Source organism: Plutella xylostella, chromosome 14 (genome assembly GCF_932276165.1).
Source record: "Plutella xylostella chromosome 14, ilPluXylo3.1, whole genome shotgun sequence".
Taxonomy (NCBI): domain Eukaryota; kingdom Metazoa; phylum Arthropoda; class Insecta; order Lepidoptera; family Plutellidae; genus Plutella; species Plutella xylostella.
The window spans coordinates 7310556-7429035 of NC_063994.1; the positions used below are offsets into that span (position 1 = coordinate 7310556).

Sequence of the window (118480 nt, forward strand, 5' to 3'; positions counted from 1 at the left end):
GTTTATGTATTTGTTAAAATATGTACCTACCTTGCCCTGACAAAATGGTTCTGATACGAGACGTTAAACGCAAGCTAGCATTTATTTTCATAGGTATCATTCAAGATAAAATATCGATAATGATATCGATTAATTTGAGTCAATCCCTAGCGTACATGTAAAATAAATTGATGAAAAATATATCCACTAATCTATAAAATCTAATCTAATCTAATAAATATATAAACTATCCCTCTCTAACAGAGAACAATTTGTTCTTTGACAGAGACTGACAAAACAGTTCAATAGTTAATCCGTCCAGTAACTTTTTTATGAATAAGGGGGTAAGTCTATGATTTGAATATTCAAAGAGTTCTGCGATTAAAACTTAGGTATTAACCTACTTTGCGAATCATAACGGATTGTCTGTCGGCTTGTGTCGGTACTGAATAATTCAGACGAACGACCGACGGCTCTTTCGTGAGTGATTATTATTCTTTGATTCTAATGGTTTTAGTTTAGAATTGAAGAGTTACTTTTCATTACAGGGATTGAATGCGCTCTTTGGTTAACAATATACGAACACGATAGGATTGTACCAATGAGTAAAGTCACAAATCTTCTAACCGAACTAATTCAGAATAAGAGCTCACTTGGACAGTGAGTCTTATTTTTCTCGAGACGTTTATTTGAACTGACACTCCATCTTATTCATATTGTTAATCTTAACTGTAATAGCTTTTATAATGCAGTCTGATTCCATTTGGATTATTCCATTTGCCACGTTCGTCAGTGGCCGGTTTAAGAGTGAAATATTTTACCTCAGTATTCCTCTCTCAACGCTACAAAGCCGCTTTCAAAACCAAAGTTCTGTGAGTACAAATAATAGATAGGTTTCACCCGAACGGAGCTTCGTAATCCCCTTATTTTCACAACTTTATTCAGAATTCACGCTTTCAGTGTCGAGTTACTGGATTAAACTGAAGTATCAGTTTTGTAAAACTTCAAGCTGAAGCAAGTGAGTTGCACCATGTGATCATATAACCATGGTACTTACAGGTATTCATCGATGACTGATAACTATGGGAGTGGACAAATGTACAGTTTGGTAGTTGGTCGAATACTATTAAAAATGTTTACGTTTTCTCGCTTACGTTACAAAGCTCTAGCGGAAAATATCATGAAATTACATTGTGATGTATGCAGATGACAGAAGAAAACTTAGGGTGCTTACATAAAGAACCAGGTTCTCTGTATCTACCCGTACCGCCCAAGTAGCAAAAATATGTGCAATAAAGGTAACGGCCACGTTCCTGTTTTGCTAATATGTGCTGTAAAGGTCCCGTAATTAGTCGAATAATGGTCACGGCAGCGCTGTCTCGACGCGAAAAGGGCACAAATTATACAGCAATTCAGAGCTATGAAAGTCGAGTGATTGTAACCAAGAAGCTTATATAGTAGGTTAAAAGTCGAGTAAAAGTAAACTGTACCCAATTTAGGGTTGTCATAGCAATTTTGTTGCAGCTTCTACACTAAGGGTGCAGTAACAGCGATGTGGTGCTCATTAATCGACTAATAAGTAGAATAATAGCTGTCGAGTTGCTACAACTCTTCATTTTTGTGGGATAAATGCAACAAAATTACTTTTTCCCCACTATTTAGCTGAATTTTAGTCACACTGTTGCAGAAAAATATATGGAAGAAAATCTGTGGATTATTGTGACTGATCTATCGTAATGACTGATTACAAAAGCATAAAGGTAAGTAAGTCTCCATTAATAACTAAATGAGTTATTACTAGTGCAATTTCTATTATTGCATTTTACACATTCGTATACGAAAAATCTTAGGCGCATTTAACTTTATCGATAAAGTAATAGGAATTCTTTAACATATGTTTAAGGGCTACGTTAAATCTTTCTTAAAAAATAGTAAATATGGTCAAAATTAATTAAATAAATTATAAAAATTAAATAATAGCCATGTTTGTTCGTATATCGCTATTACAGCACTATTAATCGATTTTTGATGCAATAATAGTTACAATGTTGCACTTATAGCAAAACAAGCAGCCATCATTAAATAAATTTAGGGTTCCTCAATGCAAAATCCTTAGCTTGACTAACCCGAGTTGGGGTGAATGTCATTTGATGTATTTTATTAAATGTAATTAATTAACGATTGGTTCATATTTGCTTCATTTCATACTTAATGATAAATTAGCAACTATATAATTATAAAAAAAAACTTCATTTTCTTCACACGATGAAAAATTTATTACATTGATTTTCAGAATAGAATATAGCAAACATTTAAAAGTGATTGATTGATTGCAAAGCAAGCAAGTATACAACTTGAATAAAGCAGAAAAGATACTAATCACGCTTTTTTTCCAGAATGGTTTTCAAGATTGTGCAGACAATTGAGAAGGGAGGATATGTTTTATGGACCGAGACACCGGGCCCACGATTTCTTCAGTTGTTTTCTGTGGAACAACGGAACCACTTGACGTTTCGGCCATCGCACTTGACGAATTTTGAGACAAATACTTTGTTTGAACCTTAGTTTGAATTTTTCCGTATCTTTGTTTTAATTTTCTTTTTTAATTTCCATGACTTGTAATCCATTTTATCACGTAATAAAAAAATGAATGTGCAATGTAATTATTTATTTGCTTGTCACATTAAAATACTATAAACTGTATAAACGTAACCAAAATGCTGTTACTGAATTATTTATCGAATTAATGTGCCATAAGAGCATTTCAAATAGTATGTGAGCTATTACAGTTATTTGAAAGCTTTTATTCGAAATGTCGATTAATGAAGCTATAAGAGTTACAATGATGCAGTATAGTAAAATAAAATCTTTTATTCAGCAAATTAGATCCAAATAATACAATGATGAGTAATAGTTCTATAATAGCAACCTGAACAATCAATAAGCGAATTAATAACTCTTAAAGCTCTCTTTCAGCACTAATGTGTGCGTTAAATAAAATAAAGCAGCTTTTATAGAAATGTCGAATAAACGGGCTATATAGGTCGAATATAGGTCGAGTAGATGTGTATTCGACATTGTTACAGCGCAAATTAGATAAAAATGCTTATTAATAGCTGTACCACTTTTATGGCACAATCTAGTAAAATTTCAGCCATTAATCAATACTTATTCGATTTTAAGTGCTATAAATGGGCCCTTATTCGACCATTTTGCTTGTTGGGCGGTAACTTGATTAGGTATGCGAACTTAAAGATTTAAAACCGGGAAATGTTCTAGCGCACTCGTAGAAAGATAGAGAGCAGGTTACCGGTACGGGCAGATACAGGGAACCCAGACTCTATGTAAGCACCCTTAGCGTTACCGTAATAGAATAATGATGAAATAGCGTAACCGAATAGCTGATATATCTACACAAATACATAGATAGATACATACTAAATATAAATATCAACACCCAAGACCCGAGAACAAATATCTGTGTTTAAACAAATATCTGCCCCAGTCGGGAATCGAACCCGGGACCTTCGGCTCAGTAGTCAGGGTCACTAACCACTACGCCATTCGGTCGTCGTGTATAATATAGGTAAGTACAGTACGAGCTTTTTTTCCAAAAGAGGACTGCGAAATGGATATCATGCTGAGTATTAATTACCTATGTTTTTGACCAGTGAACCACTTAAATTTTCTCCAAATAAGTTTATAGTTGTATAGCTACGACCTCACTAAGACCCTCCACCAACAATCCACTTCAAAGTATCAATACCACCGCAACTAATTTACTTCACTATAGGCGAAACCCTAAATAAACAGGGGCTATTCCACTAAATTTATTTAAATCTGGGCTGTGTTGGCAGAGTTCACTCCCGTATTTTTAGTAATAATATGAATTAAATTTTAATTTATTTCAGGCATCAGTGGCATATATTATAAACTAAACCCTAAGAAAAAATACACAAAAGTTCTAGTTATAGCAAATGAAGAAGCGAATCTAAATAGTTACAGCAGAATGTTTCCCAGAGCCTATAGTCAACAACAACTAATCTTAGTAACCATCCAAGTTGGGATGAGTGCGAAAACGATTTCTTAACTATCGATCCCCTGCGACACTGAACTAAGTTATTTATGTTCTAAGTTTGTTACTTATTTATGTTTGTTACTTCGGATGTTAAGAGCCTTTACAAACTTTTATAGACTCTTAGTTTGTTTTTAGGTAAGACTTGAGATTAGGACAAGGTATTTTGGATCAATTGGCTGTGATTTTTACGCTGGACAAAAGCAAGGGCGTAATGATACATCAGAATTCGTTTCAGATACGAAACATGGATTAAGATAAAAATATTCAAGCCAGCGTTAATTTCAGTTTTAGCCAGACACAATTTTCATTTAATTTCGAGTTTAACCGACAAGTTAATTGAAAGCCTGACCTCATTTAAGATGAAACGGTTTAAGTGTTGCACCAGAGTAAATATTTAGTGAAGGGTGCCGTGTAAACACGCTTAGCGTTAAACAAACTTTGACGCAGCTTCATTTACGTACTTTTAACGGACCACGAAAATTAGCCGGACCTTCATTTGTGTCTCTGACTTTCAGGCTTTATAAAAAGTTTCACACGTAGCTATTCTCGCAAATGTAAAAAAAAACACAGTGCGTTTTATTCATCCCGTGGGATTTTTTACAGTTTTATATATCTTGATGATATGAAAACATATGCAAACCAATGTATTGGGGTCACACAGTCTTGCCTGATAATACAATGTTTTTAAATAATAATAAATAAATAATAAATAAAAATTCGTTTATTTGAAAACCAACAAAGACACATTTTTTATCTGCACACACCTGCAACACCTATAAAAAACCAAGCCTAGAATATATATATAATCTGTGAGAATAAGCCTTTATAAGATCAGAAGAATACGCATCTGTTAAAATATATTTTACAAAATTGAATAAACCCCACACTTCTATTTCTGTAAGATTTCAGTTATTTATATTCCTTTGAACCAGCAAGGCATAAAAAGGGCCTTTTAAATAAAATTCAATAATATTAAAATACAAAAGGAGCGAAAAGAAATAGGTCGGGCTTGTTCAAATGTCGGTTGCGGCCGGATTATTCGGCAACAGAAGTGGATCCAAATGGCAATAAAGTAACTCGCTTGACTAGCGAGCGGCGCATTTCCGGTAATAGCGTTTCCACTCTCAAATTTGCCTTTCAAGTGGTCATTACGCCGGCGACCGCCGTGGCGAGCGGACGCCTGGTGCTTGTAAACCCGCAGTTGTGTAGATTAATTGGTGCCGCATAGTGCCAGATAAAGTGCTGGTCAATTCACTTACCACCTTGTTTAGGATACATGCTCTCTACTTTGTAATACAGGTTGTTGCAAAAAGGGTATGCTAAGCCGAAAGAGGGTGACTCAAGGGGTCATTCTGAACAACTTATGTTCAGTAGTTAGTATACCCTTTTTGCGAAACCCTGTATAGGACAGTAGGTCAATTTTAAATTGCAAATGAATGTAATAATAGAGTTTTTACAAATGCCTATTTCGATATATTTATGAAACTGGAAACTTGTGTAATAACGACACATTTTCAAAGTTACAAAACTTTGAATTGGAACTTGACAGAAATCTCGCAGTAATAACAGACTGTACAGTACGAGAAACGTTATTAACACCTAAAGTAAATTAAGTATTTATATTTAATCTTTGTTTCGTAATAGCTATCATATGCTATGTACTTTCGATTTTATTTTTACAGAAGCTTGTTTGTAAGGGATTGCATGATATGGACCTATCGTATATATATACCTAATATTCGAGTCGAAGAATCGATGACCAAAGGAAGTTGGAAGGTGCCAACCATATATCTGATCGCATCGATGGCATACCTTGGAAAAGATATATACAGGGTGTTGCAAAAAGGGTATACTAAGCCGAAACCTACATGTGCAGCATGGTAAATCTAAGCCTGAAACTGAAATCAGAATTTGAAAATTCGCGATTTTTTTTTTTCGCGAATTTCCAAATTCTGATTTTAGTTTCGGGCTTAGATATACCATGCTGCACATGTAGGTTTCGGCTTAGTATACGAATTTTGCAACACCCTGTATACTTAATATATGTCCAATGTCCAACAGTGTACCAAAATTCGGTGACAAAACAATATAAATTTCGTTGAGGGTGTCTTCTACAGTAGGCACAAAAAAGTAGACAGATTACGCAAATGAAAAAAGTTTCAAAATTTCAGTTTGTTACATTTAAGTAAAATTACTCAACAGTTGGTAATTTGTGAACAAAGCGAATAATTTAAAAAAAAAAATATTTTTGTGAGCAAGAATTTTATAAAAATCAGGGCTTTTCTTCCATTAAAGGTGCTTCTAAACGGGCAATGTTTCTCGGCTATTTGTGGCTGCACCATTGGCTACTTTATCCAGCTATCGTGATGCCAGTAAACATTATGAAAATTAGGTGTACACATTGGAAATGTAAAATACATAACCATAGGTTCTACGTCTACATAAGGCCTGTAAATATTTCCCACACACACTTTATTATGCCAACTTTCCCTTTTTGAAATTACTCTTTATTTTTTGTCATTGTTAAAAAACTACACAGGCACAGGTAACCTATAACACCTTCACTTTTCATACCTTGGTAAGGTAATGAAATGATTTTATCTTATCCGGGCTGACCTGTTTGGAACGTTTCCAAAGAATATGGAAAGTAACTTTCAATTTCCTAAAAGCATTTCCAATTTTTATTAAGTATTTGGTTTTTGGAAAGTGGAAAATATAGAGATTGGATTAAAGTTTAAAACGACAGTGAAATAATGTACCTACTTATAGATAGATATATCCCATCAAAAACAATACTTGTCAAAGCCAAGTCTCGTAACTCAGTTGTTCTACGGTAAAAAGTTGTGAGATCCATGTAATACCAAGTCTTATCCACGCACGCATCTCAATCTTAAAAATCTTTAATGTTTTATATAAATATATTGACTCGGCCATCGCATGGAAACACGTGTTAATTAAATTATTTAGCGCGATAACCACGATAGCACTGCCGTGCCCCCAGATAGAATACACTTTATTTGTACACCAACAAAGAATAATCAAATTTACAAATTGCAACTTAATTAGGGTGCCAAAATGCGGTCCTTTAACTAAAAGCGATCTCTGCCAGACAACCTTTGACTTATATGCCTAGAATATACCTACTCCGAACCCCATCAAACAATAATATATAACAATACCTACACATAATTCGTTTACCTTGAAATTTATATAGTGCTAATTGGCAAAATATTACACTCACGAGCAATGAAAAACTTCCACCTGCCATTGCCATACTTATTATGTTTACTGGTTTGTAGTTTTTATTAGTTGAATGCATCTTAGTGTATTAGTTCCTGTAACCGCCACTAGATGTCACTATCCCCTTTTCTACATCGCGGTATAACAACAACAACAAGAGTTTTTTGATTTTTCTTATAAGTAAGACTATTGTGGATCTATATTAAAGCTTAGTTTTCCGTGGCCAACCTCGTTTTAATTCTTACCAGTTACTACAATTTCATTGCTCACAAGTGTATTATGTACCACCATCTACCTATCAAAGCCCATGCATATGCAAGTTACCTTCTCCTTACAAATTCCCAAAATTATTTCTACACTACACAGTACTTCAGAAGTCCGAGAGAGAAAAACGAACGAACGAGATCTGCCATGCAATCGGCACGTTTATTTAAACGAGATAGAGTGTTGGCTCGCGCAGCAGCGCAGTGAAACTTAGTTTTTCATCTGAGAGAGACCTTACAGCTCCTTGCATCGTTCCCTCAGGCCATTGACCTCGGGACATTCGGGGCACAATTTGTTTGCACCGCCGGGGTTCCGGGGTACTGCCGGGGTGCCGGGGTACTGCTGGGGTGCTGGGGGCAATTAACCCCGCCCCGGGACATTCGGCAACGTGGACGCTGGACATGTCGCACTCGATAAATACCCCGGACAGCCTTTGATGACAAAGAAATTGGAAACAGCGACTTCGGCTGTTGTTTTGGCCGTTTCGACCTTTCATGTTCAGTTGTTTCGGGACTTTTGAAAAATCTACAGTTTTAAGTACTTAGATTTTTGTTTCGGTAACTTTCAAAAGCCGTATGACAAAAGTTGTTCAGAATGACCCTCTGGGTCACTTCCTATTGGCTACTATATCCATTATCCATGTTTGTATAAAATGGTATTAGCATTTCTATACATAAATACCTAATTAGTCTTTTCCTTTCGACTCATTCAATATGGTGTAATATTACTTAAATAGTCGTTAAAATTATAAAAGAGTTAATCCTATTGAACTTTCACATTGTATTCACAGATAACTAAATGAGACTTAACTATTATTGGATCCGACTCTGATACCCAGGTTATGCAGGTTACCTATTAGCATCGGTTCACAGTCAAAGGCAATCTAGTTAAAACTGTGGCTGCTCCGTACATGGTGAGCCAAATTAGTCTAAATCTAGATCTAGGCCTAGCGTAATCCGAATTACTGAATGGTATCCCGAATAGAAATTAAATTAAAAATATATGCTGGAGTCTAGTCGCTTAGTATCTACCATAGATTAATAATTAGTATGTATATTAGTCTATGGTAACTTTGGTAGGTATCCTCATCTATTGAAAAAAAAACACTTACAAAATTCAGTATCCAATAGACAAGGACTTTGTATAAGATGTTAAATATACAAAGTCCTTGCCTATTGGATACCGAATTTTGTAAGTAAGTGTTTTTTTCATATCTCGCGAGTGTACAAAAAGCCTTAAGTAGAGGTAGTAACTAAAACTATAGTTTTAAAGAAGAGAAGTTGTAACAAAGTCACGTAAAAGATTTTTCATAGTTCTTAATATATCAAGGGTGTCTTCCAGTGCAGACAGTTTTAAAGTGCTTGTAAGACAGAGACCGACATATATCATTGTCCCGCACACACTCAAACTAACTTGGCGCTATTAGAATTGCGGATGTTCTATATTGCTCCAACTGTTTTTATGATAGAGGGCTTTTATTTGTATTTACACCAAAAATTATCATAAAATTAACAAGGTACAGATAAATCACATTCACCGCTTTAAGCGATCTCTAACAGATAACATTTAATGTCTGGTGGTGTGTGGAGTTTCGATAAGGTATCTTTGTCGTCGAATGGAATCCTTGCAGTGGACTTGTTTTCAAAATATCGGAAAGAAAACATTGTGTGGAAACCGATGTGCTATGTGTAACTTACGTTCATTGTAATTAATTCCAATATTATTATATCTCTGTGGCTTTCCACCACAATTAAGAATATATTATACCTACATATAAAAAAAACAATAAGTATATGGAGATGCTGGAGGTGGTAGAGCATCCCCATGCAAAGGGAGGATCCTCCGACCAGGCCGGGTGGTGTGGCTTGGCGGGCAGCTGCCCAACGGTTAGCGTTGGGGATTCGTATATATTGCAGAGTAGGTGAGAAACTTCGTATGCGCGATGTAGGATTTTCATAGTAATTTGTTCCGTGTCCATACATCTTCTCTGTATTGAGTTCCGAGCGCCATCTGTTGATTATCATCTGAACTAGTGGCTAGGAGTCCGCCACATCACTCCCCCACCGAGACCGGAGGGCGATAGTCTTCAGTGCAGCCGAGAGTCTTGATTGCCAGCCAGTGCCGCGTAGTCCGCAGTGAGTCGGGACTGTGAGTGCGGTGAGGAGTCCCCAGTGAGTCGGGGTGATGCTGCAGTGGCGATGTCCACGGTGAGTCGGGATGAGCCTGCAGTGGAGCATGGTGGCAGAGTGCTGCGTCGACCAGGAGAGGATAGCTCTGCTTGCTGACCGGCCGAAGTGCAGTGGTGCTGTGCCAAGTTGCTGGTGTGGGTCGAGGGTGTGACCAGGCCTGCGCGTTCGCTGCATGCTGGTGGTCATGATGCCCTTTGAGACCGGATGCTGGCTGGTTGGCTCCAGGGGCTGCTTAATGAGAGTTCTGCTGCACGGCTGTTGAGGTGAGGAGAGAAAGTCGATGGAAGATGGCGTGGAGGCTGCTCTGCGGGTCTTCAGAAGGCTGCGCTGATGTTCTTCACGGGGTCACCACTATGGAGATGCTGGAGGTGGTAGAGCATCCCCATGCAAAGGGAGGATCCTCCGACCAGGCCGGGTGGTGTGGCCTGGCGGGCAGCTGCCCAACGGTTAGCGTTGGGGATTCGTATATATTGCAGAGTAGGTGAGAAACTTCGTATGCGCGATGTAGGATTTTCATAGTAATTTGTTCCGTGTCCATACATCTTCTCTGTATTGAGTTCCGAGCGCCATCTGTTGATTATCATCTGAACTAGTGGCTAGGAGTCCGCCACAAGTAGGTACATCAGCAAACAAAAATATGAGTAACTAACAATAACAACACGCCCGCGTGTTGTTATTGGTGATAGGGTAATATTACCTATCACCCTAAAAACAAAACTAAAATTGGTTCAGCTGTTTCTGAGCTACGCTACCACATACAGATACACATGCAGATAGACACATCTCACCAAACACCCCTCTTTTTCCTTTGGGGTTAATAAAGCTTGCCCAATACGGAAGAGTCCACAAGTCAACGGTGGTTGTGCGGTTTTGGTTCCGTATTTATTACGGGCCCAAAAGCCTCCCCTCTCCCCTCTACCGCCGCCGCCGCCGCCGTCAAATTAACTAACTTTCCCTCCATACAGGTTTGGCTTTAATAAGGATTTATGGCTTTGTGAAAAACATGGCAGCTTTATGAGTGAAGCGCATGTATAATGGATTAATAAGGATTGGCGTTAAAAGCTGCGATTACTACCTAGCTTTATAATATTTAATTTAGGTACATGTAGTGATTTATATTTTTTTGGTGGTTTTATCACGGGAACTTTATAAGGCAAAGCAAAGCTTGCAGGAAATGAAAGTTTTATTTTATGTATCGTATGGCTTTATTCATTGGTGAGTAGGTTACCTATAATTAATAATAATAATAGGTATATAGTACATTTAAGTCACAAAAACATAAAATTATTTAAATATGGTAGGTATTAAGAGAGCAGATATACGGATTACCAATATTACCAATGCCAGTATTATCTACTTACACAGATATAACATTTTCATCATGGCTAAAACATATAAGTAATAAATATTACTTCTATCCGCAACATAAAACAAGATATTGTGCTGGACGTAAAAACCTTAAAATCCCTAATAAAAAGCAACCATACCATATTTCAACTAAAAAACTTAATCGTCTGTAGAAAATTGTTTTTATAATAAAAACGTGAACGCTTTATAAATCCTTGACGCGGTAAAAAGGTAAGTATTATTAATCCCCAAATATGTGTTCAAGAAAAACATAGTGATGTAAAAATGTATGCTTTAATAAAAAATGCTCGGGTTAAAATTGTTTTTCACTAAACTTTGCTGAACTTGGTAGGTTTATGAATGAAACTAGCTTTCCACGTGAGCTTAAAAAGGTTGTCTTGACGACGACTAACGTTTTTTATCAGTTGAGATGTTCAGCCGTGTTCCATGTGATTAGTTTGCTTACTTTGAACACTTGAACTTGTTTTGACAATGATTTTAGGATTCAAAAAGTATTGAATTTGACACTAATTACTTCGTAAATATTATTTCGTTTTGACTTCGCAATAATGCCCGGAGCTGTCATGTGCCTTATCGGTATGTTAAAGGCCTCATTGGTAGTACCTATTGACGAAATAGGATCTTTAATTATTTTTACAGTCAAAATAGTGTCCCACTTCTTCTGACAGCAGCATAAAACTCGAAATTGAAATCTCTCTTCTTTGTACCCGGATAGCGTAGAGATATAACAAGGAGTAAGATATTGAAATGTTATCGCAGCACAGACATCTGGTAACTCCCACGGACACGATTCACTGGCGATAGTCCAGGAGCTTGAGATGAGGACAGAAACCATCATTACATCATCATTGGCCAACAATCCACCACTGGAAACATAGGCTTCTTTCTCCTTTCATAGGCATCTTTCTATTTTATACAGCTTGGAATTTTATAAACTTTCTATCAGCAGCAAATTAGTGAAACTTCAGCGTACATCTGATGATCACTCATAAAATTTTACTCTGTATAGACAGATAAAATTTTTCCCTCGAGTGAACTCTCTTCTCGCACTACAAATGTATCTTTGCAAATTGAGAATAAGCCTGTTGTGTATAGAAAAAGCTCTTTGCAAATAGGGAGTAGAAGCTAGCTGTATATTAACCTTACCTTTTTAAAAAATCTTCAAATTTCAATTTCTGGTGAGATGTATGAGTTTATTGTACATTTATTATGAGACGTGACGCGCTATAAATGAAACAAACTTAGACATGAAAGATTCCGCCACACCCCCCGGCCTACAATGCAGTCCGGTGGCTCCAAGGCCCGCTCGCTTCTCAGATTGAATCTTTAAGTTCACTATAAGCGACCCTATATTTACATAGCTAAGTGCTGCATTGGGTCGCAAGCTAATAATAACTAGATCGCTCAATTCGATTACTCAGCAGCTCGGGAGCAGTGGGACTGATTAAAGAAAATGAAACCTTGAAAGTATGGAGCTAAGGCTGAATTAAGCTAATGGATTTGTTATCGCAGTTATTCCGTCGTCTTTGTTTACAGATAATAACAAATGGAAAAAGTTATTTCGCTTGTCCGTTAAGCTTTTTTGTTTTATTGAAATACGAACTTTCATATTTTCCATTTTTTTATTTATCTTTTTCTATGGGCCAGTAGTTGTAGGTGATTCGCTTCGATAAACTTGAGGGTGACGTCATCAATGGCACTATGTATTATCTTATCCCGCGCAGATGATCATCATCATCATCAGTCAAAAAACATTACCCTCCTCCTTCGGCAGTCGGGTAAAAACGGCCAGTAGCTACTACTAAGTTTACCGTCAAATTTCAATCTGTATTGTAATTAAACGACATCACTGTAAGTATATGTTACAACATCTCTAAAAGGGTTGTACTTTACGTGATTTTACCTAAATTCTTTAAATATCACCTGAAGTACCTAAGAGAAGGCCGGAGGATGTCCAATATAACATACAATCCACGGACCACCTTAATATTATTACACAAAATATACGTAGTATCTACGAAAATTTTGACCAATTTCAAGTTACCCTAACTGAACTGAACGTAGAGTGTGACATACTGGTTATGACAGAATGCCACTTAAATAAAAACAAACCAATTCCTACCCTAAATGAAAACTATATTTCATATTATACTAAAAACACAATAAATAAATGTGACGGAGTCATATTTTATGTAAAAAAATCTCTAAATTGTAAAGTTAGTGAACAATGTATCAAAAATGCTTCCTGTCTAGTACTAACTCTTGCTGACACGGTTTTGGTTGGTATCTATCGTACGCCTTCCATTAAAAATACAGATGACTTTGTCCAATCTCTGTCATCTCTTTTAAACAACTACAGTGGCTATCATAATATCATTGTTACCGGTGACGTTAACATTGATATCAAACAAGACAACATAGATAGAAACAGCCATAATTATTTAACTACACTAGCTTTTCATGGTCTTCTACCGGCTCACAAATTTCCTACGCGACAAAAGATGTGTTATGATCATGTAATGATTAAAACATCACAGTCAGCTAAATCATTAATCTTAAGCAACTCTCCTACTGATCACTCTACAGTGCTACTGAACCTTTTCTCCAAAGTTACACGTCAGATGATACATAAAACAAAGATCTCATTAAACTATAAAAAAGCGTTATCTGAGATAGAACCCAACCTACCAACTATATTAAAAACAACGGATCCTTCCGAAGCAGCGGAACAGCTAGTGATAAATATTTCGACAGCAATTAAAAACAATCAGACTGTCACTAAGGTCCCTGTAAGGAAACGTTGCATCCAACCTTGGATAACACCCGGTATATTGCGATGCATTCGAAACCGAGATAATTTACACCGCAAAGTAAGAAAACATCCAGATGACCAAATTCTAAGAATAACTTATACACGCTACAGAAATTACTGCAATAAGCTGGTTAAAAAGCTCCATAACATCTTTGATTCGAATACACTAAGTAACGCAAAGAATAACCCCAAGTCACTCTGGAATTCAATACGGTCAATATGCAATATAAACAAAAAGAAAAATTGTAGTGCAAATGATAAACTTAAAACGATCACATCATCCATATTAGAATCAGCTAATCTTGTAAACCAACACTTTTCTAACATTGGCAAAAACCTTGCAGATGAAATTATGACTTCTTCCCCCATCCCATCCCCAACTAATGCTAACCCCATAAATACATCTCCTGTTGACTCGTTTGTGCTCCATAAAGTTGACTGCCTGGAAGTGGAGACCATTATAAATAATCTCTCTAATGACTCAGCACCTGGCTGCGATAACATTTCAACGAAGTTCATTAAAGCTGCCAGACACTTGCTAATCCCTATTATATGCCATATATGCAACCTCTGCTTCGAAAATGGAAAGTTCCCATCCATATTCAAAAGAGCTATTGTCACACCTATCCATAAGGGCGGGAGTAGAGATGACTTAAATAATTACCGGCCCATCTCAGTGCTCCCCGTGCTATCTAAGATACTGGAAAAATTAGTTAATAACCGGCTCAAAGGTTTTCTCATAAAGAATAACATACTTTCCAAAAACCAATATGGCTTTCAAAACGGAATCTCCACAGAAGATGCTATTATAGCTTTGACCGAAGATATAAGCACGAACCTAGACAGGGGCAATAAATGTGTAGGGGTCTTTCTCGACCTGGCAAAGGCCTTTGACACCGTGTCTATGCCTATTCTCATGGATAAGCTTTATGCCATTGGTTTCAGAGGTTCACCTCACGCGCTCTTTGCTGACTATCTATCAGAACGTCGGCAACAGGTCAAGCTCGGCGAATGCGTAAGTGACTCAAAAATAGTATCGTTCGGGGTTCCGCAGGGTAGTGTCCTCGGCCCCACTTTATTTCTCATATATGTAAACGATCTCTGCAATTACAATCTAAGAAACTGCAATATATACACATACGCCGATGACACTGCCCTTATTTTTCAAGATAAATCCTGGGAAAGCTTAAAAGTCACAACTGAGGCCGGAGTAAGTCACGTCTGCAACTGGCTGAGGAAAAACTTGCTAACTCTTAATGTGAATAAAACCAAATTTATACCCTTCACGATTCGCAAAAATACTTTACCCAATTCTGATTTTTCTATTAAAGTACACACTTGTCAAAACCCGAACCAAAATAACTGCTCCTGTGACAAAATTGAAATGGTGACCGATATTAAATATTTAGGAGTAATAATTGACCAACACCTCACCTGGAAAAAGCACATAAATATTACATCTGATAGGGTTAGAAAGCTGATCTGGGTGTTTAAGAAGTTAAGGAACGTGGCCGATTCTAAGCTCCTAATATCTACCTATAAAGCTCTGGCGCTATCTGTCCTATCATACTGCATACCAGTTTGGGGTGGAGCAGCTAAGACCCATTTTATAACGGTAGAAAGAGCCCAAAGGGCTCTAATAAAAGTCATGACATTTAAGCCAATGCTATTCCCAACTTTTGAACTGCATAATACGCACAACCTTTTAACCACGCGCCAAATTTATATTATACATACTATTTTAAGAAAGCATAAAACCCTTACATTTTCCCCTCAGCATATGCTTAAACGAAGAAACGATGTTGTTTGTAAAGTACCTGAACGTAATACAGAGTTTGCCAAAGGACATTTCATAAGTCAATCATCAACAATATATAATAAATTAAACAAGAAACTTAAAATTTATCCAATGACAACAATCGAAATAAAACGAACCTTACCATGTCATCTAATAAAATTGTCTTATGCGGAAACAGAAAATCTTATTAATTAGATAAACAAAACACACACACACACACACACACACACACACACACACACACACACACACACACACACACACACACACAAACACACACACACACACACACACACTGCACACTTAAGCACTCTAGTATATTTATTTTGTATTAACTAAACATTGTTAAATTTTTAAATACTTATATAATATGTTTTCCCCATCCATGTAACTACTACTATAACTGAGTAATTTAACTATTTTTTTTTTTCCTTTAAAAAATATGTTTGTTTGCTTGCTATCATGTAATTAAGATCACTTATTTTTCGTAGAAACCTGTTATTGGCCTTATTTAAGAATACTTACCTAATTAAGACTATATTTTGTGAAACGCTGTTGGTTTTTCTAAACAATAAATAAATAAATAAATAAATAAATAATTTTAAATTACTTAATATTTACTGTTAAAGTCTTTCATTATGTTAAAGATTTGAATTGCTTAAAGTTATCTTCTGTTATATCTCAAAATTCTATACTTTAAAAGTTAAACTTAGTTATGTACCCCCAAGTATCTCACCCTTAGAACTTTCTGGAACTTTAAATATAAACATAAACAGAGATACTGTAAGCATTGCAACATATTATATTGTTATTGCATCAGCCAGGATGCTGATGGATCATTCCACGAACCTCCAACTTTGTAAAGCATCAACTGTATGGAGTGTAGAGTGATGTATCAGCAGATTGGTCACGTAGGCCACTCTTAGTGTTAAGACTATGTCATTGTATGAGTCAGTATTAAACGGACCTCAAATCGGAACGGTTATGCTCGCCTTTAATTTTAGTTTTTAAAAACCTAATAGCGCGGACCCGCAATTTGACTGGCGCAGCCGGTAGGATAGTCGCTAAATATTAGCAGCGCGTGTTTCGCATCTGTCGGTTCGAGCATCAAATTTTGCTTACCTAAAAAGGTGAAATTACGTCGCGATTCGCTATTAAACGGCTATTCCAAGAACCAAACAAATACGTCGAGAAACGGGTATCCATAAGTGCATTAGTGTTTTTGCTCGAGTGTTGAGGCAGCGATGCGTTGGTAAGTACACTTCTCACCTCCCAAATCCAGTCCTCTCCATTTTTCACATGTTATTTAGGGATCAAATTCTCTCTGCTTAACGCTAGATATTAAGTAAAGTGTATTAAATTGATTAAATTGATTAAAAGTAAGAAAAAGTTAATTGTAAAGCTAAAAATAGTGCATCAAATTCTGCAACCCTTAGTTAAGTAAAATATAGGATAAGTAATCATTATTCTAGGAAAATTCCCATAATTGTTGAGTTATTTTGGAAGCGTTTGCTTAAAATTAGTAATGTCTAAAATAATTTTAATACCCCGCGAATTTTCTGGAGTAATACCCACCTTCAATGGTGACGGGAAGTTACTAAGGACATTTCTCACGAAATGCGAATATGTTATCAATGCATATAAAGGAGATAACAACCCCGAACAGGAGCTCTACCTGTACCATCTAATTACGAGCAAACTAGTTGACAAAGCCGCTGTTCTTATCAGCGAAAGACAGGATATAGAGTCATGGCAACAGCTAAAAGAAATTTTGACACAAAGCTTCGGTGATAAACGCTCAGAAGAGTGTATAGCCATCGAATTGGAAACGTTAAAAATTAACCCACAAGAAGACTTTTCTAGCCTTTACAGTAGAATACAACACATTAAAAGCGCTTTAATAGCCAAGGTCAACCTTTTGGAAGACCAACAACTGAGAAAAAGTAAAGTAACAATATATGAGAATCTTGCCAAAAATGTTTTCCTCTATAACTTGCCTGAGGATTTAATACGGATTGTACGGTTGAAAGAATGTAATTCGATTGAAAGTGCCCTAAGCATCGTATTGGAAGAGGTAAACTTCAAATTCCAATATCAATCTAGAAACAATATGTTAAAGAATGCAACCCCCACGTCAAAACCCCCTCAGTTAACATCATTTAACAACCAGAATTCTTTCAGACCACCAGCATTCCTTCAGCAAGGCTTCAGACCTCTTGTTCCACAAAATAACCAATTTAAATTTGGCATCCCCCAAAATCAACCCTATGTTAGACCCAACTTCCAGCCTACAGGCTACAGACCGAATTTCCAGCCTACAGGCTACAGGCCCAATTTTCAGCCAACTGGTTACAGGCCCAACTTACCCCAAAATCAATTTAAGTTCGGCATCCCCAACCAAAACTTGCAAAGACCACAGTTTAAATTTGGAATTCCCAACCAACAGTTTCACCCCTATAAATCCAACAATGCAGTGACGACTGACGTATCCATGAGAACAGCCCCTGTAAAGCAATTTTCAAAACCAACCATTATGAACCAACTCTTTTATAACGAGTTGCCATACGAACCAGAATCAGAGCAAAATCAACCTGAAAACTATGACGATAATGTCTATTATCCTGAGTACGCTCAAGAAGAACCCGCGTACAATGACGAATACTACAATGAAATCCCACCTATGTCTAATCAGGAAATAGAGACTGAAACTGAAAATGAAAATTTTCAGGAAGAAGCCTCCCCAACCAACCCGAAGAGATAATACAAATAAATTGCCACCAAGTTAATAAACTACCCCATATAGTCATCCCTGAAATAAATGCTAAGTTCATGATCGACACTGGTAGCACCCGATCTTTCATGAGCCCTGAAATAGCGAACTATTACTTTTCAGACTTCAAATACCAAGAGCCCTTTGAAGTAATTAGTACCCACTCACGCAGTAAGCACGGAGAAGTAATTTATATACCTCTCCTGAAAACATTTCAGAGCCCACTGAAACATAAATTTTATCTGTACAGCATAGATAAAAACTATGACGGTTTGATTGGTTCAGATCTGCTGACGGAGCTTGAAGCCACAGTAGATATGAAAAACCAACTACTTATAACACCCAACACACGGATACCAATAATATACAGTCCACCTCGACAGGCTATCCTTGAGCCCCGCTCAGAAACCCGTGTGAAAATTCCCACGAGCTTAGAAAATGGTGAAGCGATAGTTGACTACAGAGATTTCGGAAACGGAATTAGAATGCCTTCAGCAATAGTCACTTGTAAGAATGGCCTCGCTGAAACAATAATACAAAATCTTTCAGAGGAAAGCGTAACGCTTACATTCCATAAGCCTTTTCAGGTCCAACCTTTTCAGGAAACGGAAATAAAATGTCATTTCAACACCGCCACCACCGATTATGATGTAGACGAAATATTAAAAGACAACCTTAATAAAATCCGCCTTGATCACATGAACGAGGAGGAAAGAAAAGCAATTTTCCAACTTTGTTATGAGTACCGCGATATCTTTTACACAGACAAATTACCCTTAACTTTCACCAATCAGGTAAAACATGAAATCAGAACCACTAACGAAGATCCGATCTATGTAAAACCCTATAGATTACCCCCGGTCCTTAATGAGGAAATTAATAGACAAGTGGAAAAACTGCTTAAGGACAACGTCATACAAGAATCCCACTCTCCGTGGAGTGCCCCAGTTCACCTCGTACCAAAAAAATTAGATGCATCCGGCGAACGAAAGTTCCGTATGGTAGTCGATTACCGACGCCTTAACGAAATAACTACAGACGATAAGTTCCCTTTGCCTAACATCACTGACTTACTAGATAAGCTAGGAAAATCTATATATTTCAGTACAATAGATTTGGCATCCGGCTATCACCAGGTAGAAGTGCTAGAAAGAGACAGAAAGAAGACGGCGTTCAGTACTCAGAACGGGCATTACGAGTTCACGCGTATGCCGTTCGGTTTAAAAACCGCGCCCGCTACTTTTCAGCGCGCAATGAACAACGTTCTAAGAGGCCTGCATAACATCCATTGCATGGTATACTTGGATGACGTGATAATCTTTTCAGCTAGCCTTCAGGAGCACATTCACAAGCTCAAAACAGTTTTCCAACGACTTAGAGAATCCAACCTGAAAGTACAGTTAGACAAAACAGAATTTTTGTGCAAGGAAGTTCTTTATCTAGGTCATAAAATAACTCAGAACGGTTTACAGCCGAATGACGATAAAATTCAGGCAGTCCTGAATTATCCCATACCTAAAACTACCACCGAAATAAAAAGTTTCCTTGGCCTCATCGGATATTACCGCCGATTCATCAAAAACTTTGCCCAAAGAACGAAACCACTTACCAATTGTCTCAAGAAACGCAACAAAATTGTAATAGATCAACAATACATAGATGCCTTTCAGAAGTGTAAAGAGCTATTAACAAACGCACCCCTCTTACAGTACCCAGATCCTGAAAAAACTTTTATATTGACCACCGATGCTTCCCAGATAGCCCTTGGTGCAGTGCTTTCACAAGGTGCAGTAGGTAGTGATCTCCCCGTCGCTTATGCAAGCCGCACTCTGACCGAAACCGAATCACGTTATAGCACGATCGAACGTGAACTTCTAGCCATTGTATGGGCCATCAAACACTTCCGCCCCTATCTTTACGGGAAGAAGTTTATCATTTACACCGACCATCGTCCCTTGGCGTGGTTACATTCTCTCAAGGAACCCAGCAGCAAACTTACCCGTTGGAGGTTAAATCTCTTAGACTATGACTTCGACATAGTATATAAAAAGGGCAAACAAAACAGTAACGCTGACGCATTGTCGCGTATAAAAGTAAATGCACTATCTGATAAGGACTCAATGGTAGTAAATTATGACAAAAAGGACTTACCCCGCGATTCACAGGACTCACGTACAATCACCATATCTGATTCTGAAAAAGAAAAAACAATCACCATCTCCGACTCAAGTTCTGAAAGATCTGACTTAGAAAATATTACATATCCGGTTCCATCCCTCTCCAGTAAATCTGATACAATACATTCAACACAGGACCTTCAGTCACACGGTATACCTATTTTACACGAAGCAATCGATACTAAGCCCAATCAAATATTAGTTTTTCAATGGTACAAAAACAGTATGCAAGTTCAAGACAGGTCCCGCGAAAAACAAAAGGTCTTAGAAGTTTTCCTACCCATAGACAACCAAGATCTAATAAAACAATTCCTGAAAGAATACATAAAACCAAAAACCAAATATTTCATCTATTTCGAACAGGAAGAACATCGAAAACAGTTCAGCAATATAATAATCAGCCTTTTTAAGGGTGGTTCAATCCAATTTTTCGAGTGCACTGAAAGAGTAGTTTTCATCGAGGACGAAAATGAACAGAAGGCGGTTATTCTGAAATTTCACCTCGGAAAAACCTGCCACAGAGGTATTCGAGAAACCCTCACACACATTAGGCGACATTTCTTTTGGCATAACATGACTGAAACAATTTCAGCAGTAATTAACTCATGTGACGTGTGCAAAAAGATGAAATATGACCGTAAACCCCTGAAACCATACTTACAGTTAACTCAAACACAAGAAGCCCCATTTCAGGAAATATTCATAGATCTGTTCACTATCGAAGGAAAAATATACCTCACCCTTGTTGATGCTTTCAGCAAGCTAGGCCAAGCAATCGAAATTTCTAGTAAAAGCACCCCTGAAGTCATCCGCGCACTAATAAAATACTTTTCTTATTACGGTGTACCAAAGAAAATAAGCTGCGACCCCGGTACTGAATTTAACAACGAGCTTCTGAAAGAAATGATGTCACTCTATAAAATTCAATTGCACATAGGCACGCCTAGAAACCCTAACTCAATGGGTATAGTCGAACGATTTCATTCCACCTTAATTGAAATTTACAGATTGGCAAAATACGAGCAACAATGTACCGACGCCGCATCCATAATGACTTACTCTATCATGGCGTATAATAACTCAATCCACTCCGTTACTAACTTAACACCATTTGAAGTCGTCTTTGGTCATGTAGAGTCTGAAAACCCATTTAACGTAAACTTCGAGAAACAATACTTACAAAAATTGATGAAAGATCACGCAAAACGAACAAAAGTTCTATATAAATACATATCAGATAAAATGCTTACCTCGAAAGAAAAATCCCGTGAAAAACGTGGTGGTGAGGCCGATATTCAGTTCTCAGAAGGAAAACCAATTTTCACAAAATTAGTCAACACCCGCAGGAGCAAGGATAAACCCCGTTTTGAAAAAGCGATCGTTACAGGAAAACCTGAAAGAAATATCGTCCCTGTTACCGTCAGAGGTAGACAGACTAGAATTCCCATTAAAAACATAAAACGCCCTTCGCAGGTGCTGCTTAGTGGCCATGATGGCTCTCATGAGCCCCAGCCTGGGCCTTCAACTTCAAAAGATTGAAAACAATCCCGGGATCCTCCCCGTAAGACAAGGAACAGCTGTTATTCAACAGGATAACTGGCTTATTTTTAAGGTATTAGATTTAAATGGCCTACTGATGGAATTAGAATATAATAATAGGAAGTATAGTAACTTTAGTAAGTTAGTATCCGTAGATAAGCCTTATTTTAATGAATTTTTAGGAATACGAGAACAAGTAGAGTATTTACAGAAAATTACTATAGATAAGTTTAAACAGATTATCCCTTCACACCGAGTCCGTAGAGGAATATTGAACCCTATTGGTTCTATAATAAAAGTCATAACAGGAAACTTAGATCAGGAAGACGCACAACATTACGAACAGTTAATAAGTAATTTAAATAATCAACAGATCTCTACAAACAAACGCTTAACCGTTGTTTCTAAGATGATAGACGGACTAATTAACTCATCAGAAATATTACATAATAACTCAAAAATTATGGACAATAGACTAAAACGTATTGAAATAATGTTAAAGGAAATCAGCACTAAAGAAAATAATGCAGTTTACTCTACTTATATCTTAAGCTTGTATAACCTATTTGTAAGTAATTTTAGAACACTTTATATAAAGATTAGCGAGTTAGAGACTGCCTTAGCCTTCACTAAGATAAATATTGTACATCAATCTATTCTTAACTCAACTGATTTATTACAGCTGTTAATTAATATATCTAAATCTGAAAACCTTATGTATACACCTACCTTGGAAAATTTAGTAAAAATAGAGGATACAATCAATGTTAAATCATACATGATAGATAGAAAGATAACATTTGTATTAGAAATACCATTGATAGCAAACTCTACCTATAATTATTATAAAATGTACCCCTTACCTATCTTTCATGACCCTGAAAACCTTACCCTTGTAATAATTCCCAAATATCCTTATATCCTGGTGAGAGGTGTTACATATTTACCACTTATACAGCCTTGCAAGCAGGTATCTGAAGAAAATTACCTATGCACTCATGAAAATAGAGCACCATACCCTGAAATTACATGCACTGAGGAGCTGATGACATTTAAAGAGCACCCGACTCACTGTAATCAGAATGCAGTGATTATAGAACAGATTAAGGTTCAGAAAATATCTATTAATAAATGGATATTATATAGCCGCAACACAACTATTATTGAAAAGCGATGTAATAGCGAAATAAGCCGTAACTCCATAAAGGGTACGTATATAATACTTATAGACGAACCCTGTGACCTCTACATTAACAATATGCAGCTGCATCATCAACGATCATACACCGAGAATATGTCATCAGAACGCATCCCTTCAATAAAACTGCCGGAACTACAAACCAGAGTAAACTCCAAGGAAAACGAGAATCCCGTAAATCTTCAAGGAATGGACCTCAGCGACCTGCAACACATGTCCTACATGCTGAAACAACTCAATAGTGAAAGTGATAGTGAAATGGGCAATTCAGTGAAAGTGAAAAGCATTAGTCTAGGCACTCTTTTACTGTATTTTATTGTATTTTTAATGATTATTGTGTTTATTCTTAAAAATAGGAAAAAGCTCACTAATATGTTGCAGTGGCGAAATCATCGAGATGTGCATGTGCAACCCCCCGATAATTTCGCTCTTAAGGAGGGAGGAGTTATGTACCCCCAAGTATCTCACCCTTAGAACTTTCTGGAACTTTAAATATAAACATAAACAGAGATACTGTAAGCATTGCAACATATTATATTGTTATTGCATCAGCCAGGATGCTGATGGATCATTCCACGAACCTCCAACTTTGTAAAGCATCAACTGTATGGAGTGTAGAGTGATGTATCAGCAGATTGGTCACGTAGGCCACTCTTAGTGTTAAGACTATGTCATTGTATGAGTCAGTATTAAACGGACCTCAAATCGGAACGGTTATGCTCGCCTTTAATTTTAGTTTTTAAAAACCTAATAGCGCGGACCCGCAATTTGACTACTTATTTCTAAGTATTTACCGTCTAAACTAATACCTACTTGCTTTTATATTGTCCTGGTGGATGAGCGGGGTACCTAGTAAGACAGGCTACCGCCTAGTACAAGGGCCCTTGCCACTTTTGAATGTAATGTGTTTATGACAATAAACTATTTTGAAACTATTTTGATTTTGATTTGATTTTGAGAAAAGATAAAATGAGACACTTTTTTACTCAGAATGTAAACTTTTTAGCACTGCTCCTCAGTCCTTATCATAACTTTTATTACCATATGTGAAGGTTGCCTTTGCCATGACAAACATTCGATCGCCTGAGGGTAAGAAAACGGATAAACGAAATGAAGTGTAAATGGCATTCTGAAAGGTTTTTTTCAGGACAAAAGGTCGCGCTTATGAGAATGCCGTAACGACCAATTTCCTCTGAACTAAGAGGAGGTATCGTGGATGCTTTAATAAAGAAAATCGGTCAAGTCCAAATCTTTTATTCGTACAAATAGCAGAATGGACTTTGTTATTCAGAAATGAATATGTCAGCACAGACATTTTTTTTAGCTCCAGACTTTACATGCATTAGACATCTATCTGGGTTTGAGTTTTACTAAGTTATGTTTTAATGCTCATAAATTTTCACATTATATTAGCTGAAATATTATGCTAATTACGTCGGCCGGCTTATCGGGTTTCCATTAATAATATTTGGATTAGTCTTAACGTTTGGCTAGCTTAAAATAAAGCTGATATAAATCACAGTATAAATAGCAAATATTGTGAGGCAAACAAACGAACCAACAGATATGGAATTCACCAGAATATTCAGTTATCAAGTTAAGAATTCATAGAATAACAAACAATAAGGGTCTGTCATCGTGGTGAGAGGACTAACCTGTTGTCATTGGGTGATTCATCATCATCATCATCCCAGCCATACGAAGTCCACTGCTGAACATAATCCTCCCCCAATGTTTTCCACCTGGAAAGTTGGAAATCAGTTCAATCGGAGGCGGCCCGCATCCAGCGCTTCCCTAGCGACTTGACTAGATGGTCCGTCCATCTCGCGGGGGGGCGCCCAACGCTGCGCTTGCCGGCACGTGGTCTCCACTCGAGGACTCTTCTGCTCCACCGACTTTCAGTCCTTCGAGCAACATGGCTATATTGCCATATATGTCGGTTACTTTGGTTCGTGTATGTCTAAGTTTTCGGAAACATGACTTTAACACCACACTTGTATAAAAATATAGGTAGATAGGCACAGAACGGAGTTATTTCTATCATTAAAAGTTTAATTTGTAACACGGTAAAGTTCACAGCGTAAGCATATTCGGTGCCAAATACATTTGTTTGCAACTTAACTTGTTTAGGTTTGGCAAACTGTGTCACTGTATATGTTTAACCCCATTTACGGCGAATGAGGTTTTGTTTCTGACAAAATTGTAGAGTCATAGACGTATAATTAGAGACCGAAGTTTGGCTCAGTTATGTCTCAGTTTTTTGTAGCTCTTAAGCGGGCCCTAGACCTACAATAATATTGTGCAATATATGTATGGTGCAATAAGAATTAATTGAGTTTTGCATCCAATTGACGTTTGCGCAATCTTCAATATTGTCCATAGATGATGAATTATATTGCACAATTTTCAATATTGCACAATATAATTGACCGTCTAGGGGCCGCCTTACTAACACGCTGGTTATTTCAAAGTATACAGGGAGTTGCAAAACTGAGTATAGTAAGCCGGTATGATATCAGTATGATCTTCATCAGCCAATTTATAATTGATTGCGTCGAAGTCGAAGCATGTCAAATATTCCCAATCCCCAACGATGGTCGGTTGTTCGGCAGATATGGTTTGCCAATAGATTTTTGACCTAGCAACGTGTTTTCCATTAATCTAAACACGTACCAATACAATCACAAAAATCAAAGCAAACGAAAAAATATATGCTGCACAGATAGAGACTAGAGAGTAATCCCTAAATCCCGAACTCTGTGTTATCGACACAACTTTCTTTATTATCGGAAGACAGAAAGTTCCATAATAATAATGGCTAAGCGAGAAATAAAGATTCCTTCGAGATCGTTGTTTTCAGTTTGATATCTTAGTTGGCACGTGACTCCAATATTAACGGTTGTTTAAGTGTTTGCCTTCGAAGTTTTTGTTCGTGATGACCTTTGCGTTGCCATAATTCAGTATAATGTTATAGCTGATGGTGAGCTGGAGCCAAAACGGAGGGGTTTCAACGGTGTTGAGGAAAAAAAAACGATTTCGTATATCACATTTTACCATTGTCACATAGCACGGCAAAAATTGTGGATGACGATTGGTGTGAGCCCCTTTCTGTATTATCATTTCTACATTACACTGTTTAATAATATAATTATATTTATAGGAACTCTAAAAGTTTCTGAACACTCAATACGGGAAGTTGGTCAGAGATTAATAAACTTACATAATGTAATTCTAGCAAAAAACATTCACACTTTTTTGCATTAGAGTCTAATAAAATATCTACAATTATGTTCTACAACCCCCAACCACGAGTTGAAAACTTTTAGTAGTGTCTTAGTCTATGCTTTTAGTAACTCTCGCTCGCCTATTCTACAGGCAAAAAGGTATAAATAGATCAATGTAGAATCCTCCTCAAGGCATATTTTATTATTTTCTTTGTCAAATGAAACTCCAAATTGTTTCTTGTTAAGTAATGAGAGAACATTAAATTTTAAGGCGATTATAATATTTTTTCATCGAGGAAAGGTCGGCATTGTATCGGGAAAGATTAATGATTTCCGTAATGAAGTAGAACCCTAACAATTTCGTAGATTATCCGTCTGCTATTCATCCTGCTGCCACTCATCTGTCGACGTTGAAGTTGAATTGTTGAAATTAATTGTAAATATTGGAATTGTAAAATGAAATTATTTAATTTAAAGACTATAATATAGTGCCATAAAGGTGTTCTGGGATAAAAGCTCAATACATATGTCATTCTCTAGAACTACTTATGTCCACCGAAGTTTCATCCTAACATTCCTTTCTTTCTTTCAAAGGAGGTCTCTGTTTGTGTTAATATTCATATTAATAGGGACCTTCAGTGTTCACCAAACAAATTCAGTTTGACCAGAAAATTATGCGGTTTAATTTTTTATAATCATATTGTTTACAACTTGTGTATTAAACAAAGAAAGCAATTAAATAAAGTGCCAACAATAAAGCTACCGGCAATTCTTAACGCAATTCTTATTAAGTAACTAACTACCGCTATATACAAATAGCAACTGTAGTGAATAAATTAGCTTTATACTACCACACCGACTCTAGGGAAATTCTCTAAAAGACACTATATTATTTCAACGCTTTATTATGGCTACTATACAGTTGTTATGTAGCTACTGTAATAAAGTATTCAATTTGTGATATACTGATAAATTTCACCCTGTATACAGACTTCAATGATTAAAGATAATTAGAAATTAGAATTAGATTAGATTATACTTAATGCTCGATCACATCAGTGGGCGCAGGGGGGGTCACTCTACATCGACCAACGAACGAACAAGAATTGTCACGCAATCGAGACAGAACCGTGGTTAGCGCAGCGCTCCGAAACTTCGGCACAACACAGCTTATCGCTAAAGCGATCTCTTCCAGGCAACCTTACGAGCTAGGGGAGACAATTGAAGACATGAGGAATTTTACCAAAAAAAAATACACTAAAGTTGTATTAAGCGTGCATTAGGTAAGCAGTATTAAGTAAGCAAATCTTATTCGTTCGTTCGTCCATTTAGAAAGTGACCCCCCAGTCACCTAGACCACACGTGCGTCTGTATCTAATGCTTTCATATGACGTCATAATCATAATGTTTGATAATATTTAGGAACCGCGCCGGCCACATGAGGGTTACTCTATACTGACGAAAAACTAACGAACTCGAGCTGTCGCGCAAGAGGCACGTTTAACCAAACGAGATATAGTCGTGGCTTGCGCAGCAGAGCTCTGATTCTGTTGAGTTTTTCGGCATATAGAGTGACCCCTCAGGGCCCGCGAATTCTATATAAACATGCACTTGGATATTGTCTGACTGTTTTATGTAGTAAATGCCTAGGTTTTTAACCAGGTTTGACGTATATTTTGAAAGTAAAGGCGTTTCTTGCCCCAAAGACATTAGGCCATTTCAGAAAGAAAATGGTTTATATCTTTACGACTCATTAATTTGACTTTATCTTTACGCGATTGTCACAGTTTGAGTCCCTATAGTAACTGTTTATTATTGTAAACAATTGATTGATAAATGTTATTTAGTGATAATAAAATATACAGGATGATATTATAAGTAATACTTTGATAATTCATACAGTATTTGATACAAAAAATATCTACACATAATACTTACTACAATAACTAATATCATAATATAATTGTAATTGAATAGCCGCCGAAACAAATAGGCCGATTTTTTTTTTTTAAACATAATTACAAACGTACAATAAGATTTATGCTTAAGTAAGTGTTATTAAAAATAAAAGATGTCCGTTCTGCAAAGCCGTCTATTCAACTGACATTTCACAAGGCGGGAACATTACAGAACAAAAATACAGTGTTGCCAACATAAAATAATAATTATCTACTACATTACTAACAGTAAGTAAGTACCTACTTACTGGAGTACCAGTTTTTTACTCCGGAATTCGCATAGGAAACCCTTTAAACCCGATGCGAAGGTCGCGTGGTACAGCTACATATGAAAATAATAAAAAGAAATCACCCTGTGTATGAAACATGTGTAAGACCATTAGAAATTTGTATTAGGTATAATGTTAGAAGATAATATTTGATCGATATAATGTAAAAAAGATTATAATTTAAAAAAACGTGATTTAAAAATTAGTATATAAATGAAACTTGTCATTTTGTGTGGAGAAGTGGTGTGTAGTGGAGTTTTCTCAAGTAAGTAAAATATCTAATTACTTAGATACAATTAATTAACTTTCTTGTAGGTTCCTTCCGAATATGGATACGGTAAAAGATGTACATATAATAAATACAACTTAAGCTAGATTTATTGAACTGGTGAACCGACGACCTTAGACATGCAACCTAAAGTAGTGGTAGGATGAGGAAGGCCGAGGACAGAGTGCTGTGGCTCTCAGAGGCTTATTTCTAGCATTAGGGTGCTTACATAGAGAATCGGGTCCCCTGTATCTAGCTGTACCGGTAACCTGATTATGTAAAAGCGCTCACTTACGGAGCATTTCCCGGATTTTTTTTATCTGTCAGTGAGCGCTTTGGTATAATCAAGTTACCGGTACAGGTAGATACAGGTAATCCGATTCTCTATGTAAGCACCCTTAGACGGTGACAACCTAATGATGACGATGACGATGATAAGTTCGCCTTTGCATAACGAATTACTCAGGATAGTTGGCGTGGACTGCCAAAACTTACACTCCATTTACAATCATTAGTAATTTTGTAGAATGTAAACTTTATGGGAATGAACGAATATAGTCTGATAAATCTAAGTTTGCAACAGAAACAAGTTTTCACACCAAGTAAGTTTATTATTAGGACAACAATTAATTTTATTATCGTTTGTTATGACTGAGACTGACGTGATATACATCCCACTCTTCCTCATTAATTCAGGGCTACAAGTAAATAAATAAATATGTGGGGACATCTCACATAAGGCCATCCGACCCCAAGCTAGGACCTGTGTTATGGGTGTCGGACAGCTGGTATATCTACAAATACATAGATAGATACATATTAAATATATAAACGGCAACCAGACACAAGGCAAACACAAATGCTCATCGCACAAATGTTTGCCGCGGCCCTCAGCTTCGGAAGCAGCTTCACTACCGCCTTAGCTACGGTGCCGTCGAAAGTTAACTTTGGAACGGGTGAAAGAGGCGGGGTAATTTTTTCTTTACTCTAGAACTCAAGTTGTTAACTGGATTGGAACTGTCAGTACGTCTCAGCATTTTCAAACGTACAATTTATCACAAACGTACAATTTATCAATCCCTTAAATCTGAAATCTGTAATTATCAATCGGGAAATCAGACGCGTAATCAGATTACCACGTCGATTAATTAGGCGCCTGTACTGGCATCCAATCAGAATTTAGATGGCACTTGAAAAACATCATTGAAGTCTTTAATGAATGTCAACAGTGGCTGCGGATCATAATGCAGCGATTATAAGATTTTTATATTTCTAATACACAAAATACATAATACATTCTTATATTCAGAGTAAATAATTATATAGGTACTTAGAACAACGCGGACTCGGGTGTATATGTCGCAGCCGGATCGTATAATCCGCCGTATTACATTACGGCTGGCCGCATTACAACACAGGGCCGCTTTGTAATGCGGCGTATCAACGTTTAGCCGGATTGTCATTTCAATACGTTCTTCAATACGGCGGCCCACGTTTAGCCGCATCGTACTACAACTGAATTGTAGGGTAACCATGTCCATACTAAGCATGACATTACAGGTGAAGGAATTTTGTAATCATAATAGAGTAAATATATCATATGGACTTCGAAGTATCAAAATACTGTTCATGGGCACTACTCGGATTGTAGGATCTTCGGAATTATTATTCTTCATCATCAACATCACTTCTGGACGTAGGCCTCTCCCAAAGCACGCCACTGGTTGCGATCTACAGCTTTCCACATCCAATCATAACCAGCCACCTTTCGCAAGTCGTCACCCCATCTAGCCTGAGGGCGTCCCACACTACGTTTGCCTCGTCGCAGTCTCTTCAAGATCAAATAACCTTAAAAATAAACGTTGATCCGCCGCATTACAAAGCGGCCCTGTCTTGTAATGTGGCTAGGCGTCATGTAATACGGCGGGTTATACGATCCGGCTGCGACATATATATTATGTATAATACCTATATGTTTGCCGTCAGTTATTTTATGCGTAGCTCGTAGCAAGTTCGTAGCGCTACGATCATTGCTACGAAAGCTCGTAGCCTGCGAAAGCCGTAACATTTTAGTTTTTTCTTTTAATAAGTTCTATTTTAAAAAACATAGCTCTGCGAGAAAAGAACCACACGGTGAAATATCGGTGTGCGAATAAAGCCCAACAGTTTTATACAGATAGGGACTAGCATACTGTATACCGGTTTTATTGGATAAAGTACAATAAAAAAAAACTTTTTAGATGATGAGTAAACTTATTACTAACATAAACTCTAGTATAGTAGATACTTTTTTATTCTATATACGTAATAACGATTTTTAATAATTTTTACCCATAAATATTAACCCATCACAGAGCAAGTCTTTGTGAACGCCAATAGTATACCTCAATAGATCCAACCAATTAGCTTAGCCGCACTCGTGCAAGTCAACCAACCCCGCCAGGCCACGTCACATGGGAATAAAAGATTTTCACTGATTTTGCTATTAGTCCATTTTTTTCTGGGCGCTCAATAAAGAGGTATCTTGTTATAATTTCGACGTGTTTATCAATCTTGTTTAAGACAAAGGCCATGTCTGTACAATGAGTTTAAAATTTGCTAGTAAATAAGAAAAAGTTGAAGGTTTAAATTTTAGAAATTGACAATGCAATACTACAATACTATCTGGAAAACATTTCAGGGCTCGCCATAATCTGATATTCAGTCGGCGCCATCTCTGCTAACATGAAGGCAGTCGTGATCATTCTTGGATTTATGCTGTGCGCAGTGCCAGCCCTAGGGGATGGTGAGTTATACAAATACACAAATATTTATTTCATTAGCCAGTACACCAAATAGTCAAATAAGGAGTTTCCAAAACCGGCAAACGTGTATGGAGAGACTTATGAATGTGGAGGAAGCGAAGAAAGTATGTCAGGATAGTGGCACGTGGAGGTACATAGGCTTTGCTGCCTACCTGTCTGGGAGACAGGCGTGTGTATAAGTATGTATGTATGTCATTGCTCCCCTCAATCTACCACATACTTTTTATAATGTCTGGATAACCGTTCCAAAATAACCCACTTAATCTCTCAAGTTTCTCGTTTAAGTATGTATAAAACATTGCCAAGTTAATGTATGAAAAAAATACCCAAATAGTTAAATAAAATAATTGGCAATGGCAAACACTGCTTTAAAATCACTCAGTTTGCTAAGAACGGATTTAAATGGCGTCACTGAGCAAAATCTGCAATTTAGTGGCCCAGACGTAATTCTTTAATCTAAAAACAGCTTCAAATTGAAAGATAAAGAAACACTTCAAAGAAATGGAAAAGAGAATGGACGGAAGTTTCAATTAAATTAGAAAAATCTTCGCCGAGACATTTTAAAGTTTTATTCAATTAATTTTGCTACAGCGGTATTCAGCCTGAAACAAAAACTATTTTATCTTCCCATTTTTACGGAATATACCTAACTTGGGTAGGAATTAGTATATGGAAACGTACCTACTATGGGTTTTTTACTATACTATAACTAAACTCTTAACGACTGCTGCCGAAGCAGCAGCCGGAACCCACGGCTTAACGTGCCGTCCGAAGCACGGAAGTGTCCGGAAAAGAACCACTTGAAATCGGTCAGCTATCCAATGGCTGACCGTGCCAGGTGTTGCTTAACCTCAGTGATCAGTTACGATCACTGAAGCCCGCTCGACTACGGACGCTTCTGTAACATGTTAAATTGTACCCATGCACCTATTCTATCCCACATTCCAGGTGTCTCAATCTGCTACTGGGGTGCATGGGCCAACTACCGGCCTGAACTCGGCGCGTACGGGGTCAGCGACCTGCCGGCGGACCTCTGCACCCATCTGGTGTACTCCTTCATAGGCCTCGACGGGGAGGGGAACTTGACCCTAGCCGAGGAGATCGATGTCGGCGGCAAGAGCAGTAAGTGTAGTTTGAAAAACCATTATTTTATTTTATTTCAACATTATAATAATAATAATAATATAATATGTGGGGACATCTCACACACGGCCATCCGACCCCAAGCTAGGCAGAACCTGTGTTATGGGTGTCGGACAGCTGATATATCTACACAAATACATAGATAGATAGATACTAAATATAAATATCAACACCCAAGACCCGAGAACAAATATCTGTGTTTTAAACAAATATCTGCCCCAGCCGGGAATCGAACCCGGGACCTTCGGCTCAGTAGTCAGGGTCACTACCACTACGCCATTCGGTCGTCAAATTCGGTCGTCATTATCATCACGACCCATCACGTCCCCACTGCTGGAGCACGGGTCTCTTTCCAATGAAGGAAGGGTTTTTTAGGGCCTAGTCCACCACGCTGGCCTAGTGCGGGTTGGTAGCCTAGCATGAATTAAGTGACACTCATATAATAAAATACACTCCATGGCTAATAATTTTGACGACATTGGTGATGGGGATTAATGTTACAAAGTAACTCTATAATTTACATTATTTTTTTCAGGCTACATCAAAGACTTCATCAAGCTGAGGGAAACCTACCCCAAGTTGAAGCTGATAGTGGCAGTCGGCGGGTACAATGAAGGCTCTGCTGACTTCTCAAAGGTACCTATATCAGTTCACCTTCATAATAGTGATAGGACGGTATTGGGCGGTGCAGTCACCTTCAAAACACTTTTGTAACTTGAGTGACAAGTGTATCGACAGCTATGTAGGATATTATACAGTTGACCGTTCGATGGGGCATCAATTACCTTGAGTACTAAAAAATTGTATGTTCCTAAGGAACTGATTTACTAACGATATCGATGATATCTATGTTAATTAAGATAGGTGTCTCCGAATCCAAACATATCACGTCATTGGTTACTGGGGGCAATAAGATGAAAAACTAAGTTTCGTAAAGTTTCTGCGCGAGCCACAACTCTAGCTCGTTGTATTAAACTCCTCGTTGTTTGTTTTTCGTCAGTATAGAGTAACCCCGCTAGGCTTGGAGTTGGCATGCAAAGAAAACATCCAGTGACAACGCTCGAATTGACACACATTATATTGCAGCTGTGCTGAAGTTCTGCTATATGTTTGGATTTATTTATCTCCATTCATGATACGATTGATGATATTACATCGATATTTTTTTTATTAAGATCGATATTTTGTGAATTATGTAAGAGAGTAGGTACACTTCCAATATTAGGCGTGAGTATTTATGTAATGTATATTATCAAATGAATTGATAAAATCAACGTAATTATTATCAGTAGATTACTTTTAATGCGGTAGTGGAATTTTTCACATTAGATTCTTATCAACTATACCAGATTAGTTTATATCAAAGCCATCGCAAAATCTTATATTTTAACTATTTCTTCACTCAGCTTTCGTTTTGTTTTGAAAAGTTTTGAAGCATGAAAATTAGGCTTGAAGATAGTTTACGAGTAACATTTACTTTCATTTTGCAATGCTTTAATTTTATTTAACTAAGACATATTACACGCCAATATAATTATAATATTTCCTCTTCATAATGCGCCGATCCTACTAATATTATAAACGAGAAAGTTTGTAAGTTATGTTTGTTACCCTTTCACGAGAAAAACGGCTGCATATTTTTCTATGAAAAGTATGTTGGTAGGGTGACATCCCTTTACATTTAGGATTTACACATAAGGTACTTTTCATCGCGAAATTCGCGGGCTAGTAGTATGGTTAAAATATAAACCAATCACCCATCACGTCCCCACTGCTGCGGCACGGGTCTTCTTCCAATGAAGGATAGGAATGTTTTTAGGCGTCCACCACGCTGGCCTAGTTCGGGTTAGTGGACAACCAACCAACCCCTATTCTATTCTCTGTGGGGGTGTAAGCACCTGCACCTGGCTCTCTCGAATAGAACCTTTGTGCATATCCCCTAGGTCTAAACTGCCTTCCTAAGCTTGGACTATTTCCCACCACGCTGGTCCACTTCGAGTTGGTGGGTTCACACTAGATGTGCTAAATCTAGATATGCAGGTTTCCTCACGATATTTTCCTTCACCGTAAGAGTGATGGTATACATTGTAAGTACTTAAATTCAAAGAATTCATTGGTCAGCGCTGGGATTTTAACCCGCATCTCTGGCCTAAGAAGCGGACGCTTACCCGACCAAGCTACTAAATCTTATTAACTATACGTTCCTTTACCCGTCTTCAGGTGTGCAACAACGACACTCTCCGCGCGCACTTCGTGTCGAACCTGGTGCAGTTCGTGGAGGAGTCAGGCTTCGACGGACTCGACCTGGACTGGGAGTACCCCGGGCAGCGCGAGGGCAGCCAGGAGAGCGATAAGGTAACACCCGGATTATATAGTATCTTCATCATCACATTCACAACCCACAACGTCCCCACTGCTGGGGCTCGGGTTCCAATGAAAGAAGGGTGAACGGATCAGTGCGGATTATAGTCCAGCAATACTCTGTAACTATAAACTTTCAAATACAAGACGTTCCTAAGACGACATGTAACGCAAAGAAATAGTAATACACTCACGAGCAATGAAAATGTTTCTCTTACAAAAAGTCGATACCAAATTACCCCAAATTTTTTAAATGAATATTTGATCAAATTATTTAGTTTTTTGTGGTCAATACTCTGATGCGCTGTTAAATTCTTTAATATTGCATACGGCTTCATTAAGCTAGATTTTTCCGTTTGTCACTGAAACTTTTTCATTGCTCGTGACTGTAGTTACAAATGACATGCAATACTAATAATCTGACTACAGTTCCTTCATCTGAAATCTGTATAAATATCATTCAAGTCTTTCCACAGCAAGCCTTTCTAGACCTAGTGCGAGACTGGTGTTTTTGTGTACAAATAATAATAATCTTTATTAGCAAACCGTAAGACAAAACTTTTTTTTTTTAAACTCCCCACAGCAAGCCTTCGTGGACCTAGTCCGGGACCTGAAGGAGCATCTGGGGCCGAAGGGGCTGGAGCTGATGGCCGCCGTCCCCATCACGCAGTGGGCCGTGGGCATCGGCTACGACGTCGTCAACATCAGCAAGTATGTATCAATGTTTGTTCAGGGAGGAGTGACGCATCCAAATTGGTTCAGCAATTTAGATGTGCCTGAATAAGATAGTAAAATCGCACCCTCAAATTTCTAGATCGTATCTTAAACTTATAACAAGATTACATTGACTTTGAAACACAAGAGTTTCGACTCCTTACGTCAATAAAAATATTAAATTCGTATATATCACAACGCACAGACATCACATCGTTAATTTAAAACCTATTTTAATGTGTCAAAAAGATTTATGAATTTGGGTGGTTAGTCTTAACGTGTTAGGTGGTTGGTCTTAACGTGTCGATGAATAACATTCTAGATAGCTAGACTTTGTGGGCATGTTGAAAGGATTGAGCAGTTCGATTAGCGTTGCTGGTTGCCCAGGGTAATGTTGCTAGTATCTCTAGTATTTTGATGAATATTAAATAAATAGACAAACGTAGAGTGAACCTCGTTTTTCAGCCTTCTGACGAGTAATATTGGCATTTCAACGCAACGAGTAATATTTGCCCCGTATTTTATAGCTTCATACCTACAAATAGATAATGAAGTCAACTAAAATACGAACACCAGTAGCATTACCAAAAACATGCTTAGTCAAAGTAAATCGATAGACTAGGATGAGTCAGCGAAACGCAACCCTAGTCTTGTTCAGAACTCCTGAGTCATTGTTGCTTTTACGGGAATGCCAAAAATAATTTGACTGGCACACAAGGTCAAATAACAGTGCGAGAGTAGCTTTGAGCTTCGCCTTTTAGTTAGGTTAAGGGCCTGCACAGGGTGACGTGCACCGCCAAATTTGGGTTTTCAATGCTCTTCACACAGCACACGCAGTGACACGCACACATGTAAGTTTGCACAGTGGGTCGATAAACTTTTACTCGCCAACTTTATTGACAATTATGTTCAAGTATATTTTGGGTGATTTTAGGGTAAGTATAATTTTTAATTACACTGGTAAGCACCAGGAAAGAGTAGAAATTAATAGGGGTGTCACTTTTCTCTATACTCGGAACCCGATTAGATTTCTAAACAAATGTGGTATTTGGGTGGATTTCAACAAGTCCTAAAAAATCTTCATTTCCGTGGACTTTTTTATCTTAAGGTTTTTTATATTAGAAAAACGCTTTTATTAAAGTTTTTGTTAATGTTAGTGTTCTTACTAAATGGGTAGCAGATAAGTTAAAAACTTAACGAGATACGAATGATTAAAAATTTCGTGCCACGGCGATGAAACATGCGTTCACGGCAATGAAACAAGCGTCCACGGCAATGAAACAAAGGCCCACGGCAATGAAACAAAATTTCCACGGCAATGAAAGAACTGTATACAATGGAAATGAAAGAATCAATCCACTGCAATTTTTAAAAAAGACTGTGAGGGAAACGCAAACTTAGACAGGCATGTATGGCAGAAATATTTCATAGATATTGGAACGAAAGAAAGAACGACAGTATGTATAAAAAAATAAGAATATAGTATGGAATTCTCTAAGTAGCATTGTGGGGTCCGTATTGCGACGTATAAAACAAAATGTTTCATTTCACACTAATAACGTTCACAACATATAATAAACCTTACCTATTTTTTTATTTATTTATACTTTATTGCACAATTTACAATCGTAATAATGTAAAATTAGGTGGACTTAATGCTAAAAGCATTTTCTGCCAGTCAACCTGCAGGAGGTACAAGGATCAAAAAGTACGGGTGTGCAAAAAAGAAAAAAAAGATCAAAACATAATTATGATTGTGGAGTTCCTAAAATAAAATAATACCTAAACCCTAAAACTAAGTAAATAAATATATAGGTATATGACCCTAAACCTACTAATACCAAAATACTATACAATACATATAAATCCTAAATATATACTAATGTATACACATATATATTATATATAACATCTACATTTTTATAAGGTATAATACCCAATATGTATACTGTTCATTTTATGTAAAATTCATAAAATATACTATAATATGACATGTATTTTCTGTGCTGAATTACACAACACCAGGCAAAACACCTAGCACCAAAATATAAACATAGGTGCGGTTAGGTGCACATGTTGGTCAGCTAAGCGTCTCTCTATATAGCGCCAATAATAATAACGCAGTCAAAACCTTGCACCAAAACCTAAACATAGAGCGTCTCCCCATGTAGCCCCGCTTCGCTTTTGCTGAACATGTGCACTTAACCGCTCCTCCTCGCTTTTCTCGTCATCGCACCAATCTTTAGGTTGTGGTGCTAGAGGTTTTGATGGTGTTGTGTAATTTAACACACATTATGTGATATGATAGAATATTTTATGAACTTTATGCTAAATCATAGTATATTTTTATGGGTATAATAATATGAAATGTACATTTTGTAATCATCAGCCTATAATCATCCAATGCTGGACATAGGCCTCTCCCAAGGAGCGCCACAACACTCGGGCCTCGGTCTTCCGAATCCAGCCACTACCGGCTGGATTCGGAAGTTGGTAACCTTAGTCCTCTGACGTATAACTTCTTTTCTGATACCATCCATTAGAGAAACCCCAAGTATAGCTCTCTCCATAGCACGCTGAGTGACTTTAAATCGGTGGACCAGTCCCACCATCAGTGTCCAGGTCTCTGCACCGGGTTCCTCTCATCTCGCCTAATCTTTATTATCCTAAACTCATTTCGCATAACTCGTAAGGTCTAAACTTTTTTGGTAGAATCATCACTTTGCCAAGACTTATGTGGCATAAGACTCGTTTCGTCTAAAACTCTTTTGGCACAAACTTGAAACATATAAGTCTCGTTTGCTCAAATTGTTCGTATTGGTATAATCTTGTTTCTCCTAATATTATCTTAATAAATACTATATTCAGTATGTTTTAAATGTACAAATTGTGGTATTTTTCTCCTACATCCCGAAAATCACGATATTGAATGATCAAAATATCGAAAGTAAATGACCATTATAATTATTACAATCGCCATTAAACCCCATGGGATCGAAACCTAAAGGTAGGTGCGGCGACGAGCAAAGCGAGGAGGAGCGTGTTAGGTGCACATGTTCGTCGAAGCAAAGCGGAGCGCAGCGAAGAGAAGCGGAGCGTTACCCACATAGCGGAAAATTAAATACCTAATGCAAGGCACCAGTTTGCGCTATATAGGGAGACGCTTCGTCAAAGTTAAAGCCAAATGAATATTAGTAGTTTTTATAAGCTATGCCATAGTATTGTTAGGCTATTTGAGATTTGACCATACCATTATTAGGCTAAATAAGATTATGCGAAATAACTTTTTACTAAACGAGATTTATGCCATACAATTTTCGGCGAAACGAGACTTTGACCAAACGTTACTATGCAATACGAGATTAGGCAAATAAATCTTAGGCCAAAAAAGGTAGAACCCTCTGCACCATATGTCATAACTGGCAGGGCGCAATGGTTGAAGACTGTTGGATGCGCCTTTCAGCCTCCTTGTCGAAGTTGCTTCTGCCTAGCCGAATAGTCTGCCTCAGGTAGTCATATTATTGCACAACTTCGATAGTTGTCTCACGAACGATCACCGGCTCCGGTTTTATGTGAACATTCTACATGACTTTTGTCCTTCCCAAGTTCATACGGAGGCCTGCACGTTGCAAGCAGCATTAAGGCCACTTAGCATCCAGATGAGTTCCTGCAGAGATGTATGTTCTATTATATTCTATTCTACTATCCGTGGGAGGTGTAAGTACCTGCACCTGGCTCTCTCGAATGGGACCTTTGTGCAATGTGCATATCCCCAAGGTCTAAGCTGCTGCCTTTCTAAGCTTGGACCATTTCCCACCACGCTGGTCCACAGCGAGTTGGTGGGTTCACATATTATCTAGATGTGCTAAATCTATAGGTAGATATGCAGGGTTCTTCACGATGTTTTCCTTCACCGTAAGAGCGATGGTATACATTGTATTTAAATTCAAAGGAACACATTGGTACATGTCAGCGCCGGAATTCGCACCCGCATTATTGGAGTGGGAAGCGGGCGCTTACCCGACTGAGCTACCACCGGTCTTATTTATACATAAAGTTTATTATAATTATGTTGTGATTGTTATTATTAATGTAATATTATATATTTCGTTTTTATACATCGCGATACGCACCCGTTTTAACGCACTGCAAAAAGAGGTAATTTGACTAGTTCTGTAGGTAATGTCAGTGATCGGTATTACCTGTATTACAGGTAAAAGATATGTTACTTTGCCTAATCATACATACCACGGCGATGAAAACATAAGTCACGGAAATGAATAACCTGGCCACGGAAATGAATAACATAACCACGGCAATGAATACAAATTATTTTACAAGACATGGCAATGAAATTTTTTTCATTGCCGTGGTTTTTTTTTCATTGCCATAGCAAATATTGGCCACGGAAGCCACGGAAATGAAAGCATGGCGATGAAAATCAAGGCATTAAATATAAATAACTAAAAATGTATTAACTAATCGAAGAAATAAACACTTTATAAGGTAAATATTTTCAAAAACCTTTCTTTTGAATGCTTACTCTAGAAGACAAACTAAATTTTATAGAAGTTATATCTATCCACGGCAATGAAAGAAAAAATGTCCAGTCCCCAAAATTTTTACTGATTTTCACTATAGCGCAAAAACGCGCGCACCGATGTACCTCCTTCCACGTCGAGCAGTTAGGCGACACTTGTAAGAAACGATTAGCGCACTGAGGGGGGCACCCAAGTTCATAGGTAAAACAATAGCCTTGATCATGTTTAGGACACGGCGATGAACAGAAGTTCTGGGACACCTGAATTTTCACTTACCGTTCGTTATATTCTTTATATATTTCAATAAATGTATTCCGTGACAATACTTTAACTATTAATGTATCAAATGAAACTAAGTTTAACTATCAATACTCAATATTTTTTCATCAATGAAGAATAATACAAAACGTGGTAACGTGGGGACAGACACGGCAATGAAAGATTTGGGGGTTTAATATTTTTTTTTAAAATATCCATTAATTCTATTAATAAAATATTTAGTGCTACACATAGATAACTATTTCACTTAACCGGAAAAAAATATTAGAAAATTATAACTTGGTTTTTTAGTACCGATTTCATTGATGCCACGCAATTTTTGGCCGCGGGAAATTCACCCATTTACTTGTAGAAAGGTAACTACAGGTATTAAAGTATAGATAATAAGTTATACTAAACCGAAAGGGGATGACTCAAGGGGTCATTCTGAACAACTTTGGTTCTACGAGTTTTGCAAATTCGAGAAAAAAATAATCGTTTTCCATGGTAAAAAGTCACGTGTCCACAAAGTTTCTATGAAAAAGGTTTTTTTTAGGTTAATTTTTAAAACTCGTAGAACAAAAGTTCAGAATGAAACCCTGTCTCACTTGTTTTTACCCGACTGCCGAAGGAGGAGAGTAATGTTTTTCGATTGTATGTATGTATGTATGTTTGTAAGTATATTTTTGGTAGCAGAAAAATATATTTTATTATTTTTAGGTTTTCGTACCTCAAAAGGAAAAAAGGAACAGTTATAAGATCTCTTTGTTGTCCGTCTGTCTGACTGACTGTCTGTCACCGCCCTTTTTCTCAGAAACGGGTAAAGATATCAAGCTGATATTTCGCATAGATGTGGGGAGTACCCAAAAAAAAATGGGGTACTCCCTCTCCCATACAAGTAAATTGGCGCTGATATTTTTTCCGGTTTTTTTGATGGTGTAGGTAGGGTATCGTTGAATAGGTTTTTTAATATAATAGGTATAAAAAAGGTTAAAATATAATTATTTTGCTTTTACCCTTAAATTTGGGGACCACACCATAGACAAATCCTAATTAAAAAAATGATTTCAATAGATGGCGTGATTTTATGTTGGATAACTCAGAATAAGAAGTGATGATATCTCAGAATAATAATGGTTAATGGTGCTATTCCACTGAGCACCGAAACCAGTGGGACGCTAGTGAAAAGTGGTCATGGAAATGCACCAGGGTAGACCCTGCTCCTAGAACAATGCATGAGTTTGTGATTTGTGTACGTGCGTGAAAAGCGAGGATGGAAACTTTGAATATTTTCTTGATTTTTTTATTATTGATGCAATAACATTGAATTTAGTAAACCCAGTAAACCTAACTAATCCAGAGAAAACCTAAAATATCTTTCTCTCTCTCTGAAAAACATACTTAATAGCCCAAATTCGATGCTTTTAGCTATTAACATCTTTGAAATAAAATTCAATCACCACCGTGTTACTGCCCTCATCAGATCCTCACGAGACCATACCTCAACCAGCACCATGAAACTGTGTTTTTGAATCCTTACCTAATGTTCCTACGTATTGTCATCACTTAGATCCATTCGCTATATTCCTGCTCCTCATCCCAGGGCCGTGGGGACCGGAGGCACGTCAGCTTTTTAAAGACATCAGCAGCAGACTAATAGAAGTCTCAAGGGACCCTAGGGCTGGCACTTACCTATCACAAAGGCTAAGCATCGCTATACAGCGGGGTATCGCGGCCGGCGTCTTGGGTACCCTACCCGACAGTGGCAGCGATCTGGCCAGCATCTTCTTTTTAGTTTAATTTTAATTTTATATTAGTTAGTTTTAGTTAGGCATTAATAATTAAAATTTAATCAAGAAGTACCATGTAACTAATAAAAAACATTATCATTTAATGTATTGAGTATATTATAAGAATTATACTTCCTCAATTTCAAATCAAATTATGTTGGTGTCATAAAAGTTGAAAAAGTGCAATAACAACCAATGTGCAGTGATTTTGTGTCTGTACACAATTAGATCGCGAGCTGTCAGTGCTGCCTAAACCGACGTGACCCTTCTTTGGAGGCCACCGGCCGACTGAGTCAAACGTCGCTTGTGTTTATGATTTTATAACACAGAAAGCCGCCATAGATATTTGTATGAAGATTTGAGGGAAAAAAATTGCTCAAGTTTGGGATTAATTTACACAAAATAGGTGTGTGTTCATTAAAAAACAAGGTATTTAGCGCCTAGTCCAAGCATTTATCTTTATAATTTGATAAGAATTATATGAAAATTCTTGATAATTACGACACAGTTGTTACAATACGGGAGTGTGATTTACTGGTTTTTCAGATTTAATTTACAGTTATCCATAAGCATTTACTTAAATTCGAATGATTCAGCACCTAGCTAAACTCTTCGGCTACCTGTGTGATTTTTTTCAAGACTGTAGAGCATCATTTACTACATAATTCTATGACAATGCCAACCCTCGATTCCCTATTGCCGACCCTTAAGTCGACGTATCGCCGAGAGGTCTTCATTTACGAAATCATCGATGGAAAATATTCCAGAAATGCTGTTCGAATCGAATGCAAATTATTTGCATTATAAAGAAAAGACAATTTATAACGGGTTTCCTAAAAAACAGGAACGGGACAATGCGGTTAGGTTCCCGTTGGCGTAATTGCGGTCGGGCGAGAGTGGTGTCCTCAAAGGGTGAATTATCGAGGTTTTGGGCCTCAGATTGGAATCAATTAGCTGCGAGGCGCTCCCGGCCCGTCCTTCGCGCCACCTGCCGCCCCCGCCCCCCGCACCTCTCCCCGCGCCCCGCGGTGTCCTGCAAACTGACTACGCCACTGACCGCGACCTAAATCAATTCACTATACAAATCTCAGGCTGGATTCCACTGGTAAAAAGAAACAAATAAGTGCCTACGGAATGCTCAATAAAACTTTTCACATTTGGTTTCAGGATTTGTAGACAGTTTATGCAAAGTATTTGAACGTCCACTGCGCGTGTTTTTTTTATAATAATATGATTGAGTATGTAAACCATTAACTGGAAAAAACTTAAGTAAGTGCTTAAGGGCCTGCACAGGGTGACGTGCCGCGCCAAATTTGGGTTTTCAATGCTCTTCACACAGCACACGCAGTGACACGCACACATGTAAGTTTGCACAGTGGTTCGATAAACTTTTACTCGCCAACTTTATTGAAAATTATGTTCAAGTACATTTTGGGTGATTTTAGGGTACTTAAGTATAATTTTTACTTACACTGATAGGCACCAGGAAAGAGTAGAAATTAATAGGAGTGCCACTTTACTCCATACTCGGAACCCGATTAACTTTTTCAAACAAATGTGGTATTTACTTGTAGAAAGGTAACTACAAGTATTAAAGTGTACATAATAAGTTTCGGACATCCTTCAGCCAACTGAACCCCGACGACGAAGCAAAGTAAATACATAGTGTCGCAAAAGGGCTATACTAAGCCGAAAGGGGATGACTCAAGGGGTCATTCTAAACAACTTTTGTTCTACGAGTTTTGCAAATTCGCGAAAAAAAATATTCGTTTTCCATGGTAAAAAGTCACGTGTCCAACAAAGTTTCTATGAAAAAGGTTTTTTTTTGTTAATTTCCAAAACTCGTAGAACAAAAGTTCAGAATGACCCCCTGTCTTACTCCTTACCTGCCGAAGGAGGAAGGTAATGTTTTTTGATTATATGTATGTATGTTTGTCTGTTTCTTTGTTCCCTCCTGTAGCCTTAACGGCTTGATAGATTTTAATGTATGAGGTATTGTTAGACGCGTATTGATTGCGCGATGGTTATAGTTTATGTGACGTTACATTAAAATGTACATAGCACCCTCTAGAGGACATAACGTGATGATCGAAAAAATAATAATTCAACATTGCCGTGTAAGGTATCAAATGAAAGGGCTTGATTTTCACATTACAAAAATATGCATATTGAAGGTACCTATTTAAATAACAACAAAATTATTGAAATAAAAAATGATCATGAACTGACGTAAAATTTCATAAAATAAAAACAACTTAAAAGTTACAAATAAAAATATATAATTATAAACAAACAAAATACCTTTTTGTTTGTTTATAATTTGTTTAGTATATATCGCTTTTTCAATACCTGTAAGTACATTTTTTGGTAGCAGCATAATATTTTTTCTTATTTTTAGGGTTTCGTACCTCAAAAGGAAAAAAGCAACCGTTATAGGATCTCTTTGTTGTCCGTCTGTCTGACTGACTGTCTGTCACCGCCCTTTTTCTCAGAAACGGGTAAAGATATCAAGCTGTCATTTCGCATAGATGGGGAGTACCCCAAAAAAATATTGTGGTACTCCCTGTCCCATACAAGTAAATTGGGGCTGATATTTTTTCCGGTTATTTTGATGGTGTAGGTAGGGTATCGTTGAATAGGTCTTTTAATATAATAGATATAAAAAAGGTTAAAATATAATTATTTAGCTTTTACCCTTAAATTTGGGGATTACACCATAGACAAAACCTAATTTAAAAAAATGATTTCAATAGATGGCGTGATTTTATGTTGGGTAACTCAGAATAAGAAGTGATGATATCTCAGAATAATAATGGTTAATGGTGCTATTCCGCTGAGCACCGAAACCGGTGGGACACTAGTGATAAGTGGTCATGGAAATGCAGCAGGGTAGACCCTGCTCCTAGAACAAGGTATGAGTTTGTGATGTGTGTGCGTGAAAAGCGAGGATGGAAACTTTGAATATTTTCTTGATTTTGGTGCTCAGCTCACCGATCAATCAAGTGCTGTGGCCTTACTGTCCACAGCTCATGCTGAGCTGGTGCCGTTTCGTCACTCCGGACAGCAAGCCGTTGTGTTATTGTTTTGTATTTTGTCTGTATTTTTGTTTTTGTCTCATGTTCTATTTTTTTTGTCCTTGTTGTTTTGTATAAGTATGTATTTCTTTTTCTTTAAATCTGTATTTTTCTTTTTGTTGTTGTTGCTGTCTATGTGTCGAATAAATGTATCTTTATCTTTATCTTCAAATCACGCAATCTATCGTTGGTTTTTTTTAGTGGCCACTGTCTATAGAAGAAATTCAGTCATTGACAATTTTACGTTACGAATTTATTTTTATTTATATTATTTTTATTTTTACATTTTCGTGGAGAACCAACAGCATTTTGTTAATCAATAATTATTACTTATGAACACATAACAACTTGATGCCATTAACAGAATGAACTTAGTAAACCGAGTAAACCTAACTCATCTAGAGGAAAAATAAAATATCTTTCTCTCTCTCTGAAAAACATACTTAATAGCCCAAAGTCGATGCTTCTAGCTATTAACATCTTTGAAATAAAATTGAGCCACCACCGTGTTACTGTCCTCATCAGATCCTCACGAGACCATACCTCCACCAGCACCATGCGACTGTATTTTTGATCCTTAACCTGCGTATTGTCATCACTTAGATCCATTCGCTATATTCCTGCTCCTCATCAGACTTTTACGAGACTGTAATGTCACGAGAATATTACCCACTATATAATTTAATGTATTGAATATACTAAAAGAATTATGCTTCCTCAATTTCAAATCAAATTATGGTGGTGTCATAAAAGTTGAAAAAGTGCAATGACAACCAATGTGCAGTGATTTTGTATCTGTACACGAAAAGATCGCGAGCTGTCAGTGCTGCCTAAACCGACGTGACCCTTCTTTGGAGGCCAGCGGCCGACTGAGTCAAACGTTGCTTGTGTTTATGATTTTATAACACAGAAAGCCGCCATAGATATTTGTATGAAGATTTGAGGGAAAAAAATTGCTCAAGTTTGCGATTAATTTACACAAAATAAGTGTGTGTTTATTAAAAAAACAAGGTATTTAGCGCCTAGTCCAAGCATTTAACTTTATAATATGATAAAAATCATATGAAAATTCTTGATAATTACGACACAGTTGTTACAATACGGGACTGCTTTTTCGTGATATTCTGAATTTTATTTACAGTTATCCATAAGCATTTACTTGAATTGGAATCATTCAGCACCTAGCTAGACTCTTCGGCTACCTGTGTGATTTTTTTCAAGGTTGTAGAGCATCGTTTACTACATAATTCTATGACAATGCCAACCCTCGATTGCCCCTTGCGGACCCTTAAGGTCAAAAGTCAATGGCGGTTTTTATTATGTGATGTAGTCGTAACCATAAAAATTGGATTAGTTAGTATCGATAGTAGTGATTCAATGGACATGATGGGGCGTTTTGCGTCGTGCGACTAATCGCTTCCTGAAATCGTCTCATTTCAACCAATGCCAACAATAGCCGCCAATTGAAAAAAATAACGTAAATTACATTTTAAAGCGTTTTAGGAGGGCGTGAAACATAGTAGTTTTTCGGAAAACGCTTTCTTTGGTTGTACCTTAAGTAAATATGCTAGTCGATAACACTGCATTTGTACATATAGTATGTGTTAGATTAAGGCCCCCCGCGCAGTAGGCAGCCTGGCTGCGCAGCCAGAGTTGCGGGAGCCAGTAAAACTGTGGCGTTTTATGGGAGCCCGCGCACTGGGTAGCTACGGATTCCCATATATTTGACTGGCTGCTGCAACCTGGCAGCCAGGCTGCCTAGTGCGCGGCGGGCCTAAGTTTTTGGTTTCCAAATATAGAATATCTATTCTATTCTAAATGTTTCATTCCATTCTCCAGACACCTGGACTACATCAGCCTCATGACGTACGACATGCACGGCACGTGGGAGAACGTGACGGGCTCCAACGCGCCTCTGTACGGCCAGCTCACCGACCCCGCGGGCGACGTGCTCAATGTGGTCAGTTGCTTTGTAGTATTACGCTGTTTTTAACAGTGGAATCAAAGATATGCTGTTACTCTCTGTCATAATGTTTTAAACAGTGACAGCATGTCTTTCATCCAAAAGCTAGCCATCATCCAGACATTCTTTAACAGGCCATTAATCTTAATTCTCTTAACATAGTGTACTTATATATTTTCCCACTGCTCGGCAAATACCCCCCCTTTAAATTTTTCTCTCATCCCAAACCGATCCGGCTACCTCCTAATCCGTAAACTATTGGGCAAATATGCCAAACCTTCCTCTTTACTTTACCTATACGATCTTACATTACACAATACACACCTCTGCCTACCACGCAAGCGACCACCTATAACAATGTATTATAAAACACCAGCACCCCTTTTATTTTCAATATAACGCGCAGTTACACCTAAGGCCGGCATTGTATTACTGATTTGTGCCTCTGTTTGTCGAGCTGGAAGCTATTTCCGGAGGTATCGGTGCACACACGAGCCAGCTGAATAAAAATACCTATGAGAGGATCCCATTGCATTGGCTCAGGGGGGTTACTCTCTACTGACGAAAATGAACGAACGAGAACTGTCGTGCTATCTCTGAAACTTCGTTTTTCTTTATATAGAGTGCCCCCAGGGCTGAGTCGAGAAAATGGCAAAGGAAATGCTGCTACGAAATAGCTTACGCCGCATTATATTCAATTTTAAACTTTATAATGCACTATTATTATTTGTGGTTCCATTCTGGAAATGTTTTTTGTGACTCTGTTAGCTTGTCTTCGATACAAAGATGGCTCGTAATATGTAGGTTTACAAAAGCAACTACTTTCTACTCTTACTATTTATCTATCTACTCGTATCTATCTATCTATCTATCTATCTATCTATCTATCCATCTATCCATCTATCCATCTATCCATTTATCCATCTATCCATCTATCCATCTATCCATCTATCTATCTATCTATCTATCCATCTATCCATCTATCCATCTATCCATCTATCCATCTATCCATTTATCCATCTATCCATCTATCTATCTATCCATCTATCCATCTATCCATCTATCCATCTATCCATCTATCCATCTATCCATTTATCCATCTATCCATCTATCCATCTATCCATCTATCCATCTATCCATCTATCCATCTATCCATCTATCCATCTATCCATCTATCCATCTATCCATCTATCCATCTATCCATCTATCCATCTATCCATCTATCCATCTATCCATCTATCCATCTATCCATCTATCCATCTATCCATCTATCCATCTATCCATCTATCCATCTATCCATCTATCCATCTATCCATCTATCCATCTATCCATCTATCCATCTATCCATCTATCCATCTATCCATCTATCCATCTATCCATCTATCCATCTATCCATCTATCCATCTATCCATCTTTCTATCTATCTATATATCCATCTATCTATCTATCTATCTATTTATTTATTTATTATATCTAACCCTTCTACTAAGTACTGTTTTTGTAAGTCAGATTTGTGATATGTTCAAATCCCCCCAACAGCAAGCCGGCCTAAACGTGTGGCTCACCAACGGCGCGCCGGCGTCCAAGCTGGTGCTCGGGCTGCCGTCGTACGGCAAGAGCTTCACCCTGGCGAGCCTGGACAACGCCGGCACCGGAGCCCCGCACGCGGGCGGCGGCGCGCCCGGGCCCTACACCGGGGAGACCGGCACACTGGCGTATTATGAGGTGAGTGTTATAATGACGTTTGGTAATTAAATACGGGAATTACCGAGGTTTTTAGTTAAAAATCCGTTATCGACGTAGGTAAACGTCACTATATCGCGATTCGCAATAAAAATACAGCTGTGTTTGCGGGAATGTGCAATAAACCAGTCTATCGCCCATTCTCGACCGTGTGTCTGTTAGCTGACGCTTCACTCTCGCCAGCCTGCACCACGCCGGCACCGGGAGGCTCCAGAGAAAAACATAATTTAAAAAAAAACCTATTAGGACTATTTGCCAGCCAACACGGTAATCCCCAAATTATTTATTTATTTCATAGGATTGATCAATATTATGTTTTCATAGAAATCCCGAATGACATTTCTTTTTAAGTATATTAAAAAAAACTCTGAAAAATATAATTGAAATAAAAGTAAATATTTTTTTTTCGTTTCAGCCAGAGATAGTATGAAATACTATAGTATAGTAGCTAAATAGTATAGTAGCTATGCATTTATTAAGCATTATACTTTGTCAAAATAGAACACTTCTTATCCACAGCATTAACATTTTCAACATCCACATTTTCTAACCAATCTTTCCTCCCCATCAGATCTGCCTGCAGCAGCAGCAAAGCAGCTGGAACGTGACGGTGGTGAAGGACAACTACGCGTTCGCGAGCTCCGGCCTCCAGTGGGTGGGCTACGACGACCCCTCCATCACCTTCGCTAAGGTAAGGTTTCAGGTTTTATACAGGGTGTTGCAAAAATGGTATACTGAGCCGAAAGGGGTTGACTCAGGGGGTCATTCTGAACAACTTTTGTACGGTCAGGTGCAGAGAAACCTGACCCCCCTCAGAAGCATTGTTAGCATGAGAGGGGGGTCAGGTTTCTCTGCACCTGACCGTACTACGAGTTTTATAAATTCACGAATAAAATATTTCACTATGTATATAACTCCATACAGCCGATTTAACATAAATATAATGCAAGGCAAAATAGAAGGGAAGAGAGAAAGAGGGAGAAAAAGCTATGTAGCCCAAATTAAGAACAAGGCAAAAGTAGTGTCGTATGAATAAATGAAAGATCTGGCTTGTGAGAGACTACGGTGCGCGGTGGTGGGAACTACGCCGTCAAAGGCTAGGCTCTTCAATTTAAGAAGAAGAATAACTAGCATGTGTTGCAAGACGAGCACGAAAAGATATGGGATAAGTTTTGCGTTTCACAACGCGCGGTCTAAAGTTTCTATAGACATTCACACAAGTGCTTCCACTTCATCGGCATTGCCAACGCTGTTTCCCCATACATTTATGAAAATCCGTTTGGTCCGATAAATAGGATACCGATAGGTGGACTGTAGCATGAGTTCCACTAACGGCTCATCACATCGATTTTAATATTTATTACTAGAAGCAAGATTTAATATTATTAACCAAATCATGCTTCATTGTATTCTAAAGGCATCCGTATTTAGTAATGATATACGGTTGTAATCAAGAGAAAGACGATGTATCGTAGTATGACGCACCTACCAACCATTTACTAGAGAATGTTGGCTATTAATTTCTTTTCCCCTCACAATAATGTAAGTATGTTCTCCAGAAGGTACAATCAACCAAATAGACAAGTAATGCAATGTAATCACTTTGATCCTAATGTCCATTACTTTGATAGCGCATTGCATTACACTTGATAAATAAATAGGTATTAAAAATCGATTTTACAGGATTTACGAATTGGTATTATTATGTACTAGACTACTGTGTAGTAACTACATTAAAGGGCCATCTGTTAGAGCTCGAAATATAATGAGCTGTCTTGCATAGCTGGGCATTTCTTCGATTTCTGTTTAGCCGTTCTAAAAAAATACTATTTATTTTTAACGTTGATAAGGTATGTAAGTGCTTGTACATTATAGTCCTTACACTACATCGCTGTAATTCTTGATACATTAATTTGTGATGTTTCCGAACCTTAGAGCTTATAACTATTCCTTACATCGTATCTTCAGTTGACTGTACCATCATTAGTTAACAGTGTTTAATTATTTTCCGTGATGAATAGTGTATATTCCCGAATGTAATTTCATATTCTCATTAATTATCGGTATCAGTGGCGTATCACGATTATTTCAGTAGCGAGAATTTCCTGAAAGTAAAACGTGGGAGTAATGCGTGTTAAATTAAAATTGTTCTCTGAAAATGAAAACTTTGTTCTTGTGTGTGGGTTGAGCTACATTATAAAGAAAGGTTTTATATCGTTTTGAAAGCGTTAAAAAGGCGTTTAAAAGCTTCTGTAACGACTTAATGATCGTTATATTTTCACGGCCAAGACGGCCCTAGGTTTGATATTAAAAACTGTAGGTATACCATCTGTACTTTCAGATCCTATAACTGAAGTTAACCAATTTTATAGCTATGTTATTATAATTAAACTTTTAATAAAATAATTCGGTTATTATATTGGAATTGTAATTTATTGTATCTGTTTGGTTTGTGTATTAATATATTAAAATATAATTAGGTAGATGCTGTGAAATTACGTTTCGTGGGTTACTATTTTAAAAATACAGTAAATAGGCATGCATTTTTTTAAGTCGTGTAACAAAAGGGTAAATTAAATGGTTATTCTCCTCGGAGTTACCCTATTTCGGTTTACCTCTTTAGCAACACCCTAAGTTCCACTACACAGGTTCACCTTGTGCAGAATTTGCAGCTATATAATAAAATGATTTTTTTGTCAATAAATAATTTTAACCCTTTAAATCTTCTTCTTCCCAGGGTCGTTTCGCCAAGCAGAACAAGCTGGCCGGTGTGATGTACTGGGCCACAGACCTGGATGACTTCGCCGGCTATTGCTCCCGCGTCACCTACCCCATCATCAAGGCTGGCATCAAGGGGTTCAACTCTCTCTAGATCATCAGTTGAGTTAGAGGTTGAGATTACGTTTACAAATAACGGAACCATCTGAACCCAAAAAAATGCTGATTTGTCAGTTGCAATGTTTATTGACCAATGTACAGTCAGCTGCATTAGTAGCTATACACTTTTGAACCTTGTCAATCTAACAAACCAACTATCCATTCATGAAACATTGACGGTTCGTCAGTTTGACAAGGTACAGAAGTGTATAACAACTTATGCAGCTGACCGTACATAGTTCTTATTAAACATCCTATTGGGATCCACTGCCACAGACACAATAGTACTAAAAAAGTGACCTGATTGATTGTTCTTATTCATTAATTGCATCCATGTATGTACAAGGAAAGAGAAAAAATTATACATGTTAATTACTTTTTTATAAAATAGCTATTGCTATTTACACACCTATGCTTAGTTGACCGAATCCTAGTCTCCCGTGATAATATTTTTATTTTCTGTATGTTTTATATTATGTGAATATACATAGAAGTCAAATATAGCACAGAATGTGTTTTTTTATTTCCTATGACGATATTGACGATAAACGAGTAAAAACAAGCGATGCGATCTTCGCTCTAAAAAGCTACTAAGTACAAACTTAAGTAGATCCTTATATAATTTCAAGTAGCGATACTGCTACTAGCTACTAACATATAACAAGTAAAAATACCTAGTTTCTACGTCAGTGTAGTACTACCCCAGGGTAATAAATAATACTTACTCATAAAAGACTGTTGAAGCATAAAAATGTCTCCTGCTCTCAACAAGATCTCTTATAATTCCGCCAGATTTATTCTCCATTTTTCTAGACACTTCGTTCGTTGTTAGTTTTTTTTCTACCTCGTCTGTAAGATCGCTGTGTCATATAAAGACTTTGCCATCCAATTTTCTCGTAGGGAACATAATATTTTCTGCTTAGTGTGTTTTATATTAACTCAGCGAGTATCCGAGTGACATGACATTTTTATACGACTACTGCTTACTTGCTTGGTTCGCAAAGCGCTATGTATGCAGAAATGTGATGAACTCTGAATATTTTCTTGTGGAAATATATACAGGGTGTTGCAAAAAGGGTATACAACCGAAACCTCCCGAACTCTCCCCTCCCTTTTATAGCATGTTATATCTCTAAGCACAAAAATGAAATCAAAATGTCAAAACTGGCATAACATGCGGCAATTCACTTCTGCCTACCCTGCTAGAGTGTGCATAAGTAAACGGTAGTTATGATAATACATTGCGAATGCAGTTTCACAGTTTCAACACAAATTTAATACACAATTGAAATAGTGCATTTGCGTGAATCTAGATTTGTTGGCTGCTGCAAAGTCCTAGGATTGAATTTAATCTCTCGCAAAAACTATAACAATAGCACCCGGAAATTGAGTTGACCGGAAGTTGGCTCAGGATTGAGTCATAACAATGACGGCAAATTCCAAATTCATTAATCCCTCACTACAAAAAGAGGTGTTATGTGTTTACAGTCAGGCGAGGCATAAGATATAACCAGTAGCAGTCCTATGAAATGTATTATCAATTTACAGAATATCTTATCCATTTATTATTAAACCACGGCGGTTGAAATCTAACCCTTACGAGATACGGTTTAAAATTAGGTACAAAGTGCATAGCAAATGGCAATGCAACTCAAATATTTAGTAGTAGGTAACTTTACTACGGGTAAAATATGGGAGTTTTTAATTTTCTTCACTGACGAAGTCCCATAAAAATGAAGAGTATTAAGACCTAACTGACAACAGTGTCAGATAGTCAAATATTACAAAAAAATAATTGTTTCCCTAATAAACTTGTTTTGCTGTTGGCATTTGTTTCTATTACATGGTTAGCTTGGGAGGACTCTAAATTATCAAATTCCTCGACTGTACAAGCACGAACAACCATTAATTTTGGTAATAACGTTTCATCTATCATTAATCATTGTAGTTTCGGCCCCATAACGTTTGAAATTTGCTTATATTACTCTACAGACTAACGATCAGATTGTATTTCTGATTAAGCACCAATATTGCCGGTTAATTAACATTCACAATGTTTTACAAAATTATATTTGGAGCATTTTTACTAAAAATACCATAATTATAACATACCATTAGGAGCGGTGGTAGCTCAGTCGGGTAAGCGCCCGCTTCTCACGCCAGAGATGCGGGTTCGATCCCGGCGCTGACATGTACCAATGAGTTCTTTTAACTTAAGTACAATGTATACCATCGCTCTTACGGTGAAGGAAAACATCGCGAGGAAACCTGCATATCTAGATCTAGCACATCTAGATATGTGAACCCACCAACCCGCAGTGGACCAGCGTGGTGTGGAAATGGTCCAAGCTTAGGAAGGCAGTTTAGACCTTGGGGATATGCACAAAGGTTCCATTCGAGAGAGCCAGGTGCAGGTACTTACACCCCCACAGAGAATAGAATAGAATAGAATAGAACATACCAAATCCTACCCTACACACCTTGGCTATAAAAAGAGGTAAAAAGGTCAAAAAAGTTGAAAAAAAAACTTGTGTCGATTATGTTAGGTCAGACTGTGTGGTGTACTACCGGCTACTGAAGCCGTGCTCATAATATGCCTGATGTTTAATTTGTTACTTACTATGTCTACGGCTATCTATTTTAGCCAATGGATATTTAGTCAGCTTCTAAGATTATGAATCCCTTTGTACCTCAGTGTGAGGGCTTGTTCTACAATGCAGAACACGACACTTGCCAGCTAAAATCAACATAAAGGTAATTTCCGCAGACTAACAACAAAACATCACTTTTACGTCGACGCAAAATGTGCATTTTCCTGCCAACGCTGTGAGGATTAGGCGCGCCCGCTCTACACTGTTTCGTCGTCAAAGCGGGTAGCTGCAAATCCAGAAATAAAAATACAAGACTAATTTAATTGTTGCCTGCGAGAGCCCAGGCTTTACAACCCCAAACGGGTGTTTTGAACATCTATCACGATCACGATTGATGCGACGTGCAATGAAAATGTCTCGACAAATAACACCCCACTGAGCTTTTATCTTGAATCAGGTCGGTTAGATGATAGGTGACTTTATTCATTGGTACCATGTTTTTATTAGGTAAAACTTAAAGCGGTTTGAAAGTAAACAAAATTCGCACAGTTCTTTGTTTTTGTATGTGACACACCATCTTATTCGTATATCGTTAATCTAAGCAAATTCTGGAGAAATTGAAAGATTTGATGTGATTTGTGTACATTTGGAACTGATAAAATTCAACCCTGCCAGTGTAGCACGGGGCAAAAGTTCTCCGTCGCGCTCGCTCTTGAGGCTGCGCGATGTGAGTGAGCGCGATGCAAAACTCTTGTCACGTCTTATATACGCCCCGCACTAGCCCTTCTGGATATATCAAGGCCCAGTCAAATTCAAAGTGATCGTGATAGATGTTAGAATTATTCAATGAGGCTCGTAACTTTTGTGAAGCTCCGTTTTCATTTTAAAGTTGACCTCGGCGCACCAACTTTACGTTGGCGGACACTCGATTCTATTGCAAATAAAATGTAGATACAAGTTTAACTTTCTGTTTGCATTCAAACAATGAAAAAACGTGAAATATGCACTTTGGGTCTTTGGTTTTTTAGATAAATAGGTAGGTATATGGTGTCTATACTGTTTAATTAAGTTGTAGGTATATCTTGCACCATAACTCTTAAAAATTATATTAAAATTGTCTCTTCCATCCAAAGGTTGTCTGGTAGAGATTGTTTTAAGGAATAAGGCCGTCTTTTCGTACTATTTTATTCATAAGTTCTCATTTTGTAATATTTTTTTTGTGGTCCAAAATAAAGAGTATTCTATTTTATTCTATTCCATAGATAAACAACCCACAAAAAGTATTTCTACACAATATTTCTAAGGGTATAATTGAACCCGACTACTTAACCCAGAGATGGGGTCTCGGGGCTCTCGGGTAAACAATACAATTACACAGGGTGAATAGATAAAGCAGCAAGAAATGGTTCTATAAACGTCGTATCTTTAGAAAAATCAAATAGTATTCTTAATTCATATTATTAATTATAGGTTCTATATATACAATATATACTTCAAACAACGCGAACTAGGGTCGACCATTCATACTCACTGCAATAAACCATATACACCTATACACATTCAAGGTTGGTACAAGACACTCCTAGTGACCTATCTAACAGCTGTTTTATCCACGGGACTGTAAACACATTGTTTGTTTTCCACATACCTAGTGTAGAGTCGAAATGTTTCATTCATTCACTTTATTTGTTTGCATGAATTTCACGTTTACCAAATTTACCAACAAACCACCGGACATTTTGGCAAACATCAACAGATACTTGAGGATAAATGTGAGAAGTTTTCCAGTTACAGTTCAGTCTCAAAATGGTTGCCGTGATTTATTGAGTCAAAATGTTTATAAATGCATCCTAAAAAGTTAGATTCAGTTAGAATGTGGATAATACTTATTTATTTATTGTTGTTTGGATCAAAAACTCAGGTAACTCAGGTTGTTTTTGATTTGGACAAATTTGATTCATCATTTAACTCGGGATGGCAACATACTGATAATAAACACAAATGATAAAATCAATCTGGCCCACCTAATTAATATATTTCGTTTCTATTTCCAGGCCCGTTGTTTAGATCAGTACTATGATTTAGAATCCTTAGTGCGCCCGCACCAATCAAAAGTAAGTACATACGTATTTATTATAATCATCATAAATGGTCCACCAACCCGCACTAACGGACGGGACCGGGACGTGAATCGTGATGGGTCGTGATGATCATAAACGATTCAATCATTGGACAAAATAAGGGATTCTACAGGGAAGGGGCAATATTCGTTCAAAACCAGCAAACCACCTGCAAACAGTCGAATTGCTTTTTTTTTAATATTATGCAAATCGACATAAGAAAAATATCAAAATGCTATTTTGAATGAATCAATGCCATGGAAGTAATAAGTACCTACTACCTACCTACTTATTACTTCCATGATCAATGCTCATTCATAGACCCATCAGACATGACATTTTCAACAGCCACTCAGTAAGTCAAGGGATGTGAAGTGATCTCCGTATATTTTAAGCTAAAGTAAATCGACTGATTCTGAAACGATTTACAACTGTCGATTGTCCCACGAATAGTCCGCCAATAGAACTATGTACTCCACCATGGCGGAACATTCAAAGTTTAGATTTGATTAGTTATAAAAACAAAATTGACATACGAGTGTACATTGCAGGATGGTGGTGATTCTCCAGATTTTTCAATGTTGGACATAACCACGCCACGGGGATTTGTACGTATATTACGTATATCTATCTTTCATACTTAGTATTTACGAGCAAAGAAAAAGGTCCACTAACAAAATGCCGAGACCAAAATAAATGTCCCCAATTTTATTAAACATGTCATTCAAAAAATACATTTATAGTTGGTAATATTCTAATGCGCCTTCAATAGTGCAGACGTTTATTTAGGAGTAATTTTGTGCTTTTGACACTGGAACTTTTTCATTACTTATGAAAATACATATACAGGGTGTTAACTTAATTGCGTTGGAGCGGGAAATGGTAGATACAGCTGATGATACTGAACACGATAAGACATTAAAAAACGTATTTTATTTGCTTTAAGCTGACCAACATAAAACAGTTTTATTTAGTACATTTTAAAATTTCATAGTCACCCTATTCAGGTTTAGGTACGTTTGACAGAATGACCATGAACTTGAAAGCCAAGATCAAGGCCAAACAATTCAAAGCCAAGGTCAATAAAAAGGTATGCGTGCATCTGCACCACACTCGTGGAGCCACATCGTCAAGGTACCTACCGAGATTTTGGGTACTCAAAGTACCCAATCCATTGTAGACATTTCATTTTACTCCATAAGTATCACTTTATTGATACACAATTATCTTTTATGAATACAGAAAATTTTCATTTTATGCTTCATAACATAGGTCACACGTATTCACAGCACAGCACAACATAAAACGAAATGAGGAACAACAGCCTTACTCCCAGCGATGAGTGGCTGAATCGATTTCACAAATATCGCTAATTTCTTACTCCCACCGCACATTTTTGCGGCTCATTGTGTTATGACGTCACGCAAACCGCAAAGCTTGGTAATCAAAAGATAGAATTGTAGGTACCTTTTCCCTTTTAGGTAATAATTGTAAAAAATGATTGTATCATTGTAAACAAGTAAACAACAATGACTGACTGACAGACTAGATCCACAGAGAAGGTAATGACTATCATAAATACTCGATGGTTATGATACGCAAGATTGTTATTATTCTACTGGTATTTAAAGTGAGGCCATACTTATTATGAGGATTTCCGTACTATTCGTCATCAAAGACGTCTCAATCGCAAGTACACAACACAAATCGAGATGAGCGAGTGTAAGTAAACCAATTCGTCATTGAAGTAGACCCTGTTATCATCCTGTTATGCATTGTGGTCTTTTATCTTTAGCTGCATACAGACCGGCCAAACGAACGCCAACGAACGGGTTTTGTTGACCTTCGTTGCTCAATCTGCCCCTGTATTATGTATGATAAATGTCCATCGGTGGGCGTTCGTTGGGCCGGTCTGTACGCATCTTTAGGTAATAAAAGAAAAATAAAATGTGGTGAGTATCAAGGGTGAATACTAAACGCTTACCTTATTCTGAGTAAAAAGGTTTAATTATTGTTCTGAGCTCCTAGAAAGTCATAAATTATATTCTGTACGATCTATCAAACTTTATGACAATCAGCTGTTTAATTGTTGATTAGTATGTCATTAATCACCATGAATAATTTCAATTTTATTTAATAATTGTTATTACCTACTGTGTAATTAATTACAATCATAGTTACATCAAATAAATTATGAAAAGTGAAGTTGATAACAAATTTACAGTGTGTGTTCTTTTGCAATCGAATGTCTCATTGGTTATGTGTTTGTGTAGGGTGACCATGTTTTTGATTAAGGTAAAACTTTCCACTTTACTTTAGACTTTAAACATAAATATTCGAGATTCTGATGTTTTTTTTCTTAGAAACGTGCTTGGTTAGACTAATACTAACCCCCATTTCCCGCTCAAACGCATTCTAGTTAACACCCTGTATATTATGAAGTTTTATATCAAGGTTAATTATATATATTTTTAACAGCAATCCAATTTGGAGACAAGAATGTCCAACATGTTCGGGGCCCAACTACAACGACAGGTAAAAGTGATCATAAATATAATTGGCAAATTCCATGAATTACCAACTAACTAGTTACCTGGATTCCAGAAGTTACTTTTAATACTCTAAATACGTCTGTTTTTTATTTATTTAATTTAGTGGGCTTAATGCTAAGAGCATTTTCTACCAGCTAACCTACAGGAGCTACAGGAAAAGTGGTACAAAGATGTGCCAAAAAAATAATAAATATGAAAGATGAAAGAACTAAAAACGTCACTTAATAATTATCTAAATATATAAGTAGTAAAAATACATTATAATACTTATATAATTTAAATTGAGATTATTTTTTATTATATTCCTTATATTGGGAGCGTCAGTTAGTAGTAAGGCCCCTAATAATAATAATAATAATGTCCTCCTAGCCGAATTTCGGCTACGGCGGCCAATCTCAATTGAGATCAGCCATCTACGCAGGAGTAGATTATAGTGCCCAAGTGTGTGCGCAGTACACAGGAGCACTCTCTGTTCCATCACTCTCATAACCCAATGGGACGGATTGACCGACACGACTGGAGAGAGCTAGGCGCAGGACCGACTGCTTTACATGCCCATCCGACAGCATGGATCGTTTCACTGTTTCGGACAACAGGTGATCAGCCTTCTATGTCCTAACCAAACTTAGAACCACAATTTAGAAACACAAATTGATGGTCCCACCCGGGAATCGAACCCAGGACCTCTGGGTCATGAAGCGAAGCTTCTACCACTAGACCACAAAGGCCCCTAATAGCTATGAATAAAAACTGTATAAATTAATAAATGGTCTTAATAAAACGGGGCCTCGGTTAGGTAGATAGACTCCGGGCTCGATTCCCAGCCAGGGCAGAAGGTATTTATTAAAGCTCATAATAGAACTGATGAAACTTTAACCTGTATCCTGTTCTACACTCCTACCTAATTATTTAGATAAAATTTATTACAATTTTCAGAATCCAATGGGACGAGTCATTGAACTTAAAGATCTAATGAAGTATTTAAGTCAGAATTACAACGATGTAAGTACCTATTACTAGTTATTAAAATATTTAACCTAAGTAAGTAGGTATATTAGGTATGTAGATAACCATATGTTGTCGACGTATATTATACAAATAGATAAGGGAACATGTCTCGTGTATAAAAACTATCAGCTGTCACACCCTACTCCATCTATCTGAAACGGATTATAAAAGTTATTATTATTATACCCACTTTGTTTATAAAATACACACTTTGACATATTTCATAAACTTTATTATTTCAGATACAGACTGCTGAAATTTTAGATGGAAACGTTACATTACGCATTGACCCAAATGAGGTGAGATATAAGTAATACAATTTAAACAATATTTTATACATATAAGTAATATCTTTAAATACTTAGTAAATAATATTATATTATGTAACTTTAAACTAAACTTAAAACCCTTTAAATATTTTTTTTCAGCTAAATAAATTGAATGTAACTGCATTACTTCAAGAAATATTCGACAAGTTTAAAGAAATAGTAAGATGAATTAATTATAATAACATTCGTGAAATATCTTCAAACTTAATTAATTATGTCGCCAAGGTTTTTTTCCCTAATATCTTAAAATGTATTTCTTTTTATTCTTGATACCAATCCTTGATCTTGATACCTTGATATCAACTATGTCGTAAGACTTGCTACGTTTTTCTTTTTACCAGTTACGGAATAAACTTGTTTGAAACGTGTACTTTTCCAGCCTGAAACAGAAAGAAAACTGCCAGAGCCTCTATCAAGGTTCTACCATCCCATTACCGCAGAAGAAGTAAGCATAGATTTTTATTTAACTAGAAAAAGAGTTCTGATTCTCACGAAGTACAAAATTGAACAAAAATGTTACAGTCATGTTTCATGATGCACAGTAACTATTTTATTTATAACGTTAGTTAGTTGGTCACGTGTAACTACCTATATATCTGGGGGCACGGCAGTGCCCCAGCCAAGTCTCGAGCATAACTAATTTTCAATTTACTCTTTATTTTAATACATCTTAAAATGTCTGTTTCTATTTTCAGCAAGAGTACTTAACAGAAATGTTCAATAAGATTTACAAGCTATTTATCAGAGTAAGTACATTACAGATCTCATGAGATGATGAGTCCATAGACTACCATATTATTATATTATACATAGTATGAAAATGCGTCTAAGATCTTTCACAAAATGACCAATTTTTTTATTGTTATTTTCAGCCCGATGATAAGATTCCAGAGGATTTATCTAAGTATTACCGACCTACACCCAGTCAGGTTAGTATTGTCAAATTGGCAATATCTGTAAAGTGAGAACGTTTTATGTCAAAAGTACCTACGGTATAGGTGTACCGTACATGGTGTCCAGTAAGTGGCACACAAACTGATAGCCTAGATGCCCTAGATCAAGGCCTACCTAAACAACATAAATTCCTATATTTTCAGGTTAAAGCTGCTACTGATTTCATCAATTACATGGTAGCTCAGTATAAGAAGAGGGTGTGTATTAAATATCTACCTAATAATAATAAATGAGAAAAAAAACTAGTTGTAGAAAATATACGTTCAAGCTGTGTACAATTGTATATTCGGTCAGCTCTATCTCTAATCATTATCAGTATGCGAGTATGTACTTATTTAAAAATAAATCTTACAGTCACAGCATGCAGATACGTAGTTTTTCCTGGAAACATTTAGACAAATCTAAATTATAAAAATGTAAATTTATCACTGTGAATGTTTCAGGGGCCTATGGATGCGTGGCAACATATCGAAGTCGTGGAAAATTATATCAAAAATCATCCGGAACAGGTAATATAATAATAAAATACCAGTGCAATGAAAAAGTTCAAGTGACATATATATAAACGGACAATATTGAAATACAGAAGCACACATTGAAGTACACTTGTCCAAAATTAATAATGCACATGCAGATCTTCACACCCGAATCATTAAATCGTAAGAGCCTTAAGGGGATTACGAAACCTAAAATGCTAAAGTCGGTTTGATATACTTGATTGGATTGGAAAAACGGTAGCTTCTATCACTTTGAGAAAAATATATATTGTAGCAGAGGGTATACTCAACATGATATTTGCTTAGAAATTGGTGCAGGATTATAATAAGTATGTTAAAAAAAATTGCAAACAGACCATGTCTTTTGCCATTTTTCGACTTATTATGAAAAAACCCTCGAAATCAGAGGGCCCATTTTCATGGAATCTTATATGTATGTGTAGGTAATTAAATTCTTAACAAAGTTACCTTAAAGAGTTGGATTTAATGGACCAGAAGTCAACTTTTTTTGCAAAAAACTAATAAATTCCGGTTTAAAAATGATGACGCCGTGACAGATTTCAGATTTCTTCAGTCGTCGCCCTGGTGGCGGCCTGTTAGGAGCGATACCCACGCCATTTTATTTTTAATCAAATATTTCACAAAAACTGATTAAATCAACAAATGATGACTGCAAATATTATAATACATATGCATTTGCTATGAAAAGTTAATTTTCTAAACATTTTAGATGGAGAAAAGCCGAAAATTCTTAGAAAACATTTCGCCTTTTCGATTTGTTTACATTTTTTACTATAGAGTTACAGATGCATAGATAAAGGTAAACATTACACATAATGACACTTATTAGATTCTCCGAATAAGAACTATACGGTCAATACAGTATGCCAAAGCGCGAGCCTGTTTATATTCTGAGGGGTAATAATTTAACTTTATTTTATTTTAACGGTTGTGTATGCTAGGTAAGCTACACAATATACAGGGTGTTGAAAATTAAGTTCTCAATTTGTATTATTTGAAACCAAAAACCGTAATTTTTTATAATATATATTTTAAGATGTGGTAGTCTGTACACTAAAGAGTGTTCAAAAGTATAAGTACTTTTAAAAATTGAAGAACTAAAATGTACATATTTTTTTAAATCTATGAAGGTATTTAACAAGCTTTGCAAAAAAAGCGGTTAAGTGCGACTTTATCTACATATCTACACACATACATACACTCTCACGCCTTGTACTAATGTACTCCCTTGCGGGGTAGGCAGAGGTGCATTGCTGCACCCACTACCTCTGTAGTACGTGGTGGTACGGTCTCGACCTTTCGGACAGTCAGTTTGGCATCCGAAATGCGTGATCGTTCGTTCACTGTCGGAGCAGGATGAGAACTAGCTCTTAGCTTAAAAATAGTAACCGCGTTCCTAGAGGGCTGACATCCCAAGGATTCATTACGAAAAAATGGACAACATTTCATTTTTTTTACCCTACATTTTTATTAGCTATTCGGAAAGTTTATTAAAAATTAGAGGACCCGTATTTTTTTATTTTTCATGTACATTTCTTTTTCCATGTTATTTTTAACTTTAAAGTTTATTATTTTAAAACCGGAAGTGACGTCACATATTAGGCTCAATTTTGATTTAAGTCCTTTGCCTTAGTCTCGAAAAAAAAAACATAAATGACACTGACAACTGACAGGTGACATAAACTTTGTTTACGTGCCAACCAGCAAATGGGTCATTTTCAAATGACAAAAAAAGTGTGACATTGATAATTCTGATGATACAAAATACTTATCATGAAAAAATAATTTTACTAAGCATTCCAGTCAAGCATAATTGAAACACATGAATGCATAATATATTACTATTTTAAAATAAATATAATGTACTTACCCCAATTTTTTTAGCTATGTAGGCGGTGGCATGCTCTGGGAGTTCTGGGACATATTATATAGCGGGTCATCTCTGAATGCGTACTAATCATTTTATATACGATCAATAAAAAAAAAAGTCAAAAAGTGTCGGAACAGAATTTATGAAAATGACCCAAATAAACAACAAAACGTCACGATAAAACGTCAACGTCAATCAAAAATGACAGTGATAGTTACTTTTTTTTTTTCATCGATAGGCTTTGAGCAACAAAATTCATCGCACCTAATGCATGACGTCATCAGCACTTTTTGACTATTTTATGAATTTCTCCAAAATGATACATCCAAAAAATTCAAAAATATTTTTTTCGTGGCCTTTATAGCTAAATCTCGAAATGGTTTCCGATTTATAGCAGCTTTAGTTTTTTGAAATGTTGTCCATTGCTGGAGCTGTGCTCGCCATGCAGTGCATGGGCTACTTAGGAATCTGGGAGGCTGTTGCAAAGGAGTCTGTTGCCTCTATACGGTACGGGTGCCGTGCGATTTATGGCCCTTCCAGGAGCACCTGTTTTGTCAAGTCGAAGAGAATGGCTCGTATTCGACGCAACCTGCAGTACTGGTGGGATTGGTTGGAGGTCTGGACAGCACGTAGCTGCAGCAGCCGTCATGCCGTCATTCGACGCATAGATGCAAAAAAAAAGTTGATATTCATGTTAATAATTAGATTTTAATTTTACAATATTGCAAAAAAAAAATATTAACATTGTTGAGTATGTTATTTTATTTTAGTAAAGTAGTAATAAAAACAAAGGCTTATTGCATAGTTTTCGTTCACGCTCGCCTACATCGCACGTTGTATATGAGAATAAAGGGAATTACTAAATTTTCTTGTTTAAAAATCACGGTTTCTGGTTTAGAGGAAAACAAATTGTAAAATGCGGAATACAGTTTTTTTTTCGAATAAAGAGTAAAACAAAACATGTAAATTCAAAAAACGTTTCTATTGACACTAGGGCATACAATACCGCAATACCGGGAACCCGGAAAAAAATAAGTATTTTTTGATTACCAGTATTGAAAGTTAATACCGGTATTGAAGTAATACCGGAATCGGACTTTTTAGGCTATAAATAAAGCGATTAAGGTATAGTTAGCCTTGTGTTCTTATATACTATGAAAGCGCACTTGTTTCCAATAGTTTAATGTAGTTTTTGGCCGTTGGAAATCTACTGTTGCCCATGCGTAAACCGACACCAAATTTTTTTTTTCAAATCTATCATTTTAACTCTAATACTCAATTGTCGTAGAAATCTATATCTATAATTACAGAATTTGATTGCCTTTTCTTGTTTAATTTTGGCCTATAGTCCTTTAAACACAATATTTGCCATTTATAACAACAAGAAAGTCTAATACCGGTATTAGTACCGGAATCCCGAAGTAGTAATACCGAAACTCAATACCGGTATTGAAAATTATTCCGGTATTGCATGCCCTAATTGACACCAACTGACACTAATTGACTTTTCGCCGAGAAAAGTGGAGTTACAATGTTTGCGATCTAAAGTGATTATAGAATAATTAGAACTATCTATTTTTTTTCAGTTCACCTGGTGTTGACTGAAATTGTAATTAGGTACTGACTCCTTGACTTGAAAATAGCTTTTTTTATAATCGTTATTACAAAACCGCAATTTTTTTAATACAGCAATATTTGTAGGTACTTACAGTGAGCAAAAGAGCGCAACAAGGTTTTATTTTTTTTTGGTTTTAAGAAACAAAAATATTATTTCTATCATATCCAAAATACACATACTTAAGTACATATTATACCTCACCCAGACCACCCCATATCACCACCTTTGCCAGCTACGTAACCTTTTGGGACACCCTGTATATGCAGAGTTCTGCAAACTACTGTTCTGCTTTTAAAACACCAAAATAAAACAGGTCGTCTAACTAAAAGGTCACGTGACCAAAAAAAAATATATGGAGAAGCGTTTTTTTTTTCACGAATATAAAAAAATACGTAGGATAAAAGTTATTCAGAGTAACGCCCTTTCGGCTAACTATACTTTTTTTAATACAACACCCTGTAGTCCCTCTTATATTAAAATCTGCCCCCAAGTGAGGCTATACTTAATTCGCGAAAAAAAAAACGCGAATTTTTACATTCTGATTTCATTTCCAGGGTTTTAGACATAACATCAATAACATGCTGCACACGTAGGTTTCGGCTTAGTTTAGTATACCCTTATGGAACAACCTGTATAAATATCGGCACGGGCACGACTTTTTATAATAAATGATTAAATATTAAAAATACTTTCAAATAAAAATAAATATTTTCGTATCACTTACAAAACAATATTACTTACTTAGTATATGTTTAACAAAGTGGCATGTCTTCACTTTAATGTTTTCGAGTACTATGTTAAAATTTCATGTCATTGTCCGGAGAACGCCCCGCATACCTCAACCCCCCCTCACTAGATTTGACAGATTCTGATTTTCTTCTAGCTTTAGTGACAGCCTTAAGAAAAACACTAGCATTTTGCACCTTTTTCGAAAGAAATAGGAGTCAATATCATGTGTCACATAATCGAAAACAACCGATCTGTCAAAGATTTCTATGCGCATTATCAATTTTGGAGCACTGTACATCAGTATACTATTACATTAGTGTATTAGTCTATGCTATTACCGACTAAAATTCTAAAGCCCGTGTCGGTATTTTGTGGGTGTAACTTTTTCATGGTGGAATATGTTACTTAACAAGGAAAAATAAGATACCAAGCCATAAACCTATATTATAATTATAACAAAAAAGTAGTAACAGTTAAAAAAAGGATACCAAACGAGCCTTTTACTTTATAAAAGTAAATGAGTTTGTGTAGCTGAACAGTATCAAAAAGGCATCGTTGTCAGAATTATTATGTGGTTAACTACGGGAATCTGGGGTCATGACGGCAAAACATTTATCAAAAGCCTAGGCCGTCGCATGAGGGACTGCGGGCTAGACATCCGCTCTGGAGCGTTTCTGATGCAGAGGATCTCTCTGGCTGTACAGCGAGGCAACGCTGCCAGCGCCTTAGGGACCTTTGCGTCGGATGCGTTCCGGAGCGAGGACACATAGTTTTATTTATTTTTATTTTTTATTTATTTTATTTTTTTCTTCTTTTTTTTGTTTATAGTTAGGCTAGGTACCTTTAGTCATAATTTTTCTTAAGTTTAGAATAAGTTATTTAGATTGTATTGTGTACATAGATATTTACAGTTTGATTAAATATTATTAATGTGGTTAAAGTGACGGAAGGTTGGTAAAGTACCCATAAATTCACATACTGCTAATATACATAGTAAGTATATTACTCTTTTCAGGTTCAAGATTTCGTCAACTTCGGCAAATCAGAAGCCGTGAAAGTAGCTCAGGTATGACAATAATAATAAGTCACCCTATTTACCATTTTGAAATAATGTAGACATAGAGTAATATGTGGGGACATTTCACACATGGCCATCCTATCCCAAACTATGCAGAGCCTATAATATGACTGTCGGGCAGCTGAAAACTCCACACATACATATTACTATATTATTTACATAATATTATACCCAAGACCCGAGTACAAATATGTGTCTTTAAACAATGTATATAAATATTAAATAATGTAATTAAAGAACCCGGAAACTCAGTAATAAATTTAACACTTGTGTTAAAATTCATACGTAATCATAACTTTTGCCTTACTCATTAACCAAATATCTTATATTAAAACTTAAAAAATATTTACTATGGCCCCACACTAAGCAAGCTTGTATCGTGGGTACCGTTCGAAAACATTAACCAGTGTGTGATATTTTCGCTGAGAACAGTTAGGTAGTATTTGTGTCATTCAGTCAGTCAGTAAGTACCTAATCTAAACATGCAATACAAAATAATTATAAACAAACTGAATTACTTAATCGTTTTTTTTTTGTTATTTTCAGGGTCACTATCATAACGAAGTGCCGAAATACTTTAAGTACATTCCCCGCTTGCTCGATACCAATACGACCCAGGTATTTTGTCTCTAAATATTTATTTTACGTACAGTTATAGTATAAGTAGGTAGTAAGAACTACTAAGAACTATACTGGGTGTTGCAAGAAAGGTATACTAAGCCGAAACCAGCATGTGCAGCATGTTACATCTAATGCCGACTCTGAAATCAGAATCAGGAATTTCAAAATTCGCGAAAACGGGTTAGTATACCCTTTTTGCAACCTGTAGAGACTTCGTGTTCTTCCGGCCGTTGTATGTCCATAATTTGCCTTTTTGTAAGGATTTTGGTATAGGCATAGGTATTATAGTATACTTAGTATATAGTTATCATCAAATTCTAATCTAATGCGATATCAACATACTTAATTATTATACTTTATTTCAGTTGATGACGCTGTATGAGTTGGGAATGTTTCTTTACAACAAATATCACAGGGTGAGATAAAATGTCAGTCAAATGTATTCAAAACACATAATTTATGTGCGATTTTTTTCCTGCATGGCGATTCTATAAAGCTAATTGTCAAAACTCGATTCAGAATCCGGAGTGAGTTTTCAAATTGGCATTCTGTAATTTCCGTAGACAAATCGAATGCACACTAGCGACATCCTTACAAGGTCGGAAGTGAGTAGAACTAAAGCAATTTCGAGATTTTGACAAATAATGTATGAGATGACATATAATGTCATTACTGTTCGATAAATACACAATTGTTTAAGGGTATATACACAGCAATGTTAATTTTAAAAAGTGCTGCTTGTTTTACAGGACTTTGGTGCAGACTACATGAACACAGCATACAAAGCTTTCCGGAGTGTCCGAGAAGCGGTACTTACTATTCAATTATCATTTTGCTCTTTTTAATTTCAATAACTCTATACAGGGTGTTGCAAAAAGGGTATACTAAGCCGAAACCAGCATGTGCAGCATGTTATATCTAAGCCCGAAACTGAAATCAGAATTTCAAAATTCGCGAAAAAAAAAATTCATTATCCATAGTAAAAAGTCACGTGACCAACTAAGTTTCTATGAAATCTGAATATATTTTTTCGCGAATTTTGAAATTCTGATTTCAGTTTCGGGCTTTGATATACCATGCTGCACATGCTGGTTTCGGCTTAGTATACCAATTTTGCAACACCCTGTATATCGATGACCACCTACTAAGTACTCCAGCCCGCCTATAGGTACAGGTTTGATAGTTTATCGAAAACTATAAAAGTTTACGTTTTCTCGCATACAAAGTGGCGCCTGTAGCGGAAACTATCATTAAACTTTTGACAGATAATTTATGCAGATGACAAACGGAAACCTAAACTTGACCCAAAACCCGTACTAGACAGTCTGAGGGCTTAGTGTAGGTATTTTATAAACAGTGAAACAGCGCGTGTACCGCTAGGTGGCGACTGCCCCGCGCTATACAAATTCACGTTCGGGGCCCTGAGCGCGAGTTTTTTCACATATCGAGAAGTGAAATGGAAAACGCAGATTTGTATGGCGCGGAGCTAGTACAGCTACTTACCGCTAGGTGGCGTGTCTACACGAACACAAATTTGCGTTTCGATTTCACTTCTCGATAGGTGAAAAAACTCGCACTCAGGGCCCAGGTACTCGCCACTTCTCGAATGGTGACCCTGTTAAAACTCGCACACGTCATTTTGTTTTGAATAATAATCGGTGAATAGTTATTTAAACAGGTAGTAAATAATATTATATTAAAAGTACCTATTTATTGTTTCAGCGGAGAATAGGTGAAGATGCAGTCAGATTTGGAATACCTCTGATGTACATGGTAGGATTAAGTTTACAGTTCTATTTTGATCTACAATTGAAACATAGTAGTTAATGTTCTCTGGCAATATAGGTACTCTGGAAAATTTACATAATTTTATATTTTCTAGAGTCCATACCGTGTGGCAGACTACTACCTCTACCATCCTGCTTTACCGGTAAGATATCTACATAGTCATAGTACATACTCAGTATAACCTCAAGAGCAATGTTCCACTTAAAAAAAATCGTCAGCAAATGACCTAACATTAATATTCAGGTAATATTATAATGCATTTATTTTAGAATTTGAACTTACTTTTTACTTACTTAGTTATTTACGTTTATCGTTGGTAATATTCTAATGCACTATACTTACGAGTACTTATATTAAAGACGGCGTCATTAAGCTAGCTTTTTCCATTTACGAGTATTTTGCCGCTATTGTGACTGGAACTTTTTAATTACTCGTGAGTGTAAAACACATATAAAAAGAAGCTAAACTAACCCAACTATTTCGATTGTTTCAGGGCGAGAACTTTTATGTTTTGGATTATAATAAAAGATATGGAAACGTTAACAATACATATACGGTAAGTTATTAGATTTAAGATTACTGTAGAAAAATATTTTATTATTTATTTAGAGAATGAATGTTTCTGTATCATTTTAGGGTACCTATGTAAATATTATACTTATCTTTTCTATCATAGACCCCAAACTTTCTTCAACATCATCATCGTCAGCCTTCTATTATTATACTGTTGGGTATAGGCCTATTTTTATGCCAATCTTTTCGGTCAAATAAACTTAAATAATGATTTATTATTTTCAGGGCCGGGGTCTGGAGTTTATTCCGTACATGAGACACATTTTCCCACATGTAAGTAAAGATTAATATACAGGGTGTTGCAAAAAGGGTATACTAAGCCGAAAGGGGGTGACTGAGGGAGTCATTCTGAACAACTTTTTTCCTACGAACACCACACCCCGTTTCGGCTTAGTATACCCTTTTTGCAACACCCTGTATATGTCAATGTAAAATAATAAAATAAAATGACTGAGTAGTGTATAAACTTACAAGCACTAATGACCCGTGGGATAAAACAGTATTCTTTGTGTAAGTTGATAACTTAAATATCTAAATATTTTCAGGATGACTTTCACTCCCAGTTTGGCCCTGATATTGAAAAAGTGGAACGCCTATCGAAAATGTTATCAGATACTCATAAGGTAAAACATGTTTCGGTAACTTATTTTAAATATATTTGATACATATTGGAAAAAATGTAAAACCAATTTATAATGAATTCATTACTAAACTAGCTTATAACCAACCCATTAGGTAAATACATTCTTTACATACAAAGAAAAAAAATGTTGTTTTTTTCAGGTGTTATCAATGCAGTTCAGTAATGATACTATAGGGGCAGACGAAGAAGAGGAAGAGGTGGGTATTTAACTTAAAAGATTAACCTTTTAGTTAAGTCAATATAGTAATACACCCACGGGAAATGAAAGAGTTCCACTCACAAGATGCCTAAACCAAACGACCCCAATTTTTTCAAACAATTAATTTAAAATTTGAACATAATATTACCGTTACCGTTATTATATTACCGTACTAGTTGGTAATATCCTGATGCTCTGTTAAATATACTTCAATGTTGCAGAAGTCGTCATTAAGCGAGCCTTTTCCGTTTAGACGTAATTTGGTGCTTTTCTCAGTGGAACCTTTTCATTGCCCGTGATTGTATGACTTTTTACATTTTTACTTTTTCAGGGGGATTCTGACTCTATCAAATCACTGGCTAGTGACTCTTTCCAAGGGTTTTCAAGAGAACTGAAAAGAGAATTGCGAGATATTTCAAATTATGTAAGTGTGTTTTACTATATTTATAGTCATATTAGTGTTCCATAGATTTTTAGATAGATTAGATTTACATACCTACCAATCATATATACATATTTTTAAACTTCTGATATAATTATGTATCCCGAGTCCCAGCCAAAAGACCAATCCGCACTGGGCCGGCGTGGTGGACTAGGCCTAAACCCTTCCATCATTGGAGACCCGGATATTTCAATCAAATATCATAATTATTACCTTTGCTTTATTATCTTATTGATTGCCCAATTGTTGTTTTCCTTCACAGAACACGACCAGCATAGGTGAACCTATATCGCGCAGTATGGTGCCCACTTCACATACAGAGGTAAGTAATTTCCAACTACTGTGAATCCTAAAATACTTCTCCACTGTGTTGTTGAATTTCTCTCTGTTTGAAAATTGACCGGCCTACGATATTTCGTAGCCAGTCTACGGCGTAGCTATTTGCTACGAAATGTCGTAGCCCGTAGCTCGTAGGCCTTTCAGGCTTACTTTTATGGAAACAGAGCTTCACTGTTGTTATTAGTCCCAAATAGTCCCAATGTAAATATTCCCCCCCCGGGTGTACACATACTGAGTTAATTGCCAGTGCAACCGCACGTTCACAGCCAAGATCGGCTACATAAGTCATATGATTAGGTTAACTGGTAGAAAATGCTGCTAGCATTATGTTTGCCTTTGTACCAATTTACTTTGTGCAATAAAGAATTTAATAATAATAATATGAGGGCACACGAGCGACGCCCTCTCCAGCCGTAACAGTCGCCGTGACCGAACCCGGTCGGACAGAATCATCATAAATATGAAATTTGATTTAGACACTGTAGTACCTATATGACTTAGGTATTCAGATTTCAGACCATTCGGGCATATCCAATACCCGATAATACACTCACGGGCAAAGAAACAATTCCACTTACAAAATGCAAACAACCAAATGGCGTCAATTTTTTTAAACATTTTATAGGAAATTTGAACAAAATATTTATGTTTTTAGTTGGTAATATTCTGATACACCGATAAATGCACTTAAATATTGCAGAAAGCGTCTTTAAGCTAGTGTTTTCGTTTTGTTGTAATTTGTCGATTTTCTGAACGTAACTTTTCCTTTGCCCGTGAGTGTATAAGTAATTTTAAACTCACCAGGTGGACCCAGAACGTCGTCTTTTCGGTCTCAAAACACTGAAAAAGAAGATCAAATCGAAGAAGAAGAAGAAGAAAACGTACTTGAAAATTTACAAGATTACAATGATCATAATTAAAATAATCCTGGCGATTATTAGAATAATCGGGGTTATATATCGACTTATCAGTTATTTCTTCAACATCGCCATGTTTACAATGTTTTCAATCATTGGATTTTTTTACCCGAAAATGGATTACAGTCACCTGTTTATTACTAGTAAGTTTCATATACATACATACATATACATATGCACTCACGACTGTAATCCCCGAAGGGGTAGTCAGAGGTGGCTCACAAGCGAGGCACCCACATTTCGCAGCACATTTGTAGTAGGTAGTTACTCACTTGATAGGTTGCGAACCACATCGCCGTTTTTGGAATAAGTACAATGCACTAAGGATACACATCTAGAATCTATATGTGTAGGTTTCCTCACGATGTTTTCCATCACCGTAAGAGCACGTGGTATTATTGTACTTAAACTCCTTAATTGAAAACACAATTGAAAGAATTCATTGGTACAGGCCAGGATTTGAACCCACGGCCTCTCGATTGAGAGGACGAGGTCTTATCCATTACGTCACCACTGCTCCTTTTCATATACAACCTGTGCTAGTTCAAGCCATGCAATATGTTTTTATATTCATGATCCTTTCCCAATCACTCAAGTGATAGTGTCGCCGATTCGAAATCATTACTATATACCTACTTAGGTTATACATATAGAAATCCAGATGGGCAGGTTTCCTCACAATGTTTTACCTCACAGTAAGAGCACGTGGTATTATGTACTAAAATTTCTTATTTCTAAATGAATTCATTGGTACATGGCCGATTCGAACCCACGACCTCTCGAATTAAAGTCGAGCCTTATCCGTTACACCACCTCGGCTCTCTTTTTTCAATATGTATTTCTTATTTCCATTACATACAAAAAACCTCAATTTCTTCCACAGGACCTGAGAGCACAATGCATGATGAAAAAATGAGCACCCCTAAACCATTAGAAATAACACACGCCAATGTGGCTTCCAGCAAAGTGCTTCTAGTAACGGGCTATAGGATCACTATGTCAATAGTGTACCTGATTACGAGTCTAGACGAGATGTCGAAGCAATCTCGGTGGAACATAAGGAAAGCTAACTTCTATACAAGAAGTTACCGATGGATATTAAGACACTTTTCTGTGTGAGTGTCCTATATCATTTTTGTAACCATATACCTATATTATTTTTTTATTTAGATCTATACATATAAAATACTATTTAGACACGTTAACTTTTACATTTAAATACCTAAAGACCTTACGTACAATTAACAAAGTTATGGGGTTTTATGATAAGAGGGCCACAATATCAACAATACTAGATCATAAACAGCAAAAAATTCTTACTTACCTATATTTTTGAATTGTGCCCCTATTTATTATAAAAGTGCGATTTTTATAAGATAAAATCTGATAAGATAAGGGATTCCAATTCCATTCTTATCTACTTAACAAACTACTCTGAAATCGTAAAAAACATATTCTTACTAAATTTGAATTCCTCCTCAACTTTCTTTAAAATGTTTTTTTTTCACAGTTGGCCATACTGGCTGGTAAAACAAGGCTCCTACTCCAACACCCACATGCTGTGGACTCGCAGACAGTACTACAACGACGCCGACATCCCGTGGTTGATACAGCGACTCATCTTCATAGTACCCCCCTCGGAATGGGATAGGGATGGGAGGATGGAAAACGCGTTTAGGGAACAGAAGCAATTAGGGAGGTTCCCTATGTGCCTGGTCACTCCTTGTAGGGAACACCCTGAGTCTATCGATGCCCAGCCGTGGAAAGGCGTTTGGGGTTTGCTGGGTTTCAAAGGATAAGGGCGTATATAGAGTGCTGCAAAAGCGGTGTTGTAAGCCGACAGGTTACTCATCTATAACTGCATTTTCTACAAGTTTAGGAAAATTCGAAAAAATATACTTATACTAAAGTCACCAACAATGTTTCCGTGGAAAGAAACGACGTGATTTTTCCGAAGTCGTAGAACAAAAGCGGTCCAGAGTACCCTTTCGGCTTATTTAACCACTTCCTTGAGGTATAATCTTAGATTAATGATATGGTAGAATCTAAACTTGTACATAATAGTTGTAAGGAAATAAAACAAGAAAGTTATCAATGAGTTGTTTTATTTATATTAATACTTAGCACGTAAACTTAAAAACTAAAACACAATATTTATGTTGAATACACAACAACACTAAGTTTATTTTGCACTTACAATGTAGATCATATCTTACATACATTCATACACCATCAGAGTACGACTTCTATAATAGCACTTATTTTTCCAAAGTTTGATATCATTCTGACCTTACCCTACCACGTACCTATACCTAGTAATCAAAATATTCGTTTTATAATGGGTAAGTAGTTTTGCCACAATGAAGGGTTAAATTAAATAAATATTCAGGGTGGAATTTATCAGTGAGCTAAGGTAGGTAATTTACTGAAAGCAGCTGTGCGCATTGAACTACCTTCGTGAAGTTTATGCGGACTAAATTACATAATTATTCAGAAACGTTATTCACAGTCAAATGCCAGTAAAATGCATAGCAAATAAAGATATAGAAAAAAATAATCTGAAGACAAAACACGATCAATATCATAAATTACACATCCTATAATTAGATTTTTGTAGACTTTGATACCTCCAGATAATAATTCAGCCCTTGTAACAGGTTTACTGTTACAAGGGTTGAATTATTATTTACGATCATCAAATAGAATACCGATCAGTGTATAACCAAATTAATTAGGCAAAAAAAAGGTTTTAACATCACGAGACAACAGAGTGAAGTACGAATCCAGACAAACCACCAGTAAACTGGTTTTATGAGTCATTTATTAATTGTGTTTTTATGATTAATAAATATATTGAAACTGAAACTGAACTGTATTCTTAACGTATACATTTAGGGCAATCTTCTTCACTTCTTCAGATGCATATCACTTAGTGCCAATTTCTCCATAGTCGGTTAGAGCATAACCAGGTATTAGTGGTTAACTTTTGACACATCTGTCATTTCTGAATTTTATATGGATATGATGTATAATTGATTTACCAATCCCTGTCGGTTAGATAACCGACTATGGAGAAATTGGCACTTAAGGTGTCAGATTGTTAAGTTGGTTAAATAAATACTTTTTTCATTTCACTTCGCTGGGCTATTCCGCACTTGACAGTCTACCACTGCGCTCGGCAGCGGTCGGGCGATTCTCAGATGTTGTTCATGTCGTACAGTACTTGCGCGATGGTCCGTGATGCTTCCACTGTGCTGAGCGCGATGTTCGCTAGCTGGGGCTCGTAGCTGCGAAGCATGCTGGAAGATGAGATGCGATGAGGTTTAGAAGAAAATTTAACAGACATTTTATTTACGATGAGGCACGGTAAAGATACTCTCTAGATCAGCGGTTACCGAATACTTATCGAAACGAAACCATTTTTGCTCGCCGTTTTTTTGGCTTATAGGTTAAAATCTCTTATCTAGGTGGTAAGCGCTACAAGCGCTTGATTTCTGTATTATTGTATTTTTAGCGGGACCCCTGAGCAGTGGCGGCTGGTGCCTCAGATACCCGGTAGTGCACTTTATGGGTTTAGTAATTTTATGGACAAAAATAGATTAACTATTACAATTAGAAGTAAAAAATATATAAGTATATTTTACCTTATTTATAGACGCGAAATAGCTTCTTCGCCGAAACGAAAACAACACACGGAAAGCAAAATAAAGCATTTAGTCTCTCACATCCACATAACCATTTCTTTTTATTGAACATTTCACTTTTGAAAATTCAGGTAGGTACTTATAAGTTTCATTTTTTGTTTTGCACTAAAGGCCGAGGCGGCCCAGCAGATTTAATGTCCAGTCTATTTTGCAATGTCCTATTGCTTTTTATGAAGTCAATTTTGTATTTTGCACTCATTTTCACTCACACACACACATGTTACACACTCACGAAATCTTTAGTACTTTCTTAGTTAATAAGTAATTAGCATATTAATTACGTATTCGCGCCAATGACAAAGGAATAAAGAGAGGACATGCCATATCAACGAAAAAAATGCGCTTACCTAAACTTTGGTGTCAATTAAAATGGCGGCGGTTTTCTTGAAAAATGTAAACAAACAAATTGTTTGACAGCTGAAGTACCTTGTGTTTGGATGTCAATCAACATGGCGACCGGTCGCAATGTTGTAATTTTAGGCAAAGACAAAACTACTGTTGTCCTTTTTTACGTACGATAACACTAATAAGTTAAAAAGAGACGACGATATATTTTTAAATACCTATTTTTATGCCAGGTCCTCTCTTTATTCTTTTGTCATTGATTTGCGCGCGAAAGGTGAAACTGACAATGACATGACAAGTGCAGTGCAACATTATTTCGGCAATTTCCGGCCGCGTGCGGCGCACGAATTTATCCTAGAACTGCATACTAGTTTGTACTGAGCATCTTCCGTCTCACGCGCCGGGCGATTTCCATCCTGTTTCATACTACATGTAGGAGCTCGCTCCGTGCGACAATCCGAGCGCACGAGGCCGTTTTTGTTCAAGCAAAAATAAGATCTAATTCTTTCGCAGTAGAAATCAAAATAGGCCAGCTCGATTTAATTTAACTCGTAACGATAATCAGATTTATGTAATTTCTGTTTAGGGTAGGTATTACGGTTGTTATATTGGTATTTTTTGTGAAGTTTTTTTTTACACGTACCTAGTACCTAGTATGGTATAGGAAGAAGGAAGGTACATATTTAGAAGGTTTTTAAATGGTAGTGCGTTGCACGGGCGCACTTGAGGTGCAGCCGCCACTGCCCCTGAGGTCCTCTCAGATTTTCTCTATACTTGATACTGTTCAGTATATATGATAATTATGTATTTTCTGTTTATGTAATAACAGCTTACCGTCTAGCGGTGTTGGAGTAGATGACGAGATTGCGCAGAATGAGCGCGGCCGTCAGCCGAATGCTCTTCGTAACCGGGCCTTCATTTTCATCCTGTTAAAGAAAACATAAATTGATTAACTTGATTAACATATAAAGATTTGGAAAAAAGTCGGCCTCCAATAGTTATTCTCCATGGATCATGTTTTTATAGAATGTTATTTTGTTAAAAATAGCAGTCCCATATCATTTTGGTTTAAATCATTATTTCCACATAGTGTGGACCTCTGGACCGACTACTTTAGACAGGTAGCGTATACGAGTATATGAAGAAAACCGAAGGCAGAGTGTTGTTGCGCTCTTTGATGACCATCTTTGATATTAATAGGCTCCGCGGTACGGGTTTGTTATTGACGTCGATAAACTCGTTAAATACGCGTTCCACCAACCACATCGCCATATTTATGGCGTGTCACGATATAGTGCCCTTCATCTACGTCGATAACGGACCCGTGCAGTGTTGACAAATAAATGTGGTAGAATAGTAGACGTAGCGTTGTCTCCTTGGGCTCTGTCTATATCCATCAACATCTTAATAACTTTATGGCGCGTGGACGATACCTATGTCTTTATGGATGTGAGTGTATAAAATACGCAGATATAAGATATAAGAATATAAGAAACGCCGCGTGTGGTCTTTCTGTGGAGTCTGTGGAAGAGTAGCTGGTAGTGGCTGAAAAAGAGATACCGAAAAAGTATTATGGCGCCTTAGAATCCTACGCCCAGCAGTGGACATAGGCTTCTCGTGCACTGGTTATCATGCTGGTGATAAAGCTACACTGACCGCGCGGTCCCGCGGGCGGCGCGCGGGCGCGGCGTGCTTGTTGAGCGCCTGCAGCGCCGCGTCGGGCGGGAGCCGAGCGACGCCGCCGCCCGCCGTCAGCTGCCGCCGCGACGTGGCGACGAGAGGAGGCACAGGACTACAGCCACCGAGGCATGGAAGTAGCTTCGTCCTTCACTGAATACCTAGCTGAATAGATTTCAAATTTGGCTCTAATTCGACGCCATCTTTTTCCTCATCTTCGCTTTCGTATAGAGCCGAATTTGACTGAACACGCAATTCAGTCCATTCCTCATTAAATACAAACATAGATAGCTAGCTGAATAGATTTCAAATTTGGCTCTAATCCGACGCCATCTTTCTCCTCATCTTCGCTTTCGTGTAGAGCCGAATTTGACTGAATACGCAATTCAGTCCATTCCTCATTAAATACAAACATAGATAGCTAGCTAAATATATTTCAAATGGCTCTAATCCGATGCCATGTTTCGCTTTCCTCTTCAATTTTGTCTAGGGCTGTAAAATGGTGGAGCCATAATGGCGTCATCTCATCTGCTGACCGCTCGGCCCCTCAATAGAAGCGCGGGCCATATGTCTTTGTTGACGTCAGAAAGAGTAATTAAAGCTACTAGTGCACTGACCGCGCGGTCCCGCGGGCGGCGCGCGGGCGCGGCGTGCTTGTTGAGCGCCTGCAGCGCCGCGTCGGGCGGGTAGCCAGGAGACGCCGCCGCCCCGCTGTTTTCTGCGGCTGCGATGTGGCGACGCGAGTTGTAGACTGCTTTCAGGGCCTGTTGAGCAATGTTACACAATTAGATAATCTTTTCATTACAGTTTTTACAATTTTAGAACGCCGACACGGCAGGATAGATAGATAGATAGATAGATAATTCTTTATTGCACACACAAACATAAATTACACAAGGAAATGTACAATATAGACGGTACAAATGGCGGCCTTATTACTAAGAGTAATTTCTTCCAGACTACCTCGGAGGAGAGAAACTATACAAGAAAAGGGGAAAGTGCAAAAAATTACAAACAGAACTATAACAAGGAGAAAATTACAAATGTATATACCTAATCTATACCTAGTAATAGGTAATATAAATAAACTACATACATCATACTTATATACTTAAATAAATACATACGATTATATATATAAATATATTACGCTGGTAAGGATAATTTATTGAGATAGTGCTTGTTCAGCAAAGTTTTAAAAGATGCAAGGGATGGCGCAAGTCTGATATTGGTGGGTAAATCATTCCACAACAATACAGCCTGGACAGTAAAAGATTCACTGTAAAATTTGGTTTTGTGTTCTGGAATATTCAGCCTGAGATTCTTAGATGATCGAAGGGTACAGCTGTGGGTAGAGCAACGCATCCCAAAACGCTCCTTCAGGTATGCTGGGGTACATGGATTGAACAGTACAGAGTAAAGAAGTGAAAGAATGTGGGTATTCCGGCGAAGTCGAATTGGGAGCCACTTGAGTTTAGTACGGTATTCGGAGATGTGGTCATATTTCCTTACGCCAAATATGAACCGGATGCAGAAGTTTTGAAGTCTCTCAAGTTTGTTTAGTTGTTCCTCGGTGAGATCAGGATAGCTGGCATCGGCGTAGTCAAGAACGGGGAGGAGAAGTGATTGTGCTAACGCGATCTTGGTGGAAGTAGGTAGAAAGTTACGCAACCTTTTAAGTGAACCTGCTGACGCAAAAATCTTCCGGCTAACGGCCTCCATCTGAGGGCCCCAAGTAAAAAACTTATCCATAAAAATGCCAAGGTTTTTGACTGTATCACTATATGGAATATGGACACCATCGAATAATACAGGTGGAATATGCTGTAAATTATTGTTGGAGATCAATCGTGAACTGCCTATGAGAATAACTTGGGTTTTGTTAGGGTTCACTTTGAGCCCATGGTTTTTACTCCAGGTTGATATTGCATTCAGATCTATGTTGATTGATCCAACAGCCTCAGGAAGCTCTGAAGGAGAAGCATGCTTATAGATTTGGAGATCGTCTGCGTAAAGGTGATAGGAAGCAGAAATATTTTCAGAAATGGAGTTTATAAAAACTGCGAAGAGTAGAGGAGATAACACGCCGCCTTGTGGAACACCGGCCGAGATATCACACCACTGAGAATGTGACTCCTCAATGCGTATACGCTGCCGGCGCCCATGCAGATAACTGCGAAACCAGCCAATTACCGTTGGAGATATGTTAAGCGATCGAAGTATTCCAAGTAAGATGTCGAAATCAACAGTATTAAAGGCATTACTGAAGTCTAACAAAGAAAGGATAGTGATTTGCCCTTTATCCATACTCTGGCGGATATCGTCGGTGATTTTTATAAGCGCAGTAACAGTGCTATGGCCAGGACGGAAGCCAGACTGGAAAGGATTCATCAGGTTATTATGGGTAAGGAAATTGGAAAGTTGGTAATGGATAAGGCGTTCAAGGACTTTGGATAGGAACGGTAGAATGGATATGGGACGGTATTCAGAAAATGAGGAGGGGTTGGATTTTTTCGGGAGGGGAACCACTTCAGCTTCTTTCCAGGACGATGGGAATATGCCAGTAGATACGGAGGAATTTAATATATGAGTGATGATAGGAAGGATGATATCTAAAATAGGTATTATCATGTTTCGACTTATACTGTCTGTGCCAATCGCATTGGAAACGATAGAAAGAATGATCTTTTTAACATCACAGAAAGTCAGGAGTAGGCAAAGCCGAGAGGCGACTAAGTGTACTAGTTTTTACAGCACTGTCCATGGCTGATGACGAAGAGAAGTGAGAGTTCAATGAATCAATGTCTAAATCTTTAGGTATGGAATCATTACGTGACTTGCCGACTCCCAATGACCGTAAGAACTTCCAAACTTTAGCTGGATCTCCATTTTCAACTGATTGATGGATATGGCGGCGTTGAGCATCCCTACACACCTTGTTGCAGCGATTTCGTAAAGTAATGTATTTCTCCTTATTAGCTTCAGTAGAACGACCTTTGTACTTGGATTTGGCAGCATTCTTGACACGGATCAAAGATTTTATCTCCTCAGTGAGCCAAGGCGCCGGAAGATGTTTCACCTTAATCAGTCGCAACGGCGCATGCACGTCATACAGCTTGGTGAGCAGGGAATTGAACAAGGTGACCTGTTCATCAACACAAGTTGCATTAAGAACAGGAGCCCAATCCGTATTTCCTGCATCACGCCGCAAGTCTTCTACGTTCATTCCACCAAAACTACGCAGCAGAAGAGTTCTTGGCTTAGCCTTAGGGGGGCGGATTTTGTAAGATAAATATATGAGATCATGATAGGAGAAACCTGTCGCCGCACACTGCCCGTGTTTAGCAACATGTTGGCTCGAAGAAACAAGAATTAGGTCCAGAAGGGACGGAACGCAGTCAGGGAAATGATGTGTTGCATTAAGAGGAAGGATTTCCATATTACAGGACCTAACTAATGATTTAAAGGAAGACGACCTGCTGTCATTTTTGAGGAGGCATGTGTTAAAATCACCCATAACAATAACGTGACTGTAATTAGGAATGAAGTTGACAAGAAGGTTTTCAAAGGAACTAAAGAAATTCACACGCAGCGAGGGACTGTAATACACACCAAGTAGAATCTTAGTGTGTAATAGCGTAACTTCAATAAGAAGATGTTCGCCCGCATCACCTGGTGGAGGTTGGGAAGACATACTAAGAACTGAGTAGGGAATGTGCGATCGGAGATAAATAGCTACGCCACCGCCACCACTACCGGTGCGGTCATTGCGTATCAGACTATAACCAGGCAATGCGTACGAAGTAGACGGGAGACATGGCTTGAGCCATGACTCGGATACCAATATTGCGTGTAAATTTTTATTTTCAAATGATGCCAACATATCAGTAAAATGTGCCGGAATACTTTGGGCATTTATATGGACAACATTAAAATTGGTCTTAACATCAGATAAAACGGAATCAAGAACATCCGGAATATCCGGTATGCTATAAAAACTGCTATCTGTACTATTCAATTCATCAGAAGATACGATGGAACCAAACTCATCATCACTGCATGCACTGGGATCTTGCATCTACCAAACGTATAATGATATAAGAAGAATAATAAATATTAAATAAATAATAACCTAATGTAATAATATATAGTAACTAAGTATATGTATAAAATATTACAATAACCAAATATATATTATAAATAAAAATAAATAAGAGTTACTTTACAATTAAATTAAAATTATCTAATTCCAGTTACTACTAGCAACTTTTCAATTTAAATTAACAAAAATAACATTAACATCTAACAATACTGCAATAACAAAACGCACAATAGAAAAAAAAAAGAAAAAAAGAACAAACATTGGTTACGTTCGGAAATTAACAATGTCCATAAAGCTGTATGGTAGGTCTCTGTGCCTGCAAACAATGACTGGGCTCACAATAAAATGTCACGAATATAATACGCACGAAAAAATTCAGCTGTCACTTTCAGAACTGTCACATTGACAAATTGACATTGACAAGTGGCACAAACACGTCACATCACAACAAGAGAACATTTTGCAAATTGATAATTGAAACAAAACTAAAAACAGAGGGTTACAGTGCGAATCATTACGTATCAAGGGCCGGATTGAATGCGCAAGATCAAGAGTATGATGATTACTTCCTGGTTACCCTTTTAACCCTCGCCTTGGACGTTGAAGCTGCATCAGTGACTGCAACCTTCGCTAGGCGCAGGAGCAGGGGCCGCCGGCGTGTCCGCCGCGGCCGGGCAGATCGCATCGAGCTCCGCCATCGACACGATGGTGTGCTGCTTCCCGTCGCGGCCCAGCACGACGATGCAGCCGCCCCTGGTCCAGCACCGTGAGACGCCGAGCCGCTGCCTCGCTGCCATGAATGTGTCGTGGCGTGGCTTTGTCAGAAACTCTGCCAGTGTCCTCCCGCTGCCCTTGAACTTCGACTTGGCAAACCAGATCCTGTTCCTCACTGCCAGATCTTTAAATTTGATGAGGATTGGGCGAGGCTTGTCCCCAAGGCGCCCCATCCTGTGACAGCGCGCGATGTCGTCGGCACAGAATGACTCGGACTCCTGTAGGTGCTCTGTGACGGCCTTCACTGTAGCTGTAGCAGTGTCCTCACTCTTGCTATCCGGTACGCCATGAAGGAGCAGCATCTTCCGCCGGCTGTAGGTCTCCATCCGGTCCATGTGTTGGACCACCATCTCGACCTGCCTCTGAAGGGTCCCCAGTGCCATCATTATGAAAGATCTGAAGACAGTGAACTCTGAGGCAAGTCCATCCGTGGTCGTGGAGGCGGGGGCCTTAGTTATTTGGCTCTGGAAGTCTGCCATTTTCACAGTGAAGTGCTCTTTTAGCTCAGTTATGGACTCAATTAAGTTCTCCATTTTGTGCAGGTCTTGTAGATGTTACAGCAGAGATAATAGTTGCTAGCAGGTACCTATAACTGTTTAAACTTTCATAAAATATTAAAATATTTTATTTAAAGTTATTATTGTTTATATTAATTAAATTAAAGATTTAAGATATAATGTGTTTGCTTTCACAACTACCCCCGAAAAAAAAAAAAAGGATTTGTCACCGTTGACAGGATTGGCCAGACAGATTAGAGGAAGTCCCTAATTCCTTCGTTGAATAAGAGGGAGCGCCTCCAACCCCGCCTCTGACGAGTAGATCTCGAGTGGAGATCATGAACAAGCTAGCTATGTCCTCCAGCCATGTTATATCGCTTCTTGGTAGTGCCCGATTTTCAGCAATAGATTTTAATTACGACCAGTGGAGCAATTATCGACCACTAGTCTTTAAAGTCTACTATCAGTGGCGCGACGTAACGCCTTATAAATAGTAACCAATTTGCAATTAATTCTAACACTAGACTCGAAAGGCGAGTGGTTGAGAATCCAGATCCTGGTTCCTCATTAATACTCACATTGACAGTACAATGGCGGTCATTCAAATGATTCACCAGTGCGAAGGTCTTTCTTGGGACCTTGTCGCAGTCGACCCACAAGAACGGCGCCCCCGCCCCCGCGCCCCGCGGGCAATGCCTACCCCGCTAGACTAGTAATAGCTATAGTAGCTAGACCAGGGTATGTCACTGAAGTAACAGGATTGGTCACACAGATACGACAGTCGATGATTGTTTCGTTGTAATCTAGAGAGCGCTTCTGCCATCGCCTCCAGAGTCTCTGGCATCTGGAGTCCAGATAGTGAGATACTAGTTCTCCAGTGGAGACCACAAACCGCCAATAATAACGTGTGAAACCCTCCGGCCGTATTGTATCCCTCTTTCTAGCAATAAAAAAAACCGATCTGGATCTAAATACTCACATTAACAGTGCAATGGCGGTCATTCAAATGGTTGACCAGTGCGAAGGTCTTCCTTGGCACCTTGTCACAGTCGAGCCACAAGCACGGCGCCTCCGCCCCCGCGCCCCGCGGGCAGTGCTCACCCCGCTAGACTAGTAGCTAGGACTAGTAGTAGCTAGTAGATAGACCAGGGTTTGTCACTGAAGTAACAGGATTGTTCGGACAGATTATCGTCAATTGCTGATTGCTTCGTAAAAAAACAATATTTTTCTTCCGTTAATAGACCTAATACCTACATTACAAGAAAGTAGCAAACTGTTTCATTGGAAAATAGAGAGCGCCTCTGTGTGTGACGACGAAAAGGCAAGCGTAGCGTAGGATACCCTTTAGCCGCTTTGCCGCTCTTTCTATCAATAGACAATTACGAGCTGCTTCTGCAATCATTCAATTACAATCTGGTTCTAAATACTCACATTAACAGTACAATGGCGGTCATTCAAATGGTTGACCAAGGCGAAGGTCTTCCTTGGCACCTTGTCACAGTCGAGCCACAAGCACGGCGCCCCCGCCCCCGCGCTCCGCGGGCAGTGCCTACCCCGCTAGACTAGTAGCTAGGACTAGTAGTAGCTAGTAGATAGACCAGGGTTGGTCAATGAAGTAACAGGATTGGTCAGACAGATTAATAGAGGCAGTCGATGATTGTTTCGCTGAAATCTAGGGAGCGTTTCTGCCATCGCCTTTAGGTAGTGAGTTAAGTACTAGATTTCCAGTTGAGGCCACAAACAGGCAAGCATAGCGTGGGACCCCTCCGATCATATTGTGTTGCTCTTTCTAGCAATAGACAAATTCCGATCTGGTTCTAAGTACTCACATTGACAGTACAATGGCGGTCATTCAAATGGTTGACCAGTGCGAAGGTCTTCCTTGGGACCTTGTCACAGTCGAGCCACAAGCACGGCGCCTCCGCCCCCGCGCCCCGCGGACAGTGCGCGCGCGCCGCGTGGCTGAATACCGAGGCTGCGCTGTCGAATGTTCTGGAATAGAGGGTAGGGTGTTAAAAGTGGGGGAAACACGAGTGTAGAGGTAACGAGACCAGGGGAAATCAGGTGTGTGAAGAGGATATGGGGGTTATTTGTAGTGTATAGTAGGTTTACAAGGTAAGAAAATAAATATTTAAAGATGAAGCGAAGCTTGCGGGCAATAGCTGTAACAAATACTGGGTGAGATTTCATCAGTGAACTTTATTCAGTTTGTCGGTTACATTCACTTGCCGACGGTAACTTGGCTCATTAAATTCCACCGTATTTATGGCAAATGCTGGCCAGACCGAGAATCGAAGTCAGGATTCACCAATCTAACATGAATTGTATCCGCTCAACGGTAGAGGTCCTAAGGATTGTCGATTGCTATAATGTGTCGTTAGTCGACTCTAGTACGGTAGGTGTACTTACTTGGCACACCCCTTCCAGTGGCATATCCAGGGCGTGTCGTCTTGCGGCGCGGCGGGAGGCGGCGGCGTCGACGACGGCTTGGGCACAGCCGGCGCTATTTGTGGCGGCGTCTGATGGGAAATGGAAACTTAATGTAATTTTGTATCGTTATAGTGGGGTTTGGACTTAAAGTGCAGAAGTCACAAAAAGTGTGCAAGGATGTAACCGGTGTACTAAAAAAACTGCAAGTTTTTCTCAGAATAAATTGTGATAGTTCGTATGTAGGGTAAAATATAGCAGAAGATTTGAACTGACGGCTCTAGAAAGAGAAAGAGAAGACGAGATATTATCCGTTTCACCACCACGGCTCAGTGAGTGATTAAGACACAAGCCACAATCTTCCTAACACCTTAATTATAGCTCAACAAACTACATTAAGTACCATAAAAAATCTATCCAATTCTCTAAACCGCAAGATACAAATAACTACACACCGGTTTGCTAGCCACAGTCGAGATGGGTTCAGTAGTCACTAGCTCTCTCTCTCCAATCTTCTGTCCTCCCATCATGACGGGCTGACGGGTGATCACCTGGCGTATCAGTTGGGGACCCGTTGAGGTCTTCACCACCTGTTTTGGAGAAATATTTTTATAAGTCGTAATAATTTTGTTATATTTATTCGAGCTTTTTTTCCTATATGCCTGAGATTTCTGGTTATTTTATTCAAATGTTTCATTTCACTGGCCTATTCTTCATCATCAATTCATCAGCTTATTACCGGGACCTTCAGTGAAACACTTTTGGGTGAAAAAACTACTACTAGCCATAACATACTTTAGAATTGCTTTATTTTATAGCTGATTGACTGAGCAAGTTTTACACTTATGTTAATTATTTTTAAATAATTAATTACACTACTATGTACACTGTAAAACACATAACCAAATTTCTTAACACAACTTACCGTAGCAGTCTCAGTAGTATTCATAGGCTTTGCCGCTTTCGCATCAGTCGGCACCAGATGACTCCTTTGCGACTGAATCAACCTATGCACCTCCGCTTTAATAGGCGCATTCATTATAATCTGCTGGTTATTAGACACAGCTATGATCTGCTGACTACCTTGCAACAACTGTTGGCTACCGCGAATAATCTGCTGTTGATTTGCCTGCATTATCTGATTGCCTTGAATCAACTGTTGATTTCCTTGAATCAACTGTTGATTTCCTTGGATCAACTGTTGATTTCCTTGAATCAACTGTTGATTTCCTTGGATTATTTGTTGGTTGCCGCTAGCGGAGGTGGATATGAGGGCGGGCGGTTGTTTCTGCGTGACGACTATCTGTTGGTTCTGGTTCACTATTTGCGCCTTGTGTGGTTGCGGTGGCGCTGTTATGATTGGCTGCTGGCTCGGGGTCAACTGCGGGGCCGTCTAGAGAGGGAAGGTTCGTTAGCACAAGGAAGTGGTTGGTTTATAAGTGTAGAACATTTCATACATAACAATAAGTCAAGTTTTAATTTTGGATTTAGGCCTCATTGAGTTCGTGTGAGCCTGTATGTGAAATTGCTATGTATGGAATGCCCGTGACAGCAATAAAAAAACTAAGCTAAAATGTTGCCACATTTAGTAGAGGAAACTAAATAAACTATTCACAACAAGTACCTATACTATATCCCATTCCACGGGGAAAGACATCTGATACAAACAAAAACTACCCTTATTCTAATGTTTATTACGGTGCGGGTACGGGTGCTGTCAGATGTCTTTCCCCGTGGAATGGGATATAACTATAAAGACATAAGACAAAATTCTACCACCTTACATAAAAGTTATGAAAAAAAAAACACAAGAGAAAAATACTGCCACCAAAGCTGCATAAACATTTGAAGGTAAACATGCATTTTGATGAGGGATCGTGTATTTACAATAACATATAACCACCGTGTTATACTGTAAGTTCACCGAGGGATGTAAAATTCATACAGTTTTGCAATACTAGCGCCATAAGTGCAATTACTATTTACCTTTGCACATAAAGAGACAATTTGGAGACAACTATATTTTACAGCCACATAAATAACTCTAGTGCAAAAATGTATCAATAGATCAGTTTGCATCTCAATGTATAAAATTACAGGACCACACAGCACGATAAAATTATATTAAAACTAAAATATAGACCAATAATTATTACGTAAACTAAATAATCTTAACGCCCGCAGCCATACAATTCAAACGATTTTTTAAAGCAAATTAAATACATTGAACAACAAAAAAACTATAATTACTTATAATAAATTACATTGATCATATTATAACAAAACAAAGTAACCGCATACACCAAACTATAAACTGAAAATTCGATAACACAGATGGCAGCACTGATAGTAGCTTTAGTGCCGCCATCTAGCGTCTAACAACAATGACCATCTACTTAATACTTCCTTCCCACTACTAAAACGAAAATTATCACACCAGTAGTAAAACATAAGCCTTGTCCCATTATACATCAATATAAAGTGACAGAGGACAAAGCTATTTTACACCAGCAATGATAAAATTCATGATTAGCAGGGGCACAGATAAAACATTCATATGCATAACAGAACAAGATTTTGCACGCCAGGAACCACCAGTAACTTGAGCAATGCTGAGAAGATACTTTCTGTACTACCAGAAAAAAACTTTAAACACTGTTTAACAAGCGTTTAAAACTAAATTTTACAGATTTTGTAGGTGTTTGACAGCGCTAAACATCTGTTAAATACTGTCTTAAGTTTATGTGATAAGGTCCTTTAAGTGCATAGAAGCTGAGTGTTGCTTGGTATTGTTCTATACGGTAAGGTCGTGGCTTGAACCCTCTGTTACAATTCATTAAAAAGTGCAATATGTGCGATATAAGATTTTGGACAAATAACTTTGGGATTTTGTGTGTCAGATTGTTCGTTTATGCATACGAATATTTCACCCACAGTACGACAGTCCACATATATTAGTGTGCAAGTAACCTGTATGGCTTTGATCATATGGATGGACTGAGTGCCGGGGGCGAGACCCGCCTGGCTCACGATCACTCTCTGGCCGGATTGCAGAACTCCAGAATTCTGTTTGACAAATTTCACGTCACACTTTTGCTTGGGATGGTTTTGTGACGGGCATTTGGTTTGGGAAACTATGTCGGTTATAGAATGCTTAGGAAAATATTGTGAGGAAATTATTTTGATGTAAATACTAAACTGTGAGAATCATCCATCCAATCAGAGTTGATTGACACATAAAGAATTTCGGCTGTCAAGTTAAATTTGGTTCGTTTTTCACATCACGCTGCGTTGTCTTTGCAAGCATCAAGAACAACATTACCTAGAAGTAATGCTATTGTAGTATTCCTAAAACAGGTGAAAGGATAGTACACACTTACCTTTAAACCTACTTAGAGTTAAATTCTTAAATATTTCCTTGGTCCTAGTTCACCTCCAACTTACATTGTACAATTTTATATATCATAAATACAGTAACTATGTTATCAACTAAATTATACTATTTAAAACTATCTATAAAGCATTAATTACTTTTAAAGTTTACGAATAATACATGTTTCATAGAAATCTATCAGTTTATAGGTACACTAGAATTATTTCAAACAAGATTATTGTAAATCTGACTGAACACATCAAACCGGAGCCGGTCGCCGTTGGTGAGGCAACACTCGAAGTTGTGCAAGAATATGTCTACCTCGGGCAGACTATTCGGCTAGGCAGAAGCAACTTCGACAAGGAGGCTGCAAGGCGCATCCAACTGGGTTGGGCTGCATTCGGGAAACTTCGTCACATATTCTCCTCGGCCATTCCTCAGAGCCTGAAGACAAAAGTCTTCAACCAGTGCGTCCTGCCAGTGATGACGTATGGTGCAGAGACGTGGACACTGACGGTAGGACTGGTCCACCGATTTAAAGTCGCTCAGCGTGCTATGGAGAGAGCTATGCTTGGGGTTTCTCTGATGGATCGTATCAGAAATGAGGTTATCCGTCAGAGGACTAAGGTTACCGACATAGCTGTCAAAATATGCAAGCTGAAGTGGCAGTGGGCTGGTCATATCTGCCGAAGAACCGATAACCGTTGGGGTAGACGAGTTCTCGAGTGGAGACCACGAACAGGCAAACGCAGCGTGGGACGCCCTCCTGCCCGCTGGACTGACCTTAGGCGGGTGGTGGGTAGTGGTTGGATGAGGAAGGCCGAGGACCGAGTGTTGCGGCGCTCCTTGGGAGAGGCCTATGTCCAGCAGTGGATGATTATTGGCTGATGATGATGACTGAACAAAAGGATAGACAGTTAAAATAATTTTGTTTAAAATTTTAGAACTAAACTATATTATTTATTTATCTTACAACTAGCCCTGAGTACCTGTTTTGATTAAATAAAATAATAAGATGTGCAAAAATGAACCCAATGTTTAATGAGCGATGAGCTGAAATGAAGTGAAGATAAATGAAAAGGAAAGTGTGAAATATTAATGATGAATAGTTATGAACCAAGCAATGGACCCCGAATTAGTCACTACGTTAATGAAACCAACGCAACATAAATGTGATGTGATGATATTAATTGTGATTATGATTATGAGAAACGTATCCTTCTGGCATGTTTATTTGAACATATAATTTTATTTATTTATTTATACTTTTATTACACAATATACAGAAGTAAATATGTACAATGAGGTGGACTTAATGCTAGAAGCATTTTCTACCAGTCAACCTGCAATATCATATCATTATCAATATACATACATAGTCGGATCTACAGAATCGATTAAAGAAAGCTTTCATCAAAGTAACTTGATTAGTAAAGTTATATGACACGCTTTCCACTCGAACATGTCCACAAAACGTACCTATAAATCTATCAAAGTTTACAGTTGGCGCACCAACCGATAACTAAAACGTCAAAAACTTTGTGTTACAAAAGTAGAGGCAATAAAAGTCTGATCACATTTTACAGATCTTAGATTCCGTCTCTTTCAATCTAATGTAAATGTATCCTGCTGTCAAAATTGCCTCTTACATTTCTTCATTAAGTGATTAATTAATTATAAAACATATCTAACCACCAGAAGGATACGTAAACCGATGACATCACCAGAGAGCGTTAGTAGGCCAACTACGGACGACCGTATAGAACAAAGTATAACCTGTATGATCTGTTGTTGGGTGATCGCTTCTGTAGCTTGGGCGATCACACTGTTTAGTGTGGCCTCGTCCAGGCCTCCTGGGTTGTTCACCTGGGGTTTGGCATACTTATGTAGTACATAGGTCGTAGGTAAATAGGTATACATCGCTTGCAAGACATAAAAGTCGCGATTGCGTGGCTACTTGTCTGTGGCACCCTGATTGGGGCGAGTCAAACAACAGATATTTATAATCGTAAGTATTTTTACTATAAAAAATATCTAAATGCATTAAAAAACTGTGAAAAAGAAACAGATAAAGTAATTTTTGACTTCAAAGTTGGAAAGGGGTAAATAAAATAATTTGATGATTCCTCAACAGTGCAAATTTTAACTAGAATACTCAAAGCTACAAGCCTATAATAATTTCACAAAATTAAATAAATTAGATCCACAAAAATCAATATAACAGGCTTATAACTTCATAAACTTCCTAAGTAGATTTAGAACCTAAATTATTCAGACATACCAATCAAAAACCCTAGTGCATACATATCAGAGAAGAAATTTATCATAAGTAAAAAATATTTTTATTTTTTAAATAAAAGCATAATAAACACAATACGTACCGTGAGGGTGATGGGGCCACCTCCCGTCGCCCCTTGAACTATGATGATGGTCTTTTGCATCATATTACCGGGGATATTCTGTGTGAGGTATGTCATGCCACCTGGAACCAAATTCGTTTGTTATTTATGACACATAATGTACAGTTAGCAAAAGAGTTATGTTTATCGCCCCAGCACAAACACTTTAAGATCCATAGACTAAAAGCGCCAACGATACAAATTGTTGAGTACAACTTAAAATGGCGATCAAGAGCCCAGACGAAGAGTGGGTACTCTTACTGGGATGGGAAACTGTCAAAAACGAAAAAGGGGCGGACTTCTATAAGATACCGACTTTTTTTCTACGTAATACGAAGCTCGCGCGGAAAAGAGAATACTGGTTATATTCTTCATTCACTTGAAATCCAACAGATATTATAAAAAAGAGTATAGTAGAGATAATAAACGCACCTTGAGAGGAGCTCGGTGTGGCAATAATCTGCATCGGCTGCTGCACAAACTGCGGCTGTTGTTGTTGCATTGATTTATCTTTAAAAAAACATGTTTACATTAGAACATTCATCATCACGACCCATCACATCCCCACTGCTAGGGCACGGGCCTCCTTCCAATGAAAGAAGGGCCTTTTAGCCTAGCAGGAACTACAATTCGTTGTAAGATTAATAGTGTTGAACCAACAACCACAATAGGATGGTGCCATTCATTATGGTAACAAATTCTAGCTCTTGTGTGGGTCACCGACACGATAAGAAGAACGACTAAAAAAAACAGTTTCAGTAGCTCAGCCACTCCCTTTAGGCTTACTATGGCACTGTTGCAAGACTCTGTATAACAGCTATATGTATTCATGTTTCGTCTAAAAGCTAACCATATAATTACCTTGCAGTATGAGTTGTCCGGACTGAGAGGCCAGTATGTTCTGCACATCCATCGGCTGAACTTGCAGCATCGGCTGTTGCACTTGAATACTCTGTTGTTGCACCTGTTGCACCTGACACAACAGAAACATACAGATTTATACGTCATCATCAGCCCGTAGTCACTGACATTTAGAAACTAACTTATCTGGCCAACCATTACAATGGATGACCATCATGGTTCCATTCATCATGGCATTCTATTCTATACTATTCTCTGTGGGGGTGTAAGTACCTGCACCTGGCTCTCTCGAGTGGAACCGTTGTGCATATTCTCAAGGTCTAAACTGCCTTCCTAAGCTTGGACCATTTCCCACCACGCTGGTCCATTGCGGGTTGGTGGGTTCACATATCTAGATGTGCTAAATCTAGATATGCAGGTTTCCTCACCATGTTTTCCTTCACCGTTCATCATGGTAATAAATTCTAGCTCTTGTAATAGGTCATCGACACAATAAGAAGAACGATCGAAAGTCTTAGAGGCTAACCATTACAATGGATGACCCTCCGAAGTGTTGAAAAGATTTGTATTATCTAGCGATGGCATTATTGGCTGCTAATGCTATTCGCTATGCGGTCGCCATTTTGCTTCAGATACATTATTTTTTGTGTAATAAAAATATCAGTGGACATACATTAAAATAAAGTAAAGAAGAATTGAAAATCTCCTCCTTTTGCGAAGTCTATTAAAATATAAATAGCTTACTTGCTGCATAACCGTAGGTTGTTGCACCTGTAACGTGGGTTGTTGCACTTGTAACGTCGGCTGTTGAACCTGCAGACTTGGCTGTTGCACCTAAAACAAAATATACACTTGTATATTAACTACTGTCTCACAATCATGCTAAATGAAGGGCTAGCACGGGGCGCAATTAAGACGTGAGCAATGTTCTCTGTCGCGCTTGAGGCTGTGCGATGTGAGTGAGGGTGATGCAACACTTTTATAACGTCATTGCGCCCCGCGCCAGCCCGTCTGAGCTAATTATAATTATGTTTTTAAAATAGCTTAATTTTGACACGAAATCTATACAAATATTGCAGACATCAAAGAAAGCATGCTGGTGTATAATGAATTGATAGTGATGTGCTGTGACATAATGCACGATAGTAAAGAAGAAATATTCTATAAGATGGCTCAAAGTAATAAGCATGCTTACATGGACCAAGCGAGGCATAAAATAACTTAAAAAGCATAGTAGTTAAACATTCCTCGTATCCAATAACCCTCCCTAATTCCTTAAACTATAATATTAGCTGAAAATTTGCTGTTTTGTTAATATTATAGAAGGCATTTGAAACCAATCCTCGAAAGCATTTACTTTTGACAGCACATAATGTTCTATTTGCGTCTGCGCAACTTATCACTGTGCTTTTTCATACATTTTTATGTTACTTACAAGCTTTTTTGATACGAAAACTTTTGATTGAAAGCTTACCAAGTCCTCCTCGTCCTCTAAAGCGGAGGCAGCCAGTGCCGCGTACAAGTTAGCTGCCGTTTTAGAAACGCTTTCTTGTGGTGAATTGCTCTGAAATACCATTATACCTTTTGAGCTACTTGGAAACTTTATCATCTGTATAAAGTTTCATTACAAAGAGGATGTTACAAATTATCTCCTCTCAACTTTAACGTTACTTTAAACTTTTAAACTATTTAAAAAATACTATGCTGTCTGTAGACTGCCGTAGGTTTTCAGGAACTATTTGAAAGTGAAGTAAAAATAAAAAAACATAACGCTACACAAAATGATCATAATCATTCGCACTGCGGATAACATCAAAAGCTACTAACCTGTCAAAGCGACATTTAGACACACAACGACGAAACGACACTCTACAGAAAAGTAAGAAAGAGACATTACCGTACGAACCTCTCTCTTCGTCTCAACCTTTTGTCTTTTAGCTGGGGGACCCGTGAAACTATGGTCTGTGGCTTCAGTAGTTTGTTCTGGCTCATTCTTGGTAACACTTTGAACGACTCCGTGCATTCCATCCGTCTTAAGTTGGACTATTTGGCCGTGCTCATTTTTAATTTGCACGCCACTCAACTGGTCGCTTTTCAGTTGTATAATTTGGCCTTGATCGTTTTTGAGCTGAATGACTTGGCCTTGCTCGTTCTTTATTTGCAAGTAAGGTCCGGTTTGGGTCACAATTTGACCGGACTCGGCGTTGTACTGTATGACGGGATTGTTCTCCTGTTTGACTTGTACTATTTGTCCTGTCTCTGTGATCTGTATGGTGGGGGCGTTTATTTGGGAGGCCCCCATTTGGACCACTTGGACCGGCGGGTTGGATTTCTTCTCTAGGAGGTCGGCTAACATTTTGTTTTGCGCAGACTTCTGGAAGGTTTTTAGTCGTTAGCTCGATAGAGGACAGAAGTTGATGTAATTTGTTTTCGATAGTGAGTTAGATAGGTACTTACGATAGTCAGTTGAGCTTGCTCGTCGATTTGTATTTGTACCGGCTCCTCTTTTGGAGCTGTGAAACAACCATTCGCTATATTAACCACAACAGTTTAAACCATGTTTAACAGTAGTGTGTTATATGTATGTAAGGTCAAATGTCTCATATCACCAATGGTATTCACAACGCAATCCACTTGCGCCTTCCCTAAAATACGCCTTCAATATAGTCAAGTTGCGTTAATCAACCTGTACATCAATTACTCACCTATTTGTTCTTCAGGATTCACCGTGCTGGTGACGCCTCCAGGGATGATGGTGGTGCACTTGATGAGAGCTTCAGGGTCCACGTCCATGCCCTGAGATATAGAGACACAGGTTAGTGAGGTACACTGGTGGTAGTGGCTGGATGAGGAAAGATTGTTGTGGAGATTCTAGGGTAAGGCCTAAGTCAGGTTATGGTTACACTTATGGTTACATAATAATTGAATTGTGATGGTTGAATAAATTTCCGTATAGAATAGATATCCGTAGACACAAAATAAGGCCTTCACAATTTATGTTAATTATTCTTATTTGGACATCCAATCGGGGGTCGGGAATAATTTGTCTTATTTTCTGTCTCAAAAGTGATATTGAGTTCTCCTATTGGAACCAAATAAATAATAAAAATGTACCTATGTGTATTATTGTACTTACTGCCTGTCCCTGTTGTACTATGACGGTGTTGGCGGCCGACGGTGCTGCCCTCTGCTGGTTCTGTTGTCTCTGCGCCACCTGTAGTCAGAGCAGTCGCATTAGTTGTCCATGATATACATTGTATATTCTTTTAAATCATGCGCTATATACGCTCGTTTTGATGTCGGTGAGAAACAGTAGAGCTAGTCTAGGGTAGTTATGTCGTGGTGAAAGGATCGGCCAGTTAGATATGCGTCATTTGCTGACCTGTTATACCGTTGTGTGATAAGTTGTTTATGAAAATACATCTATCATTATTATTTTAAGTTTGTCTTGTCTAGTTCAATATTATCAAAGGTGCTTGGGAGAGGATCGTTTGGTGTCAACTAAGCGAAGACCACTACGTCCTATTTTCAAATTCGTGGACTAACTATAGGCTTACTTTAGGTAGAATTCATGCGTAAAGAAGCTCATTATAATATCAAGCCACTTATCGCCATGCTAATCTTGTTATAGAATTATGTTAGTTTTAAATCTACGCTATAAACTTGCATACAATAATTATGTATCAGTCAATATATTTCTGCAGCATTGTCACAGCATAGGATTGAAGTTTCGTCAGTATCATGCGATGATTAACTCGCATATCAAAATCCATGCTGGTTTAGTGGGGTTTCTTCGAACAAAATTATTTTTACCGTACTTTTTCTCATCTGAATTCATTCTATTCAGTAACTAGTTTGGCAAGAACTGAAATCGTCTATGTTGTTTTTGCTGAAATAAAACTATGAAAATGGATATTAAACTTAAATAAATCATACAGGGAAGGCATTTTGGAGTTTACATTACAAGGCTTGTATAAAATTAAATTTTCAAGTTTACAAAGCACCTCATTACAACTTAAAACTGTTTTAGAGCGTTTTAGATAAACTAGTCTCATAAAATAATATAAACTCCACACAGCCTGTAAACAAGACAACATTAGTATTGTTAATAAGCGACTTACTTGCATGACTTGGGGTGCTGGGCTTACTTTATGCGCTAACAGATGTTTTATGAGAGATGTGTTCGAAGATCCTTCTAGAATGTGCCCCGACGGTTGGGGTGTTTGCTGTGGAATATTAAACGGTTAAATTATAAAAACCAGTAGAGCAAAACGAGATCTCAAATGGAGACCACCAATGGAGACGCCCTCCGGTTGGACCTAAAACGTTAGACAGGTAGCCGGTAGTAGGTGGATGAGGAAGGTCGAGGACAGAGTGTTGTGGTGCTTGTTTGTAGAAGCCTACGGCCTTTAGTCTTGCTGTATAGTGTAGTAATAGTATTAAATAAGATTGTATATGAACCACGTTGGGTGCCAAAACCAACGTTCCTGCTTTGGGATTTTCTGTGTACCTAATAATAGTATTAGATTTATAAATACTGATAATACTGTAATTAATGTGGACCTGAGGCTGAGACGTAGTCGGTTTCACTTCGACGGCGCCGGTCACCTTGTTAGTGAGCTGGGCCTTCAGGATTGGTGAAGATGGACCTGCAAAATGAAATTTATTTATTAATTATTCCTTGGGAAAGTGGCGTAATAAGCTGAAGGGGGGTAAGTCAGGGGATCCATTCTGAACTACTTTTGGACTTTGTTCATTATGACCACCTTGCACCTTAGTCATTCCCTTAGGCGTCGTCCTAATTGAATATCTGTTTGAACACACGACGAGAACGTATCGCGCCATCATGCCATCGTGCGATCGCTGCCAATTAGGAGGACACGTTAGGCTTGCAATAAGCTTTTTCAACTCCCTATACAACTGACGTCACATACCGGCTGGCTGGTTGACCCTGGTCTGGTTCCTCGACAGGATGCCCACGTACATCTGTTGCGTCTCGCCCGTCGCGATGGTGACGTTGTTGGGGCCGACTGTACCGCCGAATACCGTGATAGTAATGACAAAGGGCACTCTCTTTAGCCTCAGGGAGTCCATTCTAAAGAACTTCTAAGGGTTCCGCTCATCTGGCATAATCTTAATTGACCAAAACTCATTTCGCATAACTCGTAGGGTCTAAACTTTTTTGGCCGAACCATCACTTTGCCAAGACTTATGTGGCATAAGGCTCGTTTCGTCTAAAACTCTTTAGGCACAATCACCTAAGTTTCGTTTGCTCAAATTTATGTTCGTCTATACCTATGTATAATCTTGTTTCTCCTAATGTTATCTTAATAAATAATATATTAAGTATGTAGTAAATGTACAAATTGTGGTATTTTTCTCCTACATCCCGAAAATCACGATATTGTATGATCAAAAAATCGAAAGTTAACGACCGAAATTATTTACAAACCCCATGGGATCGAAACCTAAAAATAGGTGCGACGACGAGCAAAGCGAGGAGGAGCGTGTTAGGTGCACATGTTCATCAAAACCAAAGCGGAGCGCAGTGAAGCGGAGCGGAGCGTTTTCCAAACAGCGGAAACAATACAAGGCACCAGTTTGCGCTATGTAGGGAGACGCTCCGTCAAAGTTAAAGCCAAACGAATATTATTACTTTGTATAAACCTATGCCATAGCATTATTAGGCTATTCAAGATTTGGCCATACCATAATTAGGCTAAACAATGTTATGCGAAATAACTTTTTACTAAACGAGATTTATGCCATACGATTTTCGGCGTAACGAGACTTTGACCAAACGTTACTATGCAATACGAGATTAGGCAAAAAAATATTATGCCAAAAAAGGTAGAACCAACTTCTAACTATTTCTTTTGTCTCACTAATACCCTTTTCTACACTCACATCTTCTGTTCTTAGAATTTTGAGGTCTTTTTTCAAATATGACCCTTTCTTCCGGCTTACTAATGCCCATTTAAATCCCTATACAACTAATGATACCTACCGGCGGGCTGGTTCACTCTAGTCTGGTTTCGGGACCGGATGCCCACGTACATCTGTTGCGTCTCGCCCGTCGCGATGGTGACGTTGTTGGGGCCCACTGTACCGCCGAACACCATGATAGTAAGGCAAAGAAGGCGAAGGCGAAAGAAGAGAGTCCATTCTGAACTTTTTCTTTAACATGACTCTGTCTTTCGGCTTACTAAAACCCTTTTTAACTCCCTATACAACTGTCGACACATACCTGCTGGCTGGTTGACCCTGGTCTGGTTCCTGGACCGGATGCCCACGTACATCTGTTGCGTCTCGCCCGTCGCTATGGTGACGTTGTTGGGGCCCACTGTACCGCCGAACACCGTGCTGGAAAGGAAATAATAAATATATCAACACAACACAACTCAACACAACACAAAACAAGGTCAGTTTAAATGTATAATATTAATTCTCTCTCTCCTTACTTTAACTATAGTTATTAGGTATAATCTTTTATTTTTTAAGCAAAACAATACCTAACTTATGGAAGAGCGGGGTGTCCTGGCAAAGATCTTTTAGTACTTAAAAGGATGCCTCAGCAACTGATTTATATTGTATGTATGTTTTTGCATAATAAATATATTTTCATTTTTTCATTTTTATTTTCATATATATAATAATAAAAATAATATGTTGACAATGTTTTTGGGAGGAGGCATTTATGAAGCAGAGTAAGACATGAATGTTGTTATTTTTATAGAGGCATGTTTTAAGAGATGACTGTTGCCTGATGATGGCTGTGAGAGTCTCTTTTAAACGTAACATAAAGAATTATCCGGGCAGATATTTCTTTACATATTTTACAACTGCTTAGCGCATTATAGCATTACACTCTCCAGTCTTGGATGAAGCCGATTTACTGCCGTGGACTTCATACGAGCTATATGGTAATAAATGATAAGAGAGCATTCGTAAATAAACGAATAGTGAGCAGCCGGCATAGCGCGAGCATGGCGCGTACTGGCGGTAGAACTCTGCGGCGTCAGTAGTAGAGTTGTCACTGTCACTGTCACTGTCACTCACCGCACAAGCCGGGGGAAGTGCTGCGGCGCTATCACCCCCTTGCGCTGCATGTTGGAGCAGCACGCCGCGTACTGGCGGTAGATCTCTGCGGCGTCAGTAGTAGAGTTGTCACTGTCACTGTCACTGTCACTCACCGCACAAGCCGGGGGAAGTGCTGCGGCGCTATCACCCCCTTGCGCTGCATGTTGGAGCAGCACGCCGCGTACTGGCGGTAGAACTCTGCGGCGTCAGTAGTAGAGTTGTCACTGTCACTGTCACTGTCACTCACCGCACAAGCCGGGGGAAGTGCTGCGGCGCTATCACCCCCTTGCGCTGCATGTTGGAGCAGCACGCCGCGTACTGGCGGTAGATCTCTGCGGCGTCAGTAGTAGAGTTGTCACTGTCACTGTCACTGTCACTCACCGCACAAGCCGGGGGAAGTGCTGCGGCGCTATCACCCCCTTGCGCTGCATGTTGGAGCAGCACGCCGCGTACTGGCGGTAGATCTCTGCAGCGTCAGTAGTAGAGTTGTCACTGTCACTGTCACTCACCGCACAAGCCGGGGGAAGTGCTGCGGCGCTATCACCCCCTTGCGCTGCATGTTGGAGCAGCACGCCGCGTACTGGCGGTAGATCTCTGCGGCGTCAGTAGTAGAGTTGTCACTGTCACTGTCACTGTCACTCACCGCACAAGCCGGGGGAAGTGCTGCGGCGCTATCACCCCCTTGCGCTGCATGTTGGAGCAGCACGCCGCGTACTGGCGGTAGATCTCTGCGGCGTCAGTAGTAGAGTTGTCACTGTCACTGTCACTGTCACTCACCGCACAAGCCGGGGGAAGTGCTGCGGCGCTATCACCCCCTTGCGCTGCATGTTGGAGCAGCACGCCGCGTACTGGCGGTAGATCTCTGCGGCGTCAGTAGTAGAGTTGTCACTGTCACTGTCACTGTCACTCACCGCACAAGCCGGGGGAAGTGCTGCGGCGCTATCACCCCCTTGCGCTGCATGTTGGAGCAGCACGCCGCGTACTGGCGTTAGATCTCTGCGGCGTCAGTAGTAGAGTTGTCACTGTCACTGTCACTGTCACTCACCGCACAAGCCGGGGGAAGTGCTGCGGCGCTATCACCCCCTTGCGCTGCATGTTGGAGCAGCACGCCGCGTACTGGCGGTAGATCTCTGCGGCGTCAGTAGTAGAGTTGTCACTGTCACTGTCACTCACCGCACAAGCCGGGGGAAGTGCTGCGGCGCTATCACCCCCTTGCGCTGCATGTTGGAGCAGCACGCCGCGTACTGGCGGTAGATCTCTGCGGCGTCAGTAGTAGAGTTGTCACTGTCACTGTCACTGTCACTCACCGCACAAGCCGGGGGATGTGCTGCGGCGCTATCACCCCCTTGCGCTGCATGTTGGAGCAGCACGCCGCGTACTGGCGGTAGATCTCTGCGGCGTCAGTAGTAGAGTTGTCACTGTCACTGTCACTGTCACTCACCGCACAAGCCGGGGGAAGTGCTGCGGCGCTATCACCCCCTTGCGCTGCATGTTGGAGCAGCACGCCGCGTACTGGCGGTAGATCTCTGCGGCGTCAGTAGTAGAGTTGTCACTGTCACTGTCACTGTCACTCACCGCACAAGCCGGGGGAAGTGCTGCGGCGCTATCACCCCCTTGCGCTGCATGTTGGAGCAGCACGCCGCGTACTGGCGGTAGAACTCTGCGGCGTCAGTAGTAGAGTTGTCACTGTCACTGTCACTGTCACTCACCGCACAAGCCGGGGGAAGTGCTGCGGCGCTATCACCCCCTTGCGCTGCATGTTGGAGCAGCACGCCGCGTACTGGCGGTAGATCTCTGCGGCGTCAGTAGTAGAGTTGTCACTGTCACTGTCACTGTCACTCACCGCACAAGCCGGGGGAAGTGCTGCGGCGCTATCACCCCCTTGCGCTGCATGTTGGAGCAGCACGCCGCGTACTGGCGGTAGATCTCTGCGGCGTCAGTAGTAGAGTTGTCACTGTCACTGTCACTCACCGCACAAGCCGGGGGAAGTGCTGCGGCGCTATCACCCCCTTGCGCTGCATGTTGGAGCAGCACGCCGCGTACTGGCGGTAGATCTCTGCGGCGTCAGTAGTAGAGTTGTCACTGTCACTGTCACTGTCACTCACCGCACAAGCCGGGGGAAGTGCTGCGGCGCTATCACCCCCTTGCGCTGCATGTTGGAGCAGCACGCCGCGTACTGGCGGTAGATCTCTGCGGCGTCAGTGGTAGAGTTGTCGGTGGGGGGAAGGGGTTCGTAGGACGCCCGGAGCCAGGCTACGGCGAATTGTTCGTTTTCCTGAGGAGGATTAGGTGATGTAGTTTTGGAAACAGCCTCTTTAAACATAAAATCTACTGCTGAAACAAGGCAAAATGTCTATGTTTTCGTTTTTCATCACGGCTGTTTGTTTATATAAAGTAAGACAGATACGGTTACTCAGCAGTACCTGCACAGTGTTCTGCTGTAAATGCATCTGTTGAATGTCAAAATTGGACGATGGCTACTATTTATTTCCCGTTTTCTTTAGCGTGACCATTTAGTGATTATAAAATCGCAGATGGTGCTGACTTTTGAGGCTAAAGCGTCAATTTAAGTACTTTATTTTTATAGAAATCTTTGACTTCATACGTCGCTTTCTCTTAGGGTGGAAAATCTTAGTGAATTCCACACTGTATATGTACATAAATATACATACCTGCACAGTCTTCTGCTGCAAATGCGCCTGCTGTATGCCCGAGACGGGCGCGGGGGAGGCGGCGGGGGGCGGCTTGTTGTCAACGCTAGCCGTCTGTTTGACTGGAGTTGACGGCTGTTGTTGCTGGAAGGGGATTTGTAGGTTAGTTATAGGGTTATTCATTTCACCTACAAACGTTAACACATCACGGCAAGCAGGCAGACGAAAATACTAGTATAAATCGCTATTTGGTTAACTGTCCAGCCGTAAATTTTTAAAATGTGTTTTATATTAATAAAACGATCTGCTATGTGAGCACTAATTTACGAGGTGTCTCGCAGGATCCAATGTCAGAAGAAGTATATTTTGCACATGATACAAACAAAACTACCCTATTCCACTCGTTACAATGAATACTTGATTGAACGCGTGCGGGGCAATTCCCGTGCGTGATCAAATCCGCATGCTGTTAAAACAGCCTTTCTTCAACCCTTCCTTCATTGGAAGGAGACTTGTGCAGTGGGGACGTGTTTGGTTAGGAATAAACTACGGGGTGGGGGTCATAATGAGTATACCTGTGCGGCGTGTGCCTTGTCCTGCGCGGGCGCAGTGTCGGCGGCGCCGCTAACTGTCTCCACCACTCGCATGAGGATGCACGCTTGAGGGCCGTAGCTTTGGGCCTGTGGAGGATATGAGATAGAATTAATGAATTTCCATAATAGTGTTCGTTTTTTCCTACTGGGAACACAGTCTAACCCCCTTATTCATAGAAAAGTTACAATACGTTTTAACTAATATACTGTTTTGTCCCTCTCTGTCAAAGAACAAATTGATCTTTGTCGGAGAGGGACAAAACAGTTTATTAGTTAAAACGTATTGTAACTTCTCTATGAATAAGGGGGTAACACTCAATAATAATCATAGCATTATGCTGAGTCAGAACCCTTTTGCAACAACTTTTGCGTACGTTGCTTGTCTATATCTTAACGTCTTTCTTTCTGTATTTATCATAACCTATAAGTACTGTGTAAAATATCGCATTTTTATATTCATTTTTCTATCTACCAGAAGTGCTAGTACGGGGCGCATTTAAGACGTCACAAACGGTTTGCATCGCATGACATCGCAGATCGCAGATCGAGCGCGGCGGAGAACTTATGTCATGTCTTAATAGCGCCCCGTGCTAACCCTTCAGGACAATGTAAGTACAGTATAATTTATCTATTTATCTATCTACCTCGACAGTGAGCAGAGCAACTAGCGTGCCGGTGCTAGAAGCCAACTGCTCGCAAGCTCTCTCCCCGAGGCTGGTCAGTGAGTAGACACACTCTAGGCACGACACTAGCGCCATTATTATTATAATAAATATATTGGGCAATCGGTTGTGTTGTGGTCTTCTGCACATTTGACGCATCTATACGGACGCATGCAGTAATTGCGAGTATGCCCATATTGTTGACACCTTTTGCATTGAGCGATAGTGCTTGTACGTCTTGGATCCTCAATTTTAACACTGGTGTGGTAGATATATTTGAGCTTTTTTATTTCAGCATTTTTTGGGTGCGGTGCTAGATTTACAAACCAGGTGTATGTGGGAGTTTTTTCTGGGCCATAAATAGCGTGAATTATTTCGCCAACTATGGTGTTTCCAGTGCTTTCAACTATATATAGCTGGTTATTATGATTACCTCGACAGTGAGCAGAGCCACGAGCGTCCCTGTACTAGAGGCGACCTGCTCGCAAGCTCTCTCCCCGAGGCTGGTCAGCGAGTACACACACTCTAGGCACGACACTAACGCCATTATGTCGCGGAGGGTGAGTAGGGAACACACGTCGGAGTAGATCTGGAAGTAATGGGGGTAGTTTTAGTGCAGGGAAATATACAAAAACAAAAGGAGTTTGATATGAATTCGTGCGGCATTTGTACATAGACGATCGGATGTCAGATTTGGAGGGACTAAAAGCAGATGTACCTTCTGCGGATAAAATGTCGTTTCGATAACACTGAAATATTAAATACTTGTTGTAAGTCGGCGGCCCACGAACTTGCGTTTCAGCGCCATCTAGTGAAATCAGTAGAAACTACAACGTCAATATACCTTGGGGTCATCATTGGCCTCGTTCTGAGACAGCTTGTTGAGCATCTCTAGTGCGGGACCAGACACGCTTGCACTGTTAACAGCATGGCTGGCAGAATCATAACATTATGCTGAGCCAGAACTCTTTTTCATGATAATACACATGTTGCTTATGTATGTGTATTGTAATGCCTTTCTCTCTGTCAGTTATATATTAATGTCATCTTTCCGTGTAACCTGCGTATGTATTGCGTTAAGTACGAGTACCTATTTATCTACATGTGACTTTTATAATGCACTATACCTTGGGGTCCAATGCTCGCAGTAGCACGTCGTCATTGGCCTCGTTCTGAGACAGCTTGTTGAGCATCTCCAGAGCAGCTAGAACCCTGGCGCGGTCTTCGGAGACCAGACACGCTTGCACTGTTGATAGGATGTGGCGGGATAACAGGCAGGTGGCTGGGTCCTGTGGGGGTAAATTGTGGTGTTATAATACGTATTTTTCGGGTTGCTACAAACATAAACTGGCAAAGCTGTAAATTATAATCACAAAAGGTGATTAAATGCGAGATTAATTCTCGTACATGGCAAAAACTAGTCAACGGCTATTAGGTTTTTCTTCAAACACGAGACACTAGAACGCGACTTGGGTTTGTCACTGTTATGAAAAGATTAGCCAGTCTAACTATCCAGCCTCTGACTGTCCAGAATGCGCCGGATATATATTTAAATACATATAAATTGTAGTTAATACATCACTCAGGGAGACTCCTTTTATGTACTCCAGTTATGCTCCAGTTATGCTAAATAGCATAATGTTGAAGAATGCATATCTGTGTCTGTCTAATCTATATGAGTGTGAGGAAAATTATTGTTTTATCATTATAATCATTTCGCGAGCGACGACTTGTTGTGAGTGCACGCATTCCGCCAGTCGAATTGAGCGCGATGATATTTTTTACGTCTACCCGCAATTATAATAAAAATGAGTCAAAGGGGCGTTTCTACTAGTCCAATTTTAGTAAGTTCTAATAACGAAAAAGTGCTAATGAGTGACCAAAAAGCGAGTGATGCAGAATTAGAGTGGGATGAAAACGGGACACAACTATCTGAAGAGGAGAATGATTGCCGCTTGGCAGAGAAAAGACAAAGACAAGACAGCAGCGAAGACAAAGAGGAAGATGAATTTATAAAAGTGACACACCGCAGACCTAAAAGGCTAGCACGTAGTTTTTCTACAAATAACAAGCAGATGGAGCAAGATTCTAGTGACATAGTCGATACTGAGGTATGTATGACTGCGAAAGAAATGATGCCAAAACAAATTGCTCTAGCCAAAAAACTAATGCTTGAAAATATAAATAACATTTTGAAAATAAAATATAAAAACCCATATAAAGTGTTCATACGCTTTGAAACTGCTGAAGATGCAAAAAAACTGCTTCATAATAAAAATATTGCTGATTTAGGATATAGATGCCAGTTAACACATAAACTAAACTTTATATACGGCGTCGTTAAAGAAATGGATCTTGAAGAAAGTGATGAAGATTTAATGAAGAACATTAAAAGTGAAGAAGAGATTATTTCAGTAAGAAGGTTAAAAAGAAAGAATTATGAAGGCGAGTGGGTTGAGAGCGAATCAGTGCGCTTTTGTTTCAAGGGGTCTACTCTACCCCCGTACGTACGTGGTTACGGGTGCAGGTTTGAAGTAGAACCCTATATATTTCCCGTTACACAATGCTCGAATTGCTGGAAATTCGGGCATTTAATGCGACAGTGCCCAACTAAGAAGGTATTGTGCCCAAAATGCGGAGAACAACATGCAAACTGTGATACAACAAATTACAAATGCATTAACTGTAAAGGCAGCCACATTTCATTGTATAAAAGATGTCCAGTTTACTTAAAAGAGAGACAAATACGCGTTATTATGTCACAAGATAACTGCACTTACAAAGTGGCACTGAATAAATACCTCACGGAAATACAAACAGAAGAATGCGATAGTATTGTACAAGAGGGTTATAACGGTGATACTAATTTAGAGGACACTCAACCGATCTTAAATAAAAAACCTTCCTACAGAGATATAGTTTTAACTAAAGCTATAGTACACAGAGAAATGACACAACAAGAACCGGAAGTAAATATTTCCAATAACAAAACGAATAAATCTAGGCGCAAAAAGAATAAAAAAAGAAACAACTTACGAGATGAAACCATCTCCAGTAGTGATACAGAAACAAATATGAGACAGGAACCAATATTGACAGAAAATGAAGAGAAGAGAAATAAAAGGGAAAGAAAGTTTAACTTCATGAGTACACTCGGAAAAATTAAAGATATAATTTTGACAGAAAAGACATGGGAAGAAAAAATTCAAATGCTGGTGAAAATATGTGTTAATGAAATTAAGAACTTTATAATGGAAATGTTGAAGAGTTATGATTGGTTTAATAACATAACAAACACGTTCAATAATGAATGACAATAATGTAAATAGAAACATAACAATTAACATTGCTCAGTGGAATGCACAAAGTATAAGACCTAAAATAGTTGAGTTTGAATGTTATCTTCATACTGAGAACATACATGTGGCGATAATCAGTGAATCATGGCTGGAACCAGAATCAGGACTTCGGATAAGTAATTTTAATATTTTTAGAAACGATAGAATTGACTCTTTTGGTGGTGTTGCAATCATTGTCCATAAGTCAATAAGAGCTGTACCTAATATAATAAACATAAGTAATTTAGGTATAGAATTAGTGGCTATAAAAGTACTCAACTGTTATAACTTAGAAAACATAATATCTATTTACTGTCCGTCAAATGTAAATGTAACCAAAAATGACTGGGACCAAATATTTTGTCTATACCCGACTAAATCATTGATTGCGGGTGACTTCAACGGTCATCATACAAACTGGTCGTATAAAAACGATGCCCGAGGAAACCAGATAATGGAGTCTTCTTTAGATAACGGTTATATTTCTTTAAATGATGGCAGACCAACCAGAGTAAGACTAGTTAATGGGGTTCTTCAGGAATCATCTCCTGATATTACCTTTGTATCTTCAGATATATGTTTACTTTGGAAATGGAATGTTACAAATGAATGTTTTGGTAGTGATCACTTAATAATTACAAATAAATTAATGACTCACAAACTAGGTAGCACATTAAAGCGTCGAAATTTTAAAAAAGCAGACTGGAAACTGTATAGGGAAACTCTTGAAGACTCATTTAGTAATTGTGTGATATGTAATGATGTACAAAATAGGTATGATTTTATAATAGAACAAATTAATAAGGCTGCTGATAAGTCTATACCAATGTTAAAAATATGTCATGATCCTCAATCTAAATTTAAACCCAAATCCTACTGGAACCAAGATTTATCAAAAGCTGTAGCACAAAGAAGGTTAGCACTAAGTCTCTTTAGAAGAAATCCTACGCCAACTAATCTAATAGTTTTAAATGAACGGATTAAGGAAGCCCAGAGGTTGATACGTAAGGCTAAAGCTCAAGGGTGGCAAGATTTCTGTAGTAGTATCGATGAATCCACATCCGTATCTGAAATGTGGAATCGCATGCGTTGGATGAAAGGTTACAAAAGTAGTCCTTGTGCTATATCTGACTTACAAAAGACCGATCTAATCCATAGCCTGGCACCAGACTCCGTTCTTGTAAACACTCCTGAAATACTTTCTGTTAATAAAGAACTACAAACGAGTTTTAAAATTCATGAATTTAAGATGTGTTTAAAGAGAACGGACACAGCGCCGGGACAGGACCAAATTACATTTTCTATGATATTCAACCTACCGGATATAGTGAAGTTGTATCTACTGCAGACATATAATTTAATATTTGAAACAGGAAAGATTCCATATCAGTGGAGAGAGATCCAAATTGTACCGATACCGAAGTTAAGTGTCACATCTCATACAGTTACTAAGTTAAGACCAATTGCCCTAATGTCCTGCATATGCAAAATATTTCACAGTATGATTGTCAAACGACTTGAGTGGTATGTCGAAAGAAATAAGATACTTTCCAAAAAGGCCACTGGTTTTAGACGTTCTCAGTCATGCATAGATTCATTGGCACGGATAATACTTCAAATCCAAATTAGTTTTACCAATAACATGCCTACACTAGCTTGCTTCTTAGATGTTGACAATGCATATAATAATATACAAATTGAAAACGTTATCACTAGTCTTGAATCTATTGACGCAGGGTTATATATAAGTAGGTATTTATGGAATCTATTGAGTAAAAGACATTTGACCATAAAAAATCAGGAAGACGGATCAACAATAATAAACAGATGGACTGCAAAAGGTTTAGCACAGGGTGATCCAATGTCTCCTTTGATTTTCAATATTGTTACTGCTAATATATGCCATACTATAACAAACGTTATGATATCCCAGTACGCTGATGATTTTGCTTTATATGTAAGTTCTAAGAAAATTTGTGATAGTGTTAGTAATATGCAAAATGCAATTGATGCCACAGTAATTTTGTTAGATAAATTAGGTTTAGAAATATCTCCCAGTAAATCCAAATATTGTTTATTTAGTACAGGTCACAGAAATCAACAAATAGAATTAAAAATTAATGGATGTCAACTAGAATTTGCACAATGTATTAAATACTTGGGTTTATGGATGGATAGCTCCTTAAGATGGGGGAAACAGGTCAATAAAGTTGTTGAAAAGACCCAAAAATTTCTTAATATTCTTAAGGTATTGGCAGGCTCCGGGTGGGGTATACATCCGAAACATTTACGAAGAATATACACAGCTTTAATTAGAAGTAGAATGGACTACGCTTCTTTTTTGTTCGATAATACAGCAAAAACCCATTGTTACAAGTTAGATAAAATACAAAACCAAGCGTTACGTATCATCGGTGGGTTCATTAAAAGCACTCCGATTCATGTCATGGAATCTGAACTATCCATTCCACCTCTGGCAATAAGAAGGATATTTTTAGCATATAAATATTGTTTAAGAGCACAGTCATGGGAAGGTAATAGGACAATCGAGTTGATGAATGAACTAAATATACAAATTTCGACCAATAGATACTGGCTCACTAAAAAAAAACCATTGTTAGCGTTACTTTATGAAAAGACAAAAGAAGAATCCATATCTCGTAGTGAAATACTACCAATGTTTACATTAGACACGTGGATAAATAACATAGATATTTGTAATTTTACTGCTTGCACCTTAGATAGCATTAAAATGGCAAAAAAATCATATGAGTTGAATATTTTGAAAAATACAGTTATACAAGAATTACATAATAAATACAGTGACTGGCATAAATTATATACCGATGGGTCCAAAAGTGTCAATGGATCTGGAGCTGCTTTCTATGATGCAAATGTACATAAATCTAGAAGTCTTAAAATTACCAACTGTGACATTACTATTATGTCCTTGGAGCTTGTTGCGATCTCAGAAGCACTTTCACATTTAAGCGATCTTGTTACGGACAGTCGGAAGTTTGTTATTTTTACAGATAGTAGAAGCGCCCTCCAACATTTGGCTCGGTGTGCCTCTGGTGTCAGAGGCGTGCCGTTAGCCTACGATGTCCTGGCGTTACTTAATAAATTCGACAAAAAAGGGTTGCAGCTGAGATTGCAATGGGTTCCATCTCACATTGGTTTACTAGGGAATGAAAGAGCGGATCGCTTGGCAAATAATGCGTCATTTACGGGCACATACATAAATATAATACCGTGTTATTCAGAAGTTCTACCTAGGTATAAAAAAGAAAGTCACAACAAATGGAAAACACATTTTGATGAAAGATCTTGTGAAAAGGGCATATGGTACAGAACAATGCAAAGCGAACCACCTCACATTCCTTGGTTCGCCAATCTAAATTTAGATAGAAGATATTTAACAATAGGTTTTAGAATTCGATCAGGTCATATCCCGTTTAATAAATTTAACTTTTTGATGAAAAAAAACGAAAGTCCAAATTGTAATATCTGCAGTTCCGTAGAGGATATTTATCATATTTTAGTAGAATGCCGTCGGTATGCGAACTTAAGACAAACATTACAAAATCAGTTAAAAATAAACTTTGTTGATGTAGGTATTTTACAAAGTTATTTAACTGAGCCTAGCAGTAGTGAAGCAATGTACGTGTATAAATATGTTAAACACTGTACATCCTTAAGATTAGATTCTACATTGTAAGCGTAAGTTAAGTCTTAGAATAAGTTACGATGGGACTGTCATGTTCATGTATGATCAAAGTCTCTAAATAAAATAAAGATTTAAAAAAAAAAAAAAAAACATTATAATATTATATATGGGTTCACCTTTATTACGAGTTCAGCGCACACATTTCCCAGCGTGTCCAGTCCAGATTGTCGCAATGTGCCCACCCAGCAGTTGGAGCACAGGAGCAGAAACCTACGACAAAAAACAACAAATTTTAAACATGTGCACACAAGGTGTGAGCTAAATTGTTTCTAAAATAGCGGACGAATCCATGGTTTCTGCAAGCTCTATCACGCTTGAATCGTGGGTCTTTGAACACTTTCTTGCTATTTCCACTTATGTAACGGCTGCCATTTTGATATGCTATTCTTTTGTTTCTAGGATAGTTTCATTGACTGCAATATACTTCCTTTAAACCTGGTTTAAAAGTTGTTTTGCGGTAATACATGGCACAAAAGCCTCACCTAATGTCATGTCAAAACACGTATTTCCAAAATATGAAATTGTTCAGATACTCTTTCGGCTTCCTATACTTCTGCAACACCCTGTATAAGCTAACGATTTTTGTACATATGTGTTAGTATTTAAGTTAAGTAAGGTTATTTTATGTATGTGTACAAATAAAGAATATTCTATCTATCAAACCTGATGAACGCGTGGTTCCTGGACAGCCGCATTCGTTGCGTGTAAACACACTTACCGCCGCCCCCCTGTTCTGCATCATTCTGTATATCAGGAACCCCCTGTATATTAGCAACACGCTAACCTGATAAGCGTATTGTTGGCGGCCAGCAATGGAAGGTTCTCCTCGTGGAAGGACAGCGAGCGCGCGATAGACACGACTTGTAACACTCGCTGCGTGTAAACACACGCCGCGCCGCCCCTCAGCTCTGCATCATCCTATATATTAGCATCACCCTGTATATTAGCAACCCCCTATATGCGCTGACCTGATGAGCTTAATTGTTGCGTGTAAACACACGCCGCGACAACCCCAGCTCTGCATCACCCTGTATATTAGCAGCCCCCTGTATGTGCTGACCTGACGAGCTTGTTCTCGTATCTCGTTGCGTGTAAACACACTTACCGCCGCCCCCCAGCTCTGCATCACCCTGTTTCTCTGCATCACCCTGTACATCAGCAACCCCCTTTATACAAACCTGATAAGCGTATTGTTGGCGGCCAACAAAGGCAGGTTCTCCTCGTGGAAGGACAGCGAGCGCGCGATGGACGCCACTTGTAACACTCGTTGCGTGTAAACACAGGCCGCCCCGCCGGGTAACGGGGGCGCGAACAGCTGGTCTTCGTCTGTGGGGTCGGTCATCCAGTCTTCTAGGAGTTCCTGGGGTGAGGGAAAAATTGGGTTTAGTACTTACACGTAGTGGTATATTGTAGGAATATAAGTAATGGTGTTTTTTTAACAACGAAAACTACATGTTTCTATCGTCGTACAGACGAACTGTTCTACATGGTAATATAACCATTAAATTACGTTATTCCGAAGTTATTAAAGCTATACTCAAATGCTAAATAAATGCATGTTGAGTGTTTGTTGGCCCACACCAAAACGGCCGTACCAATTCAGTTTTATACTCTTACACAGTTCGATATCATGGAGAATGACACAGTTTTGTCCTCTACTAATACGGCTCGATGAGGAAGGCAGATCATAGAAAGAATGTTGTAGCGCTCCTTGGGAGGCCTATTTCCAGCAGTAGACCATTAATACCTGATGATGCACTCACCTCCTGTTCAACAATCTTGTCCACAACATCTTGATAGTCGTCGTCCTGCAAGGTGAGTCGGTCGGTGAGGTTGTTGTGAGCGGCCAGCGCTTGCACCATCAACTCTGGCTGTTCTAGACCTGCGGGGGAATGTAGATGTTGTGGTTATCACGACTATGGAATGATGCAGCGGTTGGCAGCGTTTTTACAAAGGGAATTGTGTAGACAAAAGGGTCAGTCCGCTCTTTAAAAGCAGTTGATGTCGAGAAAACACACACACATTCTTGGCGCCATTTGTATTTATGTTGGTTCCTTGTTCCTTATAAATATTGTAATTATTTAGATGCCAACAGATCAAGATTCAGACAAGAAGAAAAAAAGGTCTCAAAATCTATGCATGTCTCTTTCTGCCCATATACTTCCAATATATTTAATGCCGAGTTCCTATCTGCAACTCGGCTTTAGACGTATACTATACCCCTGCCTACTTGACAAGGCAACTCACCTGGCGCAGTGAACTTATTCTCATCTATAAGCTCCATAGGGCCGCCGCCGCCGGCACGAAGCTTCCAGAACTCGTCGGGGTATCGACCTCGCGCCTCGCGGCATGAACGACCGATTGTGTCGCGAAGTGACGCTGCGGATTGGATGAAGATTGGTGGTTAGAGAGAGTAAAGGATGTGGTGATGAAAATTGGTGACCCCGACGTGATGTTAGTAAGGTTGACGTGATTTTCATCAAAAATACGTAAGTATACTAAGCTAAGTATACTCTAGATGAAACAAAAACCAAACGCATGTGTTCATCATACGCCTCAGCATCATCAGCCTTTACCATATAGCATTATAGATAGACTGGCAATGACCTGATGAAAGAGCTAACGAAACTAATCAATAACACTCACCATGATTATAAACGCCAGCATGAGCCAATAAGAAGTCCAAAATATGCGGCGTAGCGTTCAAAGGCAGCCTATTCGAGTAGTCGGCCGCTAGCACTGTGCATACGTTCACAGCAAAGTCTTGTTCGTTCGGCATAGGAGAGAGCAGGGATAGCGCCAGACGCTCGGACGGGCCGGCGATCGCTCGCGAACCTGTTCGGAGTTGCTCGCCCGACGCTGTGGAAAGAGGGCGAGTAATATACGTAGTTTGCGAGTAGATAAAATGGTTTAGTTGAGGTAATTATTATGGAATGAGTTTATAGTGTGAGTCAAGCCATTGATTTATTTTGGCATATTATATTGGTACAATATGCAGAATGCATCATGCAAAATGACTAAAGATAAGAGTGAACAATAAAGCAAAAAGTAATAAAACGTCTGATGTTTTAATGAATGACAACCATGATTAAACCCGCCACCACAAGCACTTCCTCTATGTCACTTGGACTGTGTGTCATAAACAAAAGAAACAAATAAACAGACTAAGGGCTGATTTTTCAATAGTCAGATAAGTGTTATCTGAGGAATAAAATTGTTGCTGTCACATTTCTGAATGTTATTATGAGACAATGACAGCAACAATTTTATTCTTTAGATAACACTTATCTGACCATTGAAAAATCAGCCCTAAGGCAAAGACTTCTGGACTCTTCTTGGAATAAATATATAAATCTTGAATTACTACAATGCTTGCAGCGAAAGAAAAAAAAAAAACATGGCAGCTCTAACCTAAATAGGAGTAGGAACAAGAAGGTAGAATATCGCTAGATATAATTATGAGTACGCCATTTTTATATTTTTGTTTATCAGCAGACGTTACGAAAATACATCGTATTTCCTTTATATAAATAGTATTTACATAAAAAGAAATAAGGGCTGATTTTTCAATAGCAACCTACAAGTTATCTGGAGAATATTCTCTGATATTGTTGAAAACATGACAAGGACAAAACACCCGCAACCTCAAGCACCCAAAACAGAAGAAAGGACAGGGCGTACATTTACCTTTACCTGTGATATAGGCGCCGCTATACGACACCCTCGGGAAGCCGCCACGGCGCCCGCGCGGGTCGTCGTCCAAGTCCATGTCGTCATCTCGGCCTGGGGGGCCTTTTGCGCGCTCGAATCTGGTGGTTGGGGCGTTTGTTAGTGGGGTTTGTCTTGGTTGTGGGTTTTTTTTGTTTGGTAAAAAGGGTGTGCAATGATATTATGAATTATGAAAACAGGTTCTGTTCTGTGTTCAGAATAAAAAATAGTTATCTTATTTTTTTGCAGGTGTGGTGGGCATACCTCTCTAGTCTATAAGTACTTATCAATAAATTAATAATAAAATCCTTATCATGATCATCTTGTAAATGATAATGAGGCCTTTCAGTAGACACATATTTAATATAAGTGCATGTAGTCGATCGTAACTGATCAATCCGGTTAAGCAACACATGGCAAGGTCAGCCATTGGATGGGTGACCAATTTGTGTTGGGGTGGGCAACCAACCCGCACTAGGCCAGTGTAGTGGACTAGGAATAGACCTGTAAGCAATAATACTTACTTTTCCAAGTAAGTGCTGTATATTTTTCTCAGTAATGTGGAGCCATTGATGCAGGGGTGCGGCAAACGCAGGGGCCTCAGGAAAGTGTCCCATGCGTCTGTGTGGTTCACCTGAAAACACACAATAAATGTTAATAAATTCTTACTTGTGACAAAAAGTAAACAATCTTTGTTCAATTCATTCAATGCAGTATTTTTATGATTGATTACAATTACAGTATTGTGCAAATTAATGTGAACACGGGTGAAAATTTGAAAAAAATACATTTATTAGTTCTAAAATTAAAAAAACAGAGATATATTAATACAATTTAAGTTATTTTAATAGAAAATATGTCCTCCCTGGCTTTTATAACTTCTTCAATAGGTTTTGGCATAGAATCGACATGATTTTAACAGTTTTCTAATATTTAATGGTCTAAAAAACTTGTATGGATTACAGCCTCAATCATTTTAGTTTTTCTCGTGCAATCCGTTTTCCGAAGTCTAACTTTCACGATGGCCCACTTATTTTCAATGGGATTAAGTGCCGGTGAGTTCTCTGGCCATCCAAAGGCATGATATCTTGTTGTTCTTGAAATATTTAAGCATAATCTTGGACACGTGAAATGGGGCCGAATTTTGTTGAAAAACTTATTGACCATTAGCATTAACTTTTCTTAGTTTGGGACTGTTTTTCTTATATAGGTACCGGATGACTTGTGCCCATCGAAGGGATGATGGACTCGCTAAAATACAGTGACTTGCTAGAACGGAGATTAGAAGTTGAACTAAGAAAATTTGATGATATCGGTCAATAAGTTTTTGAACAAACTTCGGCTCCATGCCACGTGTCTAAGATTATGCTTAATTATTTCAAGAACAACAAGATATCATGCCTTTGGATGGCCAGAGAACTCACCGGCACTTAATCCCATTGAAAATAAGTGGGCCATCGTGAAAGTTACACTTCGGAAAACGGATTGCACAAGAAAAACTAAAATGAATGAGGCTGTAATCCATACAAGTTTTTAAGACCAGTAAATATCAGAAAACTGTTAAAATCATGTCGATTCTATGCCAAAACCTATTGAAGAAGTTATAAAAGCCTGGGAGGACACATTTTCTATTAAAATAACTTAAATTGTATTAATATATCTCTGTTTTTTTTATTTTAGAACTAATAAATGTATTTTTTTCTAATTTTCACTCGTGTTCACATTAATTTGCACAATACTGTAAAGTTGTATCCAGACATAGCCATACACATTTACAGACTCTAGTGCATGTTTTTTTTCTATACACATTCTATGTGTTCCTGCTATGCACTGCAGCAACTACCTGCAGCGCCTTACACAATCTTTGAATTATGAATTAAATTAATAGGACTAGAGATAGGACAACAGGGACCAAATTTCAAAAAAATCAATAAAGCCACCATGGTCTAACTTACAACATACTATTAAGTTAAAGTGACCATTATATCTGGTTTCTCCACACTGTGTGAATTTTCTAGGGCAACAGGTTGGTATAACCGATTATATCTTGTCATAGTAGTAAGTACACTACATACCTTACTTAATCCGCCTCTTTGTTGAACCAGTGAGTAAAACAAGTACAAATCCACATCAATCCCATTTACATATGGAACTTTGTATGGAATACTGAAAGAAAAATAAACTAATTAACATCTTCAATATTTTGCTGTTGGCTAATATTTTACAGTAAACCCTCTCTAAATAAAAACTTTATTATGTTCCCATTGTTTTGTGTTTTGATTCTATGATAGATTACTATGACAATATGTGTAACAAGTTTTGTCAGTACTTAATTTTTCTATTAATATTTCTAAGATCTGAAATACAACATCCACTACCTATTCCTGACATAAAATACAGTTGTATACCATCAAGCAAATTTGACGAATAAGCACTTTTACTCACTTTTTGCTTTCGTTAAACTGTTTCAGCTCCCTAAGGAAAGCTTCCTTATCCCTCTGATAGTCCCTTGACTTGGTATTTATTTGTGATTTGGCCATTCTAACTAGGTTTTCCCAATTTTAGACGCCGGAATAAAAACACTGTTATTTCATCAAATTCGAACGACTTCACAGCATAGAAAATTCACAACGATAATTGCAATATTACAATACAGATCATTACATGATTTTACAACATATATCAAAGATAATAATGAAAATATTTATGAAAAGTGTTTGAATTTTAATTTTAGCTTGGCCGATGGCCGCATTTGTTTGACAATTTTGACAGTACAATTGAATGAATCATAGACAAAAAGACAGAAGAAGCGATGCATCAGTGTTGCTATATCAAAATAACGCAACGCGTTGTTTGTATAACGGCCTCGCATGGCCTCTTGAACATTGCGCTAGGCCGTTATTATTCTGAGACCTCAGTACGTTAATAGAGACATACAATACATTTACAATCATACCTGCCCCAGGCCCCAGTGAAGGATTGCATCCGGAACAATAGTATATTTCTCTATCCAGAATCCTCCTGCAACCACTGTACTATAGCCATCTGGTCGGGTGGTGCTCTTTATAAAAATATCGATGGTTCAGATGTTACAGAAAATTTACATATATACTAGAGATGCCACGAATATTCGGCAACTATTCGGTATTCGGCCTATTCGGCCAGTTTTTTCAGTATTCGGTATTCGGCCGAATAGTAAGTAGTATTCGGCCGAATACCGAATACTTCAAAAGTAGCTAATATCTTACAAAGAGTAATATAAAACAATTTCATC

The 118480-nt window shown here is 38.3% G+C and overlaps 3 protein-coding genes and 1 long non-coding RNA gene across 5 annotated transcripts; 3 read left to right on the forward strand and 1 right to left on the reverse strand.

Moving 5' to 3' along the window:
- The first annotated feature begins 1246 nt into the window (after positions 1-1246).
- LOC125489509 lies at positions 1247-2637 on the forward strand. Its single transcript, XR_007267055.1, has 2 exons — positions 1247-1739; positions 2376-2637. It is a non-coding gene; the product is annotated as an uncharacterized LOC125489509 (long non-coding RNA).
- Positions 2638-29010: 26373 nt separating this feature from the next.
- Positions 29011-52903, forward strand: LOC105383493 (chitotriosidase-1). 2 transcript variants are annotated; one of them, XM_038120607.2, is made up of 10 exons: positions 29011-29128; positions 31812-31916; positions 32884-33057; positions 33614-33714; positions 35299-35433; positions 36023-36150; positions 47656-47776; positions 49319-49504; positions 50094-50213; positions 52260-52903. In XM_038120607.2, exons 2-10 carry the CDS (start codon positions 31856-31858, stop codon positions 52392-52394), a joined length of 1161 nt encoding a protein of 386 aa, XP_037976535.2. In that variant the 5' UTR covers positions 29011-29128; positions 31812-31855; the 3' UTR covers positions 52395-52903. The 2 variants fall into 2 exon arrangements, with proteins under 2 accessions (XP_037976535.2, XP_037976536.2); XM_038120608.2 differs by lacking the exon at positions 29011-29128 and adding an exon at positions 31617-31650.
- A 4137-nt stretch (positions 52904-57040) lies between these two features.
- On the forward strand, positions 57041-75093 carry LOC105383509. Its single transcript, XM_048625492.1, has 26 exons — positions 57041-57104; positions 57662-57718; positions 59589-59645; positions 60599-60664; positions 60913-60969; positions 61099-61158; positions 61379-61444; positions 61695-61745; positions 61872-61928; positions 62097-62150; positions 62397-62462; positions 67704-67754; positions 68313-68384; positions 68753-68803; positions 69137-69196; positions 70110-70160; positions 70270-70317; positions 70669-70731; positions 70974-71021; positions 71294-71371; positions 71532-71588; positions 71922-72014; positions 72295-72354; positions 73176-73431; positions 74172-74403; positions 74799-75093. The coding sequence occupies exons 2-26, from the start codon at positions 57689-57691 to the stop codon at positions 75085-75087; spliced, it is 2073 nt and encodes a 690-aa protein (XP_048481449.1). The 5' UTR covers positions 57041-57104; positions 57662-57688; the 3' UTR covers positions 75088-75093.
- A 1209-nt stretch (positions 75094-76302) lies between these two features.
- On the reverse strand, positions 76303-117972 carry LOC105383495 (AT-rich interactive domain-containing protein 2). Its single transcript, XM_048625560.1, has 36 exons — positions 117652-117972; positions 117282-117372; positions 115731-115840; positions 115192-115307; positions 114145-114357; positions 113746-113877; positions 113262-113380; positions 112677-112858; positions 111615-111708; positions 105561-105722; positions 104867-105022; positions 103754-103858; positions 103200-103322; positions 102633-102802; positions 99695-99810; positions 98011-98096; positions 97569-97673; positions 96584-96661; positions 96153-96243; positions 95905-95960; positions 95354-95821; positions 94922-95011; positions 94192-94281; positions 93448-93559; positions 93019-93096; positions 92569-92669; positions 91964-92053; positions 89785-89880; positions 87740-88207; positions 87270-87404; positions 86797-86906; positions 86217-86379; positions 79632-79778; positions 78994-79155; positions 78172-78263; positions 76303-76587 (listed from the first exon to the last, which is right to left on the reverse strand). Exons 1-36 carry the CDS (start codon positions 117744-117746, stop codon positions 76485-76487), a joined length of 4905 nt encoding a protein of 1634 aa, XP_048481517.1. The 5' UTR covers positions 117747-117972; the 3' UTR covers positions 76303-76484.
- Between the last annotated feature and the right edge of the window lie 508 nt (positions 117973-118480).

What these genes read in the sequence shown, in the direction of transcription:
- LOC105383493 (XM_038120607.2), top strand. Translation starts at nt 31,856, where the DNA reads ATGAAGGCAGTCGTGATCATTCTTGGATTTATGCTGTGCGCAGTGCCA. An exon ending in GCAGCCAGGAGAGCGATAAG is followed by an intron (nt 35,434 to 36,022) that starts GTAACACCCGGA and finishes AACTCCCCACAG; the next exon opens with CAAGCCTTCGTGGACCTAGT. An exon ending in CGGGCGACGTGCTCAATGTG is followed by an intron (nt 47,777 to 49,318) that starts GTCAGTTGCTTT and finishes TCCCCCCAACAG; the next exon opens with CAAGCCGGCCTAAACGTGTG.
- LOC105383509 (XM_048625492.1), top strand. Translation starts at nt 57,689, where the DNA reads ATGTTGGACATAACCACGCCACGGGGATTT. An exon ending in TAAGTCAGAATTACAACGAT is followed by an intron (nt 60,665 to 60,912) that starts GTAAGTACCTAT and finishes TTATTATTTCAG; the next exon opens with ATACAGACTGCTGAAATTTT. An exon ending in TGAGACACATTTTCCCACAT is followed by an intron (nt 71,022 to 71,293) that starts GTAAGTAAAGAT and finishes AAATATTTTCAG; the next exon opens with GATGACTTTCACTCCCAGTT.
- LOC105383495 (XM_048625560.1), bottom strand. Translation starts at nt 117,746, where the DNA reads ATGGCCAAATCACAAATAAATACCAAGTCAAGGGACTATCAGAGGGAT. An exon ending in GAATAAGTTCACTGCGCCAG is followed by an intron (nt 113,381 to 113,745) that starts GTGAGTTGCCTT and finishes ATTCCCCCGCAG; the next exon opens with GTCTAGAACAGCCAGAGTTG. An exon ending in CACTTCCCCCGGCTTGTGCG is followed by an intron (nt 99,811 to 102,632) that starts GTGAGTGACAGT and finishes TTTCCTTTCCAG; the next exon opens with CACGGTGTTCGGCGGTACAG.